General features: G+C 39.9%; 5 protein-coding genes and 12 non-coding genes across 25 annotated transcripts; 16 read left to right on the top strand and 1 right to left on the bottom strand.

Annotated features, from left to right (window-relative positions):
- Positions 1–991: 991 nt before the first annotated feature.
- micu3a (mitochondrial calcium uptake family, member 3a) lies at positions 992–29,547 on the top strand. 4 transcript variants are annotated; one of them, XM_041036138.1, is made up of 15 exons: positions 992–1,262; positions 5,771–5,918; positions 7,198–7,229; positions 8,392–8,470; positions 11,830–11,877; positions 12,757–12,839; positions 14,164–14,235; positions 16,031–16,072; positions 18,842–18,937; positions 25,430–25,524; positions 25,667–25,838; positions 27,162–27,270; positions 27,417–27,574; positions 28,796–28,860; positions 29,427–29,547. In XM_041036138.1, the coding sequence occupies exons 1-15, from the start codon at positions 999–1,001 to the stop codon at positions 29,431–29,433; spliced, it is 1,470 nt and encodes a 489-aa protein (XP_040892072.1). In that variant the 5' UTR covers positions 992–998; the 3' UTR covers positions 29,434–29,547. The 4 variants fall into 4 exon arrangements, with proteins under 4 accessions (XP_040892072.1, XP_040892071.1, XP_040892073.1 ...); XM_041036137.1 differs by lacking the exon at positions 28,796–28,860 and having other exon boundaries at positions 29,430–29,547; XM_041036139.1 differs by lacking the exons at positions 16,031–16,072; positions 29,427–29,547 and having other exon boundaries at positions 28,796–28,864.
- Positions 29,548–32,071: 2,524 nt separating this feature from the next.
- On the top strand, positions 32,072–32,287 carry LOC121181417. Its single transcript, XR_005894010.1, has one exon. It is a non-coding gene; the product is annotated as a small nucleolar RNA U3 (small nucleolar RNA).
- Positions 32,288–33,301: 1,014 nt separating this feature from the next.
- Positions 33,302–33,517, top strand: LOC121181441. The gene has a single exon (XR_005894032.1). It is a non-coding gene; the product is annotated as a small nucleolar RNA U3 (small nucleolar RNA).
- Positions 33,518–34,367: 850 nt separating this feature from the next.
- LOC121181421 lies at positions 34,368–34,583 on the top strand. The gene has a single exon (XR_005894014.1). It is a non-coding gene; the product is annotated as a small nucleolar RNA U3 (small nucleolar RNA).
- An 844-nt stretch (positions 34,584–35,427) lies between these two features.
- On the top strand, positions 35,428–35,643 carry LOC121181418. The gene has a single exon (XR_005894011.1). It is a non-coding gene; the product is annotated as a small nucleolar RNA U3 (small nucleolar RNA).
- A 963-nt stretch (positions 35,644–36,606) lies between these two features.
- Positions 36,607–36,822, top strand: LOC121181429. Its single transcript, XR_005894021.1, has one exon. It is a non-coding gene; the product is annotated as a small nucleolar RNA U3 (small nucleolar RNA).
- A 768-nt stretch (positions 36,823–37,590) lies between these two features.
- On the top strand, positions 37,591–37,806 carry LOC121181420. Its single transcript, XR_005894013.1, has one exon. It is a non-coding gene; the product is annotated as a small nucleolar RNA U3 (small nucleolar RNA).
- Positions 37,807–38,574: 768 nt separating this feature from the next.
- On the top strand, positions 38,575–38,790 carry LOC121181444. The gene has a single exon (XR_005894035.1). It is a non-coding gene; the product is annotated as a small nucleolar RNA U3 (small nucleolar RNA).
- Positions 38,791–39,753: 963 nt separating this feature from the next.
- Positions 39,754–39,969, top strand: LOC121181445. The gene has a single exon (XR_005894036.1). It is a non-coding gene; the product is annotated as a small nucleolar RNA U3 (small nucleolar RNA).
- A 768-nt stretch (positions 39,970–40,737) lies between these two features.
- Positions 40,738–40,953, top strand: LOC121181419. Its single transcript, XR_005894012.1, has one exon. It is a non-coding gene; the product is annotated as a small nucleolar RNA U3 (small nucleolar RNA).
- Positions 40,954–41,916: 963 nt separating this feature from the next.
- Positions 41,917–42,132, top strand: LOC121181423. Its single transcript, XR_005894015.1, has one exon. It is a non-coding gene; the product is annotated as a small nucleolar RNA U3 (small nucleolar RNA).
- Positions 42,133–42,900: 768 nt separating this feature from the next.
- LOC121181425 lies at positions 42,901–43,116 on the top strand. The gene has a single exon (XR_005894017.1). It is a non-coding gene; the product is annotated as a small nucleolar RNA U3 (small nucleolar RNA).
- A 1,096-nt stretch (positions 43,117–44,212) lies between these two features.
- On the top strand, positions 44,213–44,426 carry LOC121181424. Its single transcript, XR_005894016.1, has one exon. It is a non-coding gene; the product is annotated as a small nucleolar RNA U3 (small nucleolar RNA).
- Positions 44,427–44,818: 392 nt separating this feature from the next.
- vps37a (VPS37A subunit of ESCRT-I) lies at positions 44,819–52,122 on the top strand. 3 transcript variants are annotated; one of them, XM_041036182.1, is made up of 13 exons: positions 44,819–45,036; positions 45,189–45,270; positions 46,255–46,329; positions 46,777–46,894; positions 47,517–47,623; positions 47,892–48,126; positions 48,517–48,587; positions 48,713–48,840; positions 48,936–48,994; positions 49,107–49,175; positions 49,492–49,635; positions 49,758–49,846; positions 50,037–52,122. In XM_041036182.1, exons 4-12 carry the CDS (start codon positions 46,868–46,870, stop codon positions 49,836–49,838), a joined length of 921 nt encoding a protein of 306 aa, XP_040892116.1. In that variant the 5' UTR covers positions 44,819–45,036; positions 45,189–45,270; positions 46,255–46,329; positions 46,777–46,867; the 3' UTR covers positions 49,839–49,846; positions 50,037–52,122. The 3 variants fall into 3 exon arrangements, with proteins under 3 accessions (XP_040892116.1, XP_040892114.1, XP_040892115.1); XM_041036180.1 differs by having other exon boundaries at positions 44,819–45,270; XM_041036181.1 differs by having other exon boundaries at positions 44,819–45,270; positions 47,895–48,126.
- Positions 52,123–54,059: 1,937 nt separating this feature from the next.
- nsmce1 (NSE1 homolog, SMC5-SMC6 complex component) lies at positions 54,060–59,080 on the top strand. Of its 4 annotated transcripts, none has more exons than XM_041036184.1 (8): positions 54,060–54,288; positions 55,134–55,263; positions 55,729–55,850; positions 56,390–56,467; positions 56,867–57,013; positions 57,695–57,811; positions 58,445–58,571; positions 58,928–59,080. In XM_041036184.1, exons 2-8 carry the CDS (start codon positions 55,146–55,148, stop codon positions 58,960–58,962), a joined length of 744 nt encoding a protein of 247 aa, XP_040892118.1. In that variant the 5' UTR covers positions 54,060–54,288; positions 55,134–55,145; the 3' UTR covers positions 58,963–59,080. The 4 variants fall into 4 exon arrangements, with proteins under 4 accessions (XP_040892118.1, XP_040892121.1, XP_040892117.1 ...); XM_041036187.1 differs by having other exon boundaries at positions 55,734–55,850; XM_041036183.1 differs by having other exon boundaries at positions 55,139–55,263.
- Positions 59,081–59,795: 715 nt separating this feature from the next.
- Positions 59,796–60,791, bottom strand: LOC121180894 (trace amine-associated receptor 13c-like). Its single transcript, XM_041036574.1, has one exon. The coding sequence runs from the start codon at positions 60,789–60,791 to the stop codon at positions 59,796–59,798; it is 996 nt and encodes a 331-aa protein (XP_040892508.1).
- A 7,129-nt stretch (positions 60,792–67,920) lies between these two features.
- Positions 67,921–74,802, top strand: caly (calcyon neuron-specific vesicular protein). Its single transcript, XM_041035288.1, is given in 6 exon segments — positions 67,921–68,114; positions 69,089–69,105; positions 70,844–70,977; positions 71,638–71,757; positions 72,342–72,455; positions 74,545–74,802. Coding segments are annotated over 6 exon segments (837 nt in total).
- Positions 74,803–104,256: the final 29,454 nt, after the last annotated feature.

Consider the following 104,256-nt stretch of genomic DNA (forward strand, 5'->3'; position numbering starts at 1 on the left):
TGTTTGGGGTTATAGAGTATTAACAAATGTTGCGTTGCCGAGTTGTTTTGAATGTGATTTGCTAGATTTTGCATGTGTCACAGTGGCTTGCAGTCAGTTTGTCCCTTTCTCTTGGCAGTAGGCCTGTGCAGTGGTAGGAAGTGTATTTACATTCCGCCACCATATTTTTAGGTACTTCAAAAAGGTAGTTCTTTATTGAGTGTTTCCATTTCATATTTATTTATGCCGCCACATTTCACAAGGTAATACTGTACCACTCAACAGCCATAACACTATTATTTTGAGGATTAGCATTTCAAATGCAAAAACATGTGATAAGTTTCTAAAAAATTAAACAACCCAACAGCTGACAAAAAACAAAAACAAAACAAAACAAAAACAAACAAACAAACAAAAAACATATGAATTTGAATTTCATGTCCACCAGCGACAAAATGGAAATACCACTTACACAAAAATAAATAATATAGCTGTAATAATGTCTTACTCTGATAGTCCCTCACTCTGATATTTGAAGCACATTTTTCTGACGACAGTGTACTTCTACTTAGGTAAAACTGTAAAATGTACGACTTTTATACTTTGTTCCTATTTTGAGGTAAATGAAAGATCTGATTACTTCTTCTATTAGTGGTAGTTGCTAATAAGACAGTAAAATATGATCTCCAGTCAAAGAATTACACTTCTTGATTTTTGAAGTAATTTTAAATCGATTTTTTGTTTGTTAATTCTATGTTTTGTGTTTTATTGATTTATTGATTGATATTGTTTTATTGAAATTATGTTTGTGTGTTAAATCCTGTTCATGTAAACTGGGCTCACACAAGTTTATCTTTGACCAAATCCTCTCCCCTCTGTGCAGGACTTTGCTCTCAGCCTCAGCATCAACGGAGCGACCGCACATCTCGCGATGAAAGCGGGGAAACGCGATAGTTTTGTGCTGCCCGCAAAGTTACAATCATAGCAGCACAGCAGCAGCAGCAGCAGCGACAGCAGCGATGGCCGCTTTCCGCAGAGTGGCAACGCTGGCCGGTAAGCTTAACCTCTGGTCGGCGGCGAGAAACGAGCTCGTCGGCGGTCAGACGGCCAGTGGAGGAAGGGCACGGAGGTGTCTGGCAGTCGGTATGTGTCTTGCAACGGGAGGCGCCGTGGCTCTTTACTTCTACAACGATATGACGAGCGGCGGAGGCAGGAAGAGGATGGAGAGACACAGCATCAACGATTTACTACCGTCCATCCCGACCGTCGAAGCCAAGGAGAAGGTAGGAGGCAGACTGAAACCGGGGCTGACGCTGGTAACGACAACACGAAAGCTGCAGGGCGCGTTACTGACACGTAGCGAGTCCTTAGGTCGTTGGCAGAAAAAGTGTTGTGCTCAGTGTTGACATAGGGGCCTCGGTGTGGAGGCAGAAAAATCACAGGCTGCCGAGAGAAATGGCAGCGAGCGCTCAGTATTTTCACATTTCCTAACATGTTTCTTCCGCTAAGATTAGACTCATAGGCCCACGTCTGCTCTGTAGCCATGTCGTGGCCGGATTTTTTTTTTTTCTTTTTTTAATGTTTTCCTCTCGGGCGGATAGACTGTGTCATTCATTCCCAGCACGCCCAGTGGAAACAGTTCGCTCACTGTTTTGGCTGCGGGACGGTGATGTGCGCGCGCAGATGCATCGATGGCGCTCTCCGCTCGAGCTGGTGCTGAAACGACAACAAGTCGAGGGTGTTACTGTCAGTCAGGCAGATGTGTGCAGATGTGTTCACAATAAGTGGCAGTGGTGGAAAAAGTACTCAGGTGTTAGAAAGTAAAAGCAGAAATAGCACACAGTAGAAATACTCAGATACAAGTGAAAGTCATTCAGCATTTTACATTTTAGCAGCAAAATATAAAGAAAGTACAAAAAGTAAAAGTACTCATTTTGCATAATTATGCAGACCATTTCAGTGCAATATACAGTAGTGTGCAAGTCTTAAGCACTAAAATTAAACTGAGGATAAATTCAAAAATAATGTAATGAGTAGTTCTTATTGATATTTGGTGTGACCATCAGTTGCCCTTAAAACAGCAACAGTTTCTCCTGGGTACTCTTGCACGCAGTTTTTCAAGCGTTTTTTTCAAGCATCTTGTAGAGCTTGCCACAGTTCTTGTATGGCTTTAGGCTAACTCAGTGTCCTCTGTCTCTTCATGTAAACCCTATTTTGAATTAAATGAAAGATCTGATTTCTTCTTCTATCATTGGTAGTTGCTAATAGAATAGTAAACTATGATTTCCAGACAAATAATTACATTTTTTAATTTTAAAGTCACTTTAAATCAGTTTTATGTAACTTAATTTGATGTGTACCGTATTGAAAATTATGCCTGTTCATGTAAACTGGGCGAACTGGACCCACACAGGTTTATCTTTGACCACATTCCTCACTCAGTGAAGCATCAAGTCCTCTTCCCTGTGTGTGGGACTTTGCTCTCAGCCTCAGCATCAACAGAACGGCCGCACATCTTAAGATGAAATCAGGGCAACGTGATAGTTTTGTGCTGCCCGCAAAGTTACAATCGTAGCAGCAGCAGCAGTAACAGTGATGTTGAGATCTGGGACTCCTTGTTCTTCTTGTGGCTGAAGATGGTTCTTCATGATTCTGTTTGAGGTTGTTGTCATGTTGCAGAGTGAATCAGACTCCTCCTTGATGGGATTGTGTGTGATGGATAAGAATTCAAATATCTAAAATGCAGAGGACAATAATGTATATGATATTGTTAGAGATTGATTATTGATTAATTCATGTTTAAGCATGACTTTAATGATGCTACTAGTAAAGGTGAGACTAATGTTAACTACTTAACACACTGCGGGGGAGCTTAATCATAAAAATATCATAAATATTATGCAATCTTAATCTGAAAAGTAACAAAGGTTGTCAGATAAATGTAGTGGACTAAAAAGTACAAGATTTCCCTCTGAAATGTGGTTGAATTACTCAAAGCAACAGTACAAGTACAGAACCACACTGTACTGAGTTACTTTCCACCACTGGTTGATGCATCCAAGGATGCTTCAGACAACAACATTTTAATTCCAAGATTAAAACTTTAAAATGAGGTAGAGACATGTCCGAGTGGTTACTGTATCCTGGAAGGCCTAATTATTGACTTAGTAGTTCCTGTAGTTTATAAATAACCAATAATGTAAATTGTTGTTACTAATGTTATTTGAGAACAGACTGCACAGTAGTATTTTAATGAACCATTAAGTACTGGTGGTGCTCAGATCCTTTGAATAGCAATACCTTGAATTAAGAACATTTTGTCATTTTACTTTGATTCTTTTAGCAGCAAAGCATACTGAAAGAATCAAAGGATAAAATTACATTACTTTAGTAAATGTACTTATGTTTAGTTACCCTGGACCACTGTCAGTATCTTATGATTAGTTCCTAGTGGAGATGAAAGGATTATTTGATTAATTCATTTTTTGATGGTTGATGTTTGGTTGATGTTTGTTGGCAGCAATTTTGATAATTGATAAATAGCTTCAGAAAGTTTCAAACAAAAAGGCTAAACATTCTCTACCTCCAGAATATTTGTTTGTTTGTTCCAGTTGGTAGGACAAAATTGGACTCAGACCAGAGATGTTGCTGTTATGTGCATATGCTGTAACCATTTGGCTAAGAGGGCATGCTCCAGAAGACATGCAGTGTTGATTAAATATGTATCTGGTACACATGCTGTGTTCAACTGAGACCAGTGGTTCATCAGAGGGTCATAAATCAATCTAAAAATCATGGAATAAATGGCCACGAATAATATGAAGTATACACAGATTGTAAATGTAAGGCTGGATCTTCTAAACTGCCAGGGCTGCCTGCTGTGAAACCGGGATGTGGGAGCCTACAGGCTGCCTGACCAGGGAACATAACGTTAGACAGCCACCCAGGCTGGGACTTAACTCCAGAGGGGAAAGGGAAGAACAGCCATTTGTGGCTCAGTAAAAGAAAACCTATAAGACTTCTGAAGAATTAGGTTTAAAGTAATTGCCAGTACTCAGGGAAACATAAGTTCTGCAGGGAAACATAAGTTCTAAGAAGACAGAGATTGAAAACCATACTGTTAGGAAACAAAAGAGGGTCTGTTGAGGCTCCAGAGACTGGGATTTGGTAGAGTTGCTTGCAAGAGCTTCTGGCTCTGGAGAATAGGCCTAAAGGGGCCCAGAAGCAGTGGCAGGACGGGGTGGTGGCTTTTGGGACTGAAGCCCCGAATCTCACTTCTCAAAAGCCCTGGATCTTTTTAAGCTTTTAAAAATTATTACAACCCTGACACAATGCTCCCTATAAATTGCAAATAGCACAACAAACAAGGTGCTTACTAAAAAAGTAAGCAGTAGTATTCTCCAACATACTTTTATGTATATGGTGAAGCTTTCCTAGCCGTAGGGCGGCTAGAATGACCATGGTTTAGCATCACATAGTGTAACAGCAGAGAAAACTTCAACTTCCTCTCTGGAACTCTATCATAGCTAGCAATTAAGAAAAGGAGTTGATGAACAGTATTTGCAACTTCTGATACCTTTTAAGATTTAAGAGCTTTCTGATATCTGCAGGTGATTTTACTGTAATTTCACTGAACTGAAATAACCAAATGTGATGTCAGGAGGGAACATTGGAGGGTTACAGTTTGGACAGTGTAGATGGACTAAAGAGCTGCAGCTGTGAATACAGCGCACTGGGCTGCCTGAAGGGAAAACACCTGGAGCATCTGCTGTGCAGCCAGGAGAACAAGACTAGGCAGCAGGAACAGGTTTAGTTGTGGCTACATGACATTATAGCTACACAAGAACACAGTGTGCTGCAGTGTGAGTCATTTCAAATAACTGGCATTCAGTTAATTTTTCTTCCCAAGGGGATTACATTACTTTTTACATCATGTTGTGCAGCATAGCATGTGAACCCAGCTGCCTCTGCAGAACTTTATAAACTTCATTCATTAGCGAAAGTCAGCGCCATGGATGTCTATGCTCGTACACTTGATTACAGTGCATTCCTATGAAGCCTAACACTCATCTCCTATTCATGCCTTCAAAAGCCCCCTTGGTGAAAGCAGCATCAAAGCTTTATGAATGAATCCGTGTGCTCATTAGCATGTTAGCTGGGCTGAGAAGGAGCCTCAGTGCGCTGGGCCCTGCGGCCAAACAGGTTTAAATTTGGAAACCTCTCTGCTAATTACACAGCTTCATGCAGCACAATCTGTTGGCGTAGCAGCTCTCCAACACTGCAGCTAATCAAGTTGAAGCCCTAGCTCTTCACAGAGAGAGAGAGAGAGAGATGCTAATCAAGTAGAAAGTAGTGACAAAGTATTTGTGTGTGTGTGTGTGTGTGTGTGTGTGTGTGTGTGTGTGTGTGTGTGTGTGTTTGTGTGTGTGTGTGTGTGTGTGTGTGTGTGTGTGTGTGTGTGTGTGTGTGTGTATGTGCTCATGTGTGCCCCTGTTCTGTTATTGCACTGCGCCAGTGGTGCTGGCTCTATTTATAATCTCAGAGAGCTAAATGGAGAGAGCTGATGCCAAGAATAGATGGATCTCCTCATTATGGAAGTTCAAAAGCAGTGAAGAGGCTCATGCAGTTAAAATTCTTCTGTCTGCATGAGTGGCAGCTGGAGAAGTCGCACTTTTCGAATCACTAAATGCTATCCTCGGAATATCAGTTGCGTAATAGTAATATTGCAACAAGCAAAATGTGGTAATGTGATTGCTTTGACTCTTGCTCACAACCTTACTCATGTCTGCAGGCACGTCCCTTTGACTTCGAAGACGGAGACGTGTACATGTCGTCCCATGAGCATCGCTTCCGCATGTTCAGTTCTGTTGAGTATGAAGGGCAGCTGTACATGACTCCGCAGAACTTCATCGAGTCGGTCACCATGAGTGAACCAAGAAGTACGTATCACAGACTCACAAGTCATTTTTTACTCCTGTGTTCAAAACTGTAGACCTGAAACATAATATACTAAATATACTATGTATTTGCTCTCACTTCAAGACCTATTACATTACAGTACATTACTGTCTCTGTGTATGGATAGTATGGGGAACGTAGTTCAGTAAGGAAATGTATAAAGATTCTTAAGAAATGAAATTATTAAATCAAATGAATGAAATTCTCCATTTGCATTAATTTTAAAGTGATTTAAATTTCACATAGATATACAGTTATTTTAATTAGCTCAGCCCCTTGTTTGCCTGGCATTAACATGTGGCTTATATCTGGACTGCATCTAGATTTTTTTCTTTTGGCATCATTCATTAAATTTCTCTTTTCCTGACAGTACATTTCTGTAATTTCCATATTTATAGACCGAAATTATTTCTTCTGTAAATGTGTCTTTATGTACTTTTGATAACTCACAAAATTTGATGTGTTTTGAGTTTGTTGATCTCTATGCCTGATCTGAATTTGATTCCCCAATATAGATGTCAGTGCCAGGTGTAAAACAGACCTGTTTTTTTTCACTGAAACCAAGTTTTAAAACCCTTTAAAATCCTGGGTTTAAACAGGTCTTTGCTGTTTCTGTCAGCCTGCTGCCAGTCGTAACAGATTAGTCCTCGCCAGCCAGCCTCAAAGCAGATGGCTTTACAGCTATTGTTTAGTCTGAGGTTAATGTTAGTCAGGCACACACACACAGGCACACACAGGCACACACACACAGCCGGTTTAAAAATGTCCTCACAGGTTGAGGTTATCACAAACACCCGTCTAAAAAAGCTACCATTCCTTTCTTCAGCATGCATGTGATTGTATTGCGTGCAAACTGTGCACCTGTATGTGTGTGTTTACATCTACCGTGGCTCACTGACACACGATACAGCCGCACATACCCTCTCAGCAGCCGACATCCTCTAATGCCCCCTTTGAAGTTGAATTAGATGAACTTTGTTGTATAAAACAGAGCAAAAGTACTATGTGCTTTTACGGGGACATTCCACATACTACAAAGACAAGCATGGGGCACTTTAGACGGTACAAATGGGCCTGTGATGATGACAGTGTATATATAGCGAGTGTGTCTGTGTGTGTTGGTGTGTGTGTGTTGTGACTGTACCCAGCACATTAAGACCCATTTCTAGATCATACAGATGCTATCTGATCAAGCCCACCCAAACTCTCTTCTCCTCTTTCCCTTCTTCTTCTCTCCTCTTTTGTCTCGTTCCCTGGCAGACAAGAGGCCCTGGAGGTCCCTGACCAAACAGGTGGGAGACACACTCTTAATGCTTCTTTCTTCTGCTCCTCCATGTTGCAGGCATCTGTTGCAGGCTTTGTATACACTGCAGTTTAAGTCCAGATTTTGCCATGATTCTTTAGAAGTTTCTTTATGTAACTGTGAATGTCCAACCTTTAGCATTACAGCACGTAGTGTAGATCATTCTTTGTCAGTATATAAGTGAGGTGAAAAACAAGTGAGGCGAATGGATGATTGTATGTTACACTGGGTGCTGTGCCAGGCCTGGAATCTTCTAGCCTGCCTTAGTGGACAAACCAAGAAATGGCTTCCACCAGCATAAACACCGATTGAGAAAAAAGACAGTACTGTTGGAAGGATATCTGTCTTCAGTTTGCTGTCCACTTAAAAAAACAGTTGTGGTATTAGACTAGACAGGGCTGTCCACGTGTTTTATACAGTTGGTTCAGAAATCCAGACCTCTTTGCTTTTTCACTCTTTATTGTGTTATAATTTCAATTTAAAATGAAGCAAGTGGCTTGTTTTGACAATTAATTTTGACTATCTTAAAAAAAAGAAAAATATAAATTTAATATACAGCCATTTATTCATTCATTCATCAAAATCAGGCGCTTTGCTTCAACAAAACTGTAGCTTTGTTGTGGTTGGTGGTATTCACCATATACACGTTTGGTTTACATACATCTGAATTTAGTCTTAAAGGTACCCAGTGGAGTTTTCTTGTAAACTAACACAGTTATGTTTACATTCATTATGCATTTCCCTTCTCAGAAAACATTTGCCAAACCAATTTTTTAAATACTTAATCTGCATTTTTTTGCATACATGTTTACCATGCATGCATAATGAGAAGTGGATGTCGTACTCTAAAATGATTCCCATGCAGTTGATTCAAAATTGCTGGCCAAACACATATGCCAGAAATCTTTCTTGCTTCCAGGTTTGCAGCTTGCGCTTCTGTGTTTTTCATTTAACTGCACAGAAATAACATTTTTAGAGTAAATGACTTGTCAAGATGGATAGTTCATAGTGTGTCCTTCCCTCTCGTCCGTGGCATGCTTCCTTCTTTTTCTCTCTCTGGTTCTGTCTGTGCAAAAACTGAAATTTGAAGGTGAAGGTTTGTATTTTTGCAGCGTATCTACTTTTTTAATGTGTGTTTTTGCGTGTGTCAGGAGCTGGAGAAGATCCTGTCAGAAACTCCACCAGTATGGAGAGGATCCTCCAAGCTGTTCCGCAACCTGAGAGAGCGAGGTCGGAGAGAGTACGCACACACACACACACACACAAACAAATACACAGCGATAAAAGAAACAGGAGCAAAGGCACCTTGAGCACCTTTGCACTCATTAATACAAATGCACACACACTCAAAGACTCTTAAACACAGTTTTAATTGTTATCAGAGTAAATAGGCAGCAGTCAAATAATAACAAGGTCAGTGAATGTCAGTGGACCAGGTTTTCACCTTTATAGTTTAATTTGCTTTATAAACATACTAAATATACAAGGTCCCTTTGAATTTATGTACAGTGAGGAATACAACATGTAACTTTATTACGGCTTTATAAATTTTGCAGCTTTTCGGTACACTTGCTTACGTGTATGTGTGCCAGTGATTACCTGCCGATGTGTGACTACATAGTGCTGGTGAGCTGTGTGTGTGTGTGTGTGTGTGTGTGTGTAGAGCCACTGTAGGTGGCTCTAATCCGGGGTTGGAACCATCCTGTCCCTCTTTACAGCCAAACAACCTGCTGAAAAAAAACTAAAAATAAACCTCCCCTCTCCTTGTTGCATATGGGAACAGAACAAGTTATACAGCACCAAAGAGAGAGAGGAACTGAGAGAGAGAGAGAAGCTCCCCCTAATTAAAGCATTTGTTTCAGGAGTGTGTAACGCAGGAATCTAACAGTCTTGGAGTGAGTCCCCATAGTGATAATTACACACAGACAAGCACACACACACACACACACACTGGGATATGCTAAATATAACACACCCTGTGTGATGCATCCCCCGTCTTCCTCTATCATGATAATCTTTTACACCTTGTAACTAGTGTGTGTGACTGTGTGTTACGTTTACACTTGAGGTACCAGTATACAGGAGCCTACAGGTGCCTTCATCTGTTTTGTAAATCAGAGAGATGGAGGGAGAAAAATAAGATGCAAAAAACAGAGAGAAGATGGAAAAAGGGGATGGAAATAAGGAGAAAGGGGAGTAGAGAAAAAGACGAGGAAAAAACGAGACGTGAGGGAGTGAAATGGAAAAAGGTGAAAAGAGGAGTGGAAAGATGTAGAGAGGATGTGTAAAGGAATAGATATATACAGAAGAACAAAGTAGAAAGAGAAATGAAAAGAGGAAAAAAGAAAGTTTGTAAACCTATCCTGACTCCTCATGGTAAGAGAGACATTATTACAGTGCATGTTGTCTATTCAAATTGCTAGTGGTATATTTTCATGACCACACACATACACACACACATACAAACTTGAACTTCTATCTTTATGAGGACACTCGCTGACATAATGCATTGCCTGGCCCCTCACTCTGACCTTAACCATCACAACTAAATGCTTAACCCCAGCCCTAACCTAAACCTGATCCTTTCCAACCACAGAAAGACAAGTACCCTTACACACACTGTCAGCATTCAGCAATACCTTTTTATGTGTACTAATTTGTTTTTTTCATTTGTTCATTAGCACATTTATTCACTTCATCTTTCTTGTAATCTTGTTGCTCATCTAAATTCTTGTTGCTCGTATAAATTCTGTGAATAAGCTGTGTGTGTGTGTGTGTGTGTGTGTGTGTGTGTGTGTGTGTGTGTGTGTGTGTTGATGTCTGAACATGCTCTCCTATTCATGCCATGATGAGCAAGGACAGTTGGAATGGCTTTGGATTTCTGAGACAGAGCTGTGTGTCAGACAGGGGAATGCATAGTGCTGCCTGAACATTGTTGCCTCTGTGTGTTTGTGTGCATATGTGTGAGGTTGGTGGGCTGCACAGTATTTTAGTGTTGGTTGTCAGTTACCGACCCTCCTACCAACCTAGCAACTTATTCATGCACCCTGTGGATACTGGTGTGTTTTGATTGTTGTAATATCATTTCAGTCAGGAACAGTTACTGATATGGTTCCTGTAAAGTCCATTGTACGTGATATTGGCTAATATAAATAAATATTACTTTTGTCCTACTTGTCCTATTTTGGCATGCTATCCTATTATCAAGTTCTTTTGGCTAATGTGTTAACAAAATGCAAATCCAATGTTTGCATTTTAGCTCTTTTTTAGTCAACAAACTTGTGGGGTGCTGGTGTGAGCTGTTGGGACGATTGTCAACTGACTAATCATAAAAAAAAAAAAAAATAGCTGAAAGCTGCAGGAGATGGGTGTTGATTCTCAGTGGGATCCGATTTACCAGCAACACTTTACTATTATAAGGAATGGTAGGATTTACAGTTGATGTCTCAACTATTGTGCAGTGGATCCTTAATTTTTTTTAAACCCTCTAAACAGCTGAAAAGTACAGAAAGGATAAACCAAAGTACGTATGAGGATACAGTGATCGTTTGATTTCCGTTCTTCAGTCACCTCTGGTCATAAATCATGCTTAAGTGATTTCTTGCCAAATACTCCTCATGTAATTAAGCAGAGAATAGGCTGGCATAAAATGTTAAAATTCATAGACAGATAATATGACTAAGTGGTACAAGTAAATAAATATTTAGATAAAAAGATACATATATGAAAGCATTTACTATGGTATCAAATTCTCTTGAATGGGCAGAGCATGTTCTCAAGACAAACAAAATCATAAATCACCAGTCTAACAGTATTATTTTTGTTCATGCTGATAATTGTTTCCCTCATGAGATCAAAGTTAACCGACCTCTTTATTCAGTAGTATATCACTGAAAGTATGAGAGTGTAAACATGCAGGATGTGTTGTAGAAACCTGAGTAGTTTCAGAGTGTATCTTCTGGTCTTTGCACAGCTCAGAAAACACAGAGAAAAGAGAATTCAGTTCCAAACCAGCTCCTCTACACAAAGCAATCAAGCATCAGGAAAACACAAGGCTCACACTGCTTGTAGCTAGTGTCATGTTCACCTACACACACACACACACACACACACACACAAACACACACATGGGAAAGCAGTCTCCCGTAACACTCAAGCGAGTCACCCTGAACTATCTGAACCATCAGACAGAAAGCGAAAAAGAGGGAGAGAGAGGGAGATAGAGATGAGATAGAGCTATAGAGATTCCTAAATGGGCCTGAGGCAAGAAAGGATCACCTCCTAAAACATTTTTCACTTGCTTATCCAAACACGGACACACACACCCCTACCAGTCAGTGTCTTTACTTTAGACACTCACAGGGTGTAGAAAAAGAAACGGTGTGTGGCCAAATGGCTGTTCACAGCTCAGCTTTGAGTAGGTACATTTAAAGATGCTATCTTCATGAAAGGAAGGATTATGTGTTTTAGTGTGTGTATGTGTGTCAGGAGGCTCGTGGTCTTTGAACATCTGTAAACATTGTGTGTGTGTGTGCGTGTGTTGAATGTGACCTTTTCTTTAACTCTCTCTGTCTTGGTCTCATTACCAGGCATCATCTCGTACACAGAGTACCTGTTCCTGCTCTGCATCCTGACAAGTGAGTCGGTTCAGTCTCACTACACATCTTCCTTTCACTTAACCTCATCTTCCTCTCTCTTATTCTGTCTTTCTCTCACTTTCAGCAGTATGCTTTTCTCAATTTGAGAGAACAAAGTTAGCTCTGGTACATGATATGAACTATACTCAGGCCCACCCAGAACTTAACAAGGTACAATTATGACACAGATCTGGTGGTTTTTCCCTTCCCCTTGGGGTAAGACAGAAATTAAGAGAGACACAGAGAAAAAAGAAAAAGAAAAAAGCTCTATTTATAACCTTTCAAAACTTAAATGTAAGCAGGAATGTGAGGCTTGTTACTAAAATAAAAAACAAAAAAAAAACTTCTCCACTCATTGTGCACTTATCAGGCAAGAAAAGTATTTTTCTAATTACTCTCTGAGTAGAATAATTTACTGCATGATATATTAAAATATTGGCCCATTACATCTTCAGACATATTGACAGCGTGTTCTTCCTCCCCTCAAAATAAGGAATTAAAGTCTTTTTCCCCTCTGTAAATGAAAATTACAGACGTAATTCACAGGTTTTTGCATCTGCTGTAGCTCACTATGCATCCACATAAAATGAGGATGCATACTATTATTATTGCTGTCTGATCAATTTAATTAATTTTAATTTAAATTCAGAGGGGAAAATAAAGAAAACTATCTTAAAGTTACTGTACGACCAATTTCAAGTGGTATAGAAACGCCCAAAAGTTAATTGTCGAGCTCACAGTCCATATACTGTAGGTTTATCTCCCTCCTGTCTGTCCTATATGCCACTTCTTCCCATGCTATTTCTGGATTTAAAATTGCCTTTAACACACGCACACATGCACACAATCACCCTATGTGCTCTCCTCTCTGTTCTCTAGAGCCCCATGCTGGCTTTAAGATTGCTTTCAATATGTTTGATGCAGACGGCAACCAGATGGTGGACAAGAGGGAGTTCTTGGTGGTGAGTCGCTGATACTGAGAGAAAATCCATCCTCGGCTGAATTTACATGTTAATATTCACCTCACTTTGTACTCCTGTTACAACAGAGAAGTATTGTTCAGGTTTTAATTATACCGATAATCATCAGAACTGATATCAGTGCTTATAGAGAGATGTATAATAAAAGCTTTCCTCTGGAAAATTACATTCATGTGAGTTTTTAGGTGAAACATACACTTCAGACACTGTTGTTGTACTTTGACATGGGTGGATTCACCATCATCACCATTGTCTCAGGTTTAGCACAGGAACACCTTTAAAATTTGGAAATATGAGAGGTAGTTATTGTTGTACTTAGCTATGCATGTAAATGCGTTACCTTCCAGCAAACATTTGACACTAAATATGATACAAGATAAAATTTTCGGTCAGTTTACTCTCTCTGGAACACTTGCACATTCCTCCTCTCTCTCTTCTGACTTGTTATGTAGTCAGTCACATAATAGTAATGTTACAAGTTGCTGTCTCTTGTCTTAATTCGACCTATAACTAATAAAAATGCTGGTTTTTGAATTCAGTATTGAAACTGTAATAGCACCTCTCTTGGAAGGGGACAGACAGATTTTCATTCAAAAACACTGCTGCAGGAGGGAAGTGATCAGAATCTCTGTGGTGGCTGGTGGGAGTGGGATGGTGCATCAGCGGGAGAGGGTGGTAGTGGTGGAAAGTCCTGTGGGAGCGGACAGGTGTGGCAACAAAAAAGAATTCCCACATTGAGGGTTCGGCAACAGGCTCAGATTTTTTTGCTGCCTTGAATTTAGACTTTGCTCACAAGTGACATCTATAGTCAAATGAAGTGAATATTTAACGTAAAGAAACAGCAAATGAACAACATCAGACAAACATCAGTTGTTGTTTGTTGTGATCACACCCCTTAAAATGTTCTTGTCCAGTAGAAATCAACAATGACAAATTTTTAAGTGTATAAAATGTAAAAGCTGTGGCTGAACTTTGCTGGGCCATTGCACTGAAAGTGAAATAAAAATCAATGACCACCTACTCGCCCTGATACTGATGGCTGTGCAGCTGCAGTTTCCTGCTGTATGTGATTCAGCATTGATTTATCCTTTAATATCTGTGAACATAAGTCACTTTCAAAGCCAACAGTCTCTTAGTCATCCTGTCAAAAGACCAGTGCTTGCATCACATCAGAGACCAGCCCGAACGAGTGATTGACCTTGTGAACTCAGTGACTTTTTGTACAAATGGACATTTAAGCTTCAAACTGAGCTAAAGATTCAGCTTTGAATCATCAGTGAGATCCTGATTTATTCTCTCGTTACAGCTTCAGGAGATCTTCAGGAAGAAAAATGAGAAGAAAGGGAGGAAAGGAGATGCTGAAAAGTCAGCGCAGTTGGTAAGAAAGTTGGGATCACTGAATGAGTGTGCGTATGTGTGTGTGTGTGTGTGTGTTTTTGTATGTGTGAGGATGGATACATTTGGATGTAAAATTCAATTCTTATGCTAATTATCCTCAATGCTATCAACAGTGAAATGACAGTGGATTGTAAGTACTGTATATATGGACATGGACTTCAGTAAATGCTGCTATAATCAGTGGAGTAAACCTGAAATGCAAATATTCAAAAGGTCCTGGTTTTGTTGGATTTGAAATAGCAGTGAAAAGTAAACCTTACTGTAAAGTAACTTGCCTCTTAAAATGACATTTTAATATGTCCATGAATATAATGTGGCACAACACCTCTTGCTTCACCTCTTTAAGGTTGCCGGTTGGGGTGAGGTTGAGTGCTGTGTCAAACTGTACATGTGGATGTATTAAAAATGACACGTCATCATCCAAGTTAATTGTCATCTGTATTTGAGCAGAAATTAGAGTTAGCTAAACCCTTCACGTAACCATGTTTGATTGCATGCTGCCTTATAGAAACTGTTTTTGACAGTGTGGTATCTCCTCTGTTTTTGTTAGTTATCCCTACTGTGTACTTGTTATATTGGATACACTCGCAAAAAAAATGTGTCTTTCTCAGCACAACTGTGATTAATATTTAGGAACAACACTGTCCACCTTGCTTTACTACATTGCATGTTTCCATCAGTGGTTTTGTTATTATAACTGCAGACTGGGTGTCTAGGCTCCGCTGGTTGGCTTCCATGTGTAGACACTTGTGTGTCACAGGATACCACATAAATCACATATATCAATGATGTTATAGTTACAGCGATATACATGATAAAATTAAAAATGAAAATAACTTATAGATATGAAAATAAAAATGATGGAACCAGTTGCTCATCCACTGTTACTTCAGGCTCCATGTATTGTCAGATGCTCCATGTTCTGCTCAGTCCTCTCTTACAGCTGCGATGAAACAAAGGCGATGTTTCATTATTTCTGATTTTAGGTGTCATGTCTATGTTTAAACACAGAGAAAACCCCATAAATTGTAAGTTGTCTTTCTTCAAATTTGATAACTTTTCTTAATGTTGGGGTCACTCTGGGACAAGTCAGCAAAATTCAAGTTTAAAATAAGACAATTTATGTGGTTTTCTCTTTGTTTAAATATAGTGGGTCATTTTTGACCCTTAACACAAAATGGTTTTTGGCTCAGATGCTTGTCAGCCTTTTGGCAGGTAACAGGTCAAACTGTTCATAGAATAGTGCCATCCTAATTACTAGCTAAAAGACAATGTACACCATCTAAAGTAATACCTCCCTTAAATATGGGCTCAAAACCTAATTATTAGTGTGCAATGATACACTGTCTACATTAGCTGTTCTAAGCATTTCTTGTATTTTACTTCACAGGATTATATGTAACTTTAACAGTAAATCAGAAGTAAAGAAAGTATCATGACCAGTCATAGCCACCACAACTAAGGAGACCGAAAGGAAAACCACAGAAACCTAAGGAAAAAAACGGTTACAGTGTACGCCACACACATAGTTTGACAACCATCTCTGGGAAGTGCAGTGCAGTGTTGTGATTCAGAGTGTGTGTTGTTCTAAAATGTAATCATAGACGTGTTGAAAATGACACATCCCTCTGCGGAGTGTATCCACAGCCTCTTTCCTTGCATGTACTAACATGTCTTTTACCTTCTCTCCTCCTCCTCTGTCCTCCTCCCTCCTCTCTGACTGCATGCTCTGTCCTCCTTTTTCTCTTCCTCATGTCTCTCTCTCTGTGTGTTAGAGTATGCAGCTGTATGGATATCAGGTTGCCCCCATGAACAGCGTATGTATCTAAAACCATAACCCCTTAGTCTCCTTTCTGCTTTTCTTTAGATGTTAAAGAAATGGATGAAGGGGTGAACAGAAATAGGTGTTTCTGTCAGCTGGGCTCACTGCAAGCTACATTTCATTTGAAAGGCAAAGGCAGTATACTTGACAGTTTTATCAATGAAACTGTGATGGGGAACTTTAACATGGGTGTGACAGCAGCAGTCATGGTGGACAGATACTTTGTGAACAGTATGTTCTCCAGCCTCTTCTGAACTCTGTGTTTGATTCATTAAAAATACATCATCAGTTTTTGGTAAAGATTTTTACCCCTATTTTTATAGTAAAAATTCTCAATTGACTCTACTTAGTATGTATGTGTATCTCAATACTGGGACTTACAATTAAAGGATCAGTTCAACATTTTTTAAGTACCCTTATGTGCTTTCTTGCTAAGAGTTGAAAAATCGATAATTCTCTCATATCTGTCCATTATATATGAAGCCACAGTTAGCTTAGCCTAGCATAAACACTGGAAACAGGTGGAAATAGCTCACCTGACTCTGTCAGGCTTGCTGGAAGTGAACAAAATCCGCCTACAGACACCTCTGAAGCTCACTAATTAACCCACTGTCAACAAAATATTGAAACACATTGTGGTTTTATGGACAGCTTTGTACCAGACTAATTCTTGGACGGTGTGCAGTGACTTTGTGGAGTCTCCACTGGCTGTGAGGCTCGCTGTTTCCACCAAATAATGAATGATTATTAGGCATATAATATGTTAATATAACAGGCGAGTTTCATTGCACCCAAATTTTTCAAATAGTGAATCTTATGATCTAATGCCAGTTGGTGGGAATTTGGCTATTAAAGTCAAATTTACCTTGATTTTTTAAAATTCAGGCTTTTTTCCTGGGGACTACACTGGGATACCTGCAAGACTGTTTAATACCCCTGTTACCCACATTTGTGTCCTGCGGGTATCCCAGACCTGGTCTTTGAAAAAGCCTTAACCCTGACCCAGTCCTGATCCTCTGTTGCCAGTAAAATGTACTCATAGGCTTCTTGAAAGGATGAATGGATTGAAAGAGAGAAAGGAATAGAGAAAGATTCAAGACAGGATGTCCATCTGTCAGGTAGACTGATCTGTGATTGATCGAGGGACGATGGCACAGGGTGGGATGAATGGAGAGAGGGATGGCAGAAAAGGAGTAATAGATTTAAGGGGTCAGGAGACATGTACTCTTACAAAAAGAGAGTGATTTGATTTAGAATGACTTGAGACACTCTAAAGCTCTAAACACAATCAGACACTGTCCATTATAGACAATTTTAGGACCCCTGCTGTTTGTTTGGGGCAGTTTGTGTTCCTGCTGTGTGGTTTTGGGGTTGTTAGTACAAAGAGTGAAAGGAGAATTTTATAAGGACTTAGGATATAATTTTATTTATAAGGAGGTCTTGGCTACAGACAGAAAGTTGTTTCTAGTGTCTGAGCACATTCACATTTCCGTTCTAAACAAAGCCAATAGGTTATGTTTGTCTATTTGTGAGAGGATTTGGGATGTTCAGATGTCTGCTATGTGCAGAAAATATCAATCTTAGGTCCTTTTTTGTCCCTGATTTTGCCTGGACATACAAAGATGACCACCGTAGAAGTTTTTAATGGAGATGGAGAACAATGTGGAAAAAACATCACGAGGACAAAAACTGTCCACTAACTGTAGATCAGCCACTAGTCTCTATTTGGACTGTGAGCTTTCCTTATCTCTATCTCTGTCTTACACACACACACACACACACACACACACACACAGACACTCCCTGTCCTGTCAGTGTTTTGATGGATAGCTGCATTGTCACTGTGAAGTTAAGAGCGGTGCAGGGTCATGTTAAAATGGCTGCTGCTGCCTTCTCCCTGGAGAGAAAGACGAGGTGGGTGGTCAGGAGCTCAGCACTGTGGTTGGCCAGCTTTTTTGTCATGGCAGGGAAAGCAATGTGTTTAATATCATAGGTTTAATAGAGGAAAACCTTCTTTAGGATGGAAGAACTGTGTATGTGCTTCAGAGATCCATTAGATATGCTAAATTTTTATTCAAATTTTTTGCTTGTGTTTGTTGCTGACTCAGCACAAAGGCTAAGTAATGAAGCTAGCTTTAGTGCCTTAAAGCAGAGCCTTCATCAATAATCCTTATGTTAAACAGTGCCACTAGAGAGCACTAAATAATGTATTTTGCTTGGACATGTAGAAAATGAGTTTTTGTGTATAATCTGACCCTTCCTCCACCCATCACTGTGCTTTTTGAACATGTTTTTTATGTTTGCTGTGTGCTACAGTGAATGGAGTAAAATCACAATTTTAATCAAACATTGCAAATGGATATTAGTACTGCAATTTGTTTTGCTGACAAAACACAAATTTCAAACATTTTAGCTTTATTTATCTTTTCCCCAGTTGGATCATCCAGTTTCATCAATTTGTTCTGCCTTGCTTGTCTTAGCAGACTGGTAGGGTGGGTGGGGTTTCTCACATTTGGTAAATCGATGGGGGCCAGATGTTATTAGAATTATTAGAAAGAAATATTTTTATTTGAGTACTGCTGTATGTGACACTGCTCATAAATATGCCATATATGTTTGTACTTTAAATTAAGATCGATTTAAAAAAATATATACTTATATATAGTAAGACCTGATAGAGTGAATAGAAGAAGCTGGAGTTTACTTCCTCAAGTGGTGGAATTGGAGGTGAACTGACCCTGGCCCTGCTTGACCGCTCCTACAGGTGCTAAAAAAAGACAGTCAGGAGTTTGTGGCGCGGAGTTACTGGGACGTTCTGAGGCGAGGTGCCAGTCAAGTCCTCTTTTCTGACCTTGCAGAGGTACACAGACCCAACTGTCCTCTGTCCCTTTATCCCTCCATTCTTCATCCTTCACTCTTCCACTTTCAGTTCCTCTAGTTAATGTACATCCTCCAACTATCTCAGTAGGCTCAGAGTAATATAGCTGCATCAAGCTTGGCCAGAATAAGAGCAGAAATGTTACAAAATAAAACAAAACCTACAAAATAAAAGCTTTACTTGACACTTGAGCATGGAAGGCCTTAATCTCCGACTTTTGGAGCAATTATGACTAATCATACCTCATGAATCAAAAATGTTTGTCAATATGGGCATATTGTAGAAAAAAATTGTCAATCCTAACTCTTTCATTCTGGTTTGGCTTGATACTGATGCTGTATGTAGACTCACCTGTCATCTTTTTTTCCCTAAATGTTCATTCAGATATACCTGCTAATCTTTCCCAGCATCCTTCTTTTTATCCCACCTCATTCTGTTCTGCACCAGTCCCTTACCACATCAGTTTAGACTGCTTACAACTTCTCAGCAGAGTGTGGAAACTGTAGTCAGTCCATTCCTTTTTCCCATGTGAAATCATTTCTGTTTGATTAAGCTCTAAAATAGTTCCTTGTATTAAGCACAATATGCTCATCACACTGATCTTTTCTTATATCGAGAGAAATTTGTGGGAAAATCATGCTTTCTTCAATTGACTGACTTTATAGATTTGCATGGGATAATAATCTGAGCTCCCCCCAAAACATTTCCATCCAACCATCCTAACATGACTGTGTCAGTCATTCATTCCTGATGAACAAATATAACAAGATTGTTTTTCTTTATATTTGTTCTTATTCATTATAAATATTTTGACAGAAATGTACCTTTTTCTTTGGTGTAGTGTACTGACTGGTGTGACAGTATTGATCCATTAATGCCAGTTAGCTTCTGTCATTTTCTTCAGTCTGCTTTTGTATGTGTATCTGTGCCTTGTTATCTGTGGCGTGTTGTGGCTAGTGTTGTAGCTTTGGTGTCAGATCATTCTGTTTACTCCACAACATGTTTAATGACAGTGGTATATAATAATGATAAGAAGGCTGACTGCAGAGCACATACAAAAACCCTGATCATCATAGCACCACATACTGAATCACAAAGAATATATGACTAATATATATGACTAATTTTGAGTACAGCAGTCTGTTGCTTTGATACTTTGAATAACAAATGTGCATATGTTTAAAAGAAAAAATGTAATGTATCACTGACTTGAACAATTTGGGCCAGTTGGTGACCTGGACTGCAGATGGCTAGCAGGTTATTGATACCTACAATCAACACTCAAGCGCTACTACTTAGAAGAGTAGGCATCTTAAATGTTATTAATTAGACAGTCAAGTGATTGTGAACAGAATTAATAGAAAAACAAGACTACAAGTCTACAGACATGCTAGCAGCTCTGTGAGGTTGTGTGTAGGCAAGGTGGAGCTTTACGCTAAAGGCTAACATCAGCATACTAATGTGCTCACAATAACAATACTAACAGGCTGATGTTTATCAGATATAATGTTTACTATGTTCACCATCTTAGTTTAGCGTGTTTGCATGCTAACATTTACTAATTAACACTAAACACAGAGTACAGCTGAGCCTGATGGGAATGTCATTATTGCAAGAATTTAGCCATAAAACAAAGCACTGGACAACAACAACTGAAAATTTCAACTCACGATGGCACTACATGTAAAGTAAGGGGATCACCAAAGTTATTACATTTCGTCACGTAGGGATTATGAATGTCTTTACCAAATTTCATAGCTATCCAAGACATTTCCTTAAAAACACAAAAATATCAGCCTCATGGTGACGCAAAAGGAAAGGTCAGGCAATCACCAAAGTCTAGGATTCTTCCTGTGGGGATCACAACAAAATCTATAAAGTTTCATTTCAGTCCATCAAATTATTCTTTCGATATCTCAGTCTGGAGCAAAGTGGTAGACTGACCCACGAATGGACAGACATTGCAATCCCTGGGGCCCCCCTGCAAGCACGGCCAACATAGCTGTTAAAAACGAACAGACAGCACAGGACAGGGTTAAAATGCTCGCTATCTGCAAACTCTCATGTTTTTGCAATTTATGCCTCACAGAAAACAGTCACAGTTATTTTTACCTTTTTATTGGCTTGTTTGTATGCAACTCAAAATTGTCTTTCTGATATGTTTAACACAAGGTGAAGTTTCTGGTAATGATTAATAACAGCTAACGCAGCGCTAGCAGGCTAGCTGACTAATGACAGACTGTGTGCTGTGGTGGCAGCGGAAGCTGAGGTGGAGATAATGACAGTGGAATGTAATGGGGCTGACCTTGTATTTACACCGAGCAGCCTTTCATCTGCTGGGATGTCAGACGGACAGAGTGGACTAATCAGACAGAGGGGCAGTCAGGGGTGAGAAAAATAAAAGGAAGAAAAACAGGGACATTGAAAGTGTGAGGGATTACAAAATGCATGAAATTAAGTAAGTTAAACAAAAACCAAAAAAAAAAAGTGAGACTCTGTTGACAACAGAGGCAAAATAATATAAAATAAAGATAAATAAAACACTGGAATTGTAACATCGATAAGAGCACTTGATCACCAGAGTAGAAAACCTCAGGGTAAAGAGAAAAAAAAGCAAGAGATAAAATCAGAGAGACAACAAACAGGTGAGAGAGGCCCAAAGAAGATGACACAGGTCAGCAGGGAGAACAAATGTTCAGGAACAAAGTGGGTGGGGAGAAAAGAGGTTTGGGAAGCACATTTAGGGGAAAAGAAAGAAGCAGGTTGTATTTAAAGAAAGATGTGTTTACTCAACAGATTAGTCACCATTATACCTCTTTGCTTTTGTCTGGAGAAGGAGGGACTGACTGACAGGCAGAGAAGGAGGGAGGGAAGGAGTGAGCGAATCACCTCTGTGTTTGTCAGGTGAAGCAGGTACTGACGGGTAGTATGAGGAGAAAGGAAATCAGAGTAATCAGATCAGGGGCAAGGTGAGAGGGGAAAGAAGTGATAAGATAGGGAAAGAAAAAGAAAGAGAGAAGGTGGGCGATAAAGATAGGAGGGAGGTGCAGGGAGAAAGAAGAACAGGTCATGGGAAGGGAAAGGAGGGTGAGCTGTTTTTTTTTTTTTTTTTTGGCCGTGGAAGGCGGGACTGACTGACTTGTCTGACTGACTTGACTAAAGACCGACAATGAGCTCTTCCTCCGACGTATTACTCACAGATACAGAGGATGAGGAAGACCGTTTAGTGTTTACATCAGTAATTACTGTTTTTCCCTTTGACTTTGTGATCAAAGTCTGTTGAAGCTCAAACACACACACACGTACATGGACAAATAGACACATGCATACACCAGGTGTTGGCTCGTGCCTTGTGGGAGTGGTAACCATTACATCTTTATGGGGGTGATGAGCTCACACCGGTGCTACCACACTTCCAGGAATGATAAGCTTGTTATGATCAGTTTGGCATTACATCTTACCAAAGTTAGACTGATATGGATTCTTGAAGGACCAATACTGATACCAGTATTGAACTAAAGGAACTAAAGGGGAGAAAAAGCACTGAAACTGCACTGACAAAGGCGTGTGAGTGAAATTCTGCAGCAGCACTATCAGAGGTGTTCTCTGGTTAATTAAAAATAACTATTTATTTGCTACTGACTGACTGAAGTACAAACCACCAGTGTCAAGAAGTTGGCAGACGCCTGTATAATAATGATATAATAGATAGGTTAGTACTTGCATTAATTATATAATGATTATTTAAGCTGCACTAATAAGTGTTTTTTATATTAAGAATGGATCAAATGAGCATGTGTAATATGAAAGGTGTTCCCTTCATTGTTTTTGTTTAATGGCCCACCATTTTGTTTACTGTTTTGGTCTCATCAGCCTTCTTTCCAGTTGCTGCAGGAGACCAAAACAGAGCTAAAATATTGTGACTATTGTGAGTGTTGCGACCGAATATTTAGAATTTTGGACTTACATTACATTTTGGACCAGAAACATAACTCCAAATGTATGATAACACGCTCACTAAACCAACGCAATAAGGTAGAAAAATGTCAATGTTGGATTTAATAGTCACTTTTGACATTATTTCAGTTTGCTCGGTTGAGTTAAAATGACCCGAGAAAAACACCAAAACAGACAGTTTTAGAAAAGGAAAAAACTAAAGGGAAATTCACATAGGAGGCAAAAGAGGCAAAGACACAACACCTGGATACTGTCTAGAATTCATGAACAGCTCATGTGTCATAAAGGCATAAGTTATGAGTCAGTTAAAAGATAAAAGAGCAAAAAGTGTTTTGTCCTGTTTGTCCATAATCTGAGGCTTAATTAAAAGACCCTCAAGTAAGTGAGACACAGAAAACAAGACACTGAAATGATAAGTCTGTAACTGTTTCAGTTTGCCTGTGTTTATATGAAGGAAATCTTCGTTTGTCCCTAATCAAAGACCAGACTGCAAAGTGAATCAGAAACAGACCGAACCCTAGGTGGTGGTCCGAAAACAGAGTTTACTTTTAATGTTTGTTTCCCAGGCAACATTTTTATGCTGTGAGTTACCAATCTGCATCCATTACAGCAAGAAGATTATTATTTGGAATTTAACAACAACAATAATATACTTTACATTTTAGAGACTAGTGGAGGTTTGGACATCTTAACACAGCCATTATCCTTTTATATCTGTTTCTCCATGATAATACATTAAAAAAAATAATATATATAAATTTGTAACCTTCATATCTTTGGAATTTTAAATTGAATTTTACACAGTGCTTACTTCTCATCCCGATCAGCATACAAAGTTTTCGCTCAATTATTGTCCCTGCAACTCTTGTCATATTTGTTTGCTCATTTCTGATAGAAATGACACTGTATTACACCGAACAGAGAAGAACTACAACATCTTTTTTTTTTCTTTTGTAAACCTGTGTTATCTTGTTTGACATTTTCTTCTTGTCCCACATCGGACTTTAGGATTTTACCCTTGAGGTAGAACCACGAATGGCATCATGGCGATTGATGATAATTATGATGATGCTGATGGAAATGGCATAAATGCTCTTACTCCTTAGAAGGACATGAGATTTCTCCCGATCTGATGTCTGCATATTCCTCTCCGCATGGCCATGGACTGGACAGGGGGGGTTGGCTGGGTGGGGCATGGCAGGGAGAGGGAAAAAGATGAGCTTTTGAAGTCTTCTATTTCTGCCCTGACGCTGGCTGACTTTTTCCTGGAAGTGCTCAAAGGCACAGTCACCTTTTTCTGAGATAGACATATTAGCGAGCACAAACACAGGCAAACAGTGAAATACACACTTTCACTCAAAGTCTCGCAAAATGTACCCATGTCACCCTGTTTTTGTAAAGGATTAAGAAAGTGTTAACCTACAGATTATAGCATGAGCAAAAAGTATAAACAGGATAAATCCTGAAGAATGGGTCTCAAACAACCAGGATCATTGAGTGAACACGCAATCGCAAAAACTGCAAGGAAGATAGAAGGATATGTAAACACGCAGTATAGAGAAAAAAAAGCAAACAGCGCAAAAGTTGTACAGTTTCACTCGTGGTTGTCATCAGATGACGGAAAAAGGTGGAATCAGCTCACAATCTGCATCTGTGCTTTTGCTGTTTATGATTTGGGGTTCTGTTCAGGTGTGTCGATGTGGCATTTGCAGAGAAATGCATGGGATGTGGTGGCTTTAATGTGTCTGTGTATGTCTGCCAGCTTAGTGTTATGTATTTGTCTCAGCCTTAGTTGTTCCTCCACACGTCTTCTTTCCCTCTTCTCTCTTTCTCTCGCCTCTCCTGTTGCTCTCTATTTAATAAGCTCTCTCTGTTTAACACTTCGTCCTTCTTTCTACATCCTTGCTGATCTCGTTCCGTGGCTCAGTGACTATAGGCATGACTGTTTCTCATTGCGTCTCTTGTCTATCTTTATGTGTGCTGCTCCCTGAGCGCTCCTTGTGTCTTCACCAGTCTATTGATGTGTGTTTCATGCCAGTCTAGGCTGCATGGTGAAAGCTTAGCTCCATACCTTTCATTTCATTACTTTGCTTTGAAAAAACAGTGTTGAGGTTGATCTTGACTGTTGACAGAAACCTTTCTGTCCGCTTTACCTCTTTTACCTCTCCTTTCATTTCGGCACAGAATTAATTTTACTGAAATTGATACTTCTCTCATTTAAGAGGTTGAACTTACAGTAAATGCTATTGTTGCCTAGACTGGTATGTTGAAGTCTGCTGACTGTTTGTCTGAGCTGATTCATTTGATTGACAGTTTGTTGTTGCTCATCCGCTGCACGTTCTGCACATGTGCGGCAGAAACCTGCCTCCTGCTATAGCGTGCCTCCACAGTCGCCATGTTGGATTGATGATGGGCTCATCCCACCCACTGCTTCTCCTCCAATCACAGTGCTTGATGTTTATCGATTAGTGACTCATTGATCCTTTCGGTTATTCCCCCCTCTCTGATGATTCATAGCGCTCAGATGAGAGTATTACGATCGACACCACCCTACTGGTCCATTTCTTTGGGAAGAAAGGAAAGGCAGAACTTACCTTTGATGACTTCTACAGGTACTTAAAAACTACTCAGTGGGCATCATAAAATGAGTACTATGAACAATGTTAACCAAATCCCAAAGATTTATCAAAATCTTTTGATAAATCTTTGATCACAAGCTCCTTCTTCTCCTTTCCCTTCCTGTCTGTTTTTCAGATTTATGGATAACCTGCAGACGGAGGTGTTGGAAATTGAGTTTCTGACCTACTCTAAAGGAATGACCACCATCAGTGAAGAAGACTTTGCCAAAATCCTGCTGCGCTTCACTAATGTGGAGAACATCAGTGCCTACCTGGAGAACGTCCGTCAGTGTATACCTGACGAGAAGGTACAGGACATGCATACGCACGGTTCTTTACTCGCAGAGGAGCACACTAAAAAAAATGTCAATTTACAGTAAGATACAGTGGTGATACAGTTTTCTTTAGATAACACCAGATACCTTTCCTAGCCTTTTATCCACCTGTTCAGTTACTTCTTCCTCCTGCCTTCCAGCCATGTAGAGTGTCGGTAATTTCCCACCACTGTCTCTGCCTGAGGCTGTTGTGGCTCTCCACACTTCAGTGCTCCACTGCTTCGCTTGGCCACACACACACATACACTCACACACATTTGACAGCACTTCCAGCTACATGTGGATGTGAATGTTTGTCTATCTATCTGTCGGTCTGTTGGTCTATCAGTCTGTCTGTCTATCTACACATTGACCTGTAGTCCTTATGCAAACCAACTCTATTTCTGTCCCTCCCTTCTTTCCTTTTCATGCTGTGGAAGAAGCAGGAGGTTGGTCTCTGCCTTGTACAACACACGACCTGCAGTTACAATCTGTCAGTCTGTCTATGCTGCTATTTCTTACGTTGCCATGTTCTTTGTTTGTCCACACACGGGATGGCTAGGTTAAGATACATGGCCAGCTAGTTACTTTTTATTTATCTGTGTATTCTGTGTATTTTAATATGCATCTGTTCATGTCAAACTGCAGAGACTACATGTCCTTGTTTTTTTTTAAATTATGTTTTTTTTTTTTTTTTGAAATGTGTAGTGTTTGTCATTAATCGTCAGTATAATAGGTTTAATCTTGATTCACAGCAAAGAGCATGTGGCGGTTTTGCATTTCAGACTTGAAGTTTTCTCTCATGAGATTTTGTCATTCGTGGTACTGAAAGCACAATATCTTTTTATAAAGGAAATCATCAGGCTTCACTCTCACATCTACAATATACACATCACATGCACTCTGAACAGCCAGACTCGTTTTGAATGGCTTCAGCTCATCACTGTATGCAGCTACCTCTGGTTTATGACACACTGCAAAAAGGCTGCTGTTTAAACCTTTCATTTCATGCACACACAACCTGGCATTAATGACTTCTTAAGTCATTAATAGATCTATTTCATCTATTTCTTTATTTTTTTGTTGTTTTTTTTGTTGGTTAATTTTTCAGATCTTACAGCTGATGTGCCACAAGGAATGTTGTATGCACGTCTGTTGCGGTGACTTTGAATGGCAGTCTACTCTGAAACACTATTATCAGTTTCACGTTCTCCAGAGAACAATGTTTTTGTTAGCACTTCTCCCTCCGGTCATTTTCTGGGCTGGTTAGAATTTTATTGCTTCATGTGTGCGTTTTTTTTTCTTCTGGTGTTTCAGGGAATCACCTTTGATGAGTTCAGGTCCTTTTTCCAGTTTCTCAACAACCTCGAGGACTTTGCCATCGCCATGCAGATGTATAATTTTGCTTCTCGCTCCATTGGACAAGGTATGAAGAGAGCGGTGGGAACTGGTACTGCACGCTCTGACGGTCTCTGCTAACACATAAAGATGTAGTGTTTTTTTTTTCCTTCTATATTGGTGTGCAGTGAGTAGCCAGAGCCCTCAAAAATATTTTACTGTCTCTCCTACCAGATGAGTTTGCGAGAGCAGTGTATGTAGCCACTGGACTGAAGCTGACGCGTCATCTTGTAAACACCATCTTCAAGATTTTTGATGTAGATCACGACGATCAGCTCTCCTACAAGGAGTTCATCGGCATCATGAAGGACCGGCTGCACAGGGGAGCCAGGGTGAGGTCTTGGAAAAGTGCTGTTAGTTTTTGAACTGTTTGCCTTAATAAAATAAAATGCTCGGAGAGTGACGGGAGCGACTAAGGAGGCAACTGTGGTGCAAATATCAGAACTCTACTTGAAAAAGAAGAGACTAAATCACAGCCATTCACAGCAAGGACGACACAACGAAAGTGTTTCTTTAAGTTAAATACAACATCCACCCTTGCTTCACCCATGCTGGACTTCTGTGTCATGGGTTAACACATTTTAAAAAAATATTTTTTGAACAGTAACGATTTATCTGAATAGGACAAACCACCAGCATTGCCACAGCAATCTTGCAAGTCGTTTTTATGAAAGGAGCTGTGTCGGTTCAAACCCAGGTGATCCAACTGAGTAACAGGCTATTATAGCCTAGTTTGTAACAACTAGACCACCCTGCTGTTTAAAAGGTTGTTTCCATTTATTGTAAATGGGTTGGTTTTAAAAGAACAAAGGCGATCATTGCCCTTGTGCCACTTGCAAGAGAAGTAATTATAGGAAATGAATGATGTGGCCAAAATGGACATATCACATAAAAAGAACTTTGGAAATACTGAAGGTAACATGTTCACTGGTGTCTGCAAAGACTAGACTAAATAGAATAAAACCAATGTGTTTAAATTACATGTACTGAACACATTTAAGGCTTATAGTGCAATGGCAGGAATGTAAACTGTCCTAAATGACCCAATACTGAAAGGGCTGTGGAGCTTTTCATCGGTTCAAATCTACGTATGGGCCATGTAGGGGCACAGATTGTAGGAAGAGTCTGAGAACAACTTTAGTCAGTTACTTAAAGTGAAATCATGGTGTTGTTCCCGAGGAGGGATACTGCCCTCTAGTGGTGTGTTTTGATGAATTACTACAGATCAGAGCCTTGTTTTCTACAGAGGCGTGACAAATACCTGATATGTCAGATGTAAGCTTTTAATTCGCCTGATTTGCTGCAAACACCACTAACACTGCAAAGCAATAAACCTAGAAATTGTTCTATGGGCTTGGATGCTGTCTTGGCCTCACAGTCTTGGCTTCTTAACAATGTTCTTATTTTCCATCTCTCTCTGCTATGATCCCAACACCCTTTCCTTCTTCTCCATTCCCATCCACACCCCTCCTGTCTCTCTTTTGTCTCTCCTGCATCTTCCCTTCCGTCCTTCCTCTCCTCGTTTTCATGACATCTGTCTGTTGACCTCTCAGGGCTATAAAGCTGTGGCGCGCGCCACCTCTTTTAGATCCTGTCTGAAGAAGGAACTGGCAAGCAGATAAGTATCACCAACAATCAACAACAACAGAAAAAAGTTAGATTAAGTTTGTGAAAGTCATTCATTTTTATTTTATTCTTGTTCTTTATATCTACAGTTTGATTATGTGTAAGTAATAACAGCGGCAGCCACGTTAATACTCTTCACCCTTCCTCCTTCTTTCCTCTTTTTTAACCATTTGACCTAGAATATGACATTAATCAGTAGCACCCTGACCCCACATACCAAAAGCAGCACTTGTCACTTGCACTTGCTGAAAAAAGTCATATTTTCAACATCATGACATAATGTACCAATAGGTTTAGAGAGTTTCAACAGTGGATTCCATGATGTCTTCATGTTGGAGAGTCCGTAGTGTGAAAAAACTCAAAATTACATTTAGAGTATGTTTTAGTTCTGGAAAACTTTTTTCCTCCACTTCAACAATTTCATCGAGAAACAGGATGAGATAAAGAAAATGACTGAAATGTCACTTGTTGTCACTGTAGCTGCAATATAAATCACAGTTAAAAAGACCTATTTCCTGGCTCCCAGCATGACTTTGCCACTGTTTGTTCTGTGCTCACCAGGTGAAGGGCCAACGCTACACCTTCTTCTCCAGCTGTGTTCGCTCTGAGGCTAGAAGACAAATGCACCATCTCTGGAGGAGGTACAAGGAGAAGTCATAGAGGAAGACACTGACAGAAGGCAAAAAACCCCCCCCAAAAAAAAACATGAAGGAAGAAGAAAAAAATGAGTCTGATGATGTAGTAAATCAGACTGCACTCTGACTTTTAAAGTCAGCGCACTGAGTTAGCAACAGTTTGTTTTCAAGGGCAAGTCTCAAAAAGCAGAAATTAAGTCCACAAGCATGACTGCACACAGCTGACTGATGCTCTTTATGTTGACAATAAGTAACAGGACCTGTTGTCTTGATCTGATGCCAGTCATTTCAAGTAGGATTTTCAGTATATAAGACAAAATAGAATTAAAATTGAAGTTCCAAGCATGGCACCTCCACAACAGTTAGTGGGACTTCAACTAATGTTTGTTTTTATTTTGGCTCAATTGATGTTTTAATTAGCTTTCTCATTCAGACCATCCTAAAATGTGAAGTCATTTTACATAACAATATTAAACAGATATAACTAAGCAATTTGTAGCACTTGAAATTCTGCCATCTGAAAAGTATTTTTACTTGATGATTGACATGATTAGTTTAAAACTATAATCTCTGCTTTTTTTAAAGGAACAATAACTTGTTGAACTGCTGCACAACAAACTAACAACTGAAAGAGCACAACAATAATTGAATATCAAAATCAACATGATAACGATTATGTTATCCATGTAAAGGTAATAACAATAATGTAAAATAATATATTAACACTGCAGAACACTAAAATTTAAAAATTAAATGAACATATTTTTAATATATTTTGTCTTTAGATCATTTTAATCATCTCAGTCTTTTTTTTTACTTATTAAATTTGTTTAATCTCATTTAGCCAGTGTAGTTTTTGCTTTTTATAATAAACACTATTGCTACAGTTAGGAATTATATATTATCCTCATATTACCACAGTACTTGGGATGTCTTTGACCTGGATGTCACAGCATAAAACATGAAAGACAAGGGAAGAGTGCTTTTTTTTTTTTTCTTTTGTAGCATATTTAATATTTTATCTGATTGGATCCTTATTGTCTTAAGGTGCCTTCTGTCCATTCCCTTTGTCATCTGAAAAATGTCACATAGCAAATCAGACTTTTCCAGCAATTATTTCATCAGTGTAGCTTTTAACAATAAGCGAACCGCAAAACATGTGCAATGATTACATTATAAGTTCTATGCGTGATTCATGCCACCCAGTCTTTAAGGTTGTATTATATTAATGAATTCTTGAATATAATGTTTGGATGTCTCGGTGTGAAATATGGAATATAATTTGAATATATTGAAATTAAGAAAATATAGATGTGTAAGGACTGGTGAGTCTGTGCCAAGTTATTCAACATAATGTAAACTTGTTGGCATTATGTTTGCAATAAGTCATGTGTTTGTCACATCAGAAATGCTGAATGCATTTTCATGCATGAATAAACTATTTTGGGAAGATGTGCGACATCCCTGGTGTTCACTGAGCATGCGCAGCGAAATCTTTTACACAACGATTTCTTAACTGACGACAGAGGACGCGTTATACTTGAGTTAACACCTGTTAAAACTGAATGTTCCTGCGACATAGAATAAATGTGCTGCAGTCCACCTCCTGCTGCATAGGTAAGCTGGTTTTGTTAGTGCTTGAGCTAATGTGGTATAAGAGGAAGTTAGCTGACACCAAGGACAGATGGAAGCGCATTTGGAGCAAGAAGCACTAACTGGCGGTTAATGAGCAGAGTCTTTTCTTGTGTCATTATTGTAGTTTTATTTATTGTGATGTGCGTTTTCTTTGTTTTGTGATTATTTTATGCTCATTTCTGTGTAGTTTACCGAACTACTTAGGCCTTAAAATTAACACAATCCCACTCGTAACCTTTTCACCTGTCAGATTGTTAACTGATGAAATGCTGCCCTCATGTGTCCTACCAAACCAACCGGTGAAAGCTCGTGCTAAAAAACAGGTCGGACGGTTTTCGACGAATCGAATATACACCACTTCGTTTGTGTATATGTTGTCAACAAAATGTGTAAATTATATCAATAAATGTCAATTTAATTTGTAATATGAGGCGCCTCTGAAAGCCGTCAAAACGAGGCGGACCTGGTCAGCGGTGTAATAAGCGGAACTGTACTCCTTTGAGAGTTTTCTGTCAGGAACATTATAAGCGACGCACCGCTGAGCGTGTGTAGCCCACGAAAAGGCAATTTTAAATACTTTTAATACTTCAAACGTCGCTCTCGTTGTCTTGAATTGTACAAGCTGTCCGCTCGATGATCGAGGTTCTGGCTTTTTAGGACCTTTAAAAAACACACCAACAAAATTAGAAAATACAAACACGTATGTGACTCAATTCGCAAAGCATTGTGGGTTTAATGATATTGAATTCGAACGACAAATTAACGTCTATAACAGCAGTTTAGAGTGATGTTTTTTTTTTTTTTTTTTTTACAGTTATACTGTCTTTACGACTCACTAACAGGAGGTTTTGGTTATTTGTGACAATAGGAAGAAACCCTGAGTGAGAAGCACTGTCCTGTGAATGACCTGCTGTTTTCACCTTCAGTCAAACCAAGACTATACTTTCAGGGATCATTTCTATAGTTTTTGACTTGAGAAATGTGTTTCTAAAGTGTTTGGTCTCGCTACCCACGATGATGAGTCGTGATATTCCCTTCTGAGCGTGAAGCGGACAGAGAATAATGATTCACTTCATATGTTCTCTGTCATTGATGACCGTTCTTTGCTTCCTTGTGGAGCATTGAGGAAGGGAGTATGATCAGAGTGGTAGCCTATTTATGTGAATGATAAATTAAGTAGGTTCTAAAGCTTAGTCCTCAGTTCATGATAAAAAAAACTAGTTTTAGATTTGTAGGAAAGTTCTTTTATTTTGGACAAATTTGAAATTGAAAATGAATGTAATTGCACAGAGGAAATGTGTACACAAGGGAAAAAATGTTTCTAAAAATAAAATCTATTAAAAAAAAAATAGAAAGTTGAGTAAAAGTAAAAATATTGCAACACCTCCCTTAGACTATACATATACTCCAATATAATATAATTTTTAATTACAATATAATTAAGAAAATACGATTGTTTCTGATTATATGTTAAAATCTGAATTTTCTGCAGTAATGTAATTTGAATTGTGTAGCCTCCATTATACTGTTAAGTGTGTAGATTTTAGTATTCACAAGAACCAGTCTTTGTGTTTTCCTACCAGTTAAACATTGCTTAAAGCAGCAGGTATTATAGAAACCACACAGGCTGAAACAGGGTGATGAAAATCAAATTCATGTCCAAACGAAAGACTCCTCTGTTCATGTAGCATTCTCAAAAACAACTTGATGTCTAATGATGGTTATAAAATAGATCAGTTGAAACAAATGAGAAAAAGACCCAGTTGTACAGTGTCTTGAACGTACACTGGGACTTTAACACAGCCTGTTGTACGTCTTTCGGTCAGTGAGAAATGAGCTTTTTGTCTTTCACCTCTGACTAAATGTAGTCAGAGTAACTCTTTGTAACTTTAGCAACTTTGTGACTTACTTACTTAACAACGTTTAGACAATCTTTTTCTTTATTTCAGTACAGCTTCTCTCTCCTGTCTGTGAGCTCTCGGTATGACAGCTGCTCTGTCACAGTCATGCTGTGATTGGCTGTGCTGTGCTGTGTTATTTACATAAACCCACATAACTGGATGAGGTGCAGCAACTGGTGGAGCTTGTTGAGGCTGCAGAAGAAACCCTGGGTGAGAAGCACTGTCCTGTGAATGACATGCTGCTTTCACCCTCAGTCAAACCAAGACTATACTTTCAGGGATCATTTCTATAGTTTCTGACTTGAGAAATGTGTTTCTAAAGTGTTTGGTCTCGCTACCCACGATGATGAGTCGTGATATTCCCTTTTGAGCGTGAAGCGGACAGAGAATAATGATTCACTTTATATGTTCTCTGTCATTGATGATTGTTCTTTGCTTCCTTGTGGAGCATTGAGGAAGGGAGTATGATCAGAGTGGTAGTGTTTATTGTCAAAAAACAAGTTACACAGTCAGCAGCAGTTTTCTCAGTAATAAAACATGTTAATCAGCCACACTAAAGACAAGCTGAAGTGGTTTTTAGAGCTTTAGCAGGTGTTTCAGTGTCTGTCTGTGGACAGGTTTTGTAACATACAGTTACCAAGCTTTAACAACTCTGAAGAGTTGAGGGACAGGTCAGAGCATCAACTGCTGACAGGCGTCACCACTGGTGTGGTCCCATCACAAGATGTTCTCTAGTTGTTCTCAAATGAATTTCCAAGCTTCTCACATTGAAGTAAGTGATTTTCCAAAAAGCTGGCAGGTATAAAACATAGTGATTGGCATCATGTGGCCTGTTCTGTGCTGTCATGTACATTTTAGTCTTTACAAGAAACTGCCTTTATAGAGTCAAAGTCATGACGTCACCTCCAGGCTAGCCTGTGTAACACAGTGAATCTGTCATTTGACATTTCTTCCTCAGTCTTTCTGACAGAATGAAGCATCTTCCTGGGGGTTACCACTGCAGCAGCTGCTAGAAGAAAGTGAAACCTTTGTGTCTTTAACAAAGTTAAACAGTTACTTTGTTAGCACAGAAGAAACTACACGCGTGGGCACTTACTTCAGTCATTTCCAGTTTGACTAAATGGTGTCAGTACAACTTTCTAAACTTTGAGCAATTTGCAGAAATGTTTTCCTTATCATCATTTCATTTGACTTTCCTCCAGTCTGTGTGCTCTGTGTATCACAGCTGTACAATCAGAGGCACGTAATGATTGTCTTCTCTACGTCTCAACCCTGAGTGAGAAGCACTGTCCTGTGAATGACATGCTGCTTTCAGCCTCAGTCAAACCAAGACTATACTTTCAGGGATCATTTCTATAGTTTCTGACTTGAGAAATGTGTTTCTAAAGTGTTTGGTCTCGCTACCCACGATGATGAGTCGTGATATTCCCTCCTGAGTGTGAAGTGGACAGAGAATAATGATTCACTTCATATGTTCTCTGTCATTGATGATTGTTCTTTGCTTCCTTGTGGAGCATTGAGGAAGGGAGTATGATCAGAGTGGTAGTATTTGTTGTCAAAAAATAAGTTTCACAGTCAGCAGCAGTTTTCTCAGTAATAACACATGTTAATCAGCCACACTAAAGATGAGCAGAGATGGATTTTAGAGCTTTAGCAGGTGTTTCAGTGTTTGTCTGCAGACAGATTTTGTAACAGCAATAGTGTCATAATATTGCAACATACAGTTACCAAGCTTTAACAACTCTGAAGAGTTGAAGGACAGGTCAGAGCATCAACTGCTGACAGGCGTCACCACTGGTGTGGTCCCATCACAAGATGTTCTCTAGTTGTTCTCAAATTAATTTCCAATCTTCTCACATTGAAGTAAGTGATTTTCCAAAAAGCTGGCAGGTATAAAACATAGTGATTGGCATCATGTGGCCTGTTCTGTGCTGTCATGTACATTTTAGTCTTTACAAGAAACTGCCTTTATAGAGTCAAAGTCATGACGTCACCTCCAGGCTAGCCTGTGTAACACAGTGAATCTGTCATTTGACATTTCTTCCTCAGTCTTTCTGACAGAATGAAGCATCTTCCTGGGGGTTACCACTGCAGCAGCTGCTAGAAGAAAGTGAAACCTTTGTATAATATATATGTGTACACGCGTGGGCACTTACTTCAGTCATTTCCAGTTTGACTAAATGGTGTCAGTACAACTTTCTAAACTTTGAGCAATTTGCAGAAACTTTTTCCTTATCATCATTTCATTTGACTTTCCTCCAGTCTGTGTGCTCTGTGTATCACAGCTGTACAATCAGAGGCACGTAATGATTGGCTTCTCTACGTCTCAACCCTGAGTGAGAAGCACTGTCCTGTGAATGACATGCTGCTTTCACCCTCAGTCAAACCAAGACTATACTTTCAGGGATCATTTCTATAGTTTCTGACTTGAGAAATGTGTTTCTAAAGTGTTTGGTCTCGCTACCCACGATGATGAGTTGTGATATTCCCTTCTGAGCGTGAAGTGGACAGAGAATATTGATTCACTTCATATGTTCTCTGTCATCGGTGATTGTTCTTTGCTTCTATGTGGAGCACTGAGGAAGGGAGTATGATCTGAGTGGCAGTATTTTTCTGTGAAAATGAGAAAGATCTGAGCATTAAGGCTTGGAAACAATTCCATAAATTATAAGATAAGATAATACTTTATTGAACCCAGAGGGAAATTTAGTTGTTACAGTGGCATAAACATAAATAACACGAGTTTTCACAAGAAAGTAGAGAAATATAAAGTAACAAATAAGCTTAGAAAAATAAATATAGAATATACAGAATAACCACAAGCAACTAGAAAAAAAAGATATAAAGTAAGTAACAAATAAGCTAAAAAAAAAAAGCTAAAATATAGACTATACAGAATAACCATAAAAAGAAATGAAATGCACAGCGGTGTTATTATGTCCTACATCACTGTTGGTTTTGCTGCTTGATCTAAAAAGTGCTTTACTATTTTTGTATATATTAAAACATGGATGTGATTGTTGGACAGGCTGAAACAGGGTGATGAAAATCAAATTCATGTCCAAACGAAAGACTCCTCGGTTCATGTAGCATTCTCAAAAACAACTAGATGTCTAATGATGGTTATAAAATAGATCAGTTGAAACAAATGAGAAAAAGACCCAGTTGTACAGTGTCTTGAACGTACACTGGGACTTTAACACAGCCTGTTGTACGTCTTTCAGTCAGTGAGAGACATGAGCTTTTTGTCTTTCACCTCTGACTAAATGTAGTCAGAGTAACTCTTTGTAACTTTAGCAGCTTTGTGACTTACTTACTTAACAACATTTAGACGATCCTTTTCTTTATTTCAGTACAGCTTCTCCCTCCTGTCTGTGAGCTCTCGGTATGACAGCTGCTCTGTCACAGTCATGCTGTGATTGGCTGTGCTGTGCTGTGTTATTTACATAAACCCACATAACTGGATGAGGCGCAGCAACTGGTGGAGCTTGTTGAGGCTGCAGAAGAAACTCTGAGTGAGAAGCACTGTCCTGTGAATGACATGCTGCTTTCACCCTCACTCAAACCAAGACTATACTTTCAGGGATCATTTCTATAGTTTCTGACTTGAGAAATGTGTTTCTAAAGTGTTTGGTCTCGCTACCCACGATGATGAGTCGTGATATTCCCTTCTGAGTGTGAAGTGGACAGAGAATAATGATTTACTTCATATGTTCTTTGTCATTGATGATTGTTCTTTGCTTCCTTGTGGAGCATTGAGGAAGGGAGTATGATCAGAGTGGTAATGTTTGTTGTCAAAAAATAAGTTTTGTAGTCAGCAGCAGTTTTCTCAACAGTGAAACATGTTAATCAGACACACTAAAGATAAGCAGAGATGGTTTTTAGAGCTTTAGCAGGTGTTTCAGTGTTTGTCTGCAGACAGATTTTGTAACAGCAATAGTGTCATAATATTGCAACATACAGTTACCAAGCTTTAACAACTCTGAAGAGTTGAGGGACAGGTCAGAGCATCAACTGCTGACAGGCGTCACCACTGGTGTGGTCCCATCACAAGATGTTCTCTAGTTGTTCTCAAATTAATTTCCAAGCTTCTCACATTGAAGTAAGTGATTTTCCAAAAAGCTGGCAGGTATAAAACATAGTGATTGGCATCATGTGGCCTGTTCTGTGCTGTCATGTACATTTTAGTCTTTACAAGAAACTGCCTTTATAGAGTCAAAGTCATGACGTCACCTCCAGGCTAGCCTGTGTAACACAGTGAATCTGTCATTTGACATTTCTTCCTCAGTCTTTCTGACAGAATGAAGCATCTTCCTGGGGGTTACCACTGCAGCAGCTGCTAGAAGAAAGTGAAACAACTTTCTAAACTTTGAGCAATTTGCAGAAATGTTTTCCTTATCATCATTTCATTTGACTTTCCTCCAGTCTGTGTGCTCTGTGTATCACAGCTGTACAATCAGAGGCACGTAATGATTGTCTTCTCTACGTCTCAACCCTGAGTGAGAAGCACTGTCCTGTGAATGACATGCTGCTTTCACCCTCAGTCAAACCAAGACTATACTTTCAGGGATCATTTCTATAGTTTCTGACTTGAGAAATGTGTTTCTAAAGTGTTTGGTCTCGCTACCCACGATGATGAGTCGTGATATTCCCTTCTGAGTGTGAAGTGGACAGAGAATAATGATTTACTTCATATGTTCTTTGTCATTGATGATTGTTCTTTGCTTCCTTGTGGAACATTGAGGAAGGGAGTATGATCAGAGTGGTAATGTTTGTTGTCAAAAAATAAGTTTTGTAGTCAGCAGCAGTTTTCTCAACAGTGAAACATGTTAATCAGACAGACTAAAGATAAGCAGAGATGGTTTTTAGAGCTTTAGCAGGTGTTTCAGTGTTTGTCTGCAGACAGATTTTGTAACAGCAATAGTGTCATAATATTGCAACATACAGTTACCAAGCTTTAACAACTCTGAAGAGTTGAGGGACAGGTCAGAGCATCAACTGCTGACAGGCGTCACCACTGGTGTGGTCCCATCACAAGATGTTCTCTAGTTGTTCTCAAATTAATTTCCAAGCTTCTCACATTGAAGTAAGTGATTTTCCAAAAAGCTGGCAGGTATAAAACATAGTGATTGGCATCATGTGGCCTGTTCTGTGCTGTCATGTACATTTTAGTCTTTACAAGAAACTGCCTTTATAGAGTCAAAGTCATGACGTCACCTCCAGGCTAGCCTGTGTAACACAGTGAATCTGTCATTTGACATTTCTTCCTCAGTCTTTCTGACAGAATGAAGCATCTTCCTGGGGGTTACCACTGCAGCAGCTGCTAGAAGAAAGTGAAACAACTTTCTAAACTTTGAGCAATTTGCAGAAATGTTTTCCTTATCATCATTTCATTTGACTTTCCTCCAGTCTGTGTGCTCTGTGTATCACAGCTGTACAATCAGAGGCACGTAATGATTGGCTTCTCTACGTCTCAACCCTGAGTGAGAAGCACTGTCCTGTGAATGACATGCTGCTTTCACCCTCAGTCAAACCAAGACTATACTTTCAGGGATCATTTCTATAGTTTCTGACTTGAGAAATGTGTTTCTAAAGTGTTTGGTCTCGCTACCCACGATGATGAGTTGTGATATTCCCTTCTGAGCGTGAAGTGGACAGAGAATATTGATTCACTTCATATGTTCTCTGTCATTGGTGATTGTTCTTTGCTTCTATGTGGAGCACTGAGGAAGGGAGTATGATCTGAGTGGCAGTATTTTTCTGTGAAAATGAGAAAGATCTGAGCATTAAGGCTTGGAAACAATTCCATAAATTATAAGATAAGATAATACTTTATTGAACCCAGAGGGAAATTTAGTTGTTACAGTGGCATAAACATAAATAACACGAGTTTTCACAAGAAAGTAGAGAAATATAAAGTAACAAATAAGCTTAGAAAAATAAATATAGAATATACAGAATAACCACAAGCAACTAGAAAAAAAAGATATAAAGTAAGTAACAAATAAGCTAAAAAAAAAAAGCTAAAATATAGACTATACAGAATAACCATAAAAAGAAATGAAATGCACAGCGGTGTTATTATGTCCTACATCACTGTTGGTTTTGCTGCTTGATCTAAAAAGTGCTTTACTATTTTTGTATATATTAAAACATGGATGTGATTGTTGGACAGGCTGAAACAGGGTGATGAAAATCAAATTCATGTCCAAACGAAAGACTCCTCGGTTCATGTAGCATTCTCAAAAACAACTAGATGTCTAATGATGGTTATAAAATAGATCAGTTGAAACAAATGAGAAAAAGACCCAGTTGTACAGTGTCTTGAACGTACACTGGGACTTTAACACAGCCTGTTGTACGTCTTTCAGTCAGTGAGAGACATGAGCTTTTTGTCTTTCACCTCTGACTAAATGTAGTCAGAGTAACTCTTTGTAACTTTAGCAGCTTTGTGACTTACTTACTTAACAACGTTTAGACGATCCTTTTCTTTATTTCAGTACAGCTTCTCCCTCCTGTCTGTGAGCTCTCGGTATGACAGCTGCTCTGTCACAGTCATGCTGTGATTGGCTGTGCTGTGCTGTGTTATTTACATAAACCCACATAACTGGATGAGGCGCAGCAACTGGTGGAGCTTGTTGAGGCTGCAGAAGAAACCCTGAGTGAGAAGCACTGTCCTGTGAATGACATGCTGCTTTCACCCTCACTCAAACCAAGACTATACTTTCAGGGATCATTTCTATAGTTTTTGACTTGAGAAATGTGTTTCTAAAGTGTTTGGTCTCGCTACCCACGATGATGAGTCGTGATATTCCCTTCTGAGTGTGAAGTGGACAGAGAATAATGATTCACTTCATATGTTCTTTGTCATTGATGATTGTTCTTTGCTTCCTTGTGGAGCATTGAGGAAGGGAGTATGATCGGAGTGGTAATGTTTGTTGTCAAAAAATAAGTTTTGTAGTCAGCAGCAGTTTCCTCAGCAGTGAAACATGTTAATCAGACACACTAAAGATAAGCAGAGATGGTTTTTAGAGCTTTAGCAGGTGTTTCAGTGTTTGTCTGCAGACAGATTTTGTAACAGCAATAGTGTCATAATATTGCAACATACAGTTACCAAGCTTTAACAACTCTGAAGAGTTGAAGGACAGGTCAGAGCATCAACTGCTGACAGGCGTCACCACTGGTGTGGTCCCATCACAAGATGTTCTCTAGTTGTTCTCAAATTAATTTCCAAGCTTCTCACATTGAAGTAAGTGATTTTCCAAAAAGCTGGCAGGTATAAAACATAGTGATTGGCATCATGTGGCCTGTTCTGTGCTGTCATGTACATTTTAGTCTTTACAAGAAACTGCCTTTATAGAGTCAAAGTCATGACGTCACCTCCAGGCTAGCCTGTGTAACACAGTGAATCTGTCATTTGACATTTCTTCCTCAGTCTTTCTGACAGAATGAAGCATCTTCCTGGGGGTTACCACTGCAGCAGCTGCTAGAAGAAAGTGAAACAACTTTCTAAACTTTGAGCAATTTGCAGAAATGTTTTCCTTATCATCATTTCATTTGACTTTCCTCCAGTCTGTGTGCTCTGTGTATCACAGCTGTACAATCAGAGGCACGTAATGATTGGCTTCTCTACGTCTCAACCCTGAGTGAGAAGCACTGTCCTGTGAATGACATGCTGCTTTCACCCTCAGTCAAACCAAGACTATACTTTCAGGGATCATTTCTATAGTTTCTGACTTGAGAAATGTGTTTCTAAAGTGTTTGGTCTCGCTACCCACGATGATGAGTTGTGATATTCCCTTCTGAGCGTGAAGTGGACAGAGAATATTGATTCACTTCATATGTTCTCTGTCATCGGTGATTGTTCTTTGCTTCTATGTGGAGCACTGAGGAAGGGAGTATGATCTGAGTGGCAGTATTTTTCTGTGAAAATGAGAAAGATCTGAGCATTAAGGCTTGGAAACAATTCCATAAATTATAAGATAAGATAATACTTTATTGAACCCAGAGGGAAATTTAGTTGTTACAGTGGCATAAACATAAATAACACGAGTTTTCACAAGAAAGTAGAGAAATATAAAGTAACAAATAAGCTTAGAAAAATAAATATAGAATATACAGAATAACCACAAGCAACTAGAAAAAAAAGATATAAAGTAAGTAACAAATAAGCTAAAAAAAAAAAGCTAAAATATAGACTATACAGAATAACCATAAAAAGAAATGAAATGCACAGCGGTGTTATTATGTCCTACATCACTGTTGGTTTTGCTGCTTGATCTAAAAAGTGCTTTACTATTTTTGTATATATTAAAACATGGATGTGATTGTTGGACAGGCTGAAACAGGGTGATGAAAATCAAATTCATGTCCAAACGAAAGACTCCTCGGTTCATGTAGCATTCTCAAAAACAACTAGATGTCTAATGATGGTTATAAAATAGATCAGTTGAAACAAATGAGAAAAAGACCCAGTTGTACAGTGTCTTGAACGTACACTGGGACTTTAACACAGCCTGTTGTACGTCTTTCAGTCAGTGAGAGACATGAGCTTTTTGTCTTTCACCTCTGACTAAATGTAGTCAGAGTAACTCTTTGTAACTTTAGCAGCTTTGTGACTTACTTACTTAACAACGTTTAGACGATCCTTTTCTTTATTTCAGTACAGCTTCTCCCTCCTGTCTGTGAGCTCTCGGTATGACAGCTGCTCTGTCACAGTCATGCTGTGATTGGCTGTGCTGTGCTGTGTTATTTACATAAACCCACATAACTGGATGAGGCGCAGCAACTGGTGGAGCTTGTTGAGGCTGCAGAAGAAACCCTGAGTGAGAAGCACTGTCCTGTGAATGACATGCTGCTTTCACCCTCACTCAAACCAAGACTATACTTTCAGGGATCATTTCTATAGTTTTTGACTTGAGAAATGTGTTTCTAAAGTGTTTGGTCTCGCTACCCACGATGATGAGTCGTGATATTCCCTTCTGAGTGTGAAGTGGACAGAGAATAATGATTCACTTCATATGTTCTTTGTCATTGATGATTGTTCTTTGCTTCCTTGTGGAGCTTTGAGGAAGGGAGTATGATCGGAGTGGTAATGTTTGTTGTCAAAAAATAAGTTTTGTAGTCAGCAGCAGTTTTCTCAGCAGTGAAACATGTTAATCAGACACACTAAAGATAAGCAGAGATGGTTTTTAGAGCTTTAGCAGGTGTTTCAGTGTTTGTCTGCAGACAGATTTTGTAACAGCAATAGTGTCATAATATTGCAACATACAGTTACCAAGCTTTAACAACTCTGAAGAGTTGAGGGACAGGTCAGAGCATCAACTGCTGACAGGCGTCACCACTGGTGTGGTCCCATCACAAGATGTTCTCTAGTTGTTCTCAAATTAATTTCCAATCTTCTCACATTGAAGTAAGTGATTTTCCAAAAAGCTGGCAGGTATAAAACATAGTGATTGGCATCATGTGGCCTGTTCTGTGCTGTCATGTACATTTTAGTCTTTACAAGAAACTGCCTTTATAGAGTCAAAGTCATGACGTCACCTCCAGGCTAGCCTGTGTAACACAGTGAATCTGTCATTTGACATTTCTTCCTCAGTCTTTCTGACAGAATGAAGCATCTTCCTGGGGGTTACCACTGCAGCAGCTGCTAGAAGAAAGTGAAACAACTTTCTAAACTTTGAGCAATTTGCAGAAATGTTTTCCTTATCATCATTTCATTTGAGTTTCCTCCAGTCTGTGTGCTCTGTGTATCACAGCTGTACAATCAGAGGCACGTAATGATTGGCTTCTCTACGTCTCAACCCTGAGTGAGAAGCACTGTCCTGTGAAGGACATGCTGCTTTCACCCTCAGTCAAAACAAGACTATACTTTCAGGGATCATTTCTATAGTTTCTGACTTGAGAAATGTGTTTCTAAAGTGTTTGGTCTCGCTACCCACGATGATGAGTCGTGATATTCCCTTCTGAGCGTGAAGTGGCCAGAGAATAATAGTTCGTTTCATACTTTCTCTGTCGTTGATGACTGTTCTTTGCTTCTATGTGGAGCACTGAAGAAGGGAGTATGATCTGAGTGGTGAAATTTTGTGTGTCCCAAAGTAATCATAAATTGAGTTAAAGGGATGAGCATGAAATGTATTGGTCATGTAAGCAGTAGTTAGTTGCAGCCTTGCTGAGTATTTTCTTTGTGTATTCTCTAACCATAATGATATTCTCTGTCATTGATGATCATTCTTTGCTCCCCTGTGGAGAAATGAACAACTGGTAGGTAGTGAAATGTTTTAAAATTAGGAAGTACTGTGATACAAGTGATAATATTAGAAATGTAAAATTCAAGCTTGATGTAACAAATTTTAGGCAACATTGATTGGGAATTTTTTGTTTAGCAATCTCTTTTTGCTGCGGTTTAGTGAGGAAACTACTAGATGACTGGTTTACTAGTGGATTGATCAGTTAATCGTTTAGGTCAGAGGTCTTCAACAGGGGGTCGGTGATCCCTAGGGGGTCCGCGGAGGTACTGCGGGGGGGTTGTGAAATTTTTGGTTGATTAGACGATTTTTTAAATATAATTTTTATATTTTCCCCCCATTTTTTCCCATAAATTTAAATGTTTTTCAAAACAGAAGATGTTATCTTTCAGGCACACATTCAGCGCCACATAGGAGCTCTCTCAAGCTGAGCCTCCAAACCTCCTGTACACAGAGAGGAGGACCCGCCCCTTTCGCTGCTGTGCCAATCATTTGTTGGCGTAGAGCCTATTCAGTCCCACAGCTAAGATCCCAGACACAAGGACACGCGCTGCAATTTTATTTGAAAAGGAGATACCTCTGTTTATAAATGACAGTGACATGGCCAGCCTACTCACTGTACCTTGCACATGTATAAAATAAAATCATTAATATATGAACCTGTGTATTATTTGAATGCACAATAACAAGGTATGTGTATACATGGCACTAGGCTACAAGCTTAATCATAACTCAGTGTTGGGTCTCTTTGCTTGCTGTGTGAGAGAGCCATGCAGCGATTAGCTTTGCCATGCTGTATTATTCACACAAAACCACATGACTGGACAAGGCACAGCAGCTGAAAGAGTTTGTTGATGTCAGAGAGGAACCATGAGTGACAATAACCTTGCAGTGAATGACCTGCTGTTTTCAGCCTCAGTCAAACCAAGACTATACTTTCAGGGATCATTTCTATAGTTTCTGACTTGAGAAATGTGTTTCTAAAGTGTATGGTCTCGCTACCCACGATGATGAGATGTGATATTCCTTTCTCAGTGTGAAGTAGATAGAGGACAATGATTCAATTCATGTTTTCTGTCATTGATGACTGTTCTTTGCTTCTCTGTGGAGCAGTGAGGAGAGGAATATGATCAGAGTGGTAGCAGAAGGTCCAATAAAAAACTGAAGTTATACCAATCAGAAAACAGTGCAAAACACGAAAGTTCTGTTTTTCCTAACCAATCTCCCAGCACTGACCAACTTGAGTAGTCAAGGTTAAATAAAGACAGCATAAACACAAAGATGTAGGAGAGCTTTTTCATGGCTTGTAATATTTTCTGTGTTGTTGTTCTGTGTGAGGGTTTTTTATACAAAACACATTTTTTTTAAATCGATAATGTAAAATAAAAAATAGGACTATTAAAGACTATTAAACTATTAAGGACTATTAAAAGTAAATCACATTTTTATATTTTTAATTTGTATCATTCTGAAAACAGGAAGCTGCGATTGACGTACAGTTGCTGCGTGACGTAATACGTAAATAAGTTGAACAAGCTTTGACTCGCCAGGTTGTTGTCTTCCTTTAGCTCTAATTATCTGTCGCTTCTCCAGTGTTAATGACAGCACTAAAATTACATACAAACCGGTGGAGATAAAACGGAATTGACATTTTATCCGACACACGAGGATATGCCATCTGACTTTATAACGTAACTACGAAGTAAGCCTCGTGTGGACAACAAACCGAGTTGTTAGGCAGCTAACGGAGGTTAGCACCGCAAATCTCCACACCGTGCGCTCTACATGCTCACTTTCTCTTCCATTTCGTCTCCGTCTGTTGTCGGCCTTTAGTTTCTGTCGCCAAGTTCAGTCTGTGGTTTCGCCAGGAGAGAATGAACTGGCTTTTCCCCCTGTCCAAAGGCTCCGGACCTCTGCCTCCTCTGAACAGCTTACAGCAACAAAGACAGCGGCAGATCGACTCACTCAAAGCCGCTCACCCCAGGTAATGTGCACGGCTACCGGTCACCTAAAACCGGACCCTGTTGTTGCTCGTTAGCTTGTTACTAAAACGTTATTTTTTAAACCGAGAAAATGGCCACCACAATGTTTGCTGGCCTCATAATTTACGTTAATTAGTGGACCACGTTGACTGGTTTAAACACACAGCTGATGTTTACGTCGCGTAGCTAGCCACCTGGCTCACAGTTAAGCCAGAAGAAAGCTGTTTGCTAGTTAGGCTAACAAATAGTTTACGCCCTCGTTTCGTTCCCATTGAAAACCCACAGCCGCTGCTCTGATATTCCTCTGTTTGAGCGGAGGTTCCGAGCAGCTAGTGACTGCATTTCCTTATAGCTAACGTGCTAGACGTGGTTTGCCAAGGCGCTGTATTAGCTTCTTAGCCAGTCAAGTCATCAAGTGACAGTTACAGCGTTTATATTTAGGATTGATGACACAAATTGTGGCTGACTGGCCCTATCCTATGATCATTCCCGTGTTTGTCAAGTCAGCTTGTCACGCATGGAGTTTTAGAGGGAGCCAGCTAATTAGATGTGGAGATTAAAGTATTAGCCTTTGTTTACTAAGGAACTCTGTCATCTGGGCGACTTATTTGTTTTTATCTTTGTATTCAGTTAGACATTAACTGCTAGCATGAACAGACTGTTCCCTTAGTTCCTCTCCTGTTAGCCAGATATGTGAAATCACAGTCATCGCCCTCCTGATGTAAAGTATGCTGACTGAGTGTGACAAAGAAATGGGATTACACAGTGTTTATGATGGTACTGCGTGTTTCCCATGGAAGTGCACTTTATGGGATTGTAGAGACCACGAGGCTGGATGGGAAGGGAGAATTCAAACATTTCAAAAACTGTACAGGTCATGGTGTGAGGCATGAGGAAGACATTTAATAGAATTTAATGCGTGGTAAACATGAGCACAGATTCATAATTACATTGTATGACATTCCTGTGTCTCCCTTTCTTAACAGCCTTGCAGAGATCCAGAAGGATGTGGAGTACAGAATACCATTCACAGTCAACAACTCCACCATTAGTGTTAACATGTGAGTATGTCTTTGTACACACAACCACACTGTCAGAGTATCAAAAGCAGGCGGTGGACTTGCTTCACAGTACGTCTGGAACTCAACCACTGATGCGGTTAGAATTCTGATTATGGTTGAAAAACACAGAACACACAAGACATTTTTTTTAAAATAACTAATGTACTTGTATTATTTAAATGATAAAATAAACCTGAAATGAAACATAAGGTCAGTCAGCCATTTTAGGCTCGCTCTAGTAGTGCTAAGGCTTCTTTTTTATCACTTGTAATGCCTCAAGAGAATATAGGGCTGTGCTGTAGGCACACATAAATATAACTCTTCCTTCATACCTTATTACAATATTAATATATATCAAGAATCATGTATATCTTGTTGTATTTCCCATTACAGTCATTTCTAAAAGCAAAAGTGGCACACTTTGCTGTTTTCTTTCCCTTCTTTCAGTTTGCTACCTCCTCAGTTCCCTCAGGAGAAGCCGGTGGTTAGTGTCTACCCCCCTGTTGGTCATCATTTAGTTGACAGCAATAATGGCACCATGATCACTAGTCCTCTCATCACTAATGTAAGTAGTTGTCTAGGTTTTTGATTTTGATTTTGTTGAGTTGATGGTTCCCAAGACTTGATTTCTTGAGGAGTTTCAAAAAAGCATTGAAGGGAAGGAGATGAGTGGGTGTATTCCTTTTTTTAATTTCATATCTGTGATCTGAAATTTTAAAAAATCAGCCCTTTTGTTGGCTGGGTGGATGGCCATGATGAATGCTAATGTGTGCACTAAAACAAATGATTTGTCTTTTAATTCTTGTGTTGTGAAAAGTCAATAGCAGAAGTATGATTATGTGATACAGGGAAAATAGTGGTAGAGGTGACACAATTTTGACTGCTGTCACTCAGTGACACAACCTTTTTTGCTCTTGCTGTGCAGTTACACAGTTGTGAACTAATTTAAATGTCTAAACTTGGTTTCCACACTCATACGTGTAAAGGATTAAGAAGACTGATAAGCAAAGTCTGGCAAGATAATTAAATCACATCTGACTAAAACTGAAACTGAAATGAGAAAGTCAAAGTAAGGTGGTTTCCACAGCCAAACAGAAGGTCTTTGCAAGATTCATACCCTTGTGAATATCAAAAAAAAAAAAAAAAGTGCTTTCTCAGCCTTTCCTCTTAACTGTCTTCTTGTGTAGTTTGGGATGCACTCAGATCTGGGTAAGGTCATTCAGAGTCTGTTGGACGAGTTCTGGAAAAGTCCTCCTGCCTTGATGTCTACTGCTGGTCCTGCTGGCTTTCCATAGTGAGTTTAATATAACACTCATGGATAAAATTAGACACTTGTATATCACAAATTTCTCATTACAGTCACATTAGAACAGAAAAAATGTGCCAGGGTCTTATTTAAATACCGTGGCTGGTAAATAAAATCATGGTGAATCAAACTAATAAAGAAAAGACCCTACTTATAAAAAAGAATATTAACTGCTCTGATTCTCTATAAAAAATACATTTGAAAAATTTGCTGTGCTTTGGTAAAATAATTTTGTTTCCTCTCCAACGTATCGCAGCGGTATGTACAAGCCATCAGGCATCGCTCCGTACCCCACTCAGGCTTTCCACTATGGTCCTCGTCATGTGGGTCCCGGTCAGACGCCGCCTCCTGGTCCGGGTCCAGCTCCCTCTCCAGCTCCAGCTCCCATGCCTCACCCAGGGGTCGATAGTGCCCATGGACCTCCTCGTGCCCCAGCTCCATATGGACTGATTTCTGACCTGCCGCTGCCTGTCCCTACTGGAGACTCACAGGTACACTGATGATGATGGATAATGTGCACAAGTGGGGTGATAGCATCCATTCTGTACACACTCACAAACACACAGAGAACCATCATGGAAGTTTATATGTTTTTAAGACGTTAAATTAATTTATATTTGTAGCATTGTTAAAAGGTTGACATTGTTTAACACAATGAAACCCACACCACTCACTTCATTGGGTTGAAAAAACACATCTCTCAAACACTGACACGCTGAGATTTTCCAAACCAGCTATGGTTGAGCCCGTTCAAGGGGAGAGGCAGCCTTTCAGTGTAGATATCCTTTCCCTCAACTGATTAGCCAGGTTTAGATAAATACATGCAAACCAGGTTCATTGAAGCATGGGACTCATTTACACTACTCGTGTCTTTTTTTCAGGCTGGACTGAACGGACATATGTACAAGATGCCTGAGATTCCTGAGTCTTTCCCAGAACTCTGTGACATGAGGTAAATTATTCCAAAATATTGTCAGCTTAAAATGGCTGATATTTTATTTTTGAGACATCATTAAAGTGGGTTAAAATTTGCATTTGATTTGCATTCATTCTCTTGTCCACTGCATCCCAATGTAGCATGACCCAGCTGTCAGATATGTCTGAAAATGAGGATGTGCTGCTGCAGTTCTTTGTGAGTTTGCCACAGCTCAAGCAGGTCACAAATGATAAAGAAGAGCTGGTCACCAGCATCGTCGACATGGCCAGTAAGTTCCTCCCCGGCTTCATAAGCCAGTGAAATAGAAGTTTTAATGGAGTTGAGTTTTACAAAGACCTGTACATTTCTTTTTGTGATTTTCAGAGAAAAATCTTCAGATGGAGCCACAGTTGGAAGGAAGAAGACAGGAAATGCTTTACAAGGTTAGTTTTTTTTGTCATTTCCTTTTAAAAGCACAAACACACAACAAACCCGTTCATACCATTGTCTATGAATTTAATGATCGGGGCGGGGGGTTGTCTGCTGTGTTGACAGTACGAACAGCTAACTCAGATGAAGTCGGCCTTTGAGACAAAGATGCAGAGACAGCATGAACTCAGTGAGGTAGGAGGCTACCATCATCACACTGTGTTTGAATGAGAACATGTTCTTAGAGCAGATAGGCATCATTGGATGAAAAGCTCCTGATGGCCTGTGGAATGACCTGCTTTCAGTAATATCTTTGACATTTATACTTTTTTTTATTGTAGGGACTCAAAATTGACAAATTTGTGTTGTTCCTTCAGTTGTAGGAGCCCAAACTAATCTGGTTGTTGTACTAGCTGTTGTACAAACACGCATCGTTGGGTCAGTCTGTTGGTTTGCTCTTCAAATGTCTGTTGCTCTGTTTCTTAATTTTGTGTCTTTTATTTCGCATTAGAGTTGCAGTCTCAGTACTTTACAAGCTCGGTTAAAAGTTGCAGCCCACCAGGCAGAAGAGGAGTCGGAGGAGACGGCTGAAAACTTCCTGGAGGGACGCATTGACATAGACGAATTCCTGTCCAGTTTCATGGAGAAGAGAACGGTGAGAGGCTTGAAGTGCAGTATTTATGTGAAGATAATCGTTTTGTTTTTAATGAGTTTGAATGTTACCAGAATTGTGATATGTAACGGACGTGTATTGATGGCTCTTGTGTCATTCAACAGCTTTGCCACAGCAGAAGGGCCAAAGAGGAGAAGTTGCAACAGTCCATCAACACACATGGACAGTTTCCTACCAGCCACTAGAACACAAGGTACCACACACAATTTACAAGCTCATCTGACTGTAACATTCAGACAGAGGGAAACCAGTGTGTCTCAGCTGACAGTTTCACAACAAGCAGCCCTTGTGGTTTTTGTTTGTACACTTCCCCCCATTTTTATCAAGGAAAACCAATTTGTCATCGTCATGTGTTCATTCTGCCTCTTACATTTGATCCTCAGGTTTGGTGTTTTCTCAGCCAACTGCTGCCAATTAAAAGGATAAAGACAGTAGAGAGGACGAAAAGCACACTGAGTCAACATTGGGCACTTTGGAGAAATAGGAAGATGGTGATGCAGTGGTGAAGTTAAAAAAAAGAAAAAATGTGCTCAGATCTGGGCTAAAAAACTGTTGAAGTTAGATTGTGTGAAAACAAGATGGAGAAGCTATTAAGTCACCACGGTAGGCCAAAACTGGAAAAATGACTGAATAGCTGTTCAACCACATTACTAAGGAATGATCACATTGTGGATAAGTTTAATTGCACATTCTATTTGTCCAGTTTTGACTCGATGGTGATGACAAAGAGTTTTGTTTCTGTCTAAGGATTTTTGTCACGTTAAGTGCGCCTGATCAGAGTGGTTGGTGATGTGAACACTTTTGACAGAAAGTACAAATGGCTTAGGACAGTATTCCCAATCTTACATTTTTCCATGCAGTGATCAAGTACACGTCACTATAAATTAACTCTTAAAATGTTAATGTCGGTGTCTGTATTTGCAGTCTCTGAGATCATTTCCCAGTTCTTGCTTTAGCAGCCCAGACAGGCCCCATTCCTACTGGACAGGTATGAGGAGCAACTTTTGCACGTTAAATCTCATGTTTACATTGGAAAGGTTGTTCTAGCAATTTACAGAAATCTCATTACTGGGGTGTCATTGGCTCTGTTCTTAGCTGGCATTGCTGGGTGACCCAATCACAAGTGGACAATTTTTAGCTCAGCAGTTCACACGTGGCATTAGACCGTGTCTGCACATGCATCTCGAGTGACCACTTGTGATCAAATTTCACTTCCCCGCTCTAAATGCAAATAAACACATACGTCACTTATGTTTGCAAAGACCAGGTGCGTTGTTGTGTTTTACCGGCGGCAGCAACGTACTTCCTGTGCGTAGTCTGCTGGAAAGTAAAAGAAGAAGAAGAAGAAGAAATCCAAACAACACAGACTGGGTCTATTCCTCAGTGTGTTCCAGATGTTTGACACACTCGTCATATATCACTGTGGGCTTTTTGAAATTTTCAGATGTTGCAGACGAAGCCAGCTTACATGATTTCCAACTTTTATCCGTTGTTGAGAGCTGGCTAAGCAGTGTGGCCCAGGACACATTTGTGTTTCAGACTGGCCCAGTCCACCTCCGAATGTGGTCTGAGTGTTCGTATCTCAGATGGTTCATCAGAGTGTCTTGGGTGCATTCACACCTGTACTCACCTGAGATTCATGTTAATGCCACGTCTGAACAGGGCCATTGTCAGTCTTTCCACAGCAATCCTGTTGTAATAGAACAAAACAAATTTGGGATTTACCAGTGAAAAAAAGAAGCAGTGAAGGGGCCGTGTGTTTTACTCGGGCTGTTACAATTTCAAATGTGCATTTTAACTGCGGAAAGCAGTTGATTATTTATTACATTGTTTCCCTTCCCCGTTGAGCAATTTCTTAAACACATCCTAAATATCAGTGTGTTTGCACAAACATGAGTAATTCGATTAAACACGTTAAGGAAGCCAGACTCTGAAAACACCATATTGATTGATCTACTGTACATTGTTACAAATTAGTTTCAAAGTCACCATAAACCAAATATCATGTAACAGGTGTTTTTTTTTTTTTCTTTTAATCACCAATGAACACAGATTATTTCATTGACCAGTATAACAAATTATATTAAGTCAGCTTAAGGGGAAGTCAGAGTACTGTAAACCATGTAAATGGCTTAATCACACTATGACCTTAATTCCATCCTTTTTACAATAATCAAATTATTTGTGTATCTGTAAACACACTGATGGCCATGTTCTGCTGGTGAGCACCATTATAATAACCAGACTATTTTATTACACCTTTTGGACTTGAAATGTTTGATGAAGAGCCTCTGACGTTTTGGGATAATGTTGAGGAGTATTAGGTTAATTGCTGCAGTAAAACTCAATGACATTGGATACTGTATTTAAATAATGTTAATAATAGGCTATATTGTAATCAAAGACTCAGACACCTTGTATTATATGTTCTTATTTAATTTGTTAGAGTAATAAAGCATTTAGAATAAATTTGGGTTGTTTTCTGTGCTGTTTGACAAATCTCAGAACAAGCAAGAAACTATTAATATCTAAACTTGACAATATTGCAAAGATTCTCATTATATCCCACAAAATTTGACTGGTTCCTGCTGGTACATACATGTTGGTACAGAGGATGTAAATAAGACCACAGCAAACAAGGGAAAAACAACTGGACACTTTAGAGGAAAGGAGAAATGATACACGCAGGTATTTTTGTAAATGTTGCTGAACTGCAGGGTTTTGGATCTTTTGTCTAATTGTGTATTTGGAGAAGAAAGGGGAGAACAGCCTCACATTATATTATTACCTTATTACAGTTGTCTTACTGTTGCTCGACTGAGCATCCTACTATCAAAGGAGCATGATCTCACATCTCCTTAACAAGTCAAAACACAGGTGCATTCCAATTAGAGGTGTTAATAGACATTTTCCAGCTTAAATACATGATGCAACCAGAAAGCAGAGAACTAAGACATTGTGTGACAAAAGAACAGTTGAAGATTAGTATGAGTATAAGTTAGATTAGTATGTGAATGACCAATACCATACTATGACAGAATATCAATCCATGTTATGTGTTTAAATGACAAGTAATGGATGTGCTACTCGCTTTAGGTTTCTCAGCAGCACATAGCAGACAGCACACATTGTTTCTTTTTAAATATAAAAGTCATTTAGGTTGCCATACTTGTGTAAGTAATATGCAGCTGACTCCATCACCAGTTTATCCTCTTCAAGAGGAGCCATACTGTTTTTATCCTTCAGAGTTTTAAGTAAGTAAGCCTTCTCAATACCCACAGTAGTGTTAGGTTCAATATTACAAGCACACACACATACACACATGCACATGGCTGATGGGAAAACACTCAAAGTCAGATTTTTGTTATATAGAATTAGAAGCCAACACAATACATGCCACCAAGGCTGAACTCATCAACACAGCAAAACTAATCATTGGACACAAACTGTGTTACAACTGTCAGGTCACAAAATTTCCACACTGGCTTGGTGTGTGTGTGTGTGTGCATGTGTGTGTGTGTGTGCGTCATCAAAGAGGCCATAATATTTCTGCAAGCAAAGGAGTGACACTCAGTACGCATGTCCTGATTACCAGTTACTGGCAGCTGTGACTGCCCAGAGTCACGGTTACCTTCCCTGTGAACACTTACAATGTCTCCCATTGAGGCAGTGGACAAATCCTCCGCACAGAGCTCCACACTGTTGTGTTGTGTTGTAATTTCTCTTTTGCTTTATCCAAAATAGGCCGGGACACTGTGACTAAAGCAAAAATGAATTTGGGAAGAAGTATTCAGATGTTTTCTGCAAGTGAAAATGTCAGTACAACAAGGTGAATACACTCAGTTGCACTCTTATGTTTTCTTTTCTTTTCCAGCCTGTTTTTTTTTTTTTTTTTTTTTTAATGAAACCATGTGAGAAGTTTAAAAGGGAAGTGCACTCAACTCTAACTCATCTGAAGGACATGTGAAACATGACCAGGTGTCCCAACCAGACACCGCAGAGGTCACAACGCAAAAAGGATCGGGGGGTGGTTAATCATAAGAAATGTTTTTTTTGTTTGTTTGTTTGTTTGTTTGTTTATGTAAAATATTTGCCCGAAAATTAACTATTAACTCCAGCTGTCAGGAAGGTAGAGGAGTAAAAAGTACATTTCCCTCTAAAATGTAATGGAGATCTGGCATAAAGTAAAATGGATATACTCAAGTAACCGAAGCAACTTGAACTTATGAATGATGCATGGATACCAAAGAGCTGCGTAGTGTTTTTAAAGAAATATAGATAAGTTTTACTTGTGTAATATGGTAAACACCCTCCAGGTAATATACTGTCCACAGGGTTATATACCCTCCACAGCAACAGGTGGCGGTGTTTCACCGTACGTTACAAAGTAACGGAAATCTGCCAGGAGGAGGAGAGGAAACTAACAAGAAGGCGCGTACTGCTGAAGGATAGCTGGAAAACTTATTCAAGACTCATTTCAATTCAGGAAGCTCGTTTCTGCTTAGTATTCAAAACTCAACTCACCGTAAAATTAAACAGCAAATAACCGAAGTCTACCGTTAACCGACGCTGTCGCAGATTAGCTAGCTGATAACGGTTAGCCGACTTCAGGGTTGTTCAGATCAGACACCTAATGTAAGTGAGCGTTTCCAGTATGGTGAACACTTAAAACAAATAGTTAAAAATAATACACTTATTGTTTTTTTGTGTAACAGTGTAGTCGATAGTACAAGCCATCCTGCTTTCGCAGTGTTTAGCTTCATTTAGCCACTCGGGTTTTGGTCTTTAGTCTTAACTGTGCTGCCATGGCCATCAGCTGTTTGGTGTTAGCAGATGTCCGTTAAAATAAAATGACGGACTAACTAGCATCAAAGCGAGAGTTTCGGTTTTAACCTGATGTATACAGAAACCTGTTGGATGTCGGCAGTTTTGTAGGCCCTCCTAGCTAAATCTAACGCAGTCTGATACACCCGTCCTGTAATAAAAACCTTCTTCATGAAGGTTATAATGTTCAGTTTTTGTTACACTTGTTTTTTTAGAGAGGTCTTGATTCAACTGAATGGTCATTATGTCGGATGTAGATTGTGGTGCTGTTGAATTGTACTGTGTTGCGTTACACAGAGAGGTGTCGTCGTTTTTTAGACAGCCATCATTGGTGTAAATAGTGTGGACAAAATAATAGAAACACCTGTTAGAACAACGCATTACAACGGCATTACTTTGATTTTTACACAAAGAAAAGCAGGAAATCATCACATTGTTTAAGAAGCAGTGAACGTTGAGCAGTTTTCCTTGGATCTGTACTGAGATCCAGGAAGATTCAGCTAAAAACTGTTCTTCCGAGGCCTCTGTAGGAATCTCTCTGTGTATTGTGAAAGCATGTAATTGTTGAGTTTAAGCATGTTTTACTTTTAAGAACCATTGCCCCATGTATTGTAAGTTTAAGACCATACAACCACCATTACTCTGTGTGTGCCTCGTTCAGTACAGAGATGTCGCGGCAGATGGGAGACAGCCATCGAAGGTTTCTTCAAACTGTCATGGCCAATGGCATTGTTGACGAACAAGGAGCGAGGACACTTTACCAGCATTGCTGTGAAAAACACAACAGTGAGTCATTTTATCTGTATATAATTAATGGAGAAAAACTTGAAGTGTGCCTTACATTTAATTCAGAGAATGTTAAATCTGACAGAAACTGAAATCTCCTTAATAAAGGGTTTTAAAACATGGGGTGAAAAGCAGAAGAAATAACAGGTACAGGCAGTAGATTCAGGAAATTTCCAGTGTGTTTGTTTTATTCCACAACCTACCGTGTAATTTAACCTAGTGTTTTCATTTTCTGGAAACAGATGTAACCTTTTAGCCAAAATAACTATATTTACATCTGGAACTGAAGTTGCCAGGTTATTGGGTTTTCTTGTTGTTGAAATCTCTTAATTTGGACACAGAGACTGTAACATTCCCTCCAGTACTGAACTGCACCACAGCATCATTTTAGGACACAGCTGAAGTATAAATATGAGTTACACAAAAGACTTTTTTTTTTTTTTTTTTTTTTGGGCTTTTTTGCAGCACAGCACACCCCTGACAAACTGGACGATTTCATTGACACCATCAACTCGAAGCTGCAGCCAATGTTTATGCAAATTAGAAAAGGGATGTCTGAGGATGATGGTCAACAGTACTACGCCTTGGTTAGTCTCTGTAATTCCTGTTCTGGGCCTGTGTTTTAAGTTTCTCAATTAGTGAATGTTATAAAGTCACAAGAATTTTGGTTGATTTGTAGAGACAGTGAGCTTCACAGGACAAGAACCTGTGGTCACAGTATACAGGTTTAGGTGTGTGAAGCACAACTACAGTAGCCATGTTTCCATATAACTGTCAAGCAAATTTGGTACAAACTTTTGAAATGTCACCAAAAAAAAGCAAACTAGGTGCATTTCCATTAACTGGTTTGGTGCAAATTACCTAGACTGTAGCAGTGTTGTCAGAAGGTGGCGGTAGAGGCTACATTACACATGGCTTTAGTAAACATAAGCTGTTTGCCATTTGCCAAAAAATATTGAAGAAGAAACAAAACCAGTGGCACGGAAGGCTAACATTTTCAGCATGTAGTTTCAGACTGATAAACTGATGTATGAACAAATAATTTAAGAGGAAAGTTGTCTGAATTAAAAGTGCGATGAGCCATCGGAGGCATTGTTGAACACAGTTTTATTCCAATCCTGTGCAGGTGAACATGGCTGAGACTGACGTCACCAGAATGTCCTCGGATTACGCCGACAACGAGCTGGAGCTGTTCAGGAAAACGGTGAGTTCACTGAAGACAATCATGCATAGCAGCGTTTTGTATGCACTCACTATAACAGAAATTAAAACCCTGATAATGAGCCAACTGTCACACTCTTGTCTTCCCTGGTTGTCCTCTTATTTTCATATAGAAAATAGACCCCTGCACATTGTGATGCAATCCAGTACAGTAGTACATTTGCGTTTAAATCGGATCACATAACGCACATCACCAATCTTCCACCACCCAAAATATAATCTCACTGCAATAAGGAAGAGTAGTGACCAGGCAGAGATGAGTGGCAGCTGATGTTTGGGGAAATGTTGCTGTGTCAGCAGTAATCTGAGTGTTGAGCTGCTTCAAAACCCGTTTTCCTCACTAGAAAGTGTGCCATGACTAACTTGAGCTGTACTGACTCAGATGGACCTGATCGTGGGCTCTGAGAACGGCAAGGCCTCCTCCACCGACATCCTGAACAGCACCGACACCCTGACCACCAAAAAGCTGAAGAAGAGCGAGACGGAGCACCTCTTGAACCGACTTGTGAAGGACAAATGGCTCAGGGAGGTAAAATATTGTAGTGTCTCCACCAAATTTTCAAAATCAGATTTAAGTCTCTGTTCCCTTTTTTTTCTACAATGTTTTAACATTTTTTGTGTAGACAGAACATTTCATAGCATTTCCTATCAGCTGCAGACACTTTTATAAAGCAAATCCAACTTAGTCTTAGTCTTAGTTTTTAGATTGATATTAGCAATGCTGCTTTTCGGCTGGCTGTGTTAACCATATGTTTTTTTTATAATTCTTTGTGCACATACTGACTAAAGGTGGGATTTGTTACAAATAACCAGTCATATGTAACACAGAGTCTTCAAAGGTAGAGCATTTAATGGAGAATGAAACTGCTGATTCTTTTTTTAAAAATTAGGTAACTGAAAGAGGAACGTGTTTTATGATCCGCTGAGGTACAAGATATAGATTAGATGAAAATATTGGTTTATGTAAAAAGTAGTAACAGAAATAACCCGACCATATCATCTGAAGCTCGTGTGTTGCATTCACAGATTCTTTCATATTCTCAAATCCAGACTTTGCTGTTCAAATCATGAAGATGTAATATTTGAAATGGGTTGGCACAAATGATCGGACTTCATTTGCGATCCAAATTCATTTCATCTACTCAGAAATCATTTACTAATCAGTCTCTGTGCTGTTGTACCTAACCACTTTATGGTCCAACCCGTTCAGAAACGAGGTGAATACACCTTGTCCACAAGATGCATCATAGAAATGGAACAATACATCCGCACAATGTATCAAGACCAGGTCAAAGTGTGCCACATCTGTCACAACATTGCTTTCCAGGTAAATGTTTCCTCACTGTTGTCACTGTTATACCCCGGTGATAGTGACATGATTACATCCATAATTGATACTGAGAAAATGATCCTTACTAGCAATGGTTGTAACTATAGATGGATAAATCCAGCCCTCAGTACACGTTGTCATAATCAGTCTGAAATCCTATGTTTCTTTAACAGAAATAATTTAATTAAATGAGTACATTAAATAAAATGACTTAACTATTTCAGGCTGTCTGGAGATAAGCATCTGAAGGGTAAAAAATGATTGTGATTACAGTGTAAAGAAGAACTGGCCGCACAGACTTGGTGTTGAGTAACTACATGAATAGAAATGACTAAGAATTCACTTGCTATATGATATGATTTGGTTTTATACAATGGACACATGTTGCTTCAGTAGAAACAGATACAGTGAGTTGAAATGTATGTGTGATGATGCTTGATGCTTTTATTCTGTCAGTTTTAGTTCCATTCATTTTTTATTGTCTGTGTCATGCTGAGTTACGTTTACCTTTTGAAAACAGTGGATATAATAATTTTTTTTTTACTTCACCTCATATGTGAAACCTTATCATACCTTATTCTTTGTTTTTTCTCACTTGATTAATATAATCTGATTTATATCTTTTTTCAGTGCCAAATTTGTGAAAATCCTACATGTGGCATAAAAATACACAACCCGTGTGTGGCCAGATACTTTAAAGGAAGATCAGAGCCACGGTGTCCAGCGTGTGACGACTTCTGGCCACATGAAATACCTGGTATTTATATTTGTACTTATTTGTGAATTCCTTTTTTCCCCACATATTACACCTATAGTAGTAACTTATATTCCTTTTAAATCTTAAACACATGTTAAACAGCTGATCCTGATCCATCCCCTGGACATTTCACCTTAGTTATATTACACCTGGTCATATGGATATTCTGATCTACTGGTTGAATATTCTGAATTATTTATATAAGATGAATTCATGAAAAGCACCGTCTGTCATATGCGTTTCCCTTTGTGTTGTATTTTGTATTAATGAATTACAATGAACAGCAAATGCCTCTGAACAAGAAGACACACGCTCTGCTTGTGTGTTTCACACGTTATTTATTCTGTTCATTACAGAAGTCAGGCGGCCCCAGTCTCAGTCCAGGAGATGAGGACCCAAGCCTCAAATAGTTTTTTTGTTTGTTGAAATTGTTTAAACACAAGTTTAAGCACAACACAACTGTTAATATAAATGTCTTTATTTTTACAGAAATAAATGAGAAAGCGATTCATTGAAATGTCTTTATTATATCTATTTACACACAGTCATTAAAAAACAAAGCCAGTGCAGTTTTGTGTGGTGCTTGTTATGTAAATGTTATGTCTGCACCTTCTTGATAAAACTAGACTCTTGATAAAACAGAAATCAGGTGTCATTATTAAAAATAGCAATGACAATTTTACCAAACCAGAGGAGACATAACACAGAGTCACAAACTCTGCTGTTAAACATTCTTTCTCATAAAGCTGATAATGGTTTGGACTTTAGTGAAGCTAACGTGCATAATTCACTTGTTACCTTGATAATCCTGTGTTAGATGGACTTGCTGACATAATGATGAAATAAATTGCCCCGAAGCTTTAGACAGTACTTTCTAATTCCCACAAAATGTTCTGTCCTCTAAACACACACAGAGAGGTGATGCACAAAGGTGTATTAAATTGAGTTATTTCTGTATTGCTGTTTTCATGTTGCTAGACTAAATAATCTGATAACTATTTGTTTTTACAGTATTAAGTGTATCAACATTTGACACAAACCATGTTCAGATCACTCTGTAGAACATTTCACCTACATATTCTGAAGACTGAGGTCACATTAATGTAAAATTACAGTGAAATCAAACAGTTAATCGTAGATCACATTCTGCATTTGCATTGCAGTTCAGTTTTGTTACACTTGTTGACAGGTGATGCGGGTCATGAAAAATGTTGCATAGTGACTTTAAAGTATACTGGTCTGAGAGGAGTCCTGCTGTAGTATCTTCAGGGTGACAATGAATTTGATAGCTTTCCTAAACCACGGATAGAAAAAAGCATAGATGAGCGGGTTCAGACAAGAGTTCAGATACAACAGCCAGGACACAATGGGCCAAGATGAATCACTGTTCGAGGTGTCCTGTCCTGCAAGAGACGGGTAGTAATATGGACAGAAAGTCATCAAAAACACCAGTATGACCACACCCAGAGTCCTGGCTGCTTTTCTCTCAGATTTCTTTGCGGTGACTGTTACTGAGCCGCCTCCAGCAGCTGTAACATGAGACTGCATGGCACGGGCCTGTGACACCGCCACAACAAACACTCTCATATACAGAAAGACGATGACTGAGCAGGGGCCGATGAAAGTGAACACAAGGTCCACAGCTCCAGAGATGAAGTTAATTACCACCAAGCACTCCCCATAGCAGGAGCTGCGTTTGTGTGTCCGCCCGAGATGGTCCTTTAAGATCAGGCCGTTGTAGAGAAGCGAGCAGGCCCAGCACAGACACACACACACCTCCACCCTGCTGCGAGTGATTTTGCTGGGGTACTGCAGAGGGTAACAAATAGCTACATAACGGTCGATGGATATGAGCACCATGTTCCCCACGGAGGCCAAGGTGAGGGTGAAGCCGATAATGTAAGACAGAGAGCACATGAGATCACCCAGCAGCCAGCAGGTTTCTATGAATCTCACCGTTTCCACCGGCATCACCAGCAGGCCCACAAGGAGGTCTGAGATGGCCAGGGAGAGCAGGAGCAGGTTGGTGGGGGTGTGGAGCTGTCTGAAGTGAGAGATGGAGATGATAACCAGCAGGTTGAGAGAGACAGTGAGCACAGTGACAGTAGAGAGCAGGCTGTAGAGGAGGATGGCTTCAGAGCGGGGACGCATTAAACCCCTGCAGGATGAGTTTAGGAGCTGAGGGTAGCAGAGTTCAGCTCCCTCCAGACCGTCCATCATCCAGCACCGAGGACCTGAACCTGCTGAGGTCGAGCAGCTCTCTGATCGTACAAGACACAGTGTAGTTCATTTATCTCTGACGGCACTCCCTACTCCTCCTCAACTCCCTAATCATCCTCCTCATCACTCTCTGCTGCACACCTTCTTCTCTCTGTTTACTTAAGTTTTTTTTCCTGTTTTGCCCTCCTCCCTCTACCGTCAGCCTATTCGTTGTTTCTTACATTTCTCCTCATCTTCCTCACCTCTTCCCTTTCTTTTTTCCTCCCTCCCTCCTCCCTTTTCCAGCTCCCCCCTCACCGCCCTTTTTCATGATGCAACATGTGGGTTTCATACAACTGATGGAAAAAGTGTTTTCCTGAGCTCTACAGCTTTGAGTTAGTTTTGAGTTTTCATTTCAACAGTTTTACAATAGTAGGCTATAATTTGGAAATCTGTTGCCAGATCCATTGTTGTTTATGGACAAACCCTGATGAATCATGTCAGTCAGAACCAGAGAACGGACAAAGGTTCAATTTAGCTGCAACCTTAAGTTATTCATACCAGTCCTGTTCTGGTTCCAACCTCTCAAATACTGTGATTTGGTCTGTTTAAAATAAACTAGTGCAGGGCCTGTTCCCATACATGTGCCTGTCAGTATGGGCTGATTGTTTGGCCTTTGTTAATCCAGATTGCATCAGGTGGACATTCGCTTCTCAGCAGCAGTGTTACAGCACTGTACTGAAAACAGTTAGGACATGTCAGCAGTCAGACAGGCGGTGGTCTGCTTCTGTGATGTCTGGAATCATGGACTGGGTTGTGATGGCACAGTTTGGTTCAGTTGTGGACTTCAGCCTTTTGTTGAGTTAGACCCTTAGCCTGTTTTTTAATACCTTACAAACTGGGGCCTGAGTCTGCTTCTGTTTGGATATTTTCCCATCAGCCTTGTATTTCAACTTGTGGTTGGGATGTTGAAATACTCAGGTAGTAGAGGTTGACATCATAACTTCAAAGATTTCAGTTTGTATTGTACCTCAGAGATAGTAAGAAATAGCCTGAATATAGATTAAAATGCTACATCCTCTGCTTCTCTATGAGACGATTCATTCATGTCCTGTTATGATTACATTTGAAACTATCAGTCCGATATCCACTGTATAATTTTGGAATGAAACTTGCATTTTGTTCTTTCTTCTTGGTTGTGGCTCACATCTGCTGGGGGGATAGTGGTTGCATCATGTGTTGATGTTAAATTGTGTTTATTAACACCTTTGACTGGAATTCACCTGTGGTTTAATGTGTTATCAGACATTATTACAAGGTGTGAACATGCCCCACTGGTAAACACACAAACGTCGATCTTAATGTTTGTTTTTCCATGTTGAAACTAAAGTATCCTCTGAGGCACTGATGAGTTTGAGGACTTTATGAGTGTGTCGATCCTAAATAATATCTATAAAGTGTTTTAAGATAATAATTTAACTATTGGTTTAGCCAGATAGTTTAACTTGGCTGAGGTCAGTCCGTGTGATTACTCTGAAATTCTTTCAGTTTTCTTTCTCCAGGTTTTTGAAGAGTTTTTGGCCACAGACGCAGGTAGTGCACCACTGAACTGGAGTGTATGTTGTTACAGAGGTTAAAGGTTATGAAGTGTCAGATTTTATGTAGTTTTATAGTTTTACTTCACACATCTCAGAGGGAAGTTTTATATATTTTTACCTACATTTAACTGTTTGCTGTAACTACTGCTACTTTTGCAGTTCTGTAACTTATGGAACATGATAAACTTTGAATGAATTTAAACTAGTTAATCTAAACACCACATTAGTATTAAATGGATCACTATTTAATGTAGGTTAATTTAACAGTCTGAAGTGTGACTACTCTTCAGAGTCTTGATGTCAGTACATTTACTGCTGAATGCTCAGGAAGAATTTGAGTACAGAAGCTGTACTTGTAACTTCAGTTGGTTTTAATCACCACTGTCGTATTGATATCTAAGGTTTGATATCAGGCAGATGTTGTTTATTAAATCACACATTGCTCATTCTCTTTTTTGATATGTTGACTATATAGTTTCAGTTTATGCCACAAAATATTACCCTGGTTCATTGGTATAAGTCGTCCAGTCAAATGCAACAGATAAAAAGAAATGAAGTGAAACAAAATGCATTTATTTATTTTTTACTTTTCAGTTGAGTGAAGTATCAAAGACATTCTTGTTGTAAAATGTTACCTATCATGTGTCTCAGTCTGTCAAATTTTGTTGACCATTTCTCTTTTCTAGATTTTCCCTCAGTTCACAATGACTTTATTTGAAATGAATTAGTGCATCATTATTAACTGATTAGTCATTTCTGTCCTTACGATTTATACTAAATTGGTAAATCATACTAATATTATTATATTTGTGGGTTAAATTGAGAGAAGTGTTGCAAAGATATATGTATCTATCATGTATTTATAAATGGTTTATTTATCTTAAGAAGTGGGGGAGTTTTCTTGAACCTTAAGGGGAAACTGTAAAGAGGTAAAAATTGTAAATCATTAACTTTGGAGATACTTGTTTCCACTGGACAACTATGACATGTAAAACTTAAACCTAATGTCATTGTTAACCTGTGATATCTGAATTATTATTACATAACAAATTATAATTTGCACACTGTCAAATTGTCCAGTTTAGGACATACGCAACGGTCCCATGTTGGGTCGTGCCTGCCTGTTGGGCTTTGTCTTTACTGCTGTTGTTATTAGGTTAAACAGACACTAGATGGCCCTGTTGGTAAAGCAGTTGACACTTATCTAATGAGCTTTGACAACTTCTTCCACTTTGTTCCTAGAAATCTACTTAAAACAGTTTATGAGCATGAAGCACATGGGAAGGCTTTTCTGCTATATGAGCATAATATGTGGGATTTTTACAAGCATCTCATGCTATTAACCACTTGGATAAGTTTTTAGTTTGGATACTTAACGTAAGTTATTTTATGTTTAGTTTGTGGATAGTTTGGGCGTGTCACCCAAACTATCCACAACAATTTATTGATTTAAAGTTCTTGGTATAATTTACAAATCAGTCAGAACAATCAGTGTTAGTAAGCTGAAATAAATAGTGTACATTCAAAGTGTGAAATATGTAGAAATAATATTTTGATGAGGATTTAGAAACTTTCACAATATGATAAAAGATTTTACAATCCCAGTCATATGAAGCACACAACGATAAAGGAGACGCAGCCGAGCACCCTGTTACTGTTTTTCTGTGTCACTGTGCATCTTCTCATTCAAAATTATGTTTTCAAATTCACCAAACTCCAAAAATAACAAGCAGCCTAAAATAGGAAAAGCACTAGGCTTTAGTGTCCTTATAATACCACTGTGACGAGAGGACGAGAAGTGAACGCTGAGAGAGAAACAGAGTTAAGCCAGAGCAGAGAGACAGGATATTTTTAGAGAGCAAGGAGAGGTTAAATCATTCTGTGGGAAGAGGGCGATGTTGTTTAGAAGATGAGTTTTCACTCGAGGAGGGAAGACGGTTGGATGGTTAGTGCTTCATTGGGCCCAAAGAGGAGAAGGTTGAAGGGTGGATGACAGAGGAGAGCTGAGAGGACAGTACTGGGGCCTATAGTGTAAAGGACTGGACCTTACTGTTGATGCATCCAGCAGATCCCGCTCCAGTGACTTATTTATCCATATGTCACTGTTAGACACTGCTGTAATGGGCAATTTTATACCTTATACTTTAATTTACAGAATAATTTACAGAAAAATTCACTGGCATTTACAGACATGGTCTGGAAATGAGGGTCTGAGTTCAACTAATAGTTTAACCAACAAAATTACAATTATTTGTATGAAAATAAATATCACCTGATGAGTGGAAACCCCAGGGTATTGTTTAAGTAAAATAAGTAAAACCATAACCAAAATAACTTTTCCTTACATCATTTCCTTTTAATTCATGCTTGTGTTTAAAAAGGTCTTGTCAATTTTGTATCATGTGAAAATTGTTTTCATATACTATTTATTAACCAAAATGAAGACAAGGAAGCACTGTGCCTGCATTGTTTATGGTGAACACCGTTTCTTCTTTTTGTTTTAACCACATCATCACTGCTCTGCCTCAAATAAAAAACAACACAAGAGCTTTTAATCCACAGTTAGTTGTGTGTTACCTCCTAAGCGTGAGAAAAATGCAGTACAAGCAAGCCCATTCACTTCATCACATTTATAGATTTGACTCTATTCAAACTGAGTAAACATACATGGCTTGTCATACTATAATTTTTATATTTTTTCATGAAAACTTTTCAAAATAAATATGAAAATTAATTTTAATAATTTGATCAGGTTCACTGATGAAGTGATAAAAATGTAGTTAAATTTTAAGTTTTAGAAAACAAGAAACAAGTTTCTACAAACAGTTTCTTTTCTTTGATATTTTTAACTCTCATGAGTTTCAAATGTCAAAAATCACTTTGCCAGTTGGAGCCACTTTAATGAATATCTGTGGTGCATGTGGGGAGCTGTGGCAACAGACATTTTTTTCATCAGTCCTCTCTAAGAAACCTATATTACCTCCTTAAATTCTGAAGAAGTTGCTAAAAGGTCCTTAAACTGCCGTTAATGCAGCTGGTTTTCTACGTGGTTTTAGGTTGTGAGTCGGTTTGTTCATTTGCACTTTGTGTAGAACAAAGGTGAAGATAAATTCCGTAGGGATTTTGTCATTTTTTCAGTTTCTAATTTACACCAGAATGCAATTATTATCATATGAACAAACTAATACTTTAAGGAACAAAGTTTAGGTTCCTTTCGTACAATTTCGCAGTGTAGAAACCTAATTTCTAAATAGGTAAAGAGCTGATTGTGTTTGATCGTGATTATAAAAAGGTTGAATTGGTAATAAAAAGAAATCATATTTTTCTAAATGAATAGGTGTGAAAAAACATTTTCAAGAAAGAACTGATCATAAAAATGACAAATGATCAGGATGTCAGAAAGTTATACAAACACACAGGCACACACAAGTAAACACACTGCATGCCCTCACACATTAACACGCCCGGTTTGACCCAGTTTTTCTTCCATACATTGCGGCCTAATTGATTTTCATTTTAATTACGTTGACCCAGACTCCGTCTCTCTTCTTCACTGACAACAAAACCAGTGCAGGCCAGCAGTCTGCCTCTCACACTGTGAGGATGACACCTCCGTCTCCTCACAGAGGAACCAGTCGAGGATCCACTTTGATGTCTGTCCCCCGCAAAGGAAAGGTCAAAATAATAAATGTAGGCCCAATTGATGGGTTGGCAGGGGGGCGCGGGGGCTTCAGTGCTGATTTTTGGACGAGTGCTCCCCTAAAGGCGTAATGAATTCATACAGTCAGGCACGGCCAAAGAGGAAAACAGCATGACTCCTCTTTCCATGAAAAGGTTGATCTAAATCTGCAGACGAGCCCAGCTCCTTCTTCCCACTCATTCTCCAACACGTCGCTCTCTCCTTTTTTCTCTCTAACACACAGGCTTGTTTCACACTCACATACACACACACGTATGAATAAATAACTCAAAAATATCTCTGTCTACACCTCTGCAGATGTATCACCTCCTCCTCACCTTCACAGACAAAGAGGTTAACCGGATCACCATGCATCAAACCCCCTCACCCTCGGTAAGCTGCTCCACTTAACTCTTACTTACAAGTAAATAACCCAGAAATGCACAAATGTTCGAACACGTCTTTGATGATTCCACAGGTCACAGGATATCTGTTAGTAGGTCAAAGGTAAAACTGAGCTACACCACGTTCACTGGCCTTTAACCTCCTGTCCATTATTACAAACTCTTGTTTTCAAACCCCAGAACTTTATTTTTATTTTTATTTTTTGAGAAAATGTTGAATTACAGGTAGATATGTGTAAAATAACACACAAAGATTTCTGGAACATTTCCTTTGTACCTGAAGCTATCACCATCACAAATCACATTGGCTTGAGGGTGAACATTTCAGTCAGCTGAAGTGTCAGGTCTGCCTGTGGTGGAAGAGAGTGGTGTCTTTTACTTGAGTGAAATTCCTCAGTATAAAAATACTTGAATATGATTCTGCTTTGGAAAAAGAGCAAATTTATTAGCAGCAAAAAGTTCTTTAAGTATCAAAAGGGAAAGTATTTATTGTTCAGCATGGCCCCTTTGAGAGAGTTATATTATTGGATTATTATTATGGACACATTCATATTTAAGCAGAATTTTAATGTTAGTGTCAAATGTTAACTATTTTATAGTATTGTGAGTTTTGTCTAAAATTAGGTCATATGTTTTGTAAGTAATATCACAATCTTTATTATAGGGTGGGCAACACTATACAACAAATCCCCGGTTTAACATGTAGGCTAGTAAAAGGTTTATAGAACTCTATAATGTAGGTGTAGGAAGAAACCAGTTTTCAGTAATGTATCTATCTACAAATATAATCCATATAAAATAAAAATGAAAAATTAGTGGAAGTGGAAAGTCAATGGATATATTCAGGTCAAGTCCAGAACATGACTAAATGTACTTCAGTTACTTTCCAACACTTTGGAGAGGCCAGCAGATTCAGAAACACAAGTGATGCTGTACTGTGACGAGAAAAAATCCAACTATCAAACTTGGAGACAAGTTGAGAGAATTTAGGGGAAATATTAAGAATTTTGGAGGTTTTCAATTGGTTAACTGAGTTTGGACTTTACTAAATGTAACCTGAAAGTATACTAAAATATCCCCAAGTTGTTGCATGTGTCAGTGTTTGGGTTGACTTATTCCACTTGCATTATAAGATGTGGCCAACAGCTACTACTGTTTTATGTTGTTTTGTATGATTTAATTCCACCTTTGTCTTTATAGATAAGTCCTGTGTTTCTGCGTAAACATACTGCAAATAAGGCTTAAACACTTCGCAGCTGTTTAAATAACTGCTCTGATTTATATTTCACACACTTTAGTGTGTGTGTGTGCGTGTGAATGTGTGTGTTTCCATTCAAAGACGAACCACACTACAGTCCCTGTCGCTACCACACAGATGACAAACACCCCGATAAACACCGAGCTGATTATTTTCCCGCGGACAAAACGCGATTTCCTGATCGGCCACAATCCCTGTGAGCCGCGTTGAGATGCGCATTCACGCTGAGCTGCCAGTTTCCTCCGGAGGACGGAGCCGCTCCAGGCTGAATTACATGCGCAGTCCTGCCGTGAATCACACATCACCACGGCAACCGGCGTTCACACCGAGTCCCCGTCAGCATCAGTGAGGTCCGATCCCATCCACAGGCGAGCACAGCAAAACAAAACAAAAAAAACCCAGTAAGTTTATATTCTCTTTTCTACTGTAATGTTTATGTGACTGCGGTGTTTTATCTGTGTATTGTACAGACGCGTTTGGGGGTTAATCTTCTTCCAAAAAAAAAAAGGCCAAAGAAATGCGGAATATCTCTCTCTATGAGAGATGTTACCTCACATGATGCGATTAAGTGATTTTAGTGCGGTGTAGTTCAAGATTTCTCATCTGCTTTAAGGGTATGAATGGACAAGCATTTCACCTTTATCTGGGAGTGTTATGGGAATGCTGTGTGTCTCTGTGACAGGCTGAACTGCGTTGTGATTTTCGCTATACCTCCGCATTATATAAGAGGGTACAATTAAATAGGGATGTTTTGATTTATGGCTTTAGGCTGCCGCTTTAGTGAAGTCCACAACTCATTAAAAACAAGCCTCCTCATGTAGAAAATGTAAGTGTGAGAATGAAGATCATCCAAGTATGAAATAATCTGGCTTTCGTGGGCTGAAATAACACTTCAAACAGAACCATAATTACACAGAAAATTGGTTTTTATCAGCCTTTAATGTATTTGATGTGTGGCTTCTGTATCCCTGCTCTCTGAGTCACTCTGGTTACACAGTCTGTATATCTTGTCGCAGCAGTCTTCAATGCAGCAAGTTCAGATATGCATGGCCAGTGAACCCTGAAGAACTTGAGAAGCACAGGCTGCAAACAGCCCGCTCTTACCTATTCATAACACAGCACGAGTTCACCTTCAGAAAACTGTCTTCACTGACCTGTTTGTGGAGGAATGTATGTGGAGGTGCCTTGATAAATTAAACTATAAAATCATGCCATTCACTCTGGTATTAACATGCTTTTACAGTGGATATAATGTAATTAAAAAGTAGTAGCTGTGCATTTAAAAAGATGTCATCTTCAGTTCTTTCCGTTGCCGGACTGTCAGAGTGTGGAAGCGCTGGGCGTTTGACAGAAACACCCGCCTCATTTGTTAATCACAGATTCAGGATGATTCATCGTACCCACTCTTCACTCCAACTGTGGGGAGGAAAAATGGTGGTCAACACAGATGACCACTTAAGCTGCCCACACGTCAAGGACACCAAGGACGATGTACTGGAGTTGAATAAAATGCGCTTTCAATATCCTTTTAATTCACCTAACAAAAGTTGCTCTCTAACTGCTTAAAATGAATTTTTAAGCATGAAACGAAGACACATTTTCAAATCAAATCAAATGTTCAGAATGAATTTTTGGTTGGCATGTTGTAGAGTTTCTAAACCAACAGAAAAGCCTTGAATTAGAACATAAAAATCATCATCATTATCATATAAGGTTTCCACTTGATGACAGTACCATGTGGACTTCCTTCTTCAGCACCATTCAGATCATTCATCCACTGTAGATGTGTCCGGTGCCCTTTGTTAATGATCCTGTATCTCCTCTATCTAAAACACATTTCCTGTTCACTGGGGATTTCTCCTTCAGCATAAAAACTGTAGCTCTTTGCCTCCTGGTATGTGTATCATCATTGTGAGTCATTGGCGTCAGTGGGCCCGTGGGGTCCTTGGCTGGGGGAAGGTGTTGTGTTGCACTGTGTGAATGAGATAAGTGGCTCCTCACCTCTTTCCTCCACTTTTAGATGATCATTTGATAGAGGAGAGAAAACAGAACATTATGAGGGCAGAGAGGCGTTCTGAGCCGTGTTGGTAGCTCGTTTAGATTTACACAACGATTATTGACATTTAAGATTAACACACAGGTGAAAGATGAGGTGGGGCTGAGGTCTGCAAGAGGAATCCTACACAGTAGCTATGAAACATGTTTATTCTAGATTTGATAAACAGGAAGTCAACAGGCTTCTCTGTGAATAGGCCTTAAAACACAGAAGTTATTTAAATGTGCCTCCTATTGAAGCCAATTAAAATTCTGCTTACCGTAACCTCACTGAATTATTCACTTGGCAATAATTAGAAGAGTAGCTCGTATATGCTTGTTTGCTGTCTTGCCCAGAGTTAGATGACACTCTCATGCTTCTACGGTCAACATGAAGCTGGAACCAGCGGCCTGTTAGCTTAGCATAAAGACTGAAAACACGGGGAAAACAGCTAGCCTGGCCCTTTTCCCATAATCCATCCCTTATACTTAGAATTTAAGTTTTTCTTAACAACATTAACAGCTTTACAGCCATGCTAGTGGCCCTGTGACGCTGTACATAGACACAGTATTCCTTTGAGCTAAACACTAATATCCGCATGCTAGCATGCTCACAATGCCAATGCTAAAATGCTAATATTTAGCAGGTACAATGTTCGCCAGCTTAGTTTAGCATGGTAGCACGCTAACATTTGCTGGCCAATGAAAATGTCACTGCTGTTGCAGATATTTGGTCATTGATAAAAGTTTGGGACAAATCCAGAATTTTGACTTGTTCATGGTACTAGATGAAAAGTCAGGGGATTTGTCCTCTGAACATGCGTCTGTACAGAATTTCATGGCACTGACATGAATAGTTGTTTCAGTCTGGATCACTTTGATCCAGAGATCTGTGTGATCTATACTACTCCTGTTGTGTCCTGTTTTTACACATCACGTTGTCATTTTCTCCACCTTCCTCCGTGTCCTGGCAGGATCCTCGAATCAAGCTACGAGCAGTGCTGTCACATTTAGTCACAACACACACAGGCTGAGTCAGTCTGACCCGAGCTGTCCGTCCCTGCTTTCCAGATCTGTCCAGGCATTTTCAGGCAGCAGAGCAACCATGGTGAAGTTGGGCAGCAATCTGTCTGAGAAGCTGGAGAAGCAGCCATCTGCGGACGACGGCTTCGATAACATCCCTCTCATCACACCTCTGGAGGTCAACCAGCTCCAGCAGCCGTTCACAGACAAGGTAAGTACAGCCTGTTAGATGTGTGTTTATGTGCCTGCCTACTTATGTTTGTTTCTCTCAGACATACTGTGTTTCTAAGCTGCGCTCCGACCACAACAAAGCCATGCATTGCAGTAGTACAGAAATAGCCAACAGATTACAACCATAGACTGTATACTGGTTACAACTCGCTGCAGAAACACCATTAAAATTAATGTGGGCGCACTTACCTTCGCAGCATAAGCCCCCAACATTGAGACTGCTGTATTTACCTTCCCTTACCTACTGTCCCAGGTCAAAACCTTGGCATCAGCCCACGCAATGTAAGCACCTCTTTGAATGCATAATGCACAAGAAGAAAGAGGCTCTCACCATCATATTTTGGCTGGATGATGTACTCAGCGGCACAGAATGTTCCACAGGCTGATTAGAAGGTGTTAAAACAAGAAAATAAAAAACACTGCAGCTCCCAAATGTCTGTTTAAGGCACTGATTAAAACAGGCTGCTTTTGCAAACGATGCACATGTATTTTTTGACATTCAGAACCGGGGGGTGGAGGGGGCGGGGGGTGTGCAATACCATCCATCAACTATAATGTTAAACAAATAATTGCTAATTAGGAGTTCTGAGCTACTTTTTTCCAGGAGCGTCACAGAGATAGTGCATTGTTTCCTCTTCAGATCATTGTGAAGACATCGACACAGTACCAGCTGCAGCAGAAGAAGAAGAACAAGCTGTACGTGCCGAACATCAAGAAACTCAATATCAACTTCTACAGTGATGTTTCAGAGAAAGCCAAGGTACAGGAGCAACCTGATGACAGGAAGCACAAGTTCTTAGTTTAGGATAAGACAAGTATTATCTGTGTAAGCAAAGCCTGATGCAGCTCCTCTGTACTGTACAGCTCTAAAAACTATTAAAACACATCAGTGAGCCACACCATTGTGCTGGGTGACAGGTTCCTTCTTTATCAGCACAGAGTCAATCCCACATATACCGTACTGAAGCCCTAAATACTCAGTAAAGCACCAAATGTGATAATGCACAGCTGAAAACAGTACCCAACAAATGCACTGCATTGTCTTGTTTCAGTAACATTTGCTAAATAGTACAGCGTCCAACTGTTTTTAAAAATAAGTTAAGATTCATAGCCTCTTTTTAAAGACTTACATCATCAGTAGGGAGTTGGAGCTGAGTACAGAAAACAGGAAGTATTAGCAGTAGGTTTTGGTCTTTTCATGGAACTTGGTGACAATAACAAAAATATGTATTATATACGTGTATAAATATATATATATATATGTGTGTGTGTGTGTGTGTGTGTGTGCGTGTGCGCGTGTGCGTGTGTGTGCGTGTTCATGTGCATGTGTGTGTTGTTGCCCAGATCACAGGTCTGATCCTCATCACTTTGGCTTTCTTGACCAGCCTGCTCCTCCTGCTCATGTACAAAGCCATGTGGTACGACCAACTTACCTGCCCAGAGGGTTTTATCCTTAGGGTAGGCCTGTGCACACACACACAAGCTCACACACACAGGTATAGCCATTTAAATTCAGCACGTCATTTTTTTTCATCTCATATTCAGTCTTTTTGCTAAAACTGACTGTAGATAAGCACACATTCAGTTTCTCAGGCACGTGCCTGCACACTCAAGTGTACACAGATGCATACATTTGTGGATTTACATGATTTAGGGAAAGAAAAGAAACGCTAAATATCTTTCTGCTACATTGTCTTCCTGTGGTAAATCAGAGACTAACAAAACCAGCTCATTTCAGAGTCTCGTCCTTGGACATCAGACTTCTTATTACATTACCCAGGCTGAAGTAGTCTGTGCAACACCCACTCAAAGGGTACTTACGCAGTCTACAATGCAGCTCGTTTGATTCTGTATTTCCCGACACACCCTCACATCAGTCACTTCGGGAGGATTCTCTGAAAACTGGAGCTGGAAACCCAAACTCATTATCTCCAAACGACACCTTGGAGACATCCTGTACCAAGCCAGTGTTGCCACGCATGTTAGTTAAAGAGCCTGTCTCGCAGAAGAAAATGAGAGATCGGGAGAGACAGAAAGAGGGAGGAAGAAGGAGGGAGAGGGAGCGGCAGAGCCCGCTTTCTGGTCAGGCAGAGATTGGGACGCCTGCCTGTGAATTGGAGGGGTCTTTAATTAGGGCTGAGCGTGACTAAACTGTGATTAAAGGCTTAACAGTGAGGGGGGAAGCAAGGAAGGGAAGGGTGGGGAGGGGGGACCTTCCGGCGAGGCTTTTGAAGTTTTTGCCGGTTACAGTTGCTTTCAGCATTTTTTCCTGGTAATGTGTTGTTGGAGACATAAAAAGAGGAGTGAGGATGGAGGGTGGCGTAGTCACCGCTGTGCTTTTGAGAGGTTCGGCCCCTCACTGCGAGGGAAGGTCAGGTAGTGAATCCTCAGAGGGCGAAACGCTTGTGAGGTCATATGAACCCAGCGGGCTCTTTGCAAAACATAACATTAACAGACTGGACATTGAGTTTGTTTGATTTAATTCACCCACGCCGTCTCATGTCTCACAGCTTTCTTCAAAAACAAGCAAATTTTGGTTTCTTTTGTAGTAAAGGATGCTTTTCCCTTAAGTGAAAGCAGGGCTGAGCCTGGCAGCTGTGGTGTATTAGTCCTGTAAGTCTTTCACTTCATCGATGCCCTAAGATGAAGAAAAACTCTTCTGTCACTGGGCATTTTCACTCCTCTGATCTGATTTTTGGAAACATTTGCTGTGCAGATTATTAAAGAAAAACTCACTTAATACATCACACGATTATTTGTTGTAAAAGGCCTTACATATGAAAATGTGTTCTCCAGTGCATCTTTGACTTCATAGTCATCAAGATTTTATTATACAGGTTTCTGTTCTGCAGTGGTTTATACAGAATTTGTACAAAAACAATGAAAGTTGTGTGTTTCACCCACCTGTTGCTCCTCTGTGCATTTTAGTCCCTGATATTCTACCGTACTGTTTCCTTTTCTTAATATTTCCTTCCACTCTGATGCATCCCTATGTTTTTCAAACCTTGTGTAATGCTCTGGAGCACCTTTTCATCTCTGCTTGAAAGTTCTCTCTTGCCCTTGGAGATTATTTGACAGAATAATATTAACTCAAGGTTTACTTTTTTAATTTTGGAGTCCATGGCGACTGGGCAATGTCCTAAGTTAAGAAAATTGAAAGGTCTTGACTTGTTGTTGTTGATTTTAGTTCCGTTTTTTATCCCCAAAATGTTCTCATATTCTCTACAACTTACATTACATTTCCTCTACGCTTGTGTCATCGAAAACCAGAAAGTTCTAAAGAGCAAATAAAATATGAACTGATGGTTTCACCTCCCTCTTCTCTAAAGCTTCATTTAAGTTAGACAACCTAAATCAGGTGGAATGTCCAACCTGTGTTCAGACTGTATCTTAGACTAGTTTCCTGACCTTAATTTAGACAAGGAACAAATCTACAGCCTGTGTTAACCCTCTATTGGGGGCTTTTTTTCCTGTGTCAGTAATGTCAGAGCAAAGCGTCTTCTAAACTCAAACAAATGACGATATTCTTGTCTTTCTGTTGTAACAGCAGAAGCACTGCACCCCAGCAGCTCTGGAGATGTACTACACAGAGCAGCAGCAGCAGCAGCAGCAGGAGCAGGAGCCAGGCGTCCACCGCGGCCCTAACACCGGGCTGTACGCTGCTCTCAGCCAACTCAACCAGGTCAAGAGGACTGGTCCTGAGCTGCCATCGCCATGGTTACCTGTCATCAGCGCTCTGAAGGAGGCTGAGGAGGCCAAACAAGGCAGCGAACCCCCAAAAGGAGAGCTGGAGGGAGAGAAGTGAAGGGTCTGATGGAAATGCAGGTGTTGGAGGAGGAAATGATGATGAGCAGTACTGTAGGTCACTTTTTGTCCGTCTGTGTGCGTATGTGTGTGTGTGTTCAAGATTTTTTTTTTTCTTCTCTCAGACAGTCCATTGACTGTTTTGCCTACACTGGTTCTCTGAAATTTTGAATGAGCAACGTAAAACCACAAGTTTACTCAGCTTCAATCAAGTTCAAGTTATATTCTGTTAATATTTAATATAAGCAAATACCCTACTGCAGTGTGGCTGTGTGTGTGTGTGTGTGTGGTACGTCGTTGTGGTTAGAGGCAGGAATGTTATTAAAGTGTTGGAGAATGTGCCTGACTTTTACAGTGTTACTGAGACATGAGTAAACTCCGCCATCTGCGTTCTGTGTGTGCGTGAGTATACTCTCATGTAAGTACGCTACAAACGCATATTTACATTAATGTGCAGCGTGTGTGTGTGTGTGTGTGTATACACTGTATGATTTGTGTACTTGTCTGAGAAAGTTGGAGGTGAGTGAAGAGAAGCGAGGCGAGAACTCTGAGCGAGAAGTGAAGATAACAGGTTTTTAATGAGATTACTGCAAGTTTCTTCTCCTCACTCCATCTTGTTATCTCACCGTCTATTCATTTAGTCTTTGAGGGGAATGTATGAAATCAGAAGTGAATGTGTTCACACTTCTGCCATTAAGACAAGGAACTATAATTGTCCTTTTTAATATTTGCTGAAATGTGTTGATTCTACATCTTATTATCTCAAGACAGCAAATTACAGTTCTGTAAAATTAGAGTCAGCTGAAACTGTGTTTTTAAAGTCAAGTGTCGCTTACACAAAAAGTGACTTGAGTCACACAACCACAAGCGCTCTGTCTGTTTTAATACAGACTCACACAGTGGCTTTGGAAAGTAACAAATTATCAAAGAAAAAAAAATCTGTTTTTTCCTGGTTTATTGTGTGGAATTAATCACCAGAAAGTAAATTTTAAATTAAATCTATAACACAATAAACATATAAAACCACCTGAATATTTTCCAAAAGCCACTGTACAAATCTTCATTTGAAGATTCTTATGTTACATTATTCATGTGCTACTTACTGTAATTATGGATCAAACTTGAGAAGTTAATGTATTATTACAAAAAGTCTACAGTTTAATGATGCTATGTGTTCACACGTGTAAGGTGATTGTAAAAACTTGCCATTAATGCTCCGTCCAAGTCTTGTCACTAAGTTTGTTTTTGATTTACGTTGCTGTAAGTATTCGGTAATGTCCCTGTAAATCAACGCGTACAGTTATAAACACAGGGTTAATTCATCATGATTCTTATATGAATGTACGAAGTAGCGACTTTAATCACGCAAGAGATATAATTAGTGCTTGTAATGTACTACCTAAACAGGTTTATAGTCCTAACATTTTTCTATTTATTTCATTAACAGACTATTTATGTGTATTTGATTTGGTGTTTTTTTTTTAATGGAACACCTGTGTTTGCGAATCTTGTAAGCTTTCGAAGTATGAAGTATTCTTTTTCCAGTCTATCATTTCAGAGGGACAGAAGAAAAATCATGTGAAGTTTATCTTTCAAAAGACACTTTTTTTAACAACCAGAAATAATCCACAATTACCTGACAAGTCGTGTAATTTGTCTTGACTCAGTCTGAACGACCTTTTCTCCATCTTATTTCGAAAACAAAACTCTTCATGTGAGTAGGACGAAAGTGAGATCACAGCACAGCTTGTCCCCCTCCGGGTTCAAGTGCCAAACATTTACATCAGACCCATCTGCTCTGATGTCACTGACTGAACAGAAATAAATGACTGAAGTGTTGAGTTTTCTCATTCACAACGAGCCCCGTGGATCTAGATTCATTGCCTCTAATGACCAGAAATAATGATTCACCAAGACTGATGAAATATTGGTGTTTGGATTTAACAAAAAACATTCATGAGGTGTTTGTTTTTGTTTTTTTGTTTTTTTTTGTTTTTTTGTTTTGTTTTTTTAAAATACTCAAGTACTGTACTTACAGAAACATTTGGGGTATTTTACTATATTTCAGAGGCAAATATTCACTTTATTTAGCTTTTACTCCACCACATTTATTTACTGATGGTGGATGTACTAAGATCCTTAAGTAAAAGTAGTAAAACAAGTAATGTTGCAGCTGGTCAAGCCAGAGGTAATTTTAACTACCTGATATTTAATTTGTTTTTTTTTTTGGATGAACACTTCTGTAGTAGTAAAGTACTGTAACTAGTAACTCTAGATGTCGAATAGTGGAGAAATACAAAGTAACTTCAGTGGAATCATATTTGTTTGACAGCTGTAATTACTAGTTACAGAATATACAGAGCTTACAATATAAAATGTAGACTCAGTTACCTAACAGCATAAAGAAAAGTTGAAGTTATCTCCACCTCAACCAGCTACAAAAGTAAAAAGCTGCTTCCACATTTATGCATCAACAGTAAAAATGAAATACTATAACAGCAACACTTAACAATAAGGTAGGCGGCACAGCGAGTTGTTAACAAGGAATGAGTCGGTAAGTTATTTGAAAAGAGACCAGGAAATTCTATCGTAGTGAAAATTATACAGTGGTATCTGTGAATGGATCTACAAAAAACCCTCATGAGTCATTCCTCATTAACTCTCAATCATCAACTACTAATTAGTCACTAATTACCTAAATTAACTACTTTTTTCTGCCTCCACAAGTAAAGTGACACGTCGTACTGAGCAGTTACAAGTGACCCTTCTTTATTTCTTTCGTATCATATACTTACCCTTTTCCTGCCGCCTCGCGTGAAATAAGGCGTCACCCTATAAAACTTAGCTTCTGTTTTTACTAGCAATTCATAATTAGTTTCTTAAAGATCCCACATTGCCAAAATGGGCTTTGTGTTTTTATAAACTCAGAGGTATAAAATAAAAAATTGTGAAAATATAAAGTTGCTTATTACTGCCATTCCTCTAGCTCTCCCACAGTAAGATGTCCCTCCAGCTTTACAAGCCAGTAAGAATTTGATTTCAACATAGAAACCAGATAACCAATTGGTGGACGGCAACTGAGTTGTCTGTGGGATTGTAAACAAACTTGTGTTGGTAGCTGTAAGTTAAGGACAGAAACTTTTGTTAGCATTGTGCTGAAGAGCAAGGACTTTGTCATTTGGGTGGGTTTGACAGTACAACAATATGGCTGCTGTCAGGGCGAACTGATGTGTGCGATCAACAAAGAGCTCAGTGAGCAGTATAAACAGCGAATATAACTGTATATGTGTATTATGATCCACATTTTGCATCTTACTGATCCTGCAGCCATGTTTGTCATAACCTTTCGCCAAATCTGATCCTCGGCTGCTTTCTGAGTCCATCAGTGCTCAGCCAATCAGAGCGTTTGTTAATAAACAGTGGACAGTTACTTCTGCCTAGCAGCAAAATCTGTCCATTTGTTAGCACCATTACAAAGGTGTTTAATAGACAGATACAACTGGAATTGTTCAAATATGAGACCTTTATTGACAAACCAGAGACAGCTGATTTATCATCTGTTAGTTCCTGATTTGTTCCTCACTCATTCTCAAGTTACTTTTGTGTACCATATTGTTGAGTGTTAACCATATAACATGACAGGGGCCGATCTGCATAGTGATACATTTTACTTTTGAAATTTAAAGCAGTTTTCCCATATAAAACATGCACATTTTTACTCAGGTAAAATTTTTAACGCAGGACTTTAATTTGTAAAGGAGTATTTTTTCAATCATGCGAGTTTAGCTTAAGTAATGGCATGACATGAATGCTTCTTCCTCCTCTGCATACCTCTCCTACATTCAATCAATACATACGTTTTTGTGGATCAATTTCTATTTAGGGGGAAAAAAGCAGAGGGAAAATGTACAGCTCCTTTTACACTCAGAGACGATCAGTATGCATAGAATGCAAAATATGATTCCTTCCATCTCCTCAAACTTTAGTTTAGCAATTCAAAGCCAAGCCACATCCTCTCTCTCTCTCTCTCTCTGTGCTGGGTTCACTGCTGTGAGCCTGTCTGCATCTCATTTACACTCACATATTTTCACACCATTGCTCTAAACCCAGGGATGTGTGGCTTGAAGTTTTTTGCGCGATTGTGTGTTTGTTGCCTTGTTTGACGTGCGTGTGTGACTATGAAATCATTAACCTACAGTTATGTGTGTTCGCTAAAGTTTGAGAGTGTGAGTGTCTTTGTGTTTCAGTGCAATGAATCTTTGAGCTTCTTTGTCTGTTACTGTGTATTTATGGCTTGATGTATGTGTGTCTGTGTGTGTGAGCATGTGTGTGTGTGAGCCCATGCTTGGCTTGTTAATTAAATCTACATTATGCCCTGTTTAGCCTTTAGGGTTTTTTCTTCTCTTCACTGTTACTGGGTGACATACTTTAGATGCTGTTGGCCCACGGCATGGAACTAAATAAAGTGCTAAAAAATATTTATTAGGGCATTTACAAATCCCGTGCTTGGTCAAGGCATAGCATGTTGTGCCAAAAAGGCTTGGATTCAGGGCCGGGGGAAAATCACGTAAAATCACCCGAGTAGTCACGTAAAGGCCGCCAAGCCCCATTTTCCTGCTTTATAGCATCAACAGATCTGAACAGTAAAATAGCAGGTTGGCTTTTTAATTTGTCCTGACCGTTCGGAGTGGCCCCTTCCCCAGCGCTCCCCCCGAAAATTGGGAAGGAGGGCCGAGCCAAGAGCCATTTAGCCGTTAACATCCCACTGGAATCAGATTCCTGTGAACCCTGATGTCACTCAAATGTTGGAGAAAGAGAGAGGGAGGATTCGTGGTGATGTAAGTCCTCTTTTTCTTTTCCCTGTTTATCTGTGGCTGATCAGACAGAAGGTGTTGAGATGGAGCTCCCTCTGAAGCAATGTCAAGACCAGGTCAAAACCTAGTATATGGCTGGGCCTCCCTTTATCTGTTTGCTTCTCTCCCGCTCTTTTTTCACATATACAGTAATTTAATACCCAGTAAAGCTGTTTTTCATGACATGTTTTTCTGTTTCTGTTGTCAAACAACGGAACAAATATGAAACAGTGACTGAAACGTGTCCCATTAAGACGACATGTTAACCAGAAGTCACTTCCATGCCGTTTCCAAGCAGCTGCACTGATAAAATCCTGATTTTCTAACCACAATGCTGTCTGACAAAATCTTTGCATAATATTTACTTGTAAAATGATCACTCAGAGAGAAAGTTAGAAACTCATTCATGTCTATGTCAGCTGCTGAGTGATAAATTGAATGAGCCCAAAGAGAGGTACGCCTCGCACTCGGGGGGTAACTCGGTATACTGGTAACTCTCCTTTACGTAAAATTGCTGAAGGCAGATGTAGGATAAATCCTTTTCTCTGATTGGCTGTTCCTGCTCAGTGCATACATGTGATTAATCACGTGATCACTTGAGAGTTGCTCTTGAAAGGTACTCCCACGCTTAACTGTAAGTATATCAACAAATGTCTGTGTCTTATTCTTTACTCTCAGCAAAGAACTTTCTTTAGGGAATTTAGAGAAGGTGCAATTGTTAGAAGTTTGATAATTAGGAAAGTGAGAGAAAGTGAGGAAGAGAACAAGGTGAATGGAAGGAGAAACAGAAGAAGAAAAAGGATGAACAAGAGAGAATGAGCAGATGAGAGGCGGCCAGGCCTGGGAAGTGAAGGCGGGGGGTGAGGGTTTGGGTAGAAGAGGAGGCGGTGGAGGCCAAGAGGCATGGAGGAGGTGGTGGTGGTGGTGGAGGAGAAGGAGGGTGAATCCAGGCTGACCCCAGTGTCTGTGTGTGTTGTTGTGTGTCTCAGTGGGTTTCCTCTGCCCTGGCGCCAGCTGGAAATGCCTCCACTAAGCAGAGGCAGTACACACATCATCCTCCATTCAGTCCCCTTTGATGGGAGTAACACTATACATGCCCAGCGCGCCTCACAGATCCTATCAAGCTGCTGTTTAAAGGGCGGGAGCGAGAGCCAGGGCAGCTGATCATAACTTACAGAGTGCTCGGATGCGCTGTCATCCAGTTTTGTTGCTGTGCGGACCAAATGAAAGCTAGGACAATTGAGGAGGTTTTGTAATTGGAGTGATGTTGTTGTTACAGTGGTGGAGGTTTCATGAGGTACGCTGCCACCTAGGGGTCATCTCCCATGGTTGCAGAGAGGAATGTGGTCTCCTCTGCTTATTTTGAACCACTAGTTTGATAAACAGAATCTAAGTGGATTATGTTTTCTTAAAAGCCTTTAAAGTCACAATGTAGAGTTGTCTTAGTACCACCTTTTTTCACTTTACAAGGGAATTGTACCTCGCTGTCCATACCTTGAATAGCTGCTGTTGGATTAGTCACAGTTGGTCTTTAAAGTTGATCCTCATGATGGACTTTTTAAAATGACTCAAAAGCCATGAAATTAGTTATTAGTTTGTTATCCTGCCGTGATGTTGCCCTCATGCAACAAAAACCTCGCCAGTAAACAATTATCCTACAGACACAGCGAGGTAAAGGCCCAAAGCTGCAGCCCAGACATGCCGTGAGGAGGAAAAACAACCCGCTTTGCTTAGCCTAGCTTTCGTTTGCTTTGTTCTGGCCATTACAGAGCCGAAATATTGTCATTACTCATAGACCAAATCATTTTACGACATCCTGCAATTAAACTTTAAGCTAATAGCTTAATGAGACAAATGGAGTTTGAACGCTGGAAGTTGGTTTCTATTAGTAATGGCAATGCAGGGAGAAGTGCACTGTTGCATTCTTTGCACACACACACACACACACACACACACACACACACACACACACACACACACACACACACACACACACACACACACTCTTTTTTTTTCCTTTCTCTGCATCCCCCTCGCTCTCTCTCTCTCTCACACACACATATGCAAACACAAACACAGAGAACAGACTGGTTTGATTTAGGTTTTGCGGTCCCCTCCCGGTGCAGCCTCAGACAGGCAGAGAGGACCAGAGCGCAGTGAACTCCAGTTCAGCCTGAGCCCGGCTGTCTCTGCTAAGCTTCAAGCTGAAACCCTCCAAATTGGGTTTAATCTGTGTTTTGCTTTGCCAATTATCGACCCGCAGAGCTTCATGGCAAATGGGGATGAATGAGCTTTAGATGGGCCTGGTTGAGAGGAAGGTCACAGCGTGATTAATGGTGATCTGTTGAATCCGTGACTCGGCCAGCTAAGGCGTAGCAGGGGATAAGTTATCAGCAAATGAACATCTGCAGGAAAAATGCAGAGTGTGATGCAGCAGAAACGCAGTTTGAGTGATGGAAACTCTGAGTATAAAAGTTTATGTCAAACTGTTACTTAAACCAAAGTGGGTTTACCAAACAGAACATTTGTTTTTCAATCAACATGGTTTCTGAATGTATCCAGACAAGAGGTCTGGTTTGTGTGTCATGTAATACCAGAGCTGTGGTATCAGTAGTTTTATGAAGATGAATATACTGTCTGCAAGCCTAGCGCTCATTACAATCATCACTGTTAATTACACCATGTTCACATCATAGTGGAGCGCTTTGAGAAACATGATGACATCTCATTTCTACAACCTTGAAGTGGTTATGTGTTTAGCTTGTTGGAAGGGGTCTCATTCCAAACTTTTGTTTTTCATTTTTGAGTTAACGGGACAAGCCACTGATTTTACACATGGAAATCTGTTTACTCATCATGAGGAACTCAGCTTCACCTGTGGAAACAGTTGTATGATGTCGTCTGTGGCTCTGAAATGAGCTTTCCGAAGTTTGAAAAAGTAAACATGATGAAAGGTGCCACTGTACTGCATTATGGGAAATTAACGCGGTGTCTCTGCTTCTGCTGGTTTGACTTTGAACTCTCTTTTGAAAATATGTCTCCTTCAACCTTATGGCAAAGGAAGACCAGACAACTGTGTGTCCCTTTAAAGCAACTATAGAAGAGCTTAGTTGTTTTTTGTTATTCATATTAGTGTGAATATAATTAATGAGCTCTGCAACTGATGGTTATTTTCATTATCAATCAACATGCAGATGATAATTAGATGTCAGATCACAGTGACAAAGGCCCGTTGCAGTTTCCTGTGCCCAGGATGACGCTATCAAATTGCTTGTTTTCTTTGATAATCAGACTAAAACTCAAATATATTCAGTTTATAAGACAAATAAAGCAGATATCAAAATTGTATAATAAAGTAGGATTATTTTTCTGATCTTCAACTACTTGATTAATATTCTGCTTGTTTCACCTTTAGGTAATCAGTTTTATTTAAGACTTGTGGTCTGTATTGACTCATTACTGCTATTTGTGATTTCACCTGTTTTCAAATATCAACAGGATGGAGCATCTTTCTCTTTCTTTCTTTCTTTCTTTCTCTCTCTCTCTCTGTGGGAGTGTCTTTTTCTTTATTTCAGGATGTCCTCATTGACCTGTCTTTCTCTCCCTCTGGGTGTCTTCATCTCTCTCTGCTGGTGTCAGTGTTGACACACAGACCATTTTCCAAATTCCATCATTTAATTAAAGGAGCACAATGTTCATATTGAATTCACTGTACCAGAACACTCAGTGCTGATTCTCTTTCATTTCTCTTTTATGATCCATGAAGAAGAAGCTATGTTTGAAATCTCCCTGTTTTTGCTACGTAATTCACTATATTTACCTTCTGCCATTGTATTTGAGTGTACACTACTTTTTGCTAAAATGACACAATGCTATGCTTTGATTTTAATGGATGTAAAACATTTTGCAACACTACACCTTGGTGTAGTGTTGCAAAATGGTGCAAAAAGATGATTTCTAAACATCTGAAGTTTACCAGTAAAGTATTGAGCTAAAGTTTAGGGAAAAAATTGTTATGCTTCATTATCAGTTCATCACCATCATGCTTTAAAATCTACTGTACTGACTTCTAAGTGCGTACTGTATTTTCCCAAAATGCACATAAAGAAAAGAAAGATAGTTTCACCGTGTTGCTTAATTGACATGTTCCTCCAAATCACTCCTCTGTGGCTGAAAATACACTACAGTCATGTGCGTACAGCATCCCACGTTGAATAATAATGATAAATGTCTCCCTCCCAGTATTCACGGATGCTTAATTATTGAGCTGACCACTTGTCTGCTCTGACTTTACAAACTGACTCTAAATTCACTCTGTCTTTGCCAAGTGTTCGTGACAAGACTGAATTAGGACGCATCAATATAATCTTTAAAATTAATCAAATCAATCATTTCCCTTGCTTATTACTTATGGTCGTATATTCAAGAGCATTTTTCAAGGATATGACAAGTTTTACCAGGTCAAGGAGCAGGACAGGGTGCGGCTACGAATTCTGGGACCCCTGACAACATCTCACAACCCCCAACGAGTTTCTAATCCTTGACATATTCCAGGGACCCAGTCCAGGCTTCCCGAAAAAGGCGTCACAACCCAAGAACCATTGAAAACCATCGCATATGCACCAAAACCAAATGATAATTTATTTATTTAACATTTTTGAATGTCACTGGTAAAGCTGGAACAGCCACTAAGTGACATCTCTGCTCTGAGAAATGTTAAAAATGTTAAAAGATGTCAAGGGGAGAAAATTCACAGTTTCAAGCTTCTGTAGCAGCTGATGTTGAAGTGCCATTGTCACATCCACCATTTTGTCAAATACCAACTGTCACCTTTTATGTTTGTCTTTGTTGGAGCATCATCTGTAGGTATGTCTTTCGTTACCGCTGTTTTGTGATTGGTGATTTAGTAAAGTTTCGTTTTTCTATGATCACTTTAATACAACCCAGTTTAGCAGCTATACTATCTGGAGCTTATGTGTTAATAATGCAATATTCTAAGTAGCTGCTGAATTACTATCAAGATAATCGAGACGTATAATATACTCTTTTTACTCTTGTGAACTCTGTCTATGTTTATCAGATTAATTACTGCACTTCCTTTCTATGGGGACTTAATGTTGACCTTTTGCTGTACATACATAAAGTAATACATAAAGGCAAATAATTTTTTTTAAAAATCTTGAAATATCACCGAAATAAAGTTTTTATGCTTAGCTGAGGTGGAGAAGTTAGTGAATTGCTAACAGCAAATTGCGACAAAGTGCAATGGAAACAGTTGTCATGATATAAATAGTAACTTAGAGATCCACTGAAAACATCAGATGTATGTGGGGGCGTGTAAAGATCCTCTGATTAACACAGGAAACAAACAAAATAAACTCTTATTATTACGTCATTTCTGCACATCAGTCTCAAAATTCAGTTGAAATTTGCATTACATTTGAATGGGAGTCTAACTATTATAAAACATAACTGACAGTCTTCGGTTTTTTTTAAATCCAGTTTCTTTGTTACTGTGCCAATTCATTTTCATAAAACCTTTGATATGACTGTTGTTTATAGAGTCTCATCATTTTCTGATTTGTAACTATCATTGAACTCTTTACTGTTTTCATTTCCACAGTTACTTCCAGTAAAGACCTCAAAGGCAACCCGCTGTCTTCAGCCTTTATTGGAAGTGTGTTTAAATCCCACATATCCTGCATGTAATTACCACAAGGAGCCTGACATGAAGGTCTTTTCCCCACCTGCAGCTGTAGTGGGTCCCCTTCTCTACACCCGGTTTCAGAGGTGGGTACACTTTGCACAGCCCTGACCTCAGCACACCACCACTTCCACTTCTCCACTTCATTCTCATTATCATGTAGAACTTCGGTTAACAAGCAGCTAAGACGTAGATTTTTGCAGGATTAACTCTACAAAACCACCGCTGACAGATTCCACCAAAATCCCTCGGTGGGGTCACTCACACACCGAGCTGACAGCCGGCAAACCCCACTGAGAGTCAGTTAAAGCTGACGCAAAGCGGCTCAGCAGCAGCACTAACTCACACTGAACAGGACAGTCGTGGTTTTCTGTTATTAGGCAACTACTGTTTCACCACCGGATCTTCTTACTGCCTGTAGATGATATATCATTACGGTTATCCTCCTTTATGAAGGGAATGAAAATGTCACTGTCGATTTGAGGTGGTATTCCAGGTCTCTGGTTCTGGTTACTTGGTACAGCATGGAAGCCAAATGTGAGACAAGAGAGAAGAAAGAGAAAGTCTTGTTAAAAAGATTATTGATATTTACAAGAGTGTCTCTCGAGCAAGATTCTTAGCAACGCATAAGGATGCGTATCCCCCTTAACCTCACTATAAAAAAAAAAAGATGTCATGTCATGTACTCATTGCCTCACAGTGGCCTAATTCTTGACATGTTTTCACCCCTCACTTCATTTGACAGTGGTCATAACTGCAGAGAAAACAAAGAAATACTTTCAGGAGAACACAATAAATTTGGAAACGATGATGAACAACTGTCAGCAATGACAGTCGCTATTAAAAACCGAAGCGACCCTCTCGCCACAAGCCTCTCTCGAGGGGGACGGGGGAAGCCAAGAATAAATTGCCTGTCTGTAGTCATTTGAATGCAACATTTAGCTGTGATTTATGTGAAGGCAGAAAAGCATTATGAGAAAACATTTTCCAAGTGCAACAGCTTGCAGCAATTTACATTATATGGGGGGAAAACCGCTGAAACAAATATTTGACTGGCCTCCATAATGAAATGGATATATTTATACACGTTGAATTGAGTCAAAGGCTCTGTAACCAGCGCATGGCTTCACCAAAGGACCTCTCTGCGTTCTTGTAGTAAACATTTTACTGATGCAACAGGGGCCTCGAATGAAAGTTATTAGAGCCGTAATTCTCCCAGCGGGGCCAAGAGATACAAAGATAATCGACATGAAGAGAGAGAAGATACGCTAGAGGGAAATCAACGCGGTGTTTGTATCTGGGACAGAAACAGATCCAGAGATCTACAAATTCAATTTCATTTTGTTCCAGTTAAAAGAAGTAAAGCTGAAGTAGATTTGCCTTTTGCTATTCTAATTAGAGTGCTGACTGTGTTACACTTTCATCTGCCATATTTTTCTTTTGAGCAAAAAAAAAGTCCATAAGTAAAATTTAAATATGTTTACAGCATATTTCCTCAGAAAGAGATAATATAATACATATAACAAGTTTCACTTTGTAACATCCAGTATCCAACCATTTCGAGAACTTTAGAAATCTTAGAAAAACATGTCCTTTTTTTCCTTCCTTTTCTTAATGTTTATTTGGATGGTTTGTCTTAAATAAATAGTTATAAATGATGGGTAATTTATAAGCTGATTCCAGTATTTTTGGTGTGTTAAAAGCTGCACTGATCAATTTATGAAAACACTGGAACAAATGAGTATGTGCAATGTGAAAGGTGTCGTTTGTACCCACTGACAATTAGTGAGAATTAGTTCCCCTTGGCTCCATAGAACATTTCAGTGTCTTTCAGCTCATTGTTTTGGTTTTACAACCCACAGCTGTTTTGGTTTGGTCTCATCACACTCATCAGTTGAGAGCAGCAAGTAGCTGTTTTCAGCAAAAAAAAACAAAAAAACTCTAAAACTCAAAGTACACAACCTGCTTTGCCCCAGATGTTGGACAGAATTTAGAGAAAGTGAACTAAATAAATAAAATACTTAAAAATTCCACGTACGTTGGGTGAATACATCAAGACCGCAGTGTTTCTAAAATCCTAATACTGCTCTGTTTGTTAGTAAAAAAAAGTTATCACAGTTAAACTTCCAGTACGAGTCATTTTCAGATATCTGAGTTTTTCTTTTTAAACGATTAGGCAGTGAGTTATAGATGGTGGGAATAGGTGTAGTTGTCACTGTTAAGTACATAACGTTGCATGAATTAAGCCACACGCACACATATGTAAACACACACATTTGTTAGCAAGCACGCGCAACTTCAGCTCCCTCCATGCACAGGCGAGAAGACACAAACACAACACCCTAATTAATATGTCACAGAGAAAATATTTTAATGACTTACAAATGGGGGTGACTGCACACTGCCCTGTGCCATTTATTTACAGTGAGGCTGAGACTTACTGGCATGAGGCAGCACATACAGCAAATTCTTAGACATCTAAATTAGAGGGGGCCCGGAGTGTCGTGGCTTCAGATACATGTGCGTAACCCCTGTGGTCTCCAAGCCCCTTCCTTCAAATTTGCGTCTTCCCTAATCAGTGCCAAATGGAGATTTTTTTTCTTTTTTTCTTCTGCTTCTTTTCCCCAGCTTGGGCAATATAGGCAGCGAGAGAGCTAGAGAGAGAGAGAGAGAGAGAGAGAGGAAGGAAGTCATTGTATTCAATGAGAGCCTTCCATTTTTATTTTTTACAGCCGCGTCACATTCAGTACCCCCCACCACCCCCCACATAAATGCAGCAACTCTTACAATTACCAGCTTCTTTCATGTGTCCCAGTCAGCGGTCGGAGGGGAAGGAGGGCCAATTGCTTATAATTAAGAGGTATTTGTTTGGCAGCTGTGGGGTGCTAAATTCTTCATACACTTGGCACTTTTTTGTCATGTTAGCGACACTGTAGGACAAAAGCTCCAGTGCAAATGCAGCACGAAAACTGAGCTGAAACGTTGAACAAAAACATTGTTAGCTCTATGTTGTCTTAGTGATATTAATGTGGAAATGTATTGTAAATGTAATTTTACTCAAATTAAAGTTGTTACCAACATATTTGGCTTCTCAAAAAAAAAAAAAGCTGTCAGAGATGCTGTTTAAAGTGAACATGTTGGATGCAGGGTCTGCACAGCCATTACTGCACTTTTAATCTCATTTGCACCTAATGCCACAGTAAAAGAATTCCACACTTCACCCAGCATATGCTAGTGATTATTAATTAGTGTTTTGCCTGCATTTTAGGTAATAATAGAGAGAACCAGTAAAATTGCGGGCCATCATACCCAAGGCAAATGCCTACAATTAAAGTTTACTATGTGTTTGTTTTTCAATAGGTTTTTAACGTTCGACTGATGCAACAACTTGGCAGACATGGACTCGGAGCAGCTAAAGTTTCTCCTGTGAGATAAACAGAGCTGCAGCAAGTCTGAATGAAGGAGAATGAAGCTGAAGGACAGTGTCCTTCCGACACAAATGTCGTTGTCTGTCCTGTTGCACTATGAGCTCATCAAGGTAAGTTCCTGCACCTTTCAACAGAATATTATGCTTTTAAATCTGCTTACATGCACTGTATCCAAAAACTATTATAAACATATCAGTGAGCCACTCTGTTCACTGCAATGAACATGGACAATGCAGTTTATTATGAGTCTCTCACATATACACTGTCCAGCTGCTCTAAATACTCACTATATACATACACCAAAAGTGTATGAGCTGAAAATAGTCCCCAACAAATCAGCTGCTGTTTGACTAATACTTGCTAAAAACTACTGCGTCCAATTGTTGTAGAATTTTTTGAGCTCTTTTTTTTTTTTCATAAAGAAAGTACATTTTCATCTTCATTGGGAATGAATGGGTTTCAGGCTGAGAAATAGACCAGCCTATTGTTGGATTTGGTCTTTACATGGTATTTGTTTACAATAAGAAATATGTGTAAATTAAAACTCAGTGCACCCTGCTGATTCAGCTTTTCATCAGTCAAAGCTTTAGGAGTTTGACCTCAAGCACAACATCTGCGTCCTCCATCCTGCAGCAATAGTATAAACAGGAGGCCAGTTCTTCTCTGCTCATCTCTGGGAGCAACGCAGTCATTCAGCTGATCGACAGAGAAGATGTCTAATTCTCTGCTTGGAAGTATTATGTATTTGTGTGTGTGTGTGTGTGTGTGTGTGTGTGTGTCTGTGTGTGTGTCAGAGAGAGGGAGAGAGAGAGAGAGAGAGAGTGGGGGTATTACTACCGTAGCACTGTCATTTGGTCCTGCTGACATGGCAGAAAACCGTCTGGGTCACAGAGTCAGCTGGCACCAGAGCTAATGGGCCTGGCCTCTGTGTGTGCATGTGTGTGTGTCTGAATGTGGACACACTAATGGTTTTGTTGCATGCATGTCTATTCAAATTAATCAATGAGTGTGCATGCAGATACACATTGAACACTGAAGATCTTGTGTGTGTGTGTGTGTGTGTGTGTGTGTGTGTGTGTGTGTGTGTGTGTGTGTGTGTGTGTGTGTGTGTGTGTGTGTTTGTGAGTCCCCTCCCTGGCACCCCAGCTCTGCTCTCCGTCCACAATGAGTCGCGCCGTGAAACGTGGAGCCGTGTGATGACAGGCCGATCGGTGGGGGACAATGCGCTGTAATTTGTGAGGGGCCTTGCCGCAAGAGGAATGATGGGTAATTAAGAGGAAGACAGTAGACACGGCGGGGGCTCGGTGACAGGCGACAGGTCATTGGCTGTGTGTACCGACAAGCCAACAAACCCTTCTCTGGTTCTCCCATAACAGGCTGCTCCCCTGCACTGTTTCATACAAACACTCACACACACACCTGACCTGCTGTCCCAACTACATACCACATACTGACTCTGTGTTTTGAGAACATAGTGTGGAGAAAAGCGGTGAATTACAGAGAATGCGCCTGACTCCTCAACTATGGCAAGCACAGAGGGTCAAAGTTGGACAAGGACAGTGGTCTGTGATGGATGTTTGTGTAATAGTTTTACCTCGTAGCATTGTTTCCTCCTCTTGATAAGTTTGACTACCCTCAAGATTTGTTTAAATCTTGCCTCGTTGTCTGACTGTGCACATTTGTTACCCTGTCAGACTTTGGCTCTTTGGATCTTAGCAATTGTTCAGTACGATATGATTATTACCATTAGGAATTATGACCAAAGTTATGAAAATAAGAATCCTGTTTGAATAAATTTTAACCAGACTTCAATATGCCAATTTTTATGTTGTGCTGACAAAACTATCTTGCAGAATGCTATGAACAACTGAATGTAAGAGCTATTTGCTTCTGGTAAAAAAAAAAAAAAATACTACTAGCTTAGTTCACTGTCTACTTGACTTCATAGTAATAACATTTATCTGGGAGGCACTGTCTCTCCTTGTCTCTCTCTCGCTGTCTGTGGGTGGGACAGTACCGAACTGATGCCTTTGTAGGGAGCTGAATGAAGGACAGAGGACGCACTGATGTGTTACATATCAAATGATAAGAGGCCACGTGCTTCCTGTGCCGGAAACGTGAAACACGCTCCTATGTTTTTAACATATCTCCCATCTCCAGGTACAACAGTCACATGTATGTGGAAGTTCACATGTCACCGTGAGTTACGTGGCAATGAGTAACACCTGTGAATCTGAAGAAATCCTGTCTCTGGGAAATGTGTGTGTGTACATATATTAATGCATGTTGAGATGTGAACACATAAATGTGTCTGATCTTTAGGGGGGAAAAAACTACCAGCTGACTCATATCATCACTCTGTGAGTATCCATTCACAAGTTTCTATACGTTTTTGGAAACACAAGGAAATAAAAGTTTTGCTTGGATGAGGAAAAATAGTTGGCATGTTGATAAAGTGAAGGCATGTTGCGTAGAAGATGAGTTAAGAAATCTGATTTTTCTTCTGTTTTATTTCCAGTGTGTTGTCTCCATCCACTTTACCTGCAACCAGACAGAAAAGACACAAAATATTTATGAAAGTAAAACAATGTGGTAAAGTTATTATGTACTGGGAGAAACACTACTGGACATCTATAGTTTTCCTGATTTAAAAAAAAAAAGACTTAGAGCACAACATATCCACATTGTGTGATCCGTTATTAATATATTCTTGTCTTCAGTGAGGAATTTCTGCCTTTACAATTGTTGGAGCAAAATGGTGAGTTCACAAAAAAGGAAGCCAAACATCATCAAAACCATTAATGTAGTTTTAAATCAGTTTTTTTTTTCTCTGCTTAAACTGTTGTAGCTGCACTGGAAATATTTCCATGTGACATCATATCATGTACTTTTGTTTAGTTTTGAAAAAAAAATACACCAAACAGAAAAATTCAACACGAAAAAAAAAAGAAAGAAAGAAAAAGATATGTCCATTTTTAGTAATGGTGATTTAAGTTCCTTTGAAAGCAAAATCCAAAATTAGTGTCCAGTGTTTATACCTTCTGTTTTTTATCGTAAAGCATTTCCATAGTATATCACAAGAATGCAGCTCTTGCACAAAAAAAAGGTTGTGGTTGAAATTCAATACATGTGAAAAGAAGCATTTAGCCTTCCAGAAAATCTCAAACATTTTCTTTTTAACTTTGCATTTCTTTTCTTCCTCTCCAAACCTTTTCATCTTATGGAGGTTTCACCGCATTACTACGGGGACCTGAAACCGCAGGATCCAAATCCTCGAAGTACACAGTATATGGGCCTTGTTCCCACAGACCTAAAGAAAACTCATATCAACCCATGTCTGCACATCTCTCCCTTACATCTCCCTCACAGCCTGTAAATCACCAAAGCTTACTCCCGGCCCCATTAAATAAACGTGCTGGAGTCGCTGACTAATTGATAGCGTTACAATCTGAACTGGTTCATAGTGGCGCTAAATTGAAAACACCGGGGGAGGAAGACAGGGGGATGTTGGTAGTAAAGAGAGGGAGGAAAGGCCTGTGAGGAGAAAGACAGAGCATGGAGGGGGGAGGCAGAGGAAGGTAGAGGAAGAGGTTTTGATGATAGAGACAGAAGAGGAGGAGGAGGAGGGGGAGAGGAAAAGAGGGAGTTAAGAGGATGCCGATAGGAGAAAAGGGAGGAAAGGCTGCTGAGGAGGAATTTCAAGGAGAATCGCCGAGATAGAGTGAAAGAGAGGGAGGAGAGGAGGGGCAGGATCAGGAAGACAGAGCAAGAAAGGCATCTGAGGAGGAGGTTTAGACTATGTCCAATGGGGTTTTGCATGTGGAAACATCTGTACTATCACTTTGATTGTTTTTTGTTTGTTTGTTTGTTGTTATTTTAGATTTCTGTCAACAAAAGAATCCCCAAAACAAGTCAGTATTGTTTTTATACATGCATTTTTCTCTCAGTTTCTCTTGTGAGACAATGGGCAGTAAAAAGTTGTTTGATCATGATTCAACATGCAGAACGAACAAGTCGTCCAAACTAAATGACAGAATACTGTCCACCTACTGACAGACAGACAGACCAAATGATCAGTGTCTCTACAAAACTGCCATGCTGGCTCTGCCTTTTTTTTTGTTTGTTTGTTTGTTTGTTTTTTCTTTTTGACCGACAGACTAAAAATTCTCACAGCTGTTGGTCATGGTGCCCAAAAGTGTAGGTATAGTATAAAACAACATGTTGTGTTTTTCTTGTATGGACAGTGTGGTCAGACAGTACTTCCTGTGATGAGACACTGATCAAACCAGTGAGTGAGAAGGTAGTTGACAAAATTAACTTAAATATAAGTTAATGACAACACCTGTACAGTATGACCAGCTGTTTTGGTGTTAGCAATTCATTTTCTTCTCTGTTACACAGCCCATATCAGAAGAGACTTACAGTAAAATTTTATTCGTGGATGCATCCGTGGATGGATCACTGAACGGGTCTGTCAGGCACCGGGCTGGAGGCCTAAGGGGTGGGGAGCCCTGGTGACTGTCAGCATTTCTTGTTGGAAAATAAATCAAATGACTTTGAAAAGATAGTAAAAAGATAAAAATGACTAAAAGAGACACAAAACTACAAAATACCATTGGCACAGCCCCCATTCTATTTCAGTCTTGCTCCTCTGTAGAAGGGGTTGGGGCCTTTTACATGTCTGTTTTCTCATAATCCATTCATAGTTTCACCAGCTATTTGTAAATATATCACTAAGTTTGCTTTTTAACTGACTAAGGTAGTTTCAAACAACAGATTTACTAAATCAAGTTGCACCATTACAACTTAAATAATGTCTTAGCTAATTAAGACCTTAGTAACGTGTAGCAAAAGCACTGAACTATGTAAACAGGAAGTCGGAATCACAAATTGTAACACAACTTCCAATAATAACAGTTTTAGGGTCCAAGCGAGCTATTAAATGTAGCTGTCAATTCCTTTGTTTGAGCAGATGTGACTTCACTTGATTAATAACAGCAGACATGGAGAAAAATGTTTGTTTCAGAGTGTGTTTCATTTTTCTTTTCATTTAGTTTATTGTTGTTGGCATGTTGTCTTGTAATTGGAGGCACAGTGTATTATTTTTGAAATCTCTCGAGTTTACATTGTTGTTACACAGAATTGTGATCAAGTGTCAGGTCGGATATGTGGACCAAGTTAGCTCTTTTACTTCTCTTCGCTCTAAATGAGTCATGTATTTGCAAGCTGACAGTACTTTTGTCACTTGGTACATTTATCTATATAACACACAGGGCTGGTGTTTAAGGATTTATGGACATCTGAGAGGCTGTTTTAATAAAGGCTTGATTCTCAAGTTTAAAAAAACTAAACAAAGAGACTCCAGCTTTGCGGACAAAGAACCAAAACAGAGATAAAAGATGAATTTTTAAATATAAAGTGTATATGCTCTTAGGATATGGATATGGTAGACAGAGGGACAGAGGGAGAAAAAGAGAGATAGGGAGACAGAGAGCTGGATAGGGAGGAGGAGAGGCATGGTGGGGCGGGGGGGGGGGGGGGGGCGATTGTCTTTGATCTCACTGCATGTCTGCCATGCTGTTTTCCTTCAAGGCTTCCTGGTAAGTTTCAGTAGACACCAGTGGGTCCACTCTCAGGGATCGGACGCTAATGGATCACTTAAAGGGCCTATTCTTTATGGCCGGGCTAAGTGTTATCATCTGGGGTTAAAGACACTGACCATGGAGCAAACTCCTGCCAGATAGCAGCTCCTCTGGGGGATTACAGTAGGCCCTTTGCCAAAGCAAGGAGCCAATTGAGGGAAAGTGGTTCTCATTCTCTGTTTTGTTTTGGTTCATTTATCTCACTTAGATCTCTCTCCTCTATCTCGTTTTTTTTTTCTCTTTCGCCCTTCTCTCTTTCTCTCTCTCTGTCTTTGTTTCTTTCCCTTGTTCTCGCTGCAGACACACATCAGGGAATACCTTTCTAAAGCTCCCTGAATGCTGTTTGAAACCATTTGTCAGTTGTGCAAGACAGAAAACTGACGATGGATTCCAGAGGTTGAGGTGACCCCTTTCATACAACAGTTTATCCGTGGGACCTGTCAGGGCCGACTGCTTCAAATACGACACAGGGCCCGTCAGATAAGGATCACAAAGACAGAGACGTGCCTCCTAAAGTGATCATTCTCCGCTTGTGTTTTTGTTTAACTAGCTGGATTGACAGCTCATAGACTCCCTCTAATTGAATGTGATAGATCCAGTCATTAAGTTAATTGGCAGCTGGTTTTGATCTCGACCTGTCACACTCACTCAGAGATTTTATGGCATAATTTTTGCAGTCAACTGGGAAAGCTCAGTCTCACAATGAATACCAGGTCTGTGAGCACGGGCCGGACCTTTCAGTCGTGACTTTTCATCACGTCATGTTCGCAGCATGTGTTGTGCCAATGTGTCACTGCTGGCGCAAAGGTAACATGGATCAGTGGGTCAGGTAGAGGCTATTTATGGCTTTGGTTAATGTCTGTTAGTTTTGCAAAGCTGTTTGTTTGTATTTTTTCACATGAAAAGTAGAAAAAGAGAACAAAACCTACTATTTTATGTAGCAATGTGGTCTTAAAGGATTAGTCTGGTGATATTTCTTTTATTGTCAACAAATACCATGAAAATAACAACAAAAACAAAGCAACTAACCAACAAGTGGCATATAGTCAAAGCCTGGTCCATCTTATTGCTCTGTGCCATATACCTCCAGTCAATCTCACCATGCATTGTCCAGCTTCTGTAAATACTCAGACCCCCTCAAATGTGTATTGAAGAGACTGGTTGCTGGATTTGTTCATTTACCACAGATTTAGCCTGTTACCATGTTAGCATGTTAGCCCATGGATATTATTCCTGATTCCTGCAGTCTGTAGACTTTGAAGAGACTTCTGCAGTTTGGTCAAGTTGCACAACTTTTAGTGCCTGTTTGTGTTAAAAACTGTTTTGCATTTTGGTTTAAATACTTTGATCATTTCCAGGTTAATTTTTATATCTGCTGCTGTCACAAAACATCAGAAAAGTAAGCTGCTAGAGTTTTGTTTGTAAAAAAAATATACATGTACCAACAACACAATTATCACTGTGAGTTGAGTAAAAACACTCTTTGAGTTCATAAGTTATCAGCTTTATTTTGCCTGCTGCTTAATAATATGGGAGGATAATGAAACCTATTGTTTCAATTCCACTGGACACTGGTGTATCATGTTAGTGCACCCTGCACTGTTGTGACCTGAAAGGTGCATTTGTTCCCATCACTATGATGGATGGTGTTGAAAGTGTTGCTGCGTAAACCTGAAAAGGTCTGCGTTACACACTAAAACATCTCAGTCAAGTAGATGACGGGACCTGTTGTAAAATGGCCAATAACACGTGTTTCAAATTGGCCATTGGTTATAGATTGGTTTACAAGGCTGGCTGGTTATCGGCCCAGTGGCATTTCCCCGTGTTGATAAAGCACCAGGGAGTTGTGGGTCAATTACTTTGCCACAGCAGAAATTCCTGAAGACAGCCAATTAAAACTCCCGGCCTGTAGTCATGAGGCACGCTCTTCCTGTTGATGGCTCACACAGTTATTCTGAGCCCCCCGGCAGCTCCTCACTCTGCTGGTGTAAAACCTTATTCTAAGTCCTGTGCTATTATGAGAGCGCTTCAGGAGGTCTCCATAGCGAGCAGAAATTACTTTGAAAAAAGTCAAAGCATGTGAGTTTGCGAGCACCTTGTAGATGGGTTATTCGGTGCAACGCGGTGATTGAGTTTCTCATTTGGAGCTTTAAAGTCGCTGGAAAGCATATGCAAAAAGATAAACAACATATAAAGAAATAAACAAAATCAAAAAGGGTTAAAATGAGTTCATCTGTTCAAAGGAGCAGCCTGTGTGGGGATGACTGGGGTGTAGGCCAAAGTGGTGCTGAGTGTAGACAAAAGACGACAGGAGATGATTGCAGGGAATCATTTTTCCATTCTGCTCTGCCTGCCTCCTCACAATGGCCTCCGAGAGCAAACCTATCTTCTGCAATGAGGAGGATAAACTCAAAAAGCAAAAAAAAAAGTGCTTGCTGTCACAAGCTTTTATTATGAAGTCTTTTGTTCATGTACGGCTGCAAATTGTTGTTTTTGTGTGACGTGACGCAAACGGAGCATAACAGTAAACACTGGTCCATTGTGGGATGTCGACAGAGGTTTGGAGATCATCAGACTCTTTGTGAAGGGCAGTAGGAGCAGCAGCTGAGTCATAAGCTAATGTGTGTGTGTGTGTGTGTGTGTGTCAGAGTGACTGTGCGAGTGAGCACTAAGCTCTCGTTCTGTAATTTTTGCTTTAATCATCATCATCATCATAATTAAAGCTTACAAAAAAAAAACCTCACGCTCATGAAACTGTGCATTTTCTAATGTAAGCTCGGCATTTTGATCAAGATACAAACGCCGTTTGTGTGTCCGTTCTACAGAAAGCGATGAACCTGCCCTTCAGTCACAACCATATAATCTGATCAGATTCAGTCACACACCTACGAGGGGCCTGTCTGTGTGTCTGTCTGTGTCCCAGGTGCCTCAAATAAAAGAGAGTTGGTTCCTCAGATCGCTATCATCCCCGCAGCTACAACTCCATGCACAACCACTTATGATCACTTATAACAAGTCTAGAGACACTGCGGGCATCAGCTGATCCATGCCGACAGGCACAAGAAGCGGCACCCCGGGAGAATCCCCCTTTAAAACCCAATTATCCCGTGGAGCCGGTGTCGTTTCAAAGGCCAACAGTAGAAGATGCTGGCCCCCGATAAGGGACACATGTGTTCCATCACACTTAATTGAAGCAGGGTTTCCTGAAAAAGAAACAACCCTGGAGCAATATGACAAAACAAACAGATTTAAGGACATAACAACTGTATTTGTAATAGGAACGTTTTTCATGGTGCATGGAAATTGCTTTTTGTGTGTGGGGCATATTTCTTTTTAAAAAAGGAGCTTTTCTCATAGTCTAGCAGAGCGTGGTGAATGTGTACGAGACTGTTTCTTCCTTTCTTTTTTTTTCTTTTTTTTTTTTTTTTACTGGACATCATTCTGTCTTGGAGAGCACACCATGACGATAGGTTTCCAAACCTTCCCAAATTTGATTACAGGTCTGCAAAAACCTCAAACAATGCCGTGGCAAGCATGTCACTTACGGTCACAAGCCAAAGTCCGTCTGTGTGTGTGTGTGTATGTGTGTGTGTGTGCCTTTTCTTTTTCCTTCTCTTCTCTGTCTTTTCATCCTTATGAAGTTAAGAATAAAGGCATAAGTCATGTGTTTTAACAGGAAACACACAGGACAAATTTACAGTAAAAAAAAAAAGAGTGGAGTTGTATGAAGGAAAAACATGGGTTCTGATTTGTGTGTAAACAAGAATAGCAGAATAAAGGGGCTTTAACTTTAGTGAAATCCGTGCTCAGCAATTTTGTCATCTTTTGTGTTTAAATGCAGATTTAAAAGTCCTGATGTGGAGATCACTCGACAGAAGGAAAGTGAGAAAAGAAAAAGAGAAATGTAGAGTCAATGCTTATTATAGTTATTGCCTTAGTTAGTTATATATGTAAAAAAAACAAAAACAAAACAAACACAGAAGCCTTCTGGATCTGGATACACAGCGCTGCTGCCAGTCTATTCCCATGATCCATAGGATGTATTTAGCATTTACAATTTCTCATTTACGGGGATATTATTACCTCTTTGGCACAGAGCCCCGTTTTTGGAATCTCTCTCTTTAATGTTAAATCATGTGGACATTAAAGTCTTTCCTTGACTTACAAGACATGACATCTCTGGAAACATACAACCCAGGTCAAAGATGGAGCTCGTTAAAGGATTGCACACAACCACAAATTCACAGAGAGAAAAGGGGATAAAGAGAAAAATGTTTAGTTAACTCAGACTTCAGTCGTCAGGGGGGAAGCTCGGCTTTGTAACTGGCCGCTGGAGATGAGAGACAAAGACAGTTTTGTGCAGACTGCTCAATAAGGCTCCCCTGTCTTACTCAGTTCATCACAGGAAAATTGTGTTTGTTATCGACAATGGCTTTTAACAAGCACCGCAAGCAACGAGGGGATATGACTGTGAGGAGATAAAACCTCAAAATAACGCACAGTGTACTTTTCTCCTTCTGATGTTAAATTAAGACCACGTTTTTTAAAAAGGTCAGATATGATTAAAAGCTGGTGCAGCTATTTGATCACAAACTGTTTTCCCCTGTTTTCAGTGGCACTTAACTGATGCAATGTTGGCTCTTCTCTTTTCTTTTTTTTTCTTATCAAGCATATCATCTCTTTTCCTTCATCACTCAGGTATTCATAATCCACCTTCAGTGATTGTTAAACACGGTGATCTAAACCGCGCATAATGCTCATCATTCAGCCGGTGATTCTCACCTTCAGAGTACAAAGAAATCTCAAATTGAGTTGTTTAGTCTTCACAGCGTCTACAGCCAACACTCAGCCAGGCATAACTACAGCTAACTATTTGTCTCATTAACTGCAGTTTGTATCCCATTAAACCGAGCCAGGGAGACACTTAATGACCCCACAGACGAGCAAATTACAGAGTTAATATTGCGATCTTTAATTAGATTTTACTAGCTGCCTTCAGATTTGGAAAAGTTATTTTAAAGTCTTATTTTTCCAAAGAAATCCAATAGACCAGGCTGTAGCTCCATGAGACAAGTTTACACATCCCATAACTGGTCAATAATCCCATTCACTTCATTTGGAGCGCTTTTTTTTCCCCTCTCTCTGCTAAATTGCCCAACATCATGATGCAATTTGGGTTTTTTAATCACCGTTTTAGCAGTTACAGTGCGGCTGTCCGATTTCCTGCAACAAAAGTGTGTAGCGCCATTAGCGCGAGTAATTCCACACAGCAGGCCTCCAGTTGTGCATGTGATCGGACGAGAAGAAAACAACAAGCTTCACAATGGAAAACCTGAGCTAATGTCCTTGATCGTCCCACCTTGTTGTGGTTGTTTTCTGGGGCAATTACATTCTTTAGACATTATGGGAGAGAAATGCCCGCAGATGGGATATAATCCTTCGGCTCTGTTGCTCTGTGGAGTGTATGTGTGTGCATATGTGTGCGTGTTTATGCAGGCTCACGCTGAATTTCAGGTGTGTTTAGCTTTAAAGCTGCTCATGTGGAATACTGAAACGTGTGACAGTCCCTTAAGATTTCCTAAATGGGTCTGGAGGAGTGCTGGAAAGTTATTGCAAGGTCATCGTTGAGTCATGGAGCTGATGGCAAACCTCTGGAGAGTGTGGTGCAGTGCTGGGATAGTTTGCTACTGTGTCATCGTTACATTAAGAGATGTCAAGGTTGGGCTTTTTAAGTGCCTCCACAAAGAACCCCCTATTCCCTCTGTACTGGCCTGCTCAAGTCATTTTGTGGACAACCACGCACCTATAGTAAAGTGTATTTTTACATGTACCCAGTGCCATATGCCTGACAACATGGAGGCTAACCTCACCGTTTTGGCCGGCTCCGCATTTCAGTCCAACGCAGAAGTCAAACAAGCAAAGCCACGCAGCAGGTCAGATATTGAAAATGGTGCACTTATGGAGTGAAAAGCAAAACAGAGAGAATTCTTGTCCTGTTTTAAACTTTGTCTTATATAAACGTAGCCGGGGCTGGGGTGATATCTGATAAAATAGATCAAAATTACATTATTGGCTTTTATAGCCCACTGAAAACATAGCCCAAAGGTATGCTATTTGGCAGAGAGCAGCTCGTAATATGTCTAAGAATTGTTACCATCTGGCTTGACTGCAGGGAATGCTACTCTCTTAAAAACCTCAAAGTCAAAATGATACAAGTAAAACGCAGCATTCATAAGCAGGTTGGCTTTTTATGGACGCCTGTCCACATCGATTTGGCTCCACAATGTCTTGAAGATAACTTGGGCTATTTAGAAGTATTCTTTTTCTTTCCTTCTAAAAGTAAATTTCACCATCTCTCTCTGACACCACGGCATCAAAATACAGTCTTTTGTACGTTCTTGGTGAAATTAGTTTTTTTTTCTTTTTCTAAAAAGTCCAACAATCCTTTGAGTCACAGAATACTATAGAGATAAGGTAAAAAACAGAACTCCGGTATCAGTTTTAAGTTTGTCTGGTTGGTTTCATCAATACAACCTCACAAAACACAAACATATAACACGCAGTCCCTCCATCTGACAAGAAAATGTTATCCCCCTGACATTTTAACTCATTTTTTTTCTGAGCTACGCCCTTCTAATCGTACTCCTGTACACAGTTTCGGCCTCCATTACCTTATTATGAGATTACAATGTCAATGTGCTCCGAATTGTGACAATTACAGTAAGTGGTGGAGTAATTTTCGACATTAAATGGGGTCTTTGTGTACCATGTTGCTCTATATTTTCCAAGGCCTGTCATAGGTTGAAAGAGGGAAAGTCAAATACACTCTCATATGCACGATTACATAAGCAGGTATACAGATACATGTGTATACATGCAGGAGCATATGGTCAGGTATATGTAGAGTTCCTTATACATAGCTAACACACAAAGTCACACTGACTGGCGGCCATGGAGCAGGGATCATCCCTCTGTGTGTGTGTGCGTGTGTGTGTGTGTGTGTGCACTGAGGCCTGTGGCATATGAAACATGAGTCCCTGTTTAGCAGTGTGAACCGTGGGGGAGAGGGGAGGGGGGGAAGGCTGTTTTCTCAATGCCTCCTTGACCTGTCACTATTGATGATGTGTGTGTGTGTGTGTGTGTGTGTGTGAGTGTGTGTGAGTGTGAGTGTGTGTGTGTGTGTGTGTGTGTGTGTATGTGTGAGAATCCAGCAGACATCTACAGGGGGACAGCCACCCCCTCCACCCTCCTCCCCTGCTGCCGATATCCTCTCATGCCACCACCACCACCCCCCTCCTTCCCCACCTCTCTGCCTCCTCTCCTCCCCTCTCCTGGCGCCCTGGTATGAGAGAGAAAGCTGTTGTTAATAAAAAGTTTTCAAAGAATGGGATGAAAAGGGAGGTGAAATTGAGCGGCCCTGGCCATATTATTTCTTCTCCGTATGGGAGCTGGCCTCTCGCGGTCTCTCCGACGCTCTCGGAACGGGAGGGGGTCGCTGGCTCGGTGACCATTACTGCCCCGGGGCCAAAGCAAATGATTTGCCTCTCTGAGGCTTCAAAGGGGAGCAATTACACTTAAGTAACCAAATGAATAGATAGCCCAGCTTGGCAGCAGTTTGGGGGAAACAGTGGAGGCCTTTGAGGGAAGAGGCACCACACCTCAGGAGTAATATGTAACAGCTCGCATCACAGAGAAAAAAGAAGAGAGAGAGAGAGAAGAAGAAAATAAACAAGAGAGTATTCTGCCACTGAATTCAGAAGAAAAAAGGTGCTGACACATGCCCAAACCAAAACAACAACATCATTTAGAGTGGTTTACCAATCCAGCCGATAGCTTTTAAAGTAATTGTGGCCTTATAGAAATACAGACTCAACCACTGGCCACTTTGGCTAGCGTGTCACATAAACACATACTGTATACAACATCATATCATGACAAATTTGCAAGAAATTAGACATGAAAATTTGTGTTTTTAATTGTTCTTCAAATGTGCTACAGTCTCCGCGACCCTGATGGATCAAGCGGAACAGAGGATGAATGAATGAATGAATGAATGAATGTGCTACAGTAGACTGTATTTCCACAGATCTGTTTTTGGTAGTTGTTTATCTGAGATAAGCCTCAGAAACGGTCCAATCTCTGCGCCACAAAAACACTGTTTGTTTCTGTGTTTGTTTGTGGATAATGTAATTAGTGTATGCACAGATTTCAAAAAGAATCTTGAATCCAAATGAGCTGGAGATAATGTTGATGAAACAAGATATAAATCATCCTGATGCTGAATTGAACTGCATGTGTAACATAATGAATAACATTAATTGCAATCTTGAGAGCCATGAATTGCACTTCTGTGAGTGGCACACATAAAATCAGCCTCTCCCCACTGATAAAAGACTTGAAAAAGGCCCTATTGAGTGAAGTGGAGACTGGGAGTTTGGTAGGGGAGCTCACCTGTGGAGAGGAGTCTATAGCTGCATAGAAGGCCCAACAGCTGCCAGGGTTGTAAGTCTTGGCACCTAGCAGAGCCACAGAATGGGAAATGCAAGGCGCTCTTTCAGTGCACTGCCACTTAGTAACAGAAGGCATGTGCCAAACTTGCAGAATGAGAATGAAAACTCCCCCTTCGGAGTTCACTAAATATCAGCAGCGACTCTCTTTTTATCCCCTCCTCTCTTCTGCCCCCTCCTCTCTTTCTCTTTTCTCCCCTCTCCTTTAGTCTATTATAATTCCTCCATAAAAGAACAATGGTTGACTGAAAGACCCCCAAACCACAGAGATATACCAACAATCGGCAGGGAGAAGGAAAAAGGGGGGACTCGGCTGAAGTGTGGAAGCCATCAATTACTGAGGGCCTAAAGTTAACATCCCAGCAGGATATGTGCATTAGAATGCAGATATGGGCAGGCTATGGGCAGCAGATGCCTAGCGGAGCGGTCAAAAGAGCACCTCGAGCTCATGAGAGGACATATGCAATGTGGGAGACTCTCGCCTCTGCTGCCTCGCCTTGGAACCTACAGAAGAATAGAAAATTAAATTGAATGATGATTGTAGTAGCGGCTCAAAAGAGCCATTGTGTGGAACTAACTGGAATTATGGGTTTGAAATGTGACAAACAACTGACATCTCACATAATGGACGCCAGTACTCATGGCTGTGGTGCAGTCTCAATAAATCTCACACATCAGCAGTGAGATTGCCACGGATCTGGAGTTCGCCGCTGCAACAAGTGGCCCTGTCGACTCCCGTCGGGTCGAAAATGCACCGTGATTCCTCCACATGCACTGTCCTAACAGGATTTTCCCCTCTCACCACACCTCCCTATTCTGGCCGCTCAGCAAGCCTCAACCCTCTGGGCTTCCTTGCGCCGCTAATTTACACTAGCCTGCAGGCTACCTTCACAGCCAGAACACTGCAATTGTATTTTCAGGCTCATTAAGCAATAGCACAAAAAAGGGGAGCTCATACCCCCCATCTACTTTCCCGTCCATGCTCGGTTCAGCAGGGGAGAAAGCCGAGCACACAAGAGATAAAAGGTAGAATGAAGCAAAGTGCTGAATTACAGTTGTGAGGCTCTATCAGGTTGTCTGTGTTTACTACATCAGTTTGTTTGGGAACCGGTGGAGGAGGAGGAGGAGGAGGAGGAGAGCCTGCACAGTCCCTGCTCTCGATCTTCTGAGAACCAATCCGGCTGCTCGGTAGCAGCCCTATTCAGGATCGACCCATGCTTGTTTATTTGAAAGAGACCCCGCTTTTTTAACTTCCCACCCTCTCCATTGTTTGACTTCTCATGGGGAGGACTTTGAAATTGTAATCTCAGGACATTCAAAC

Source organism: Toxotes jaculatrix, chromosome 4 (assembly GCF_017976425.1).
Source record: "Toxotes jaculatrix isolate fToxJac2 chromosome 4, fToxJac2.pri, whole genome shotgun sequence".
In the NCBI taxonomy this organism is placed as follows: domain Eukaryota; kingdom Metazoa; phylum Chordata; class Actinopteri; family Toxotidae; genus Toxotes; species Toxotes jaculatrix.

Bases quoted from the DNA above. Each gene is read 5' to 3' on its own strand.
- LOC121180894 (XM_041036574.1), bottom strand. From the start codon at position 60,791: ATGATGGACGGTCTGGAGGGAGCTGAACTCTGCTACCCTCAGCTCCTA.
- vps37a (XM_041036180.1), top strand. From the start codon at position 45,161: ATGAACTGGCTTTTCCCCCTGTCCAAAGGCTCCGGACCTCTGCCTCCT. The intron at 48,127-48,516 runs GTACACTGATGA...TCTTTTTTTCAG, and splicing joins TCCCTACTGGAGACTCACAG to GCTGGACTGAACGGACATAT. The intron at 49,636-49,757 runs GTGAGAGGCTTG...GTCATTCAACAG, and splicing joins GTTTCATGGAGAAGAGAACG to CTTTGCCACAGCAGAAGGGC.
- micu3a (XM_041036137.1), top strand. From the start codon at position 999: ATGGCCGCTTTCCGCAGAGTGGCAACGCTGGCCGGTAAGCTTAACCTC. The intron at 14,236-16,030 runs GTAAGAAAGTTG...TCTGTGTGTTAG, and splicing joins CTGAAAAGTCAGCGCAGTTG to AGTATGCAGCTGTATGGATA. The intron at 27,271-27,416 runs GTATGAAGAGAG...CTCTCCTACCAG, and splicing joins TTCTCGCTCCATTGGACAAG to ATGAGTTTGCGAGAGCAGTG.
- nsmce1 (XM_041036184.1), top strand. From the start codon at position 55,146: ATGTCGCGGCAGATGGGAGACAGCCATCGAAGGTTTCTTCAAACTGTC. The intron at 55,264-55,728 runs GTGAGTCATTTT...GCTTTTTTGCAG, and splicing joins TTGCTGTGAAAAACACAACA to CACAGCACACCCCTGACAAA. The intron at 58,572-58,927 runs GTATTTATATTT...TGTTCATTACAG, and splicing joins CTGGCCACATGAAATACCTG to AAGTCAGGCGGCCCCAGTCT.